Source organism: Psittacula echo (genome assembly GCF_963264785.1).
Source record: "Psittacula echo genome assembly, chromosome: Z".
Classification (NCBI taxonomy): domain Eukaryota; kingdom Metazoa; phylum Chordata; class Aves; order Psittaciformes; family Psittacidae; genus Psittacula; species Psittacula echo.
In genome coordinates this window covers 62,438,949-62,560,432 of record NC_137742.1, presented here as the reverse complement: position 1 = coordinate 62,560,432, position 121,484 = coordinate 62,438,949, and the positions used below count along the sequence as shown (strand labels likewise).

At 46.1% G+C, this 121,484-nt stretch overlaps 6 protein-coding genes across 9 annotated transcripts; 4 read left to right on the top strand and 2 right to left on the bottom strand.

Moving 5' to 3' along the window:
• Positions 1-20,413: 20,413 nt before the first annotated feature.
• On the top strand, positions 20,414-32,695 carry SMU1 (SMU1 DNA replication regulator and spliceosomal factor). Its single transcript, XM_080638224.1, has 12 exons — positions 20,414-20,516; positions 20,750-20,960; positions 21,064-21,216; positions 21,754-21,864; positions 22,625-22,753; positions 23,548-23,667; positions 24,069-24,185; positions 24,382-24,509; positions 27,531-27,657; positions 28,944-29,111; positions 29,438-29,590; positions 30,532-32,695. The coding sequence occupies exons 1-12, from the start codon at positions 20,491-20,493 to the stop codon at positions 30,628-30,630; spliced, it is 1,542 nt and encodes a 513-aa protein (XP_080494350.1). The 5' UTR covers positions 20,414-20,490; the 3' UTR covers positions 30,631-32,695.
• Positions 32,696-35,629: 2,934 nt separating this feature from the next.
• Positions 35,630-43,635, bottom strand: DNAJA1 (DnaJ heat shock protein family (Hsp40) member A1). The gene is made up of 8 exons (XM_080637164.1): positions 43,383-43,635; positions 43,046-43,223; positions 41,779-41,883; positions 41,455-41,682; positions 39,942-40,056; positions 38,223-38,338; positions 37,566-37,666; positions 35,630-36,884 (listed from the first exon to the last, which is right to left on the bottom strand). The coding sequence occupies exons 1-8, from the start codon at positions 43,512-43,514 to the stop codon at positions 36,666-36,668; spliced, it is 1,194 nt and encodes a 397-aa protein (XP_080493290.1). The 5' UTR covers positions 43,515-43,635; the 3' UTR covers positions 35,630-36,665.
• A 278-nt stretch (positions 43,636-43,913) lies between these two features.
• Positions 43,914-54,770, top strand: APTX (aprataxin). 4 transcript variants are annotated; one of them, XM_080637180.1, is made up of 8 exons: positions 43,914-43,956; positions 45,001-45,132; positions 46,552-46,598; positions 47,324-47,653; positions 49,110-49,169; positions 53,013-53,239; positions 53,503-53,606; positions 53,888-54,770. In XM_080637180.1, exons 2-8 carry the CDS (start codon positions 45,003-45,005, stop codon positions 54,040-54,042), a joined length of 1,053 nt encoding a protein of 350 aa, XP_080493306.1. In that variant the 5' UTR covers positions 43,914-43,956; positions 45,001-45,002; the 3' UTR covers positions 54,043-54,770. The 4 variants fall into 4 exon arrangements, with proteins under 4 accessions (XP_080493306.1, XP_080493304.1, XP_080493307.1 ...); XM_080637178.1 differs by lacking the exon at positions 43,914-43,956 and adding an exon at positions 44,131-44,243; XM_080637181.1 differs by lacking the exons at positions 43,914-43,956; positions 53,888-54,770 and adding exons at positions 44,131-44,243; positions 53,741-53,805.
• A 306-nt stretch (positions 54,771-55,076) lies between these two features.
• ACTL7A (actin like 7A) lies at positions 55,077-57,124 on the top strand. The gene has a single exon (XM_080638250.1). The coding sequence runs from the start codon at positions 55,836-55,838 to the stop codon at positions 56,937-56,939; it is 1,104 nt and encodes a 367-aa protein (XP_080494376.1). The 5' UTR covers positions 55,077-55,835; the 3' UTR covers positions 56,940-57,124.
• Positions 57,125-58,897: 1,773 nt separating this feature from the next.
• ELP1 (elongator acetyltransferase complex subunit 1) lies at positions 58,898-88,943 on the bottom strand. Its single transcript, XM_080637452.1, has 36 exons — positions 88,797-88,943; positions 88,201-88,353; positions 86,458-86,539; positions 84,442-84,522; positions 84,017-84,102; positions 82,697-82,796; positions 81,730-81,820; positions 81,136-81,259; positions 80,291-80,381; positions 79,618-79,848; positions 79,170-79,340; positions 78,439-78,538; positions 77,768-77,950; positions 76,861-76,967; positions 76,258-76,361; positions 75,387-75,440; positions 75,182-75,287; positions 74,300-74,415; positions 73,516-73,589; positions 72,818-72,896; positions 72,502-72,581; positions 71,427-71,567; positions 70,795-70,880; positions 70,085-70,233; positions 69,208-69,331; positions 68,653-68,750; positions 67,305-67,506; positions 66,552-66,613; positions 66,002-66,064; positions 65,823-65,883; positions 64,087-64,200; positions 63,305-63,416; positions 61,966-62,093; positions 61,408-61,562; positions 60,322-60,400; positions 58,898-59,417 (listed from the first exon to the last, which is right to left on the bottom strand). Exons 2-36 carry the CDS (start codon positions 88,315-88,317, stop codon positions 59,350-59,352), a joined length of 3,819 nt encoding a protein of 1,272 aa, XP_080493578.1. The 5' UTR covers positions 88,318-88,353; positions 88,797-88,943; the 3' UTR covers positions 58,898-59,349.
• A 2,084-nt stretch (positions 88,944-91,027) lies between these two features.
• Positions 91,028-107,533, top strand: TBC1D2 (TBC1 domain family member 2). Its single transcript, XM_080637973.1, has 14 exons — positions 91,028-91,165; positions 93,242-93,755; positions 94,407-94,539; positions 95,439-95,580; positions 96,318-96,454; positions 97,062-97,249; positions 98,385-98,771; positions 100,026-100,136; positions 101,821-102,008; positions 103,192-103,662; positions 104,565-104,685; positions 105,272-105,457; positions 106,106-106,227; positions 106,922-107,533. The coding sequence occupies exons 2-14, from the start codon at positions 93,348-93,350 to the stop codon at positions 107,121-107,123; spliced, it is 2,796 nt and encodes a 931-aa protein (XP_080494099.1). The 5' UTR covers positions 91,028-91,165; positions 93,242-93,347; the 3' UTR covers positions 107,124-107,533.
• Positions 107,534-121,484: the final 13,951 nt, after the last annotated feature.

Below are 121,484 nucleotides of genomic sequence, written 5' to 3'. Positions count from 1 at the left end.
ACCAGCTGCTTTGAAAATCAGTGTGTCTAAAACACTGCCACTGGCCTGCTTTTGAAGCATTGCGCTAAGGAGTGCTCTGTTCCACAGGTGCTAGATGACAATGCTGCCCAGAACTGTGATCTCCAACCACAATTGAGCTGATACATCGTAAAGCTTCATTGGAGACTGGAGCAGTAGACAGGAGAAATGTGCACAGAACCCCATGCTCAGACACACTCATAGTGCCACACACCAGCCTGGGTGACACTGGCGACTCAAAAGGGGTTTGTCAGGGTTTGCAACCAGGCAGCGAGTGAGAATCTCCATCCTTGGAAATGTTCAAATGCCACCTGGACATGGTCCTGGCTCTAGGCAGCCATGCTTGGGCAGGGGGGTTGGACAGGATAGTGTGCAAAGGTCTCTTCCAACCTCAGCTGCTCTGTGCCTGTGTGTGGTCCCCAGGAGAGCAGGACTGCACAGAGCAGGGGCACTCAACAGCCCCACATTGGTCCTGCAGCAGTGACTGCGGGGACAGGAACACACAGACACACACCACTTCCAGCATCCCACCACTCCTTTGAGGGGTCTGAGTTCCTAGGCAGCTCATTCCTCATCCTCCAGCCTCTTCCTGCACTGCACTGATGGCTGTTGCTTTCCCAGGGAGCATCAGGTGCCTTATCCTGTTGCTCAGCTGTTTCTCAGGGCTCAGCTGCTGCTGCTGCTGCTGCTTTAATCTGGTACACTTAACACAGGCGTTTCCCAGCTTTCGAGCCTGCACAACTGATCCACCACCAGAGAGCTATTTATAGTCCCGGTGCCTCTGCGTGTGACCTGTTCCAAAACTCTCAAGACCTCTACAGCTATTGCACTTACATCGCACATTAATAACAAGAGGCATCTGGTACCGTGGGTCAGTTCACACAGCAGACTCGTGACAAGCTGGCCACAGAGAGGACAGGTCAGGATGGGGGTTTAGGGACTGCTTGAGGGTAAGGACTGAGGCTGCTGCCAGCAGTGGCAGTGTCCTCTGGGGGTAAGCCCTGGGCTACAGCAGCAGTAGAAAAACCAATCAGAAGTGTCAGAGCACCACGAAAATGCTGGCAAAAGGTCACCCTGCAACAATGCATCAAAGCTCACTGTGGGGTACAATGGGAAGGACTATTTTGAAGCTAAGCCAGTTTCCTCACTGCCACCCCCCACGTCCCTTTACTCACAGGGATGTCCAAGATGGGGGCATCTGAGTGGTCTGTCCAGGATGCAAGCACCAAAATGAAAGAAGTCTGTCCAGGGACACTTAATGGTGATGCAGAGTAAAAGGCACACTTGTTACTGAGGTTTTACCATGGCTCCTCCTTTGCTGTCTCAGGAACTGCATGCTTCTCCTGGGTTCTGCCGTTTTGTACCCCTTAGGAGCTGATGGTGATTGTGGTCTCCTGTCTCTTCATCCCACATCCCCTCTGGGAACCATTAAGACGCACTCACTGTTTTCTGTCTCCTTAATGTCTCCTTCTCTTTTCCCTGTTTTCCAAACACTATTTTTAATTGCTTCCGTATAGCCTGCCTAAGGCTCTCACATACTTAAAACCATTCCTTCTCTGGGGTGGTGTGGAAAGCACTAATCATCTAATGCTTGGCTGCCAGGCCTGTGGCCACTCCTGCCACTTATTCCTGCAGATGCTCCTGTACCCACACAGACTCTATCCACACCAGTCAATGTATTCACTGCAGTTCCTTTGCAGGAAAAGAAAACCAGCACAGTATTTCCATGACGATAAGGGAAGTTAGGGCAAGGGAACAGCTGGCCATTTGTCGAACATCGGGATCAACAAAGCAGCTGGAAACTGCTATTGGAATCGGCCCCGAGTCACAGCATTGTCAAACAAACTCGTTTTCTCCTATTTTTCTTGCTTCAAGCAAATCCAGCTCAAGATTATTGTTTGAACCCGATAAAGGGAATGCTGTTTCTGTTACATAACAGGATTTCCTCAGAGCATTTTTGACTTTAGATCACCTGATGCTTTGCTAAGACCCAGGCCTTATGCAAAAGAAACAACGCTTAAAAAGTGGCTCGGTGACATTTCAGAGAGTAGCTGTTGCAAGACCTTTATTAAGTGTGCAGATGGCAGGAACATGGCGCATAGCAAATAATGGCTGTCTGCTGCAGGAGGCTCTGGGTCTAAATAAATCATTACAGTCTGGTGAAATTAACTTTAATAAATAAAGCACTGAAACGCATCCAGAGGCCAGTAACGCCAGACGTGAGATCTGCCCTGCCAAGCAAGGTTGCAGAAACTATAGTGTATCTGTGAATAGCACCATGAGCAATTTGTGCTGCAGTTAACAGGGATAGTGCAACCCCCAGCTGTAAGCAAGTGGGGTTACAGCATTAGAAACAGAGGGATCTTGCTTCTGTGCATAGCCCGGGTAGAAAAAGCACTCAGTTGCTGTCAGTATTTCCCAAGAAACAATTAAATCTACATATTCAAAGAGGTTTGCAGAGATGAGCAAGGAGTGCTACAGCAGGAAGATTACCTTGTGCCACACATCTGGGAGGGAAAAAGTGTCTCTGAGCCCTCTTGAAAGTTACAGTGCAGCAAAAGGGAAGGCTCTGATAACCCCCTCTGATCTTCAGTCTTTCCGTCAATAAGGTCTCTGCTTTGCTCCTTTTTTTTCCCTGACAATGCGTACACCTCTGGGGAGGAGGCATCGACAATTCTGCAGGTACCTTCTGCGGCTCTGTGTTGTGACAGAGACTATAAACCAAGGCTTAAGCTGCAGAGTTAGTTATCTGCAGGGGTCAGGAAGTATATCCCTTCTTACCATTTATTTGCCCTGCATTTTCTGTTTTAGATCCTGATGGCTGTTTCACCAAAGAGGAAAGCGCTGAGCAGGTTTGGCACAGCACTGAGTTAAAATAACCTACGTTTGTAGGATGCTTGTTTCTGGGTGCACAGCATGACTCGAGTGCGTTAGGAACAGCCAGGGGGATGCCTTGCATCCACCTGCCTAAGCACTGCCTGTCGATCTTTCCTTCTGCAGGATGTCCAGCCAGGGGCCCTATTTTCTCTTTACCATTTATTTGCCAAGGCACAGATGTTCACAGTCCTGGGAGAGCAACCTCAGGTCTGCCAAATCCCTTATTGCCTGACAGCAAGAGGACAGCCTCTCTGCAAGGTGCGAAAGCCTCAGCATGGTGTCAATGAAAGTGGAAGCAGGCACCTGGTTTTAGCAGTCAAGTTCTCCCTGAACTTCCAGCCAAGAGCAATGCAGCTTTTCCTCTCTCCCGGGGAGGAGGGGACTAGACCCCGGACCTCGGATGTTTGCCAGGAGAACATTTATACAAGGGCTTCAGCAGCCTGCCAGAGGAGTGCCACGTGGCCAGAGAGATGTTAAACAGAGCTGGTCCCCAAGGGGAGCAGAGGCGAGGACGGGGGAATCTTGACAGCCAAGTGCAGCACAGCCCAGGACAAGGAGGAAAGCAGATAAGCCCCCAGATTCCCCCTGGGAGGATGGGACAGGACAACTGCACGGCTCTGAGGAGATGCACATGTGGTATGGTGAAACTGCTCCATCCCTGGCAGTGTTCAAGGCCAGGCTGGACAGAGCCTTGGGTGGCATGGTCTCAGGTGAGGCATTCCTGCCCATGGCAGAGGGCTTGGAGCTGAGTGATCTTAAGGTCCTTTCCAGCCCAAGCCGTTCTGTGATTCTATGGAACAGTGAGACGGAAGCCGGATGGACGGTGGCTGAGAACAGGAGCTGGGATGGCTCATACACAGAGGGGAGCAGGGACAGATGCTGCCTCACTGCCCCAGCCTCATTGGTGTATTTCTCCTTTCCCTGCATCTGTCCCAGAGCTGCCTCCCCAGCCCACACCAGCAGAGATGATGTTAGTGCAGCACAGGCTGCCCGGGGTTGGGAAAGGCAGGTTGCAGAGTCCCATCTGAAACCAGCTGGAGCCAGAGGAGGCTGCTCAGCATAATTGCCAAGTCGACCGACTTCTCCTTATCTCTGTTGTGATTATTTCCTCCCCCACCCCCCGCTGCATTCCTCGAATAGCAACATTAGTTTTGGAAATTCCTCTCCTGAATGGTTTCAGGATAGGAAACTGGGAGGATGCAGGAGCAGGATGGGGACAGAGGTTCCCCCAGTCCTGTATGGCAGGCTGCCCGTGTTTACTCACGTTGCACCCAACACGGTGGCTGGGGGAAACAATACCCCAGTCCCGCTGCTGCTAAGCATTTGGTTGATGTTGTCCCATCACTTACAGTCCCTCTGTGGTTCAGCAGTTCTCTGCACAGAGGTGATGGCACAGAACATAAGTGTACTCCTTCCATCCCTGCTGCTCCAAATCCTAACCCCTGCCCTGGCTGCAGGACTGTGCAGGGCAAAGGAGAAAGTGCTTCCTACAGCGGCAGGACTGCAGCTTACCAGAAGGGATCTGGCAGCAGTGCTGCCAAGCCCTTTGGTATGATTTGCTCCCTTTGGTGGCCACCATACTCCATTTTGTGTTATTGCCTACTAAGACATTCACAATTGTGCTCGCTGAAGGAAGCCATGCCCAGCATAAAGCCATGCCACAGCATATTCAAAACACCTCCCCACCTCTGAAAGTGGAAGGAGCGACATACGGGTCTGACATGATGCACATGCAGTGAGTGCGTATCTCTTGCTGTCAGAGAACATGCAGATGTCTGGATACCAGTCAGCCTGGAGGCACTGATGTGGAGACCCCCAATATCTGCCTGCCACAAAGCTGTGCTACTGCCAGCAGTCTGTGGGCTTTTTCCTCAGTCACTGAAGCACTTCATCCATTTACAGTGAGAGAGCATGTTCTTTGAACTGCAGACTGACCCCATCAGGTGAGCAGGGAAACAGCCAGCAGTAGATGGAAAAAGCCTGGAAGCATGGGGAGGGATCTGAGGCTGAAAACCCCTGGTCATGCCCACACCCTCACCTGCCAGAATACTGCATCGTGCTGTGGGTCCACACAACCTCTGGAGCAACATCTATGTGTACCTTACCTTGGATCTGCCATACCTGGCAAAACATCACCCTGAGGATCATGTACAGCTCTGTTCATGCATGCATTTCTGCAAGGTCCAAGTATATGAAAAGGCAGGAGAGACATCTTGCACTGAACCACAGAACAGAGAATAAGGCAGCTGGGCTAGGGAGCTGTTATTTTTCATGGCTCCAGTCAAATCAGGGTAGTTGTGGAGGGTCAAACCCTCCCGCAGGGAGCAGTCCTGTGGGTCAGTGCACAGAAGAGAAACAACACCCTACACACCACCAAAATCCTATGGCAGAAAAATGCTGAGTTGCAACATTTTTTGGGCAACCTCCAGGAAATAAATTAACCTCGCTTCACTGCAAACACAGAGATTTACATACATATTGCGACACAGCTGATGAGTCCTGTGAGCTGCGGCTGTACTGCGGAGAGGAGCTCCGGCTGTTGTGGCCCCGAAGACAGGCTCTGCTGATGTTTGGGCAGATGGGCAAGGAGACTGCTTACAGGTGACAGGAGGTCAATGTAGCTTGGCCACAGGTTTGGATGAAGCGAAGCGTGAAACCAGCAGGTTGAGGCCAATGGCCCCTAAGAAGCAAGGTGTTCATGGGTGGCAGGGGATGGGGGCAGCAATGCCTTGGGGGATGGATGCGGGACAGGTTTTCCACCCTGTGCTTTATTTGGGTTAGCAGTTCTGCAATGCACTCGGACACAGCACACAACCTTTCTCAGAGCAGTTTCATGTTTCAAGCACAGCTTGCTCCCACCACACCAGTATTTACACAGCACTCACAGGTCTCGAAACAGCGCAATTAAAGAACACCGGGGGACTTCCCTGCATCCCCATAGTGCCATTTGTCACCCAGACCTGCTGCCCAAGGTGGGGACAATGAACTTGCAACATAAATCTGTTCACACAGTCTGTGAGTGGGGACTGAGTAACATGTAAGACTGAAGCCCACCTTGAATGCTAAAGAGGTTGACAATGTTTGCATGACTGATGGGATTGTGCCTTTTCCTGGCTCAAAGAGGGGCAATAGCCTCTCCATTTCTTACCGGCTTGGCTTTGGCTCCTTGCACATTCCGAGCAGACACCCCAAATCTCTTCTGGCACCCAAACCCTGCACTTTGACTACTGAGGGGACTTGCTCGGTGCACAAGCCTGGGCAGAGAGGCTTGGTGCCTGCTGGGTGAAGTCCTCACCTTCTAGCCAGTCTGCCTCCTGACCCTCCTCTCCTGGTCTGTCATTATAAGCAGATGCTCACAGGGCAGGGATGCATGGTGCACTGCCTGGGAGCTTTCGTGGACTCTGACTCCCACAGACACAGAAGAGTTTGGATTGCTGCTGCTAACAATAATTAACAGCTCCCTGCTCTATGTAGGGCCTCAGTTGCAGTGGGTCACATAGGAAGCACACAGTGGTGTTTGCTAGTGCTTCACGCTGGTGGCCCCTGCCCTCAAGCTGCAGCTGCAAAGACAAAGACAGCTACTACCACTGTGCCTAAGGAAGGACCACGTTTCATCTCTCTTGTTGCTCTCGCAGTCAGGTCTGAGCCAGTGTGTACCTGGACACAGCAGGTTGCACACTGGCACAGCCCTCGCCAGCTCATAATAAAAGCACAAGCAGTTACACTGGGAGGAAGCTAAGAGGAGTTTCTTGCTATGCAGAGCACTGTCCTTGAGGTAGGCCGGGGCAAGCCCCATTCTGCAAAGGGATCCCCACATTTAACTGTCAGGAAAACCAGTCTGATCCTCCCTTTGAGGTTTTCCTTGCTCTCGGGGTAGCACTCCCCTCCCTGCCCCAGGGATCCTCTAAGTGTGCCGTGCCACGGGCCTCTGCGGCATGGAGATGCTGACTCACGCCCGCAGGTTGCCGTGGAAACGGCAGTCCTCATCCATGAAATGACGTCATCACCCCGTCTGGAAACCCACTGCTGCCAGACGCGGAAAAAACCACCCGTAGGCTGAGCGCCGCCTGGCCAGCGTGGCTCCAACCCGCCGCACTCCCAGCTTCAGGAAACCCTTCATTTCCCCGTGCCGCCTCCAGCCCACCATAGGCTCAGGGAATGGGTTTCCTCGCTGCTTCCTCATGCAGTCAGACAGCATGTAGCTGCCTCTCCTCCCAAAAAAACCTTTCCAATGGGCGCATGTCTCGCTGCGGTCCCTGTGTGCCCAAGGAGGAGTATTGTGCATGCGAATGTGGATGTATACATTTACTTTACTGTTGCCTGGGCAAAGGGCTCCCACGGGGGAAATGCTGCTTGGACACAAGGAAAAGCTGCTTCCCTGCAAGGGGTGCAGATGGGAACCAGAGGGTTGGTAGGGTCTCCGGTCTTGGAGAGACCCCAAACCCAAACTGATAAGGCTTGTAACAACCAGATCTGATGTTGGGGTTAGCCTGCTTTGAGCAGGCGATATGTTAGGAGCGCTCCAGAGCTCCCTTCTTGTTTAAGTGTTTCTCTGGTTTCCTGTTAGTATGAGCCAGCTGGCTGTCCAAATCTCACAGGACCTCTAAAGAACATGTCGGTGAAAGATCCCCATTCTCTATGTCTGGGACTGTAACTAGCACAACACATAACTGAGCATCCCTCTGCTGCAGCAACTAGATGCTGCGTGAGTCATTTGTGCCGCTTCACCACTGCAAAGATGCACATCATGTCCTGCTGAGTGACAGTTCTCTGGTGCCAGTCACAGCAAACCTGCCAGCAAAGAGGCCGTCATGAGGGTCCATGGTTTAGCCTGCTGCACAGAAAGACAAATGAGAGACAACTGTTTCACTGTATGAGGGCATGGGCAAGAAAGAGAAGTGACTCACAGTGGCTCCAAAAGCCACTGCGGGGTCCTCCAGATTTAGAACCTGAGGTGGATCATTAACATCAGGTGGATTTAGTCTTGGCTGCCTCTGGCAAGGGTCCATGAAACCAAATCTGCAAACATGGAAGGAGAGACAAAAGGCTACAAAGCATCACTCCCAGGGCTTGAGGCAACCTCCTACAGACAACTGTCATAGAATCATAGAATCAAGGTTGGAAAAGATCTTGAAGATCAAGTCCAGCAATTCATCTCAGAGGCAGCCTTAGGGCAGACTGAACCCTCCCTTCCCCTGGTCCTGCCTAAAAACACGAAAGATGAGCAGAGGCAGCGCTGGGTGAGGCTCTGCTTCCAGAACCGTGGTCGATGGATGGAAAGGGATCTGGTGAAAGCAGCATCTGATCCTTCGCCCTGGGGTGGCTCCTGTTGGTGTATCCTAGGCTGAGCTGCAGCACCCTCCACCCCTGTACCCTATCACAGGCTCACCTCATGCACGGACCTGCCTGGGGCCAGAGACCCAGCCCAACCCTTCACCCATCCTTCAGACCCTCTCAGCTACCAGGCAAAGGCTTCCTGCATCAACAATCCCTCCTGCTTTATCTCCTGCACTGCAGCAGTGCCACATGTGAACAGCTCTACCCCAACTCACCTGACCTTCATTCCCTGCAGGGAGGCTGACTACTCCCTATCCTGCCCCTGCGTCGGACTCTCAAAGGCAGAAATCCCACCCCAGTCCAGCTTTGGCTTCTCAGGGATGCCTGAGCAGATGGAGATGCTGGGTGTAATTCATTACTCATGCAGATTACGCATTCCTGGTTGACTGACATCCCCCAAAAAATGAACACCCATCTGTGCTCACATTTAAACATAGAAGTGTTTTTCAGACCTGGTGTTAATAAAGGTTACTGATTTACATTTGGGAGAGCAAGAAGAAAACTAGAGGAGAAAAGGGGAGGAGGTTCTTAAATAAGCAAATCTTTGTCATAAAAATGCCTGGATCTCTCTTGAATCCTCTTGGATCTAAGTGCAGAGAGAAGACAGACGTTGCCAATGCTCTGCTGTATTAGCTGTTGATCCAAAATTTGTGCCTGGACCTGATTAAACTGAAATCCTTCTCTTTTATTTTCCCCAAAGTATTCCATCTATAGTAATATGAATGCACAAGACAAATGAGTCCAAAGAAGAAAAAAATCTTGCACGTTCTGACATTTCTGGACAAGGAACAATTACCTACAGGAAAACTTCAAACCAAAGTCCGTATCCTAAGACTATAAAGTCCCATATCTTCCATCCCCCCACTGGGTTACTTGTAAGTGAGAGCAAACACAAAAGCCAGAACAAAGGGAGAAATGTAATTACTTTGTTTTGGGAATTATGGTTGGAGAAATAGAACAGAAAGGAGCTCCTTTGTTAGCAAAGGCTGCGGCTTCTTTTGTGAGCGGCTTCCATGTGGTCACTGGTTGCACATGAGTAAGTGATTATCCTGTTTCAAGTAACATCCAGGAAACTCTGAAAAAGCACCAGCCATAATAACATTGCAATGTCTTAAATCAGATTTCTAACCCCTGCTGTCAGAGTTACAGTATTGCTGGGACTACAATACAAAATAAGGGCAGAGCCATAAGGATCCTCCTTTAGGGAAAATAAGTGACTTCTGCTAATGTTTAACTCCATGGGCTGCTGTTGCACCAACAGCTCAGAGCAAAGAGTGCTCCAATAACCCCTGCTCCACTAACATGAGATGGTACAATAGCCAGAAGCCCACCCAGCAGAAAACATGGAGAGCGCAACACTGGAAACATGGTGTGGCCAAGGGTCCCGGGCCTCCAGACAAAACAACGCCTAGCAGAAGCAAACCACAAGAACAAGCTGAAGGACACCAGGCAGTGCCAAACCCCTGCCATTCTGACTGCGAAGGAAACAGGCTGTGTCGCAAGACCCACCCTAACCTTTAACATTCCAGCATGCCAGAAGCAATGGCCCGAGGAGGAAGCAAAAGGGACAGTGCTGCTGGCACCCTGCACCCCAGTGCAGCTCTCACGGCTGCCCCATCGAGGCAATGACTACTTCGGCAATGCTAGCAAGCTGTATAGCGTTCATTCCAGTGCCTAATACATGGTAAAAATGTTGCCTGCCGCCTTCTGCCAGCATGCCTTTCACACTTTGGTGTCTCTGACTAAAAACTTGGGTTCCCATTGGTCTGACAACTTGCAACCTTGACAGGTCCAGAGGGTTGCAAAGGAATCTTTCTTGCACTTTGGCAGCAGCATAGCCTATTTCTCCTTACTACAATGCATCACCTTGAAGAGCTTTTTAGACTTACAGAAACGTTAAGAGTCTCCAACACCCCTCCACTGGGCTGTACGTGGTTTTCCTCCTACAGCCAGTAAGCAGTTTACATTATTCACATTGAGAATTACATGTGGTCCATGTTCAAGTGCATGTTCACAGTTACCTCCAAGTCCTATCCAGCAGCTCCACCAGGCACTTTCCAGCCTGGAACGATGCTCAGGGTTATTCTTCCCTCACCCGTGTGTACCAGGCATCCCTGGCATTGCTACTTGCTGGGCTTTGTGAGCACCCAGGTATCCCAGTCCTCCCATTTAGAGAGCTACTCCAGACTGAAGCTCTGCTTTTCACCATGTCAGCCACTCCCTCATAATGGCTATTTCCAGCACTGTAAAAAACCAAGAAAAGCATGTAAATACAGATGTAGACACACCATACGTGTGTGTATATAAAATTCCTGTTTTCTAGAACTAAATCTTTTATCTGCAGACAAGCGTTGCTACACTTCTCCTGGTTTTGATGTTTCCTGGCAAAGGAAGACTTTTATTAAAAGCAATAAATCCAAAAATTACCAGTCTACCAAAGAGGAAAACAACAGGAACTAGAGTTTTCGTTAGGGTCTTACCTGTAGACCCCTCGTGATGTTTATAATAATTTCCCTGGCCAAACTTTGAATAGCAGGTTTCTCCTGAGGCATGATGCTGTTGGTAATTTATGTAAGCAACTGAAAAATGACAAGGTTAATTATTTGTGAAACAGTTACCATAGTCATTTTCTCAACATTTGCTATCATGCACCATGAAGCCAAACTGTAACTAAGCAATGCATCACTGGATGTATCCTTGGTGGGTTTAGTTTGGTTTTCATTTTTACCCTACAAAGGTGTCTACAGATCTTTTGTAGATGATGGATGGTTCCTTATCCCTCTTTTTGTTGCGCTTATAAAGGCTCAGCAAAAGCACAACAAACTGATGCCTGAAGCTGAAAGGTGAAAGAAATTGTACTCTTGTCACAGGGAACCACAAGCAGAATAGGTATTTGTTGTAACATTTTTCTTGGTTAAGGCATGTGAATGAGAATGCAGCACTGCCTTCAGAAAACAGCTGCTGTGCTTCTTGGTTGTGGAAGGGTTGATTCCTGGGTAGAGTGGGGAGTGCTTTGTCATGGTGCTATTTCTGAGAGGAACATTAGGATGGAGACAGTCCAAGCTCAACTCTCCATGCTCCCCATGGCCACGTGGGGCTGGGAGAGAGGGGAGGCTCCCTTATACACACATATCACTGCAGGGATACAAAACGCTTCATTGAATGCCAGCAATGAGTCTCTAGGACCATCCTTGGATCTTCCGTAGAGTCCCTGGCCTCTCTTTCTTGGCATGGTGATGTGTCCTGTCCAACAAGTCCAAAAGCGGTCAAGGGTCTGACACTGGATGCAACCTGCCCTTTTGGTATAAGCCAGGAGAAAGCTTTCCTAAGGGCTCCAGGTAAAGGAAGGAGGCTCTGTACAGCATTCTCATAACGGTGCTGGAGCTCTGTAAAACTTGTTCTCAACAAATTGTTGTTTAGAGGAACAACAGTGAAAGCCCAGCAAACCTGCAATGACAGCAGAATTTGAGAATATTGAGGTCAGGAGGGACCTCCGGAGGTGCCCAGATCGAAACCCGTGCTCACAGCAAGGGCAGCTTTAAGGACTTGCGCAGCCAAGGTGGGAAATCTCAAAGGTCTCCACTAGGTCCCCCTGCCATTCTGAGCATGAGGAGGTGTTATGGCCAAGGTGCACCGAGAGCTGCCATGGGTGTTCACTTCTGTCACCTTAGGGCCACCTCCAGCCCCTGCTACCTCTGAGCTGAGCTGCTTTTGCGTGCTCTGCCCTGGTCTGAACGAGAGGGAACGAATGGAGACTCCCCAGAGACGCCATCACCAGCACTGCTGGGGGGCCAAAACCATTCAGGTGAGACAAGCTGGTCATAAACAACAGCAGCTGAAGGTGCTCAGTGAAGTGCAAAACATGTCCTTCAGTACACAACTGAAATTTAACCTCTGAGCAACGCCTACAGCTTCTTACATTGTGACAAATAAAAGATATTCCTGCTTAGGCGCAAATACCTGCTGAATCTGCCTTTGTTAGGGAGATGGGTGTGAGCTGACACACCTTGGCAGCTGTGGCGTGGCGTTACGATCTTGGCTTAGAGGGTATCCTGCAGGAAGCAAAGGCAAGTCAGAGACACCTTTGCTTTTACTGAACGTCAAGTACCTGCCTTCTCTCCCTTTGCCAGGAAGAGCTGGGCTTCCCCCCACTTAGCTTGGTGTCCTGGGTATAAGAACAGTAAGGGAAGGATCCCAGTAGATGGGTATTTCCAAGACTCAGACTCTGACTTCAGACTCTGTGAGGTGTATGCTCTGTGTGCTTCTCAGTGACAAGATACTTGGGGATCTCATCCAGCCACTCTGCTGCCTGCTGATACTAATTTAAAACAACAACTAACAAACCACTGTAATTGGAGGATTCTGCTTACCTCCAAACCGTGCTGTGTCCACGCTGAGGTTTGTAATGCTGCCTGCACACAGAGCAGCAAGAGGACACCAGCAGCTCCTACGCTGCCATCGCACCAACCCCGGCAGCAGTACAGGCTGCTGGCGTGTCTGTCTCGGTGGCTGTCACTCCTGTCAGCACAGACCTCCCTTGCTGGCTGGGGAAAAAGCCTGGAGAGTTTTCTGCCTGCTCAGGCTCCCACACAGATGAGTGAGAGGAGCTGTGGCTGTCCTGCACCCACTTAACCGGAGAGAAAGCACTGCTCTCCAGTGGGATGCGGCAAAGGGACAGCAGCCGGTCCGCTACGCTGCAATCCCCAAGGGACACCTAGAGGCAGAGACACAGGCAAATGAAGGGCAGGCAGCTCGGATATTCTGAGGTACCGAAACTGCTTTTGTTTGGTGTATCAGGGAGGAATGACCTGAAAAGACAGCTTGTGCTGGTGCTGCTGGTGTCTGAAATACCAGCCACAAGGGTGCTGTCCTGCCATGCTCCATGCTAAAGCGTGGTGGCCAGTGTGTAACATCAAATCCTGGCTTAATAAGTCTGCAGCCCAGGCACAAATAAGCCTCTCTGCACTGTCAGTTGTTCATTTTGCTTCAGAGCCAAGTCTCAGTCATGGGCAAGGGTGAGTGAGACCACTGCTCTGGGAAGAGTAGACTGAGTGTATTGCTGGTCCTGACAATCTCCAGGCAGGCACTGAGACTGGGGCTAACCCTAGAGAAATGCTGCCACGTGCCAAGCCATGAGCATCATTCCCTGGCCCTTCCTTACTCCTATCAGTCATTTTATCACTTCTCACCTCATTTGTAATATTGTGCAGGAGCCCTGCCCAAGATTACGACTTGGAAACACAACACAGCCTGCAAGTTAAATATGCTCAATCCTATTTAACGTCAGCAGGGAGTGTCATTATTCATTATTAGTCTCCAGTTACACAGCAATTATTCTTCTCACAGTTCTCCCCTGCCTGCAATCCTTAAAAACAAAAGGCAAATGCCTTTATTCAATTTTTGCCTCTGAATAACAGCCATTTCAGCCTAATTCCTATTTCCACTTCTAACTGTTGAAGCTGTTTTGACATGAGTCACACATTAAAATCACTCCAATGGGCTGCAAGGTGCAGTTACAGAAATACGACTGTAATGAGCTCTTCCACTCCAAGGTGATACAGCCTAAGTACACCACCTTGTGCTTTGCCTTCAGGAGGCCTCCTCTGCTCTGTATGTACTCAAATAAATGCCTGGCTCTCCTCATATCACAGGTCATTTGGAACTTCAAAAACCATGCAGATAAGAAGGATAGCAAGAACCTCCATGAAAACTGCGCAGGGGTACCTGTGGCTCTGCTTTGATGCACTTCTGTGCCCCTGCGCTGTTGCATTGTTGCATGCGTGGCTTCTGCAGACACTCTGTGCTAACTGCATGTGGAAACACTATGGGGCTGGAACCCAAAAGCTGTTCTCTGTGAGAGCACCACCAACTGCCTAGTCAGCTGCAAGTTGTACTGGATCTCCAGGTGCTCCTCAGCTGCTGATTCTCACTGCAGATAGCAGAAAACTTCCCTGCACAGCCTGGTCCTAGCATTACCTTCCCTGGCCTTCTCCTTCCCTAACCAGCCTTAGGTCAGTTGCTGCTCATAGCCAGTGCTTCTGAGATGCCCAGTCCAGAAGTCAGAGGGCCAAGATGACGCTGGTGAGCAGTCTGAGAACGGACTCTTTACACGCTGCTGCAAACCCCTCCAGAGCCCCAAGAACACACGAGGGCAAGCTGGAGACTCCCCAGCGCTGGCTGCTCATTCAAAACAGAGCTCAGGCCCTGCTGGAGGTAGATTCAGTCCTCATTCCTGCAGCAGTGAGGGAGGCTTGGTCGAGAAGAGGATGTGAAACCTCCAGATCAAGGACTGCAGGTGGTCCACCACTGAGTGTAGCTGCAGGAAATCTCTGACCACACTCGAGCCATCCTTTCACCTTCCACAAGGAGAAGAGTGGCTCCAGCTCTAACCACACTCCATGCAAGTCATCTTCTGCAGAAAGGCCACCTTCCTTCCAGGGAAACAACAGCTCCCATGGCTCGCCTTGCATGCCTGGCCAAGAGAGGTGGAAACCTTGGGCAGCTCCCAGGACCCTTTTGGACCTGCTGTCTCGTGGAAAGGTGGGTTGAAACCCATACCAAGAAAATGAGAAAAACCTAATGTCAACTGCGGGAGCAGTTGGTTTGTTTTGGGAGGAAGGCCTGCCACCCAGTGCGAGGGTGGAGGAACAGACAGAAGCAACCTTGTTCAATAGTGATGATCCTGCCTCACAACTTACTGCTGCTGAAGACTCATCTCTCTGTACTTGCATCCAAGTAGCAGTAGTAGTATTTTGGGGCTACTTAGTGCAAGGAAGACACTGACAAACTGCAGAGAGACCAGCAGTGACCCCCAAGGTGGTGATAAGGCTGCAGCACAGGGTATATGAGGAGACACTGGTAGAACTGGGCTTCCCCAGATGCCAAAGAGACAACTGGGGGGTCCTCATAGGCGTCATCCACTGCCTGAATGGTGGTTACGGAAAAAACAGAGCCGGGCTCTTCTCCAAGGCAGACAAGGATAGGACATGGGCAATGGGTGCATACTGCAGGATGGGACATTCCAGCTGGGCATGAGAAAACCCCTCCAACGAGAGTGGTGCATCGCAGAAACCACGTATCTGTCCTTGGAGGTGCACAGAACTCAACAAGGCTCAGCATAACCTGGTCCAGCTTTGGACCTTGGAGCTGGGACTACAGACCTCCAGAGATGCCTTGCCAACAACAGCTGGCGATTCTGTGTTACGATGGGAGGGAGAGCCTGGCGAGGGCTGGAAGCTGTGTCCACCAGCAGGCTTGCCTGAAAGGAAGGCCTAAAACCCCAGAGCTGAGCTGGATCTGCCACCGCTGCCCTGTGCAGGGCTGTGTACTTCAGCTGGCCCAGGAAATAACACAGCTGCTGCAACTCAGAGCCCCTTAACATGCTTGTGGAGATCTCCTCTCCTACCTCCTTCGAGGAGCACTTGTGTCTGTACATCCACAGTTTTTCTGATGCAGAGCAGTGACCGAGCAGCTGGAGGAATGAGACAAGAGAGGAAAATGACTGCAGGAGTGTATTAAAGTATTCAGCTTGTCCAGCTGAAAGAGATTCCTGCCAAACGATTTTATGAGGAATGAGGCATTTTACAGGAAAAGCAGGGCCTCTCCTCTCATTTCCTCTCCCCTCTTCTCTATGAACTTCAAAGAAAAGAGGGGTCAAAACAGAGGCCAGGCAACTGGAACCGAGTTCCTGAGCCCTAAAGCCTAATTAGTCTAAGATACTTTTCATTGGATATTTCTTAGAGACAGGCCTAAATTACTAGTCCTCCCCACAGTGCTGCCAACAGCCAGATAAAGCCAGGACGTGGTCTGCAGTTTGCAGGGCCCCAGCAGCACTAGGGCTCCTGGAGGGGGCTCAGCCCACACCCCACTGGTGGTAAGGCTCCCCCAGACCCCCAGGTTTTGTGTGGCCACAGCTAAAGCCTGCTCCCCAGGTCAGGGATTGCCTACCCCTCCTCGGTGCCTTATCTCAGGGCTGCCTTCAAAGGGGTTGTGCAGACTGAACTCACCCAGCGCCATGTGATTATTGTCCTTAGGTGCATCCGCTGAGGCTACCAAAGAGCCTCCAGCCATTTGGAATTGCCGTTCCCACAGTTCTAGGCTGATGTTAAACCCAGCTCCCTGCCCAGCTCCTTCCTGCAGGCCATGCTCCATGCCCCTTCATGCAACTCTTTGTTCATGCATGAACCCTCCAGCTTCTCTGCATCCCTCCATAGTGGATGCCCAGCAGAGGGGATAATAATGTCCCTTGGTCTGCATCTCTTTGCATGGCCCAGAGTGTGGTTCGCCTCAACAGCATTGAGAAACAAAGCTTGTATTTGTACAGGTTTAAGGATCCTCTGAGACCACATCAAGTCACACATCTCCCTCCCTGCAAGATGCAGATCTTGGGTGTTTTTTTGTTTTGGGACCCATAAAAAGTATTCTCAAGAACAGAGACAGAAATGACACAAGCCGTTTCCTTATGCAGCCTCTCTCAAGATGCTGGCCTCAGAGGGGTGCCTCTTATTTTCAGACTATAGCAAAGGCACTTTGGAGGAAGGACTCATTTCCGGCCTTGTGGTCTGAAAGCTGAGAAAAGCAAAACCCTACGGCAGGTCACTAGAGTAATTTGGAGAGCAGAGAAAGGACATCATTGTCACCATAAGCTTATGTGGCCTCCTGGTGCCATAGCACAGCTCTGGAGCATAGGAAACCAAGCCTTGCAGCTGGTGAGGCAGCAGGCAGTTGCACATAAAGCCAGATGGCCATCTGGCAGGGAAAGTGAGGTCCTCACGGGTGTCCCTAAGCTGTGATTCTGCACCCCAGTGGCGCCTGGATCTTGCTCCCCTGCCACTGCATTCAGGTGACCTGGTCAGTGTAAGGCACGGCTCATTCCTGGTTTGGTGTCTAAGGGAAGCCAGGGAGCAGAAGGGGAGTGCGGAAAACTGACTAATCTTTCACTGGGAGAGATACAAAAATTATTATATTAAATTTTCATCCAGGGAAAAAGATATTTTCCCTTAAAAAATTTGACTGAGCTCCCACTTACAGGGTGGGTCTGGGACCTACAAGGACTTGACTTAACTCTATTCTACTGCAGATCATCTGTGCTGCCTAACTGCAGCAAGAATATTTATGTCCTTTTGCATCCATTTCCCAGGGGATCCAAAATATAAAATAAAAACCTTTCCTTCCCTTACGTAATGCTCTGCCAGAGCTGGCATCCTGCGAGTGGTGGATGGAACACTCTCTGGAGGTCTCCAGACACAGCACTGCTGCCAGCACCAGATCAGGTTGGCCTTAGCTGTGTCTAGCCACAAAGCCAAAGTCTGCTTCCCGTGTGCTTGCTCAGCACTTCGTGTGTCACGACCCTTTCCTTGGATGAAGCTCATGGAGAGCGCTGACTCTTCGCACAGGGAGGTTTAGCTGGGGGGGGTCTACCTCCCTCTGCAGCTATCAGGGAAGGAAAGCCAGGTGGCATATATAGCACTAACATCCATCCAGGCTGTTAGCCTGTTCCTGTGCTGGTTTCACCTTCCAGGAGAATGCCATCCTGATGACTGTGATGGTTTAGGACCAGGCAGCCTGTCCAGCTCTTCCTGCTGGGACCAGTAACACGGGAGGGAGGGCGGGCAGGAGAGCATACTACTAGCATAAATACTACTTTATGCAGCTGAATTTAGTGATGAATTGAGCCGGAGCCCTGTGTGCTGCCAGAACAAAAATAGCTGCTATCTTTGGACTTTACTGTTTTGCTTTGTTACAGTTTGGGTCAGACTGGTTTTCAAAACAACCTTCAATAGACATCAATACACCTGTCACTGAGAACAAAATACCTGGTATAATTAACTAGTACTCAGCAGTAACCCCTGCACCTCTCTATTAGGAGTTAAAAAAGATGACTGGAGACGAAACAAGAGCAGGCAAAACGTTACCCATGTGCCTTACTCACTGTTTTTTCAACTCTGTGCTATTGGATTACTTTCTTAAGCACTCAGGGGACAGAGACAGCAAAGAACAGCTTTTGTTGGCAAAGGCAGGCATTTTCTCACACACGGCTGTATTTTCCATGGCTCATCCAGTAAACTGTACACTAAGCCTAAAAAGCCAGGAAGGAACAAGTACATCCAAGAGGGGCCGAGTACAGCAGATCTCACACCCCCGTGCACTAGCAGTGTAGCAGTGGTACTGTGCACCTGCTGGTGTGGGTGGGAAGTGCCCCACACCAGGAAGACACAAGCAGCAGGATCCTTGGTGCTGCCCAGTGTTGCGTTACACGTATAGAAAATTGGCAGAAAATCCCTCCGCTGTGCTCCAGCCAGTGATCAGAGAGGCTGGGGATGGCTGGGCTCAATTCTCATTATCACTAATTCAACACTCAAGCCCCCTTTGTGTTCAGTAAGAACTTTCACAGTTACAGATCCACAAATAGTGCAGTTTATTGAAGCAACATTAATACAGATTCTGAATTGCCACTGATAATTTCACTTACTTCATTAGCACTGTAATCCAAAGGTAGCCAGTGATTAATTGAGCTCGTATAGAAAAATAAACCATTGAGCTCAGTTTCACCCGGGTATTATCCAGTGGCACAAAGAGGCATGCGGCCCTGCAGAGGAGAGGGCCCGCTGACTTGTCTGCAGAGAGGGGTCGTATTCTCGTGCTCTGCCATGGAGGAGTTCAAATGCCCAGTTTATACTGTTGAGATTGTTTTCAAACTGCCTCTTGCTGTCATCATAGATGGTGTGAGGGATCTCACTTTGGTGTATTGTTATATGTAAGTGAGGGATAACGACAGTTTTGATTACCTTCTGTCTGGCTGTTCAAAAGGCTGCAGGTCTTGTGCAAGGTCGGAACAGAGCTGTGACACATTCCATTACTCCCTCTTTCACACCGCTGAGGCAATCATTAAGGCCCATCCGGCCTCTCCCCCTAATCACCTCTCAGCCTAATCACCCCCATCAGCAGGCCATCACCTCTATAAGGGTATTGCAGTTAACTCTCTCACCACGGATCTCATGGCCTCGTTCCTATACCTAGGGAACTAGGAGCTCCCTTCCCAGCAAGGCCACCTAAGCCTACACGAACTCAGGAGGGAGTTCAGCTTTACTTCTCTTTCAGCATTAACCGGGGCTTCCAGACCTTTGGCCTCGGTCAGAGTCCAAGCAGCACCGATGGCTGCCACAGCCACTTGTTGCGTTTAAAAGACAGGTATCTCCTATGTCCCCCCACACCACCGCAGGGGTCTGCCTGGGTACAGCAGCGTTTTCCCAGTTCTTGGTCCATAATTATTAAAAGCTGACAAGATACGCTATTAACTTCCCTACTAATTAAATATTACTTTATGCAGTGCCACCTTTCACACAAGACCACGCTTTTGAAATGCAGAGCTCACAATGGTCTAAGGCTTGCAAACAGCAAGCAAGAGCCCTGTTTTGCACCGGCAAATCTGCATATGCATAGAAGCAAGCGGCCGAGGAACTGCTCCACATCCGTTCCAGACCTGACCTGCAGTCAGCCCAACAAGTCTGTGTCACCGCAGGGAGCCTCCCGAGATCCTGATGAGTGAGAGACGGTGGGTGGACTGCAGCTCTGTGGGAAACCAGTGTATCCAGGCTGTAAAACACTCAAGCTTATGCAGGAGGTGCCGACCATCCTGTGAGACAGTGCGGCACTTGCACAGCAACCACGCAGGGTAACTCGCGTTAGTGCTCCTCCCTGATTCCACACGTGCTCTCCCAAGTGGCCGTTCTGTTTGGAGTGTTGTTGCTGGGAGTGACAGGGAATGAACAAAACCACCAGAGCCAGTACCCACGACTGCCAGAACAGTAGTCCCAACCTTTCTAATCCTCTTTTCCTAGCGTGTTCTCTCTCAGCCTTCCTGCCCAGCTCAGCTGCAACTCCATGACATTTGGCTTGCGCTACATCACCGCGCAGTATTAACCCCAGTGTTCACACCAACTCACTTATCTGGCGAGGAACAGCGAGGTCGGAAGGCACCATGGGCTCCCCCGTTCGCTCCCCCCCCGGCCCGCCATATGGCCCGGCACGTACCGCAGTGAGTACCTACAGGGGGCGCCCACCCGCCGCCGTGGCGAAGGGTGCCCCAGTGCGCACGCTCATATTGGTTCCTCCCCCATCCGCCCACCCTTGCTCTGAGTGGTGAGACAGGCGGGAGGGGGCGTGGCGCGGCCCGGAAGAGGCGGAGAGTGAGGGCGGAAGCCATTATTAGTGGTGGCGGTAGTGGCAAGTGCGCGGTGACGGTCTCGGCAGAGCAAGATGTCGATCGAAATCGAGTCCTCCGAGTACGTGTGGTATTGGTGGTGGGGCTTTCGAGGTGCCCCCCGGCATAACGGGAGCAGTAGTGGGGCGCGATGGCCACGGGGTTAGCCGCTCCTGAGGTGATTGGGGAACGTGAGCGCGGTCGCGCTGCTGCTATGGCCTAGCGTCCGGGCGGGAGAGAGGCCGCGGTGCTCTGGGAGGGAAGGGAAGAGGGGCCGCAGGGCAGTCTTTATGACTTTGTGCCGTGCTTCTGCAGTGTGATCCGCCTGATCATGCAGTACCTGAAGGAGAACAGCTTGCACCGAGCCCTCGCCACTCTTCAGGAAGAAACTACCGTGTCCCTCAACACTGTGGACAGTATTGAAAGCTTCGTGGCAGACATCAACAGTGGGCACTGGGACACGGTGTTGCAAGCCATACAGTCACTGAAGCTGCCCGACAAGACCCTCATTGATCTCTATGAGCAGGTGTGTGAGTGCAGGGTGCATGGGGACTTTTCTGGTCTGAGCCTAGATCTCTGGTGTTTCCCACTTCCCCTTTACTGATGCAGATGTTTTTCTCTTGATGCAGGTTGTTCTGGAGTTGATTGAGCTCCGGGAGCTAGGTGCTGCCAGATCTCTCCTGAGACAAACAGATCCCATGATTATGCTAAAACAAACTCAGCCGGAGCGGTACATACACCTTGAAAACCTTCTGGCCAGATCTTACTTTGATCCTCGTGAGGTATGTTATGCTCTCCTTACAGACCTCACACTGGTCTCTTGCATGACCCCTAACTTCAGTACCAGGTGCTTACTGCAGCTTTTCTTTTTCCACTCTAGAAGTAAAAACGTGCAGCTTCCCAGTTTCATGATTTTGCACGTTTTATGAAGTGTTAGGGCAATGATGTGTAACACTTGGTCACAAGGCAGTGGTTTTGAAGTATACTGCAGGTGGGAGTTTAGGGTTTTGTACCTGTGTCCTGCTATGAGATGATGTCTGTGTTGTGCTTTTCTTGTCTTTATATATGCAGAAGAAAATGTACATTTTTGTAAATAAAATTGTTGTATAATAATAAGTTATTATTTCTGACTGATTTCATCAGCCAGAAATTTGTAGTGAAAATATATTGCAAGTGTTTCAAGGGTTGGTGTTAAAAGGAAGGGCTGTCTGGAAGGCCTAATAGCAAATGAATGTGGAAGGGGCTTCTGTTCAAAGCAGTGAATGTTTTTATGGAAAGTAGTTTAGAAGAATGATTTCATGAAAATTATGTTTCTCTAGGCATACCCAGATGGAAGTAGCAAAGAGAAGCGGAGAGCTGCTATTGCACAAGCTTTAGCTGGAGAAGTCAGCGTGGTGCCTCCTTCTCGTCTCATGGCATTGCTGGGGCAGGTAATTATTGAATAATATTTTAGTAGCTGTGTGAGTTTCTGTGGATCTTTGCCACATGAAACTGCTTGTGAGATCACAGTCAGTTTTGTCTAGTTGATTCTCAGACTCTGTAAAAGTAAAGCTTACTTACTGCACATTTACATGTGGTATAGGTAAAATTATATTTTCTCCATGTGACAAGGATTTAGCGGATTCAGGAAAGTCAGCACTCCAGGAGTAGATTTGTTGCCATAGAATAGGTACTGTGAGCATAGAGAAGTGTGTTTTTAGGATACATACTTCTGTGGTTTAAGTCAAGGCTGATAACTTGGCACCACACAGCCTCTTGCTCCCCGCCTTATTTCCCCCCAGCTTGTGGAGGGATGGGGAGGAGAATTATAAAAATATAAACCCCATGGGTTGAATTAAGAACAGTCCAGTTACTATAGTATAATATAAAACTACTACTGCTACTAATGTTAGTTATAAGGCAGGTAAGAAGGGGAGGGAATATAACCTGAGAAGGGAAGGAAAAAACCCAATAAACAACAATGATGCACAATACAATTGCTTACCACCTGCTGACCAGTACCCAGCCTGACCCAAGCAGTGATCTGCCCTTCCAGGTGACTTCCCCCAGTTTATATACAGTCTCAAACTGTTCAGGTGTATAATTTGAAAGGGTACAAGGAATTGCTGTATTACATTAATTAGAAGCAAGCTTTGATGAGGAAGATGTATACTAACTGATACGTAACAGCATGGCTTTCAACTCCTCCAGGCACTGAAATGGCAGCAGCATCAGGGCCTGCTTCCTCCTGGTATGACAATTGACTTGTTCAGAGGCAAAGCAGCTGTGAAAGACGTAGAGGAAGAAAAGTTCCCAACACAGCTGAGCAGACATATTAAGGTGATGTTGTGTTTGTTTGGTTTGTGTTTGATGTGTGGTGTTCCAGCTTGTTCCTTTGCTGGCCATTATGTTTGGAGATAAGAGTAAACCTTTTGAATTCTTCTATTCTCTCTTTTTTGTAAATCATCTTTAGCTCTCTCCCTTCTTCCTCTTCTCCCTTTCTCCGTGCTTTATCTCATCAGGAGGCATTTCGTGAGACTCTGAAATGAGGTCTCTTAATAAGATTGGGTGCTCATAGTATTTGTGAATATGATAAATGTTTTAATTGTTTGACTTCACAGTTAAGAATAATTCAATTTTCGGAAGTGGTTCTTTATTTGTGCAAGGCAGTACTTGTGTCTTGAACTTCCGTGGGTGGTTCATATTAGGTTTTGTGAACCATTTAGGTTTTAGACATACAAGGTGTACTAATAGGATCAGTATCTCCTTTTTTAGGATTTTATCATATAACAAAAGAGAAAGAAAACTATGCTGTAATGACATAGTAGTCCTGCAGCACTCATAATGTAGAATAGGCAGCTTCCTCATGGGAAGGTTTTTCAACTTCAAGCAAGAAGGGTTAGGTAATAGTTTTACCAGTTCTCACAGTGAACAAAAGATAAGGGGTTTTTTTGGTTTTAGGAGTGCTAATATGTTGGTATTGACAGGGGTTTTTATACTTTAACCTTAAATCTGTGAATGCATACCTGTAGAAAATGGCATATTTTTGCCGCCAAAATGAGTCTGCATTTTTATTTTCATGAGTCGCTGTTTAAAAATTGCTTATCAGGCTGAATTTATCTTCTATAAAACAGTTCGGACAGAAGTCGCATGTGGAGTGTGCTCGGTTTTCCCCAGATGGACAGTATCTTGTTACTGGTTCTGTTGACGGTTTCATTGAAGTGTGGAACTTCACTACTGGAAAGATTAGGAAGGTAAATTGTGCCTTATTTTATTCACATGGATGGTTCATTGGCCAGAGCACCTGGTTTTATTCTTTGATTTTTATACTTTGTTTTCATTTCTTGGGGACTGTGAATTTCTAAAGGGTGCCTGGCTGAGTGATTCAGATACCTTTCTGAAATCTTTACATGGGTTCATTTGTCCAGTTTGTCATAAACTTCCTTCTGCAAAGGAAGAGGGATCTGGATCATTGTTGTTGCCTCTAAAATGGTGACGATAGTACCCCCCTGTTATTACAAGGTTGTGAAGTCTGCCTGATGATGGGTTATAAAACACAACTGAAGTTCAAACACCTAGTAATTTTACACTTTGCATTAAAATATATTTAATTGAATTCACTATTTTGATTGGTGGATCTTCTGCTTTTGTTTAGGATCTGAAGTACCAGGCACAAGATAATTTTATGATGATGGATGATGCAGTGCTTTGCATGTGCTTCAGCAGAGATACAGAAATGCTAGCAACTGGAGCACAAGATGGAAAGATCAAGGTAAAAATCTTTTTCTACAGTATTTTGGTAGGGATGGTTACTAGAAAGATGCACTTCAATTACAGTGACGTTGCAGTTCCTTCTAAAAACAAATTGTGTGGTTCGGAAACAGATATGTATTGGCTGTAATGTTTTTAAGCTTCTGTGATCTCATAACAAAGTAACCACCTCTGTTTCATTTGTTGTTTCCTCTCAGGTTTGGAAAATACAGAGTGGGCAGTGTCTGAGAAGATTTGAACGAGCACACAGCAAAGGCGTTACATGCCTCAGCTTCTCTAAAGACAGCAGCCAAATTCTTAGTGCTTCATTTGATCAGACAATCAGGTAAATAAACTGTAAATATGTGACCTACAGTGCAGAAGAAAAACTTTTGAATATGTATTGATTTGACCTGGGATTTGATCCTTTTGAGTAGAGTTTTAGTATATAGGAGAGCATGACTGCTGAGGGTTGGGAGAGGAGCAGTTTGAAAGTTCAACCTTTTACCTTGCTTAACTGAATTACTTCAGGGATAGGGGCCAGGTACCTCTGATCTGTTGTTGTTTACACTGACTTTGCTCACTTTCTTTCTGGGAGTCTCCTAGGTTAAGTGGTAGTTGTGTCAACCTTCAAAAATAACGTTTTTCATTATAAGCGTAGGGGAAAAAATCTGAGGATAACAGGATGATGACATTTCTTTTTTTTAAATGACCTAAACAGCCTGATCATACTCACTATCTTTAATACATGACTTGAAAGTAGTTGCTGTTTCCATCCAGTTTAAAATCACAGAATGGTTTGGATTGGAAGTGACCTTAAACATGGTCTAGTTCCAACCCCACTGCTATGGTGTATAGTTTAGTTCACCAATGTCTGGCATTCTTTTTTGGGCAGTGAAGCAGTTCATGATGTTGAAGGCCTACAGGCTGTGATTTTGGAACCAAATTTTTCTACAGACTTTGGAGTTGCTTTGATGCACAATCCAGTTTGTATATTCAGCTAGTTGATAGTGTGTCAGCCTAGTTACAGCGGTTGGATATGAGATCTGTCTACAGAAAATCAAAGGAAGTACATCTCTCTTAATGTGGTTGGACTAAACTGAGCGAGCTTGGCATTACCCGACACTTTCCATGTCCTCAGACTTACATGCATACAGCTACTGCACCTTACCTGGCATGCAGGTAATCTGTTAAAGCAACAATGTGATAAATCAGTGGATTGTAGTGGGATAGGTATGTAGGTTGCTGGGCTTGCATCCGTGGTCTAAGGAAGCTCAAGTGTCTGTGCAATCTGTGTAAAGGCAGACTATTCATAAATTATGTCTTTAATTAGAAGGTACCTGTAGAGATCTCTAGTGCAATATGCTTCTCAAAACACAACCAGCCTTTCAGTTAGGACAGCTTGCTCAGTCAGGTCCTTGTCCAACTGAGTTCTCAAAATCTCCATGGGTGGAGACTCCACTGATTCTGGCATCTGTCCTAGGGCTGTACAGCTGTGTTGGGGAAAATCCTGTTTGGACATAAGGAAGGAATTTTTGTCTTGGTTTGTTTTTACCTTTGTAACTTGTGCCATTTGCCTCTTGTCCTTTTCCCTCTTGTGCATTTGCCTCTTGTGCACCTCTAAGAAGAATCTGACTTACAATTTATCAGCTGTTTAGTAAGGACTTAGATATTATTTTTCCTTTTTTTTAAGGATCATTGCAAAGTGGATAAAATCAAGAATGAAAGTTTATTGTAACTTCTAATAATAGCAAGTAGTCACTACAGTACTCAGACTCTGTCCTAATCTAAGTTACCAGATGGGCAGCAACCTTATAAATCCCTTGTTCCTGCAGCCCTTAGCATCTGGAAAGTATTACTTAACATTTGTGTAGTGCAGTAATTCTGATCCTGCACCTACCTGGAATTTGCTTACTGCTGGGTAGATTTGGTTTGCCACAAAGTTCTGTTGCTATACACTTTGCTGCAGTTGAAAGTGGCTTAGATGAGTTTTGTCTGGTTCAGTTTCTTTTGTTCTTTAGGGTTATTCTGACTTACTTAGTAATAATTGGTTTAACCTTTTGTATCTACGAAGAAGACAGCAATTACATGCTCCTGAATGTTCATTTCTCTGGGCTGGATGCACCTAGCCCTTTCAGCCTCCCCTCACTGTTCTGTGGTGCTGTCCTCCGTCTATTTTAGTGACTCCTTAGTGAGGGACCCAAAACTGAACACAGTCCTCCCAAAGTGACTGCACATCTGCCAAGTAGGGGGGAACCTTGATCTACAGACTCTGCCTCTCCTAGTGCATCTGGTGTGTTTCCTCAGTGCCATAGCACGCTGCCTGGCTTTCACTTTGATTTCCCCAAGGCCTGTCAGGTCCTTTGCTGCAGACCTCCTCTGTGGCTGGTCAGTCCCCAGTTGATTCTTATGCCTGAGGTAGTTCTGCAATGATCTGCTGTCAGGATTGTGAGGCTTCTTTCAGTCCATCTATCCAGTTTGTCAAAAGTTCTCATCTGTCTTTCAGAATTGAGTTGCAGGATATGGGACTTAGATTATGAATCAAATTGATCCAGTGCTTCATGAATGCATGCATTTTATGCTGCTGTAAAACCTAGTGTCACCAATAATACTGCTTTAGATGAAGAGATGTGTGGATCTGGAAGCAACTGCACAGTGAACTGGTATTAGGAAACATCTTAAAGAGATGTTAATCTGCTGAAATCCTGATACATACGAACTATATAGCGTAAGGATTTTAACTGAAATTGTGTAAGCTTGGATGCTGAATCAAGGCCATGAAACTTAAAATGGAATAAGTAATTTCATTCTCAAGGCTTCAAACTTCTGCTTGAAAACTATATTCCTGTAGCCAGTAGGTAGTACAATTTAAGGCTGATACAGATCGCCTCTATAATTTCATTTTAGATGGCTGAGCAAATTCTGCAGAATTGCACAGTAAGGGGCAGTGGCAACAGCTTAAAAAAGAGAAAAAGTCTGGCTGGGACCAAGGAGAAAATTTTTCTTAACTCAGGGCTTGGTCAAGGCCCTGAGCAAGCTGACCTCGGTTAGACTAGTGACTTCTGAACTTAATTCTGTAATTCTTTTTGTCAGCTTCATAGTTTCCCCTTTAATAGTTGTGTTACCTAACATGTGCAGTGTGTATTACATACAGGTCCTTGAGGCTGAAGGTTGATGGTAATTCCCTAAGCTTTTCAGGGGAACACATAATAGCTTTGAAAGGGGCTTGTCCTAAACACAGCTTGTGGATTTTTAGCACTTTTTATTGTTGCCTATCAAAGGTATCTCAGAAGTAAAATACAGTAAAGCCAAGGGGTTGTTCACACTACCTCAGTTACTCACTCTGTTTAATCTTTCTTTGTGACAGGATTCATGGTTTAAAATCTGGGAAAACTTTAAAGGAATTCCGTGGTCATTCTTCCTTTGTCAATGAAGCTACTTTTACCCAGGATGGCCATTATATTATCAGTGCATCTTCTGATGGCACAGTGAAGGTAAGATAGCATTTATTTACCCTTTATATAAATAATGTATTCAGACACTTTGCATGTTGGAGCTGATGTGTTATGACTGTTGCAGTCATTGGAGAAGACTTGGGGTTTTCTGCAATAATAAGTCTTTCTGTTTGTGACCTTTGCTGTAGATTGCTGTAAATGAGAACAGATAAAGTTTCATAATGTGTTCACAGACTGCTGTAGAGTCTTTCTGCTGTATTTATTAAAGGAGGATATAAGTGCAGCCCTTATCTGCCTGTTCCTGCTATTATTCTAGAAGTAGAATTGACACCTGTCATCTTAGAATGTGGGGATCCCTTGATCTGAAATAACAGCATTTTCTTGCTTACTGTGTTGGACACATGTTTATTTCTTGGTGTTCAGGAGTCCCTTGCTGTGTAAGCTAGGTAATCTAGCATTAATGAAACTGACTGTGGGAGTGGCTTCTAGTCTAAGTAAAGTGTGGAACTACTTGGTGTGTAGTAGTTAAGAGGAGTAAAATGTTGTGTATGGGACATTACTAACTAATAATGAAAACAATATAGAAGCAGCCACTGTCAGTAGGGCATCAGTGTAGTGCATGGAGGGGATGGATAAACATATCAGGTTTATAAACTTGGCCCAGGAGAATGTGATAGATCTTGATTGTAGTAAATGGGGTGTTGCTTCAGACTTGCACTCTCTTGCTAGAATACCTCAAATCATGGGAGTAGAATAAGAGGGTGGTATGTTTCATTTTGACTGTACTAGTATGTAAACAGCAAAAATATTCCACAGATTATGAGTTACCTTTTAAACAAGCAGTTGCATTTCCTGTTTCTAAACAGCTAGAACAGCCTGGTGTTGGGGCTGAAGCAGCTGGAATCTAGAGTGTCTCTCCCACTGATATCAGTGAGGCTTTTTTTTTTTTCTCTGCAATTCTTGTGTCTGTCTTGTGGAAGGCAAATGGCATGTGCAGAGACTGCACGTATATTCACAGATATCAGTTAAAACGAGAAAGCAAGTCTGGACTCACCCCTTGGGGAATATGTTTAACAGAAGGGAGCCAGGCTGAATTTGAGTAATGGAAAACAACATTCAGTTCAGTGGTAGTGAAATTTTTCATGGTGTCCAGGCTTTAAAATAGATATGATGAAAGACCACCAAACAGTAAGTTATGTGCTTTAAACTACAGTTTTTGGAATTCATATTTCCCTTCAGGCACCTTAAAAAATCTGAACCCTGAATCAGGGCTTTTGTTTGTTTGTTTCTTTTTTAATTAGTTTTGAATATCTTTCTTGTACTAGGTTTGGAATGTGAAGACGACAGAGTGCTCAAACACCTTCAAATCTCTTGGCAGCACTGCTGGAACGGACATTACTGTGAATTGTGTCATTCTGCTCCCTAAAAACCCAGAACACTTTGTTGTTTGCAACAGATCAAATACAGTCGTCATTATGAATATGCAAGGACAAGTATGTGATGTTAATAGTGACCTTTCAAGTCTCTTTGTCTCAATCCTTTTAAAAATGCCCAAAACCTAGTTAATAAAAATTAATAAAAATTAAAAAAAATTAATAAAAATTAATGGGGTTAAACCCCATTTCTCCCATTTGCTTTGATGAGAACTGTTCTGTATCCAGATTATAGAACAGCTTGACTTGCAGAAAGCAAATGTAGCTATGGAAAGATCCTGTGTTCTAAACAAGCCTAGTACTGCCTAAATATTTTTGTCTTGAACATAAAAATGAGGTGCTGTAGCTTAATCCTGTCAAATATTTTTGGGGGGGTGTCGTTACAGATTGTAAGAAGCTTTAGCTCTGGTAAGAGAGAAGGTGGTGACTTTGTCTGCTGTGCACTTTCACCTCGTGGTGAATGGATCTACTGTGTTGGTGAAGACTTTGTGCTCTACTGCTTTAGCACAGTGACTGGCAAGCTGGAAAGAACTCTGACTGTAAGTTCTTAGTTTTGAGCTTTTGGGGAGTTCTAAACACAAGGATGGTTCAAATGCTCATGCTGTTTAAGTCCGTAAGCAGAAGTGTCATATCAAGGACTCTCTCACTTCTAGCAGCCATGATTGGTAACAAATGCATTCTAGAGCACTTGGCTGTAGAATGTTGTCATGCTTTAAACCTAGCTGGTAACTCAGCACCATGCAGTGGCTCTCCTGCAGAATCCCTCAGGTGGGATGGGGAGGAGAATCGATAGAATGGGTTGAGATACTACTACTGCTACTGATAAGGGAAGTAACAAGGGGAGAGAATATGAAACTAAAAAGGGAAAGGAAATTAAAAACAATAACCAACAGTGCTGCACAATAAAATTGCTCACCACCTGCCAACTGATACCCAGCCTGACCTAAGCAGTGATCTGGGCCTTCAGGGTGGCTCTCCCCAGTTTATATACTGGACATGATGTGCTGTGGTATGGGATACCCCTCTGCTTCTGCTAGAGGCAGAGCATGAGAGACTGAATAGTCCTTGGTCAAAGTAAACATTATGTAGCAACAGCCAAAACAGCACTGTGCCAGCAGCAGTAGGAAGGACACAAATAACTGTTACAGCTGAACCCAGGACAATGTCTCCTTTTAGAACCCGTTTAATTAAAAAAGTTATGAAAATATTTATCCACAAAGCCAAGAGTGAATTGTTCAAAGCTTGAACTAGAGCATGTCTTGACCTGGTCTTTGTCTGATGAAAAATCTGACCAAGCTGTCAATATTTAAAGCTGTTAGGTATGTTGGGGCAGGGGGGGAGGAGGGAAGAAACATTCCTCTGCTTTTGCTGTATGCACAAAGCATGTTAAACCTCAGATCAACTTTTCTCTAGTTCTTGTTTGAAGAGAATATTTACTAAAAGAAGAATCTCCTCGTTCATCTTTCTGCTTATTCTCTAGGTTCATGAAAAAGATGTCATTGGCATTGCTCACCACCCCCACCAGAACCTGATTGCCACTTACAGTGAAGATGGCCTGCTCAAGCTCTGGAAGCCATAGCTTGATTTTACAACAAGCTATTAAGTGTGCCTGTTAGTTGCAGGTTATTGGTGTTTGTGCTTTAACAAAGTCTGAATACAAAGAGTGTGATATTTGCTCCATTTTCAGTTCAGTTTTCCGGAGAATGACGTTTTTACTTCTTGGCCTAAATTTAGGTAGGTTGATGCTTAAATATAGCATCAGTTAATTTCACATACTTTTTATTTTAACCAGAGTAGCTGAAGCAACTTCAAGTGAGTGTTTTTTCTGTCTCCTGAAGTCTGTACTCTTCCTATAGTGTTTATAGAAGTTGAATGAGCTAGGAACTATATACACTTAAAAATAAGTGGTTGATGACTTCCTAGAATATGGTAAAATACTTTTTCTGAATGAATTATGTGGAATGAAAAGAATGTCTTTTTTTCCACTGAAACAGAGGCAGTTTTCCCAGAATGCAGATAAGGCTACTCTATCCTCAGCTTGAAGGCAGAGGCTTTTATAGTCCAGTGTACTTTTCTAGTACAGTGAATACTGTATTCAGTATTCACTATATTTTTTCCAATTTTATATATATTAAGTAGTGTCACACAGTTTCCTTGGAGCCAAACTGTTCTTCCTGATCTCCCAGCACTTCCTGCTATAAACCTTCCTAATGTGACAGGGAGATACAGTTGGGCTTTTATTGTGGGTGGCTTTTGTGGTTTGTTTGTTTGTGGGGTTTTTTTGTCCTTTGTTTTACTTCAGTTCCAGGCTAAGCCGAATTATTACCTGGGCCCTCTTCCTGTAAGTGCATAATGTCTTCACACCATCTTTAACTGAAGTGAGCCTCATGGGATCAATACTTTAAAATGTGGAAAATCTGGTGTACATAGGCCAAGTTCCTAGTGCTGTGACGCTGCACATGCTACAGTTGTATTGGGCTTTTTTACAGTTTACTCTGTTTAGCTTCCTATTTTCCCAGAAGGGCATGGCATAGTCTAAGGAATTATTAGCAAGGTTTTTGTTTCATTTTAAAATTCCATATACCTGTGAACCTAGTCGAAGTGCTGCTTGATTAGCACACTATGATAAAGTTAATCTTTCAGGCTCTTCAGTTTGGAGCAGATGGTGATTCTGTTTCAGATCCTGACTAATGCACTCTGCGGTGAATGTGCACAGGAATCTTCTCCAAAGTATGACCTAAAAAATTGCCTAAATTAGTTCTAATTGGGCTTGATCTTTATACAAGTGTTGGTTGTCAGCTAGTGTCAAGTGCACTCACCCATGCACTTGATTGGTCTGTGTTAATACTGGTCTAAGGAGATGCAGAAAAGAAATCAGCTTAACTTCTCACACAGCATTGCTTGTTCACTACGACTGTAGTGCTTTGTTCTGTTTAGCTGTAATGTTTTAGTTGCTAAGTTTTTTTTACTTCCCTTGATATTGCAATAAAGTTATTTTGTAGTTAGCAAAAAGTGATTGTTTTTCCTGCCTGAAAGACACCCACATGTCAGAAATGTCTGACAGTGATACATCTGAAGAGCTCCATTGGCAAATACTTGTACAGAAGATGTCAACACAGTACTTTTAATGTTACCTGACCTGTGCTTCGTTTTGCCTTCAGATCATGCAAAACTGTTCATCCTCAATGCAAACAGTATCATTAATTTCTCTTAGAAAGAAAAGCCATTGCAGCACATGAAAGTCAGAATCCTGGATGTTTAAACATTGAAATAGATTCCCTAGCTTAAAAATATGAGAAAATCTGGCATTTGATTGTTGAGAGTTGTACTTTGTTGTGTCAAGAACTTCAGACAAAAGGTGAAAGCACTAACTAATGCTTATGCAAGGGCAATGGTTAACTCCTGGGCTGCAGCTGTAATTTGCAAAACAGCTGGCATTTGTCACGAACATACAATGATAATCTGAATATTATTTTTTTTTTTTTCATCAAAACCCTGCATTTTTCTTTTTAATGTAAACGTTTAACTTTTTAATGTAATACTCTCTGGAGAATCCGCCTGGTGCTCCACTGCTTTCCCAGATGCAAGACTTGAACAAGGCCACATCTAGTGGTTTAACATTAAAGCAGGCATGGTTCACCTTTGTTCGTTGCTTTGTTCTTGAAATACTTTGCTTGGAACTGTTGAGATCCATGATCCATTGAGGAGTGCAAAGTAGTGACAGCCTCATATGTTGGTTCACCTGCCTGTTTCTGGATTGGGGATCAGTGAGTGAATTCCAACCTGGCTTGGGTGGAATTGGGTGCATGTCTGTATGTTCTTGCAGAATACATGCAGAGGAGCTACTGCCATCTCAGTCAAAATAAGTGATCTTGGGTTCCTGCACAGGTATGCGATTGGTGGATGTGATGTTTTTAATGTTACGGAACATGTAAGCCTGTAGCTATGGTACCTACCACTACCAGCTTGTAATTTGCAAATTAAAATCAAACCCTGCCTTGACTCTTAGTACAATTTAGAGAGACTAGCTGAAAACTGAAGACTTGGTCTCAAAGATCTTCTGCAAGTCCTATAAAGCGGGCGAATTCTCCTGAGGTCCGAGAGAGTAGGCATCTCTGTGGGTGCCTGCCAGCCCCTGTGAATCCATGATAATGCATATTGCTGAGGGACGTGCACCATGAGCTTGGTGAGAGGGCTGGCCTATGGCTTGGGGCAGCTTGGTAACAAGAGTGTTCATTTGAAGTAATTAAAAAAGAAGTATGTTGCTGAGATCATGGGAAAGATTAAGAGCATTTATAACTGACTTCTGGCATCAAGTACAGCTTTTCTTCACTTCCTGCCTCATGTCTGCATGGCTTTTGGGAGTCCTTAAGCACAGTTACTTCATCTGCACTTCCTGTTGGTGATGTGGGCACCAGTGTGTCCACTGGATAGCTGTAAATAAAACCTATGACCTGGACTATGCCCCTCTTGTATGACGAAGCCCAAAACTAGACACGACACTTCCAGGTACGCGCTTACCAGTGCTGAGGAGACGGGAAGGATCAACTCCCTTGACCTGCTGGCAACTGGGATACCAGTTTTCTTCCTTCCCAAACCAGCACATGGTTGGCTCACATTCAATTTGGTGTGCAGCTGGGCTCCCAGGTTTCTTCTCTACCCTGATGATTTTCATCTGGGTGGCCCTCAGCACGTCCTGATGCCTGGGGTTGTTCCTCCCCAGGTGCAGGACTTAGCACTTCCCCTTGTTGAACGGCATGAGATTCTTGTTAGTTGCAAACTTGCTCAGTGTTCATGTTGTCCCATCATTCAGGTCATCACTGGAGCTGTTTAACAGTACTGGAGCCAGCACTGCCGCCTGTGGTACGCTGCTAGTCACTGGCCTCCAATTACTCTTTATTCCACTGGTCACCACCCTCTGCGCTTGGCCATTCAGCCAGTTTTCAGTCCACTTCACTGCTCATCCATTCCCTACATCAACGGCTTCTCTATGGGGATCTGACAGGAGACAGTGTCAAAGGCCAAACTGAAGTCCAGGTAGACAATATCCACTGTTCATCTACCAGGCCAGTCATTTCATTGTAAGCATTTATCAGGTTGGTCAAACATGTCTTTCCCTTGGTGACACTCACTACTACTGATGACTCTCTTAGGGGTTGATGTCCCTGGAAATTGTTTCCAGGTTTAGCTGCCTCATCACATTCCCAGGGATCGAGGTGAGGCTGACTGCCCTTTAGTTCCCTGGATCTTTCTCCTTGGCCTTGAAGACAGAAGTGACATTTTTTTTCCTGCAGTCTTCAGGCGCTTCCTCTGGTCACCATGATCAATGAACGACTATGGAGGCTGGCCTCGCAATGACATGTGGCAGCTCCCACAGCACTTGTGGTGCATCCCATCAGGATCCATAGATTTATGTATGCCCAATTTGCTTAAGTATTTCTTGAACTGACCCTCTTCTGCCAGGGGTACATCTTCCCTTCCCATCATTCCCCTGGGATGGTCTCTGGGATTCCTGACAGCCAGTGTTGCTAGGAAGATGGAGGCAATGAAAGCATTCAGTACCTCAGCCTTTTCCATGACCCAGGTAACCAGGTGCCCTATCTCATTTGGGAACAAGCCCACATTTTCGCTAGCATTTCCCACCTGTGTACTTATAGAAGGCCTTGTTGTCTTTGACATCCTTCACCAGATTCAGCTCCAGGTGAGCTTTAGCTTTTATAACTTTATCCCTGGATGCTCAGACAGTTAGGTAGAAGAGGGCAGTTAGGGCCCTGCAGTCTCACAGGCAGAAGCAGAAATGAGAGCATATAACACAGTCACCTGAAGCAAGACAATGTCCTGTTGTCATCCCCAAGGTAATTGGTTTGTCCCAGCTGCTTGATCCATGGGTTCAGAAGGGTGCTTACTGAACTGGAACACAAGTAGTGTATTTTAGTGCTGTTTAGCCTCAAGTCAGCCCTCGCCAGAAGTAGAATTACTTCCTGTTCTTTACTGGTAAGAGCAAAGGCTCCTGCTAGTCACAGTAGTACAGCTCACCGTTGAGCTCATCCAGGTACAATCTGGAAAGACACTTTGCCTAGAGGATTTTATCCCTGCTGAAACAAACAAAAAGCCTCCAGCAGCCAAAACATACAGGGCCTGGCTATTCTGTAGGGACCTGAAAGGGAATTACATGTGAGGCTCAAAACCCACGGTACCAGATGTCTTTAAAAAAATGAAGCCTGTAACACAATAGCTAGGGATGTTTCCTAAGTTTCCAGATGCTCAAGTTATGACACACACATACTGTCATGTAGCAGCTATTTCCAGGAAAAAAGCATTCTCTTTGTGATACTTTTCCTTCAGAGCAGTGTGAAATGCCTAAGCTCTGTCCCAAGCCAGATGGCAGAACAAGACCAAACCACCACGTTAGAGGTTAAATCTGGACCTGTCCTCTCAGCGTATTTTCTGAAAGAAGTTTTTTGCTAGTGCATTTCTGTGAATAACTGCCTGAAATTAAGTGGGTGGTGTCTTTAAACCAACATCTGGTCTAAGAAAAGAGGCAATGAGTGATTTTGTAATTATATTGGAAATGCTTCATCTACAATATTTAGAACATACAGAAACTTCAAGAGTCAGCTTAAAATAATGCACACAATACATTAATTCCAGAACATCCTAAATGCATCAGTTGGTTGGATTCACCGTTTCTCTCCCCTGCAAGATCACGTATGCCCCCCTAACACGGCTGGTACTGCTTTCCAGGACACACCGAGGGAGGAGTGCCCAACTTTGGTAGGCAAGGTAGAAGTCAAGCTTCACATGCCCGCAGGCTAATACAAACTATGTATGTGTGTGCGTGTGTGTGCGCTGATACAGCCTGGGGGGTTTTGCTCATGCATGGTAGCAAAGTAAGCTCCTGCAGCAGCAGAGTAACCACTGGCTCTATATGCAGTACAGTGCGGGAGAACAGCCAAACAGTAGTCTGTGATGAACCAAAAGCAAGCTTCACATCTAGCTCAAAGGTCAGGACGAAAGCTGGCAGAGAAAGGAGCTACTTGACCTTAAAGTGCAGTAGCATCAGGGAGCTTGTGGATCACGCTATTTTAATGGGCCTGTGAAGACTGACCACATCCTTGTCAGCTTCATATATTATGTGGCTGCATTAAAGCCAATCCCCATTTAACAAACACCAGTACAAGCCCAAAACACTAACATATTATCCTAAAGGGTACAAAATTTTACTATATCTTACTATGAATTATAAGTACTTGTGCATACTTTAACAGAGTATAAGACCTAGAATTCCTAAAAACATCACAGAGTCTTAGTTTAAGCCTCAGCAGTTGCACACATACAGGAATTACAAAGGCCTGGAATAAAAGACAAGCAAGTAAGGGAGTTTCCTTAACCAAAAGGCAGGGGTGAAGTGCAATCAACTTCATCTGACCTTGTACCTTGGAGCTTTATACAAATTTCCAAGTCAGTTTAATAGCTTAGTTTATTTCTTTGTATTTTTAGAAACAGCTATGGCTGGATAGACCAACAGATAACAGTGAGGGTGAACTCCCTGTAGTCCTTCACTCATCCACTAATACATACAAAACAAGCATCACAAGTTATTCACTGGCCCATTTACGATGTCTGACACTGAACACCACCTCTAGGGTGATGCTCATCATCTTCATAGGCTTCCCCATTATAGTGGTGTTCTCTCTTCTGAGATGGATCAAAGTCCACTAAATCCACTTGCTCCATTTCCTCAGTTTCTTCTATTTCCTGCCTTGTAGGAAGCAGTTTTTCAAGTAGAGACAGCTTATCTGAGGAGAGGAAGCCACTCTCTGGGAAGTTCACCTGAAATCATCAAGAACTGGGGTTACTCGAATCTGTCTGAACTGGCTTTTCAACATCCCACTACAGGTCAAACATATGCCCAAGGGTATCTTTATCACCACAGATGACTTAAACCAAGTGCTTAAATAAAAAATAACATCTAAGTCACTAGGCTTTTTTTTTTTTTTTAGTGCCTGCAAGAAGTGAGCTTCTAACATGGCAACTTGACCAAGACTTATCCAACATTTCTTCTGCCTCAGGCTGCCCTCTAGAATCACCTAGAAGTAAAGTCCAGGATATACTGACATTAGGTTGTGTCCCCTCTAAATGGCACAGTTCTCAGCTTTAGCTTCTCTCCAGAGAGGAAACTGTCATTTTCCAGCCTACTCCTTTGCTCCAGCACAGGGGATATTACTAATCCATCCTTTCTAGAGCATGCAAGAAACTAAGGAACCTGCCAAGCAAATGAAAATTCACAAAGTTACCAAAGAAATTCTCCTGGTACTTAATGTACTTTTTCAACACAGTGTTCTGAACTGTGTGTTTGATGGATTACAAGTTCTCACTGTTGTCAAAAACAAACCCTAAGCAAGGACATCTGGTAATTGCTCTCTCTTCCTGATTGAGGTAATGCTTAAAGGCTAAATTTCAGAAGGATATTCAGTGCTGAACTGTGCCATGGAAATAAATTGAACCACTTACCCTGAATTCTATGATCAGACGTCCTTTTTCATAGGGTCTGCGATAAATTGGCATTCCTTCATTCAACACACACTTAATAGCCCCATGCTTGACAACCTGGCCTAAAAAAAGACAAAAAAAGAAAGAAGATCTATGCAGACAACAGAAGCAGCTTTAGTTTCAACTCCCTTTAATATTTATGGAACCTTCTACACTGTGGTTAGACAGCTACAGCAATATGTAGTAGTCTAACAGGGATGTACTGCCTGGTAACTTCCAAGTAGGAAAGCAGGTTGACATCTACGTTACGTTCCTGTGGCCTTGTTATGCTTCCTAAAGGGAGCATACTTACAAATTTATTAAGTGCTCCATCATTTCCAAGACTGAAAAAGTGGTTTTCAGAGACCCAAAGCCTTCAATTTTCATGAGGTAACCTCAGGATATGAGTATGTCCATGAGGTAAGGTCTGTTATATTATGCAAAGAGAAAGCTACTGCTGACTGCTATTCAAAAATCCTTTTATGTGCTTGAAGTTTTGCACTACAAAGACTAGGAAAAAAAGGCTGACACCAGCACACATCCCTTGTACATCAAGATGGGATGTTTCTGTTTCTTTAGATTTTCAGCTTGCATTCACTGTATGCCTGGACTTCTAGTAGAAAGCAAACCAACACTTACCAGGATGGGAGGTAATAATAATAGTTCTATTATCCAGCGTTGTGATAGGCTTTTGAAAGCCACATAGTGCTTCAACCAGTTGAATATCCATAGACATGAAAAGATCTTCATCTCGTCTAAGGCAGAACCAATAAAGAACAGTCACACAGAGGCAGTAATAGGATCACACCGAAATTCAATTTTTAACTTGGTAAGGACAATAAAACTGTAGTTTTAATAGAAGCCCACGCAATTAAATAAAGTATGGTTAAGACTGATGCAACACCTCAAGCCAGCAATTATAGGAATGATATCCACGCCAAGAGCCATTACTGCCCAAGTCCAGCTATCCAAAGTGTGGAAAAGTTTATTGAACAGAAGTAACTAGAACATGGCTCAACTGCATCTAGTTTTACTTCACTGCTTCTTCCCAGTTGTAGAAAAAAGTTCTTCCAACCCCCAAAACATTGCCAATGGGACAACTAAACTCTTCCTTTATGCAGATTAACATCTTACATGTATTAGCTAGGTTCTGTTACACTTGCTTTCTGAAGATCTGGTACTGGGGTTGAAAAGTTAATTTTAGACTCTTAACAGGAGAGGGGAACATTCCACTTGTCCCAGAGCATAACCTCTGCATAACCCCACAAGACCAGCAGAGTTGTGACTTCAAGTCCCTGCTAACCATGCAAACAGTTTGGCCAAGACTATCCCTCTGGCATAGCTGATTCAGTATCTGGTTTCAGTGAAAGAAAAATCAGCTGAGTAAGCTTATCCAAACTGAAGAGAACTGATTCTTAACCTGTGAGCTCAGTGTTCTTTGGCACAGAGTTCTGGCACAAACTTCCAGAGCTCAGCTCCATACATGATGGTCAGGCAGACCAGCAGCTCATTTCCTAAGAACTTTTAACTCGCCATTCCTATTTTCAAGTACAATGCCAGTGGTTGGCATTGAGACAAATGCTTTCTCTATAGCCACTAATTCCCTGTTATTGCTCTGAACTGCAGTAAGATATCAAGCGCAACACATTTCTGCAAGACAACCAGTGTTGCTTTTAATCAGACCAAAAGGTACTGGACAGACCCAGTGCACAAACAGTAACTTGAAAGCAGGAGGCTTGCAACACCAAGCAGTACTGTCCAGCAACATGAAACAATGGAGACACAGTCAATGCCGCTTGAGTAATTTTTGCTTTTGCAAGAAGGAACAGACAGGACTCATTACTGATACATTCCATGTATTTGACATATAACAAGTGAACATGCTGGAAGTTTTCTGTGCCTTGAAGCCAAGTGGGCAATGAGCAGCTGCCTACACTAACGGTAATTTTCTGAGCTAAGTGACAGAACATTATTCTAGAGAGCAAGAAAATAATCACAAATATTCACATCTATAAAAAAAGAATCAGTATTTTAAGAGTTCTTAAAAGTTCAAATTTTGTTAATTCTTAGTAACTGTATCCGGTTTTGTTTGCCTGCCATCTTCATCCACTGCCAAAGCTCACATAAGAATATCTTGTGCTAGTACAACACAAATGGCTGTGACTAGTTATTTATACCAGGATGCCTTTCCTGCACACCTTGGGTGTTCCTCTGGACACCCAAACAAACTCACAGGTGAATTCCAGCCACATACTCCTATCAACTGATACTTACAGTAGATAAAAGGTGAATGGTAATCAAGGAAGTACGTGGACAAGCATCTCAAGAGCTAATGCAAAGGGCTTTCAGAGTTTTTACCTTGTAAAGACAGAATGGTCTTTTTGATCCAAGACAATAATAATGTCTCCTGGCTCCAGTCCTGGCTCTTGGTCCCCTTCACCATGGAATGTTATTTTCTGACCATCCTTCATTCCTATTGCAGGAAACAAACAAACAAGGATTTTTCATATTTTTAAGTAAAAACCACCAACAAAATAAGACTTTCAAAAGCACACGCTGGTACCAGGATATCTCTAGATCTTTAAATTAGAATACCAGGACACCCCCTTAACGCATTCAATAACCAGGACCCCCCCCCCTTAACACCAACCTGGATTAAGTCAAGATCATTAAACTTAACTGTAGTGCAAAACAGCTACCTACCAAGATAGTCCTTAAAACATTATCAAAAAGCATTCATTAGATGCACAAGCACTCAATAGAAAACAGAAGCACTGCATGCAAAGTACATTTTGAGAGCAAGTGACCAATCAACTTCTTCAGTTTTATAAATATATGCAGCAGAGCTACTTATGAAACATGATCTCAGTGCCTGTCAAGTGCAACCAGCACTCTCCCTAGCACTGTCATCTAAGAAACCCTTTCACCCACACAAGTCTCACTATCATAAGTCCTAGCTGCTTCATGTTAGCTCACAATCTGTTTTTCCTTAAGAAAGGGGGAAAAAAACACACCACCCTCTTTTCAGTGATTTCCCTGTTTAAAATGCCAGTAACATATCCTTACTAGCCCTCATACTTAATTTTACTGTGGCATTTCCCCCACTATACCCAGGCATTGCGTAAGGTGTGCTTCCACATTTAACAGTTGCAGGTGATGATCAGGCACGAGTCTGCAGAAGCCACGTGCTTGTCAGCTTGCTGTCTTACAAGCTGCGCTACTCCAGAGACTTCTCCCACCAGTTTTTTGAGCAGCCTCCTCAACAGAGATGCATTTGTCACTGACACTTGCATTCTCCCACCACTGTGAGGGCTTGTGTACTGAGCTGCATTTTCCCAGGCAGAGTGCCTGTGCTGTGCAGGACTGTCAGGGTTGCGTAGCGAACAGTCCTAAGCATGAGAGGCTTAGCACTGTCTCTGCACCCTATTTCTGTAGCAGACCTGGTTCCCCTTCACACTGAAGCACAGCAGAAGAGATCGGAGTCTGCAGGGTTTCCATACAGGGAGTGAAAACTCATTAGGCAAACAGAGCCAACGAGTGATGAGTTTCATTTTTATCTGTCCAGCTACCTGATCACGTCTCACATTTGTGAGGTTGCTCAAAAGTCATGCACTGCTTCCAATACTGCAGGTTTCAGAATTCATTACTGGTTACGTGCATAGGCATTAGAGGCAAACACGGAAGTAACCAACATTCCCTAAAAACAAGTCTCATACTTTTTAAAGGCAGCAACAGGCAATTTAACTGTATATATATTCAGCAGTGTTACCACCAAATAAACACCATGTGCTTGGCTAAAGCTTCTGCTTCATGGCTGCAAAGTCAGCCAGTACATCCAGGTTCAATACCTCACCTTGGTAAGACACCTCACCTCTGTCAATGTGAACTTCCAGTATTTTCTTCTCTCTAACGATTTTCCTTCCAGTGCAGCTTTTACACCGGTCCTTGGGGCTGATGCGCTCCCCATGCCCCTGACACTCCATACACACCGACTGGATTTGCTGCACCATTCCTGGCCCGATCTGGTGAATTCTGATCTGCATTCCTGTTCCCCTGCAATTAGGACAGCATTCTACTGCACCCTTCTTACCACCACGACCTGAGAGTGAAAATTGGAGGCAGATGGTTATGTGCTGCCAGAAAAAAACCCCAAAATCTTTAGACGCAGCTTGTGTTCAGTTTCATTTTCCGTTACCTTCACATTTGTCACAGATAACATTCTTCTGCAGTGCAAGTTTCCTCGTTGCACCATTGTACATATCTTCTAAGCTTACTGACAACTGATGGACCACATTTTTGCCTGTAGGAGAAAACGGATACTCAAGTTTGAAAGCTCAGTCTCCAAGTAACAGAAACTTCCCATGCCACTATGCTTGAGGCACGATAAACTGAGTTTGTGAGCTTTAACATCCTGTTTTAATATAGCTTTGTTTTGCTGTTATTAGTCAGTAGGGCCTTCCTACCCGATGTTGTATTAGGTTACAATTCTAATGGCTTTGTCAGCAATGCTTCTCTGTTAGAACGTCAGAAATTCTTCAGAGACTCAAAGCCAGTAACAAACAAAATACACACAACTTTAGACATTTAAGTTTTATAATGCAGGACTCCAGTTTTAACATAGTAACTGAACGCATCTCCTACAAGGAAGTGGGAGACACTGTATAGCGCCAGCAAAGTACTTTCCTCCTCTCACCAGGGGTCTTTATGGAAACTGAATCGATTAATTACATTTGTACACTCGGGAATTAATTAGAACTTTAGCTACTGCAGGCTTAATTTTGTGAAGGATACCAAGTTCTGGCTTACTAGGAACACTGTGATCCAACACTGTAATAGTCTGATACAAACTCTTTTTTCCTCCCTTTTTTACTAGGTATACAAGAACAAGTTATAGGGTCAGCACTACCCTTAACAAGTTTAACTAACACTGGTATGATTAATTTGGATTTTAATTTCTGAACATTTTACTACAGCTTCAACTCAATGCCACTGAAGAGCACACAAAAGCAAAAAGGCTTCAGACTGAATTTCTTTTATCTTCTTTAGACACGGTTACATACAATGAAAGGCCAAATTCACATTTAGACACTACGCTTACGGCAGCTTAGTTAAAAAATCATTTTAAGGTATGTCACTATTCCGTTTCCTATTCAGCCTGTTAGCAGCTAGACTTAAGCTCTGCTAGAGGCTTTCCAAACACGGAAGCTGGTTAGCTATTAACATGAGACAATACACAAGAGACCAAACTACCATCATATGAACCAAATGCCCTCCCCTGCTCTCTTCGCGTGGCAAGAACTAGGAACAACGTTTTCTCCCAGTTTGAGACCAACCCTGTAATTTCCCTTTAACACTATTTAAAGCCGTACATCTACAGCATTCTCCTCCGAGGCCCCGATCCTGCGTACCGCAGGGACCACGCTGCAAAAGCCCGGGAAAAGTGTCTGAATATGTCACATTACCTCGCCTCTCTCTCTGCATCCTCCCACCGCCGCCAAAGAACATATCGAATATATCCATGGGCGACCCGAAGCCACCACCAGAGCCACCCTCTTTGATGGCCTGCTCGCCTCCTTTGTCATATAGATCCCTCTTCTTCGGGTCCGACAGCACTTCATAAGCTTGCGAAATCTGTTTAAACTGCGGGAAACATACACCGTGCCTCAGACTCCGCTCCGCGGCACCCCGCACGGCACCCGCCGGGCCGGGCACCCCCCTGCACCTCCCCACTTCCTAGCCGTGCACGACAACGCCCGCAGGGCGGGCGGCCCCACAGCCCCGTCCCGCCGCGCCGCTGACCTTCTCGCCCTCATTGGGATTCTTGTCGGGGTGGTACTTCAGCGCTAGCTTTCGGTAGGCCTTCTTCAGCTCCTCGGCCGAGGCGTTGGGCTTCACGCCCAGCACATCGTAGTAGGTAGTCTCCTTCACCATGGCGGAGGGCGACCCCTGGGCTGAGGGCGGTCCCGCACTCCGCGGCGACTGCTCGCCCAACGCCGATCCCGACTTTTCTGGAAAGTTCCGAGCCGGTCCCGCATCCGGGCGCTTTTGAGCCGGCACAGCCCCGCCCCGGAAGAGTCGCCCCACCAGCGCACGGTCGGGGAGCAGCGCGCAGCCAATAGGAGCGGAAGGCGGAGGGCGGCCGGCCAATCACCACCGTCCAACGGCTGCCGCGCTCAGCTGCCGCCGCCACTCCCGGCGTGCCCCGGTGGGTGAGCGCCCCTCCGCGCATGCTCTAGGGGGGGCGGTGGTTCCCGCGCTGCCCGGGCCGAGGCGGTTTGGCGGGCGCCAGGCGGTGTGCGCGGCCGTCTCCAGGCCCTACCCCCTGCGCCTCCCGTGCCCAGCGCTGCCGGCGCGGGCCGTTTCTTACGGGCGGGTACGCAGCGGTGCCCCGCCCCGCCCGCCGCCTTTCCGGCCAGCTCCGTGCTCCCCGCCGCGGGTGGGGGGTGGGAGGTGGGGGGTGCGGGTGCGGGTGCGGGTGCGGGTGCGCGTGCGCGTGCTACCTCGCGGCCCTGCCATACTGCTACGCCTGCGCTCTGGTGACGGTGCAGCAGCCGATTGGCTGGGTCGGGTGCGGCGCTGAGGCATCACGCGCAGTAAGGGCGGGGCCCGGTGTTGCCATGGGCACGGGGCCTGGTACCCGATACCCTCCGCCGCGGGCAGGTACCCACCGGTAACTATCGTGGTGCTGCGGCCGGCGGGGCTGGGGCGCGCCCGGCCGGCACCTGCGGCCGTAAGGTGCCGGCGGTGGTTGCCGCCCGAGAGGCCTCCTCGGAGGGCGGCGGTCCCGGGCAGCAGGCCTAGCGGGAAGTGCTGTTCGGTGGACATAACCACATGCCGGACATTGCTGAGTGTGTTGCAGTGGGGACGGAGGGTCGTTTTACAACGGGAGTTGGGAGGAGGAGCCCTTAATGCCAAGCACCAGGCAGGGATTGTTGCAGGGTCACGTCGGTATAAACTTGAGGCCCGGCTTCACTGCATGGTCCATCTGCAGGCTGTTCCTAGATGAAGCTATTCCCCTCTGTCGGCCTCTGTGTCTTCTGCCTCTTTCTTTGTTATGATGCATAAATGAATCTCTCAGATCGATCCTGATTCAGTGGGATGCAGATACCCTTTTTTTTATGGGTAGGCTTGTCTGTCAGATGGAGCTGTTGATCCGGTTGATTTTTCCCATATATTATCTGTAAGAGCGTATAGTGATACGGAAGGAAGGAAATAGGATTGCCCTTTCAACAGCAATTTGCCCTTAGATTACACGAGTGTTAATGCCACACATGGCCTTGACTTTCAGAAGCATGAACTCAGCAGAAGTGACTCAGCTAATGGATGGACTGGCAGCAGAATCCCTGGACCCTGTTCCACAGGACGGTGACCCATTAGGAGGTGCATGTTAGTCACACACTATGTTTTGCTCTCACAGTGATGCATGTGTGCTGGCTGGTGGGGAAGGAGAAATGCAGTCAGCGAGTGAAACTGCCACACATGGAAGCGGTGGTGATTGGGCGTGGCCCAGAGACTGGGATAACGGATAAGAAGTGTTCACGTCAGCAAGGTAAGGTTTAGCTCAAATCCCACTTCCTACGTGCAGCAGCAACAACCTCACTTGTGAAAAGTGTGATGTTTATCATAGAATCATAGAATGGTTCAGGTTGGAAAAGACTTTAAGATCATCTAATTCCAACTCCCTGCCATGGGCCATGAATATCACTCTTCTGTTTGGCTACATTACAGTAAAGCTAATGAACCAATGCCTCTGCATAAGCCGTAAGCCTCCTTTGAGCAGGGTCTAAATGGGAAATCACAGTTTTTCCTTGGAACTGAAGCAGTCTTTCCTTGGGCTTGCTTCTGCAGTCACTGGCTTATGGTCTCCTTCCTCCGCATGGTCCATAGTGTTGCCTGATTCTTGAAGTTATCAAGCTTTTTCCATAAGCACTTGTGCACCTCTCTGGGTCCTAAAAAAGCACAGGAGACACCTAATATCAGGAAGTTCCCCTTTGTGAACTAAAGCATTGAACCTGAACATGGGTCCGAAGACCCACAGTCATGTTCCATGGCCTGCACCCTGGCTTTGTGAATAGCACTTCATCTCTTTAGTCCTCCACCAACTGGTTTTTAGTATGACTTATTTTATAGATGCAGTGGGACAGTATATAAAAATACCTGTGATCTATAAAATACTTGTCATGGTTTAACCCCAGCCAGCAACTATGTAGCACTGCTCTCCCAAGAGATGGGGAGAGAACTGGAAAAAAGGTAAAACCCATGGGTTGAGATAAGAAGAGTTTAATAATTCAAATAAAGTAGAATATAATGGTAACAACAACAATAGTAATAAAAAGATAGAGAAATAAACCAAACACCCAAAAAAAAAACCCCAACAGTGGTGCACAATGCTCACCACCTGCTGACTGATACCCAGCCTATACCTAAGCAGTGATCTGGGCCTTCCTCATAACTCCCCCGACTTTACATAGTGGGCACAATGTACTGAGGTATGGAATAGCCCTTTGGCTAGCCAAAACACAGCACTGTACCAGCTATTAGAAAGAAAATTAACTCTGTCCCTGTCAAAACCAGAACAATACTTTATATCTTCCCTGCCTTATCTTTTTTCCCTCTGGGCACAGTCCTGTTCCATGCCCTGTTAATTATAATTACATAAAGTCAAAAAGGGCTAGTGAGAATAGCAGGAACGTGTAAAAGACTTCTACAGATTTTGTCTGTATTCTGAATAGTTGTGCTGATCATGGTGTGGAATACTCAGGTGTGACTCTGTATGGGTTGGTTCTGTTTTACCTGTGGTCTTGGAAACAGAGGATGAAGCAGAAATATTCTTTTTGTACATTCACAGAGATCAGCTTCAGAAAGTAGCAGGTCTTACAGTATGGGAGTGCTTTCTGAAAGAGTGGTTCAGCAAAGTTCTGGCCTTTCTGTTTACACAGCATTGTGACACTTTGTTATTTCTTTCCAGTTCAGTTAAAAGCAGACTGTAACAAGGGGTATGTCACAGTTAAACAGGTACGTTAACAGGGTGTACAATATTTTTGATATGTACTTAAACTCCAGAAATGCTGCAAGTGATGATTCTGTTCACTGGGTCTGAATGACCTGTAGCTGTTTTATGACCAAGGATTGCACAATGAGTGGTCCTTGGAAGTGATATATTTGTCTTTTTTTAATTTTGAACTGGAAAGACTGCACTATTCCTTCCAGATATGCTCCAGTCTCAGACAGCATCAGAGAACCTTACTGTGAATCCTCAATCCGTTCTTCCAGGCGCTATATCTGGGAGATGGGACTGGGCAGTTGTGGAAAGTTTGGGTTGTTTTTGATGGCTGATAGAGACAAAGATGGGATAACAATCAGGCAAGATCCATCTATCAGCCAGTCATTGTAGGTTGCCCCTGCCACTTTGCATTATCAGTTATGCCTGGGAGGGAGGAAATTGTATTGCTTTTCAATTATCAGCTCAACATCAGGTAAATTCTCAGTCTTTAAAACACTGTTTTGAGGGGAAAAATATTTTAGAGTTTCATAAAGCTGGAAATGGATGCAATAAAAGAGGCAAGGAAAAATTTGACCACCTTGCTGTCCTCATTTTCTCCTAGAACAGAATAAATAACAGAGTTTGTTTTGTGAAAGTGTGAGGTGCAAAATGAAAATCAATGGACAGTGGAGCAGTAGTTGGCAATTCCAGTTACAGTATCATTTGCTATTTATTTTCCTTTTTGTCCCTACCAAAGATAGGAGTCAACCCAACTAGTGTTGATCTCGTGAATATTGGCAAGGATGAAGAGGTGAAAATGAAGCCAGGCCAAGTGCTGCATATTGTGAATAAACTTTACCCCTACACAGTGCAATTTGCTGAAGAATCAGGGAAAACTGTTACCGAAGCAAAAGAGAAAATACAAACCAAAAAGTTGTCACGTGAGGACTCCTGTGAGAATGACGATGTAGAGTTTGTGCCCAGAAAAACAATGAAGATGGAGGTGGGGGATACACAAGGCAGTTCTGCAAATCCCAAGCTAAGCAATACTGGCGTATCTCCACATGAAGGAACTTCGAGCAAAAAGGCAAGTGTTAATACTTGTCCTGTTTCTCCTGGGGTTGTCTCTTCCATCATGGCTTTTGGTCTTTCACTTTTGTGAGTACTCCTGATGGGAAGTGTCTCAAACACAGATCCTCAGAGTGTTCAGAGCATGTAAAACATGAAACCCAGGCCCTGAGAAAGTTTCCTGGGACCCATTCTAACCTGTGCTGAAGGGGATGCATATGTGTGAAGGTGCTTGCTTGGAGTCAGGAAGGATTTAATCTCTGTTTCCTGCTGCAGTTTCTGCTAGAAGAACAATTCACGTGTGCTCAGTTTATCTGGATTCACACAAGGATACGGTGCTGGCTCTTATGATGCATTCTGCAATGTTACAAATAGAGCAGTGGTTATCTAAAAGCTTACACACAGAGAATGGGACAACTTGACACTCTTACGTTTTCTTTTAATTTTTTTTTTTTTTTAATTCTTACGTGGTTTTTTTCCTCTTGCTTGGGTCATTCTTTACAGTAGAACCATGTTTACATTAGTGAATGCTACCAGCCATAATCTTTAGAAAGGGAATTTTTAGCCCTGCTGATATGGACAAAATAAGAGACTGCTTAGTGCATCTGGACCTATAACAGTGCAGTTGGTGGAGGAGGAGGCATGGATATGAAACCCCTCAAGACAAAATGTCAGTCCCAGGTTGTGGTGGGTTGACTACTCATTTAATTTGTGAATTCAGGCTAGTTAGATTGGTGCCAGACAAGACGATTCACCCTGTTTCTTTGTCAGTACTGTAATGTTTGAACATCTCTCTCTCTAAGAATATGATGAAGATCATAATTGATAATGCCTGTAAAGTGATCTGAATAAGTAAAACATTATCTGTTTGGGAAGAAGTGCACTCAAGGCACCTTCTATTAGGCATTCAGTAATCAAGAGAGACCTGCTAGTGTTGACTTGATTTTCTTGTGCCTTTCTTGTTTTCTGTACGAGCCACTCCTCGCACAGTATGAAAAAATAGATACATGTAAGAGTAGGGCCACACACCACAACCATTTATGTGTTCTGTGCAGAGCATGCGATAGGACATGGAGATCCTTCTACTTCATTTGGACCTTGCACTCTTGTGATCCATGAGGCAGAGAGTCTTTTAGTAAAATAATCTGTCATCAGTAGCAATGGAGGACTGTGCCATAGCATGTGCATGCAAGTTATTAAATTCCAGCAGAGCTAGAGCCCTATGTTTTTAAACTTCCAACATTTGAAAGACTTAACCTTAAATCTTAACAATATCTTGTTAAAAGGTCTCAAAAGGAGCTCTGTGGGGGCAGTTGGAGCAGGCATGTTGGCATTTGTAGAAAGGAAGTCATTCAGCTGTCATTCAGGTGTTCTTTGTCTGTTTTATACTAATGAAAGTACCGAATGCTTTAAAACATTCAATTGGGTTCTTGATTATCTTATACAATAATTTCTTTTTTTTTTGTGTGCTTCAGGAACACTCAGGACACTGGAGTCAGGGTCTAAAAAGCTCCATGCAAGATCCAAAAATGCAGGTGAAAACTGTATACTTCTACTATACAACAGTTCCTGTCTAACAAAGTTTAATGAGCTTTCTTTGTTCCTTCTGCAGTTTACTTTTATGACCGGATTAACCAGTGGAGTACTGCATAAGGGAGGTTGTGGAGTCTCCTTCTCTGGAGACATTCAAAACCTGCCTGGACACATTCCTGTGTAACCTTATCTAGGTGTTCCTGCTCTGGCAGGGGGATTGGACTAGATGATCTTTTGAGGTCCCTTCCAATCTCTAACATACTGTGATACTGTGGTACTGTGAAGGGCTGATTGTACTTGCCTCTGTCTCTGTACTAGCATTAATTTAAGAGTCTCTACTATACTCATATTGCAGAATGTCATTATCCTAATTACCTTTGAGCTCTCTACACTGTTAAATTTAGCCCACAGTTCAGAAAAGTTCTTGGGAGAGCAGGCGAGCCATGCTGTTGCTTTGTTTGCTCAGGGGGACCATCTAAAATGGAGGTGTAGTCTGAAGCTGAGCAAGCAGTGAAGGTTCCGGTTTCTCAGCAGTAGGCACTATTTTTACCAAGCATGGGGCAGTTTCCTGGTTTCCAGCAAATTCAACTGCAGCACCTCCATACTAGCTGGCAGGATGTGACCTCTGGCTTCTCATTCCACTCCATTTCCTTGTGCTAACAGGAATTTCCTGGGTGTTTCCTTTAAACTCCTGCAGATGCTACAGATGCACCTCACTCCCCCTGCTCCCTTGTGGTTGCATAATGGTTTTCCTTGAGCTCTTTGTTGCCTGGTTTTGGGGAGGTCAGACTCAAGATGCAGAAATCTGACAAATGTCTTTTGTGGCTGCAGTGTATGCACCCTTTCTTGTTAGTCTATTCTGAGAGAGCCCTCAGAGAATCTTCCCTGTCCATGTGTAGAACCTACTTTTCTTTAGTTTTTAAGATATGGCAAATACATAGGCAACTCCTTCTCAAAAACAAGCTGTTTGTCTCCAGCATAGGGAGAATGCTCTCCATCAGTATTGCACTGTCTGGTGGAGTAAGGCTTTAAGCTTGTGTCCGTTTAGCTCGGGTTTTGGTTCACTGACTGCTGCATGGTCATCTTAACATTAGAGATGTGTTTTTCCCTTTGTACTTCTCAGCAAGCGTATGTGTTCAGGAGGACAAATATCACAGACACCTATGATACTTGAACAATTTTAGTTGGACACGACCTTTGGAAGGAGACCCAGTCTGACCACTTGCACTTGGTCTGATTGCCTCAGGCTTTGTCCATTTAAGTTGAAATGATCTCCAGGGGCAAAGATCCCACAGCCTCACTGGGCCCGTTAAGGTCATGATCACCTCCAGCTGAAAATAATGTCCTTGATACTGATCAGAAGGTCTCTATTTTTAATTTTTTTTATATATATATATATATATATATATTTTAGAAAAAAAATTTGAAGTGTGAAGTGTTGAACTGCGTAGATTTGTAGTTCCATTCTTCTGAATGAGTATTTCTGTGGGGAATGATAATGCTATTGAAATACTTGCTTACTTTCTAAACATGGAGCTTAATTTTCATCTCTTAAGCAAATTTCATATAGCACTTACCAAGATGGTGTTTTAAAACTGTTCTTTGTGTGTTAGAACATAAAAAACTGTTTGTGATTTAGTGTTAGCTTTATTAGTGGTGCATCTGAACTAAATACACAAACCAAAGAATTCCCATCTTTGTTTTTTAATCAAATATTAAATAAATGGTGATATTTCTTTCTTCTGAAGGATCATGATCCCATTCCCACTGGGATATGAAGACACTGATGTGTGTATGTAAAAAGTTGAATATGAGGAAGAACTTCTTCATGTTGAGAGTGTAGAGCATTGGAACAAGCTGCCCAGGGAGGTTGTGGAGGGTCCCTCTCTGGACATAGCTAAAACCTGCCTGGGCACGTTCTTGTGTAACCTGCTCTGGGTGAGCCTGCCTTAGCAAGCGGTTGATTAGATGAGCTCCAGAGGTCCCCTCTAACCCCAATCATTCTGTGACAGTATCAACTAGTCTTATTGCCGAAAGAATCAGTCCAATGGTTTGTGTGCTGATAAAATTTTAGTCTTCCTGTAGAGCAAGACTAATCAGATCTGTATATAAACATATGAGAATTATTACCAAAGATGACAAAGACATCATCTATCTCTCACCAGTAGACATGCTGCTAAGGTAGTAGAGGCACAGCAAGCGGCTTCTGCTGGAAAAGTGGACAGGTTTTTATTGCCAGGGTCAGGCTGTCTCCATACCCTCCTGGCCACATGCTTTGCTACTGTTTCTCTTCAGCATCAAATTGTTACAGAATGTAAACCAAAATGAAAACGGGAGGACATGATGGGCAAGGAAACTGTCCTCCTTTTTGTGAGTGATCTTACAAAGTAGCACATCGGCTGGCATGACCTGAAATAGGTGGGACTTGAATGTTTCTGTGTTTGTAACCCTGGCGGGGGTCTGCTGCGCTAAGCACACTGTTGGTAGCACCTCTGAGACTTGTGTTTCTCTCCAGAAATCCACAAGGGATCCTGCATGCTCCACATTGAGTACAGGGCCGTGAGTTTTGTTTCAGTGACTGCAAAACTTGAATGTTACCTGATGGAAGTAAGAGTTTCCTAGATGTCGCTGGTATCTGAGTCCAGGTGGTTTTCAAGAGAGTTCATATCCACCTGGAGCAATGGTTAACTTATTGCTCTGTAAGAATAGAAAGCTTTTTCCTTAAAATGTGTAAAGAGGGATGTTGGAATATCTTGTTGTAGCTGCCTCATACATGGTATGGAGAAGGGTTGTTTTGACCTGAAAAGAGTTGTTTAGGACAACCTTTCTCCCCTTGGGAACAATGACCAAGTTCCTGATACCCTTGTACTGAATTAAGGTGAAATGACATCAACCTACCTATTTAACACAAAATACAAGGCATGTGGTTAGATATAATAACAATGATTACTTTAGCTGGATCAGCAAGTCCTGTGCCATGTGTTTTTACTTAGGTGTAGTTAGTATTCAATGAAAAAGAGAGGAGGAGAGAGAGAGAAAGAAAGGGAGAGGAAGAGAGAGAGAGGTTATCACCACCTGTGGATCCAGCCATGCCTTGTTGGTCCTCTTCACCCACGATATCATTGGTGATGGGAGCTCTCCCTCTGACCTGAGCCCTGAATTTTTATGTTCATATTCTCTTGGGGTGTTATCCATAATTTTCATACGAAGCATAGAGAGGCGTTACTGTGGTAATGATGGGCACAGTTTAGTGAGCACTGAGGATCCTCCAGCTGGTCACTGTCCCTTCTATCATGGTGTCTGCTTTTTGACTCCATCCTCTGAGTCAGCTCATCCTTAATTTATCCTTTCACATTCCTGTGGAGGCTTATCAGCTTGGAACAAAGGGGTCAGAACAATCCTGTCTACACAGTATGTAATAATAGCCAACATAATTATTATTTGCTTTGTTTACATTCAAGGCCTCCCATAGTCACATGCAAATGGTGCCTGAGACAAGCTCAGTTTCCTGTCTCTTACTCACACTATGGAATGTAAGTGGTGTTTGAGACAAGCTCAGTGTCCAGGTTCTCACAAGGGTGCATATCCTGCACCAACTTAGTTACAGCAGAAGTCCCCCTTGAAGTGAATGCTCTGCTGTTTGATATTTCTTTCCATGTAGTAATTTTCCCAGGCAGTAATTTTTCCTGACAGTTCCAGTTGCACTAGCAACACCTATCTGTGCTTAGGCACTCTGCAACCACAATGGGATGGGTAACATCTCAAAATCCAGCCAATATAGTGCTTATAGGAATCTGACACTTTAACTTTCAATCAGTAAGTAATCTAGTTGTTTGTTTTGCAAGGTTTACAAAGATGAAAAGACTGTAGTCATCAAGGATAAATATCCCAAAGCACGTTACCACTGGCTTATCTTACCGTGGGACCCCATTTCAAGCCTCAAGGCAGTCACCAGGGACCATCTTGAACTCCTGGAACATATGCATGCAGTTGGGCAAAAAATGATCGAAGACTGCCCTGCCCGAGACAGTCTGGAGTTCAGACTGGGCTACCATGCTATCCCCAGCATGAGGTAAGGTCCAGATGAGTCACCAGGTGGAGACCCCTATATAGATTTGGGGCTAAATCTGTAACGTGAAACACTTGGCATGACACAGTGCTTCCAGAACAGAGGGGGTTTCTTCTGTGGCAGGGCTGTGGGTCAGGCATAGCAAGACTGACCCATATGTTTGGTGGTCTGACTGCTGAGTCACATTTACAACTGGTACTACTGCAAAAAAACTTTGAGCATTAATGTTATTTTTGTCTCATATCTACCTAATGTATTTGTTTCAGTCAGCTGCATTTGCATGTCATCAGCCAGGATTTTGATTCTCCAGCCCTGAAAACCAAAAAGCACTGGAACTCTTTTACTACAGATTACTTCTTAAATTCTCAAGGTAATGATTAGAAACTGTATTTTATAACATGTAATCCTGCTTGTGGGTTATGGCTTTGGGCTCTTTTCCCCCCCAAAGAAATGTGTAAGCCACAAATTCTGTTATAATAATTGAAATATTTTATATAATTTCAGATATTGGGGAATAGCACTAAGTAAAAGTCAGCTGAATTTTGTGCCTGGTTTAAATTGGAACGCCGTGATGACATGCCGTGCATGCAAAGCAGTGTCAGGGGTTCTGCATGGTCCCAATACCTCTGGTTTCTGTTTTTTTTTGTTCAGATGTGATAGAGATGGTAAGAAGCAAGGGAAAAGTGATGGTGAAAGGTGGTATCTCTGAACTTCTCAAATTGCCCCTCAGATGCCATCTTTGCAAGCAACATCTCTCCACTGTCCCACAGTTAAAGGAACATCTCAAGAAACATTTGCCAAAATGACTTTGCAAATAAATCATCTTGCAGTCTGTCTTCAGATTTCCAGCTAGAACACAGGCCTCAGAATGTTGGTGAACTTGTGTACTTTTTGTTAAGTGGAGTGACAAATGTAATGTGTGAAAAAGCAGCCTGGAAACAGCAGCACGCTAATTGTGTAATTGTTCAGGCAAAAACAAAGCCCAATATAAAATAAAATGACTTCTGAATTGAAGGCGTGTTTGCAGCTTTGTTGTGGTACAGCCACACTAATCTGTACATGAACTGGAGTCTGGAAGAAGATTTTGTTTGGATTATTTTAATTCAAAAGCTGTGGCATTGAGCCCAGATCTAGGTTTCTACTGAGAAAGCAATAAAACAGTTTCTCTTGATGTTGAAGTTTGTCTTAAGTGATAATGTTGCAGAAGCTGGTAAGGCTGACAGCAAATTGTCACAGAGTATATTGAGAGTGGATGGGAAGGAGCATCAGCTACTGTGAACGAACTCTGCTGAAATTCCAGTGCTGCTGAACTTCCCCTTGGCCGTGGAGCAGACACTGCATCTCACCAGGTGCCAGGGTAGTCACTGCTCAGGCTTTAAGAGGGGCAGCTTTTCATGTACAAGGATTTAACAGAAATACATGAATAACACACAATGACCACCTTTGCTGCTCCCCAGAGTAACAAACTGTAGTTTGCAGTTGTTTGGCTGCATATGTTGAGGTTGGCACAGAAATTGTGTGGTTTAATGACGTCCTGTTTCTCCGCATCTAGATTTTGGTGAACCTCTGTCATTTGATTGTTGTCAAGATGTGAACTCTCAGATAGGCAGCAGAGCAGTAGTGATTAAAATCTGTTTCTGGGTCCAGAACTGGTTTGTGGGGTTCAGTTTCATTCTAAATCCAGCTTTGACTTGTCAAGTAAGGCACCTTCTGGGTGAAATGGCTCTCAGTAAAAGAGCAGAGCTTTTGTTGTACAGGGAGAATGCTGTTCCTAACAGTGCAGTGTGTGGAGAGGGTGTCTTCATGTGTCTCCCATGCAGCAGCATGTCATTACGTACCCTGGTGGGGCAAATACCTGTTACTGCTGGAAAAAACCAAAGATGTTCCTGTAGTGGTATGGGCAACAGTAGGGGTTGGGTGTGGCCTAATTTCAAACACTAGTCACTCTTTAGTTTCTGTTGACATTACTAAATACTATGCCTTAGTTTATAAAGCAAAACTTAAGAGAAACAGAAGCACAGCCAATCCTGGGATTCACTCTTTAACACAAATTGGGGCTTCACTTAGCCCCAGAGGTGGATTGGTGCTAATGCCTCACAACAGGAACTGTTTTGGACCAAAGGCAGTTGCAAATGCTGGAGAACCGTGGTCATCCTCACATGGCAGACACAGGCCAGAAACGGAATCATGCTGCTCCAGTTAAATGCACATCTTATGGCCCATGGTCCATCACGTCTGAGTGGGTGTCATGTGTTTTAGTACCTCTCGACAGGTCAAAGCGAAGCACAAACGTGCATTCCTTCTGTACGGACACAGTGTGCAGCTAGGTGCATGACTGTCACAACCTTGCCTGTGGAGTGCTGATTTCTGAGGGGCAAGCCCAGGTATGATGTCATAACCCAGCATCAGCAGCAGAACCACTGCCATCAGGTGCACGTCTGCGGCTTGTGCTGACCCAGGAGGGAGCGGTGGCAGGGCAACACTACCCAGACCGTGTCCAGCACTGTGACACGGTGTCACAGCTGCACAGGAAGGGGCTGCAGGAACGGCAGCCTTACCAGTCAGCCACAAATCCACCACCACAGCTAACCTCGAGGCCATGAAGGAAACTAAAGCGTTAGTTGTAGACACTGGCACAGGTTACTTTAAGTGTGGCTTCGCAGGGGACCTGTGGCCTTTGTATGTTGTTTCACCCACATTTGGTAAGCCCACATGGGAGGCTGGGAGCAATCAAAGAGAAACCTTTGTTGGAAAAGAGCTTCAGAATAGCAGCATACCCTCAGCACTCATCAACCCAGTAAGACATGGCACAGTGGTGGACTGGAACTCTGTCCAAGATATTTTGAAGTGTATTTTCAAGGCGGAGATGAAGATTCAGCCAGAGGACCATGCTATTTTGATGTCAGTGCCTCCCCTGTGTTCCACCACTGACAAGGAGAAATATGCTGAGATGCTGTTTGAAGGGTTCCACATGCCTGCCATCCACCTTGCATACCAGTCCCATTTATCCATGTACTCTTATGGGAAAACCTCAGCTCTCGTGGTGGAAAGTGGGCATGGCGTTTCATACGTGGTTTCTATCTGTGAAGGTTATATTCTACACAGCATTACTGGGAAAGTAGATTATGCTGGCTCGGACATCACATGTTATCTCATGAAGTTACTAAACGAGTCTGGAAATGCATTCACAGAACACCAGCTAAGCACCATACAAGATCTCAAAGAGAAGTGCTGTCACACCTCTCTGGATCTTAAGCAGGACTTGAGTTTGCCTGTTGAGAAACAACAAGTGGATTACAAGCTGCCAGATGGGCAGTTCATCACTGTAGGCAAGGAGAGGTTCCTTTCTGCTGAAGCACTCTTCAAACCAGTCTTATTTGGCTCACAGCAGCAAGGGCTTTTGCAGCTGACACTCACCTGTCTCAAGAACTGCAATGCTGATATCATCAGAAAAACGCTGGGGAACATCCTGCTGTGTGGTGGTAGCACTATGATGGAGGGCTTTGCTGAACGCTTCCAGAAGGAACTTGCCACTATGTTCCCCCATGACAGTCCCATTGTAGCCGCATCCCCTCAAAGAAAGTCTGCTGTCTGGATTGGTGGGTCTATTCTGGCCTCACTTAACTCTTTCCAGGACCTCTGGGTGCACAGGTATGAATATGAAGAATACGGTTCTACTTGTATTTTCAAGAAGTGCTTCTGAGGAAGAGACTGGGAGCTTTAGAAAGACCAGTGCTGACAAAGGGTACCTGAATCAATTCAAAAGCACCTCCCTTCCACCCCTTGCTGTAATTAAAGAGATTTCAAACAGAGCTGTATTGTTTTTGTGATATTGTGTGCCTCAAATACTTTTTTTTTTCCTTTTGTATTTTGTACTTAATGCAGCTAGAGAGCAGACAGGTGACAAACTTCTTCTCTAATGAGAGAATCAGGCTTCCGTAAAGCCACATTTGCTTCTGCACTGATCACTTACAAACAGATGCAGTTATCAGGAATTGAAGAGCCTCCGCAGAACGCAGAAGAGCAAACTCAACATGTTTGCAGAGACATCAGCTAAGGCCAGGTATATTTTAAGATGACATCTGTCATTGAGAAAGAAAAAGTGTATCCTAGCAGAAACCAAGGGAAAACAGGCTTCTGTCTGCTGCTGCTGCTGAAGAGGAGGCAGGAATTTCCCCCTGGAGGATCAAGGACACTAGGTGTGGCTACCAGCTCTACCACTCCTTAGTCAAAGTTCACTCAGGGTAGGGGTAGGGGAAGACAATGGAGTTTGATGGTGAATTACCACATGAATGGTTTAGAAGACTGGTCTTCCACCTGGATGGCAGATTTACAGTGATTTTGCCTTGATGGGCAGATAGGAAAATCCATCTAAGATGAGAGGGTCTCCAGCTTTGGCCATCACCACAAAGAAAAAGCACAAGTACTCATATACATACATTAAGAGAACTGCTGTGTTTGGGCACAAGCATGAAAGCTCAGTGAGCTGGCAATAGTTTCACCTTTTGTTGGGTTCTTCAGGGGGAAACTTTCTAGACAATAGATTAGGCCATGCAAGACCTCCACATTTCCTGGCATCAGGTTAAGAAATGTCAGGGATCAGTCCTGTGTTGAATTTCAGTTGCAGGGCCAGAGCCCTCCACAGCCAGGCAAGGACCATGTGCTCCCTTCCACCACCCCTTTCTGCAGGTCTGAAAGACAGCTGCAGATGAAATACAGAAGCCATCTTCTGATACCATTTTAAAGACCCAAATCCAGTATAACCCCTGCGCAGCCTTTCATGTGTTTTGCCATCTCAAGGCTTTACTCTCGGAGAATGTTCCCAGTGCAGTCACAGTGCTTGACAACAGGGTTAAACCATCCCTGCACTACCACATAACTTAGAATGGCTGGAAGAACACTCCAATGCTTTGTGCAACACTGACAAAGGATTGTTTTACCACTCCAGCAAAACCAAGCCAGCATGGCATGTACAATACAAGCCCATGTGGCCATCCATCTCAGTACAATGGGGTTCTCAAGTCACAGAATCAATGACCTGCAGCACTAGACACATGCTAAGGCCATGCAGTAAGAACACAGTCCATTGTCATGTCTTGAGGTACCTCCAGCAAGCAGGAACTGCCATGTTTGTTCTGGCATTTTTCCACTGCGCCTAACCGAAATGGCTTGCGTTGAACACAGCAGCTGCCAGGCCAGAATGTGGCAGAGGGCAGCTGCTACCTCTGAAGTGTTGCCACCCTCACCTGCAGAGCTTGTCCCCGTCCTTTACTCCCAGGACTGCTGCCGTTACCTCTCGAGTCAGGCTGCACAAGTATTCTGGGGTAAAACCTAATTCTCAGGTATGAAGCTACATCAGTTGCCAGCTGAAACAATACTGCACAGCATAATCAGGATACAGCTGCTGATAGGATACAGCAGCATTAACTGACCTAATCTAGGTTAGCGTAACCCAGCAGTGAGTGACACAGGATCTACCCCCTGCTTTTATTCATTCTTGCATCTCCCCAAGATCTCCCTGGTGTGAATGGGCACACTTCCAGGACAGCAATGCTGTCAGTACTGCAGGGTGCACTCTGGTGTAACAAAGTGATTCTGGTGAAAATCTGGTATTACCAACATCCAGCTTCAACAGAGAAAACACAACTAATTTGTTCAGCAACTACAACATTATGATATTGGTACAGACCTTCTCGTGGGATCTCTAAGCCAGGCAAACAGCTTAAAATGATGACAGGTCACATGGCAGGTGCCATCCACACACAGGAGCAATGGCAGAAAAAAACAGCCCATCCAGCACTGGTGGGGTTGATTCATCCGTAGAGGAGGCAACAATGGTGGGAGATGTGGGATTCAACCTGCAGCATTCAGAGCTGCACATCCAATTAGTCCCCAGCCTCATAAACCAGCTCTGCAGTGGGATGTGAGCGGCTGTCCACATAGCACGATGCCTTACAGGTCATAGTCAACAGCTGCATCAGATGGAGGGACCCTTCTCTTGCACAGCCTAAGAACAGTTTATCAGAAACACCAGGACAAGGGTTTCTGTAAAGATGTAATGAATTTATATGAAAAGTTACATTTCAGAGTCCACTGGGATTTCTTGCTTTTAGTTACTGGAGAAGATGCAGTTTCCATTGTAGATTTTTATTGAGTTTTGGTGGAATAAGTAATTCTGGATCTGAAAGGCAAACAGGGTAAGTGTCAGAACAGAGGTAACAACCATACAGTTTCTTTAGGAGCTGTCAACTACTTAGTTTACTTTTCTTGACATTAAAGAACACTGGGAAATCTGGCACATAGCATTTCACTTTAGTGGCTGATGACCTGCCTGCACAGGGAAGAGTACCCCAAGCAGAACTGCTTACAGAAATAAATCTATGAGGCAAATGAAGTCCCCTCTCCATTAAGTGTGATCATTCAGAACAAGGAGGCAACAGTCAATGGCAGAGAGCAGAATTCCCTTCATTCACCACTAACAGAAGCATCACACACGACAGCTGGCTCTGAAGAAGCAGCACAAGTTTTTGCCTGGCAAGTGACAACAGAAGATCGCATCTAGAGGTTTATTAAAGGATTTCTCCAGGTTATTCCTGGACTAGCAGCTTAACAGACTGTAGGACTAGTGGGGAAGAGGTAAGACAGGGGAGATGGAACCAGCCCTTGCAGGTCCCTCAGCCCTAAGGTTGTATTTGCAAGGACTTGGAGTGGCAGACTGTAGTCTGGCCTGCTCAAGAGCCTGGCCTGGCTGCCAAAGCCAGACAGAAAAATTCAGTGGGTAAGTTACAAACAGAATTATCCAACACACCCCCTAAGAAATCAGACTTCCATTTTCCTCATAACAAACAGACAGTACACACAAGGAATTAAGGAGCACAATCCAGAGAAGAGTTTTAGCAAAGTACTTCAGAGAAAATGAAACCTTATTAAGAAGGCTGCTCACCTGCCCCAAGGCAGGAGGGTATACCCTAAAGAAAAACAAGAAGCTCCTACAACTGTCGGCAGGTAGCAACACTTGGAAAGCCTCAAGCCCACTGACCTCACTCAGATTTCACACCCACACCTAACTCAGAGTCTCAACCAACCTTGTACAACAGGAGTCACCATCCTCTTCTGCTGATAGGCAGCCATAATGCTGTTTGCCGTTGAATTGGGTCCCAGAACCTGTATGAAGAAGCAATACCCATTTTCCAACCTGCACAAAGCAAGGCTGAGAGAAGGGATAGCTACAAATAGAACTCTGCTGCTAGTCTCCAAAAGCATAAGCAGCTGCCTGCAGGAGACCTCACAGTACAAACTGACCACAAATACGTGATCAAAGTCCAGTGATCTCTCAGAAAAGTTAACAGAGGCAGAAAGAGAGAACCACTTTCAGACAGCTTCTCAGGACACAGAACCCTAATCCCAGAAACTGCTTCTTCACTGCACTTGGCAGGACTACTTTCATTACAGTTCTAGCAATATTTAAAGTTCTTTTGAGAGCTTCAGCTCCCTGTCTCACAGAACAGTTTTAATCTGTCCTTAGAGACAGTAGTTAGGGAGAAGATACTGCCAAATACCTTGTGCTCACCACGAATGGCCAGAAACTACTTATCAGAAATGAAGATTTTTACTTTGGAAGGGAGCTAGGTGCAGTCCTTGTGATTTCCTTATTCTGCATTAAGCTGAAGTTTGGAAGCCTGACATAACCCTTCTTTTTGCAATATACTCCTTATGATACACTGGTTCAGACTAAATTGACCAGTCTGGTAGTCTTCACAACATGAGGTCTGACAACCAGTACTCCAGTAGATGAAAGCTATGCGAACGCTTCAACCATCAGGCGTAAAATCCCTCAAAATACAACAGTTCTTTCATGTTCTACAAATTGCTTAAAGTAGAGCTTATGAAGCCACTCCTAGGACAAAGTAACACAAGCATTATGAGACCTCATCATATCCAATGTGGCATTCAGTGCAAGGGACACAGCAGGCTATACCTGTAGTACACATCTAGAGTGCACTGACTTCGCAGGTACTGTACAGAGTATCTATTCGAGCTCTTAATAAAAAAAAAGAGCAGATTTAGCAAGCCAAGGAAGCATTCTGGACTCTTTACTGGAAAATGCAAAATACTGCTAAACACTTGGTTATTGCAGAGCAGACATGACAGTATCGCAGATGAGCACAGACCAGGTTGACAGAGCTCTGCCGTAGATCTGGAGTCCAGATTTCTGGGATGGAGGTCTCCATCAGCTGCAAAATCTCTTCCAGGATTTGCTGCAGTGCCCCAGCTTGCTCATTGTAACCAAACAACACAAGCTGCTTCAGAAGCATATGTATGTCTCCTGCAAGAGGGAACAGAAGCACAAACAACAGCAATTAACACAGTTGTGCTAAATAAACAGTTGTATTTCACTGGTTTCAGGGCACAGAAAGAGAGGAAGCAAATCTGAACCGGTTCTGTCCCCACCCAGCACCTCCAGTGCCTTAGTACAAATGTGAGACAAATCTGTGATAGCACTGGCAAGGCCTCACTTCTTTGCTCTCAAACTTCAAGCGTGGAGAGCTGACACCATTATGTGTTCTACCAAGCACAGAGGCAAATGAGCTAAATCTAGATGCAAGACAGGTGGTCTTACGGACCAGGCAGCTTCTCTCCCCACCATACCCATTAAGAACAAGAAGGGGCATGCTGCCTCAGCTGTCCTTATAAGCAGTGGAGTGGATCAAGATCATCAAATGTCCTACCCTTCACAGTCTCAACAGCATGAACACTTTCTCCCAGGACTTCCAGAAGGGCTATATCTTCAAAAGGACTCCCCTCCTTCAAGCTGTACCTCTTGCGCTCAGCCTTGCGCCGGTTCTTTGAGGATCGCCTGAAAAGAAGGATGCTTAATTACACCGTGCACAACAGGATCAGCTGTATTAGGGTAAGTCTGAAAAAACATTAACTTGAGTAACAAGTTACTTATTACTCTCTCCCAGTGTCAGGGAACTGCATGTAAGCTTATATACCTTTGTGTTAATGTCTCCATTGCTACTCAACCAATACCCTTTGTGGTGTGAAGCACACGTAGTTGGGCTGTTTCTTTACTACAAAGAGGACTGACCTATGTTCTAGCAAAGTTAAAGCACTGCTCTAAGCACAAAGCAGAGTAAATTGTTTGGCAGTAGTCACTATCAGGCAAAGCTGAGCTCTATTTAAAACTGTTTGGTGCCAGGGTCTATGCTTGCCTGTGCACATTTTCATTTCTGCTATCTTCACAAACTATGCACAGATACAGCTCAGCTCCTGGCCATTATCACAGGAAAGCAATTTCTAATCATAGGCCATTATTAGTTGCATGATGTCCCCAAATGATCAAAACACTCTGACACAGGTGTGCTGAATAGTGAGGTTGTGTTCTGCTCCTGTTTTTATCTGGGACACAGAAAGTGTCCTAAGCAGCTCACAGTTTCCTGCAGCTGTATTGTTCCACATTTCAGCTAGGGAATTCAGAAGCATTCTCACAGACTACAGCAGCCCCTAGCACACCCTACCCCACACTGCAGCTCACATTCTTAGGAGCACTCAAAAGCAACACAGACACCCACTGTGGGAAGACACTAGCATGAGTATTTAGTAATAACTCCCACCCATTAAAGTAGAAAACCTAGGACAAAGAGCACAGGCCATGCGCATGAGCTGTTAATGTTTGAGGTACTCTGCCCATATTCTGTGTCAAGCTTCCTGCAGCCAGCTATTCTGGCAACATGCCCGACACTCACAGAGCCAGCTCCTGCCCAGAGTCTCTGTTCACAGCTCCTCTGCTGGCCGCTCAGTTCCTGTTGCACTAAGTAGCTTCTGCCATTTTCTGCTCTCTCCCTCCCAACAAGAGTCAAAATAACCATGAAATGCCTGTAATTAATGCAGCTTGAAGGCATGGCAAGGGGGTTGGAACTGGATGATGTTAAGGTCCTTTCCAACCCTAACTCTTCTATGATTCTATGCACAGCTGCAAGGAGAAGCATGCCAAGCATAAGCAAGCTGCCCTCCTAAATGCTGATGACAGTGCAGCTACTACCTAATTTGAAAGCAGACACTTACACTGATATCCTTGAATTGCTGTGTGAATATTTGCTGTTCATGTCGCTGGCTGTCACAACACTGCTCGTTTCAGAGAAAAGATCCAATTCTGGGCAATTTGGCGTTTCATAATCTGCAAAACATGTTAACAACTGTCACACTATCAAAAAGAATTAGTTATTCCAAGCTTTGTCTCTGGGTAATGTAGCTTATTGGAAGAACAGCCGGGGTAGACTCATTCTACTTGCTGGCCTTACAGTTCTCAAACCCACTCAGCTAGCATGCAAGAAAAATAGCAATTGTGCTGTTTAATATCACAGTTCCTGTTGGGGCTTCTAATATTAAAAAGCACAATCAGAGGGATGACAATCTCATTGCAGCAAATCTGGACCAGGGCAAAGCATTCTGCTTTCAGAACACTTTTCTAAGCCCGCAGGAGCTGTCGGGTGAATATATCCGGTAGGTACTCAGCACAAAGGACATGCTGAGCACTGCCTGACCCAGCCAAGCTGACACTGTGGCAACAATGCCGAATTGTTCTGAAGAGCTCTCAGGTGCATTTTGATCCCATGAAGCTGTGACACAGCACTGAGAATAAAGCTGTCTTTACACAATATGCAAGGTCAAACAGTAACAGTCCAACTACGGTGTGAAGAGGGGTTGAGGAGAATGCTGTTCTACTAGTGTAGATACCAACACAGCTACAAGAGAGTACAGCTCCACCAGGGCAAATGGAACCCAGAATGGAAAAGATGATCACGGTTACTTCTGCAGGAGAAAGTGGTATGCATTTCAATACCTACCCTGCAGGCTCTCACAAGCCTTCTCCTTCAGCTCTCGGACCACCTGCAGGCGACTCTTATGGCGAAGAAATGCTGCCTTCTGAGAATACAGGAAGACCAGCTGACTCTTCTGAGCTGCTCAGTAAGAAAATCAGAACATGAACATGTGTGCAAGAGAACCAGAAAAATGTTATTTTTTACACAAGAAGTTTGAAGGAGCATAGTCCTTCGGCAAGCTCAGAAGTCAGGTGCAAAGCACACAAAAGGACTGAAGTAGAAGGAAATTAAAAGGTTGTAACATAGGAGCCTGCCAAACAAGATGCACCTGGATGCAGAGTGAATTAATCTGCCAGAGAAGCATCTTCTAGAGTAAAAATCTCTTTCTGATATAAGGAGAGCCGAAAGATCTATGTCCAAATCTCTTTAAGTCAATTAGGTTTGAATTAATGGAAATCTTTTAAACACTACTCGTAAAAGCTTATAGGACAGCTACCCCTTTTCTCAGTTCATAGCCCTACTGCTACATGTGCTCTGGAGTAAGGACTATCCTACTTTTTTATGGGCAAGCAGACCATGCCGCCTTTGACAGTTTGTGACTGTGAGGTCTGGAAAAGCTCAGAAGGAGCTTGACTTGAGTGCGCCCTCAGCAAGTTTGCCGATGACACCAAGCTGTGTGGTTCGGTTGATACGCTGGAGGGAAGGAATGCCATCCAGAGGGACCTTGACATGCTTGTGAGGTGGGCTGATGCCAGCCTTATGAAGTTTAACCATGCCAAGTGCAAGGTCCTACACCTGGGTCAGAGCAATCCCAGGCACAGCTACAGGTTGGGCAGAGAAGAGATTCAGAGCAGCCCTGCAGAGAAGGACTTGGGGGTGTTGGTCAATGAGAAAATGAACATGAGCTGGCTTCAGTGTGTGCTCGCAGCCCAGAAAGCCAACTGTATCCTGGGCTGCATCAAAAGGAGCGTGACCAGCAGGTCAAAGGAGGTGATCCTGCCCCTCTACTCTGCTCTCGTGAGACCCCACTTGGAGTACTGTGTGCAGTTCTGGTGTCCTCAACATAAAAAGAACATGGAACTGTTGGAACAAGTCCAGAGAAGGGCCACGAGGATGATCAGGGGATTGGAGCACCTTCCGTATGGAGATAGGCTGAGAAAGTTGGGGCTGTTCAGCCTGGAGAAGAGAAGGCTGCGTGGAGACCTCATAGCAGCCTTCCAGTATCTGAAGGGGGGCCTACAAGGATGCTGGGGAGGGACTATTCATCAGGGACTGTAGTGACAGGACAAGGGGTAACGGGTTAAAACTTAAACAGGGGAAGTTTAGATTGGATATAAGGAAGAAATTCTTTACTGAAAGGGTGGTGAGGCACTGGAATGGGTTGCCCAGGGAAGTTGTGAATGCTCCATCCTTGGCAGTGTTCAAGGCCAGGTTGGATGAGGCCTTGGGTGACATGGTTTAGTGTGGGGTGTCCCTGCCCATGGCAGGGGGGTTGGAACTAGATGATCTCAAGGTCCTTTCCAACCCTAACTATTCTATGATTCTATGACTAAGCTGAAAAGAGCCCACGACACTACTGGGCTTCAAGCTGCATTGTGGAGAGCCAAATGCAGCTAAGTGGGCAGCATCAGTTAGGCAGAATCAAAACATCCTTCCATATGGCTTTCAGTACTGGAGTGCTGTGACTTCCCACAGACCCAGTAAAGACCTTCTTCAGCCTCTATAGCACAGATAAGTCTCAGGTTCTTGCACAGATTCACCTTCCAGAATAGCAGGTTTGAAGTTGGTCTCCAAGATATCCAGTCTGCCATACTTGTGAATCTGCATCAGGGAAAGGAAACAAGATATTATTGAAGGATCTCACCCAGACCCCATCCCTCTGTTCTTGCACTCTAAAGAAATATTTCCACTCTGGTTCTTGTGCTCTGAAATGCCTTACCAGTCTTAAAGCCTCTTCCCAGAGAGCCCCTTCTAAGAGCAGGAGAAGAGCCTCCTCATAGTCCTAGAAGGATAAAGCAACCGTGTACTGCTACTGATGCTAATAAGCATTCAGGTAGTACCTACTCAAATGCACATTCCTACATAGCAGTATCATTGTCAGGACAGGAAAACACTACTCGCTACTGTGCCAGGTACTAACATGAAGAAAAACCTCAACGAACCAAAAACCCCAAACCCAAAAAACAATGTTACTTCTCCTAAACTGATGGGAAATCCCTCTGGAACTCTGTCTTCATTACTCCAGCCCTCATGCTTCAGCTCTCTAAGACAAAATCTTTTCATACCAAAGCTTTATGAAGGAAAAACTGAGGGACATTGCATCCAGGACCACTCTACTCACTGCAGCACCTGGGCCTGCTCTGCCCTCCCCAAGAGAGCTCATGGCACAGACGGTTTTGCTGTCACCATGCATGGAGTCACGTGTGGCTCAGAAAAATAGAGAAAACACAGAGCATATTACTGGGCACAGACAGGAGTGTGATGATTACCTCAGTGTACTGCTCCAGGAGTATGGCAGCCTCTGCATGTTTTCTCTGTTCAACCAGTTTTCCTACAAGAAAAGATGGAGTTCAGCTTTTCAGAAGCAGCTGCACTTCGTGCCACAAAACTACAAAGCAGAGGAAAATCCCACTCAGTGAGGCACCTTCTACCTGCTCACACACTTAATCTGCCAGGAAAAAGAACAGCTGCCTGATGCCAAGAATTCATTAACTTGAACATAATCAGCCAGTTGGTGGTTAAATTGCTGGTGCATGTCCCTCAAGGCCAGCTGGAGACTGTTTTCCTCTCAATCTGAGACAGAAACAGTGAAGTGGAGGGCATCAGGATGTAAAAGAAAATCTCCCCTAAAAGCTCCAGTGTATTTCATTCTTGCTATCTGCAGGGACTACTCTGCTCCCTTTCTGAGGTTAACCAAGGAGGCAATGTGGAATAGCAGCTCAGGAACTGGTTGCAAGGGAAAAGTGCAAGAAGCAGTTGGCATGGGGCAGCCAAGAAGATCACAGCTTAGCTTGCAACTCCTGGGTGCCTACCAGCTCAGCTCCAGCTTCTTTTTGTTCTTTTGAGTAACAAAGGTGATGTGCAATGATACAAAGCCCTGGGAAATGTAGGATTTTCATTCTCCCCTAAAGAAAAAGCTGCTGCAGACCAAGGTTTTCATTAAATTTTAGGAAAAATCAAACAGAACCAAAAATAACAGCAGCCAGTTTTGCTCTGCACACTTACATCTCCTCAAGGCCTACCTGCCATGCTCCGTGCCAGGCTGGACAGCTTATCCTTTGTGTAACCAAGCCGCGTTGCCATGCAGAGTGCTTGCCGCCAGCTGCCACTGTCCTGAAAAGCATCAAGTGCTTTTGCAAAGATGCCAGCACGAGCAAATATCAGCGCAGCCTGTTCATATAGCTGCTTCTGAACCAAGTACTCCCCATACGCATCACTGATATCCTGCAAGAAACGGACAAAAGAGAAATGTGAAATTAGCTGTAGAGTCAACAGTCCTACATTAGTATAAATTAAGTGCCCACCAAAAATAGCTTATTTACTCCCTCTCTCAAGGAACCTCCCGGCACAATGTTCCTACCCATTTCAAACTTCGTATGAAGCCAAGGGCTGATGATTAGCACATGGAGACATTTCACAAAGCTAAAGCAAGAGACATGGAGAGGTATCTAACTCTTCAAGCCAAAGGCTGGGTAAACTACATACTGCAGGAAATTAACCCCTTCTTCCCCACTCACAGGAATGGTCTTCGTTAGAATGTCTCTATGAACCAACTTACTCCAGGAGTCAAACAATGGCACAAGGGAGGATGCAAACCCTGCAACTCTATGGGCACAGGCTGCTGTATCTTAATATCCTGAGCTTCACTATGCTATTTGAACCCCACAATCTCCATCAAGGACAGGTGGGTTGATATGACTGGAAAAATACAAAAGGAATGAAGAAAGACTCTCAACAGGTCAGAGTCAGGAACAGACCCCCCTTATGAGGAAAGTCCCTTCTGCTTTCACCATGCTGCAAACAGATAGAGTTCTGTACTTCCCCTCTTACTTATTCCTCTACTTCTTTTACAAAGGCTTGTGTGTTGTGTATTCACAATATCTGAATTAAATGATATTAAATGCATTCATTTACATTTTACCTCAGCCTTGAGCAAGCTACAGTAATACACAGAAACCAACACAGGTCACACTACAAGCTCTCAATCACTCTTCAGAATAGTTTAAGGATAACAAAGTGTCTCCACACAATCTGCAAGTGCCAGACAGAAGGCGGGTCTCACAAGGGTCAATGCAAGAAGAAAAGTCTGTGGTAATACAAATTCTTCAGCACACCATAAGACGTGCAGCAGAAACCAGACACTTAGGTGCTCTCCTGGTCATGGGATCAGAGAAGTAACAGACATTCCTTCAATGACCAGACCTCACAGGGTCAGCACTGAGAGTCATTCCTGCTACCATCTCAGAGGAAAACCTGAACACAAAGCAGCTGCTGCCTCATCCCTGCCCTCACTCACGGTGCCGAGGACATGCAAACGCATGTGTGAGAGAGTAAAAACCTTGCATTCTGCAGTGTAACATGCTTACACACCTTGTACTCCTGAGTGCTAGAGGGGTACAGCTTCAAGGCTTCACAATACTGATTCTGATCCTTCACCAAATTCAGAAATTCAGAGAAGTGTTCAGGACCTGCAGAAACGATTTATTTTTCATAGCAATAAAAGAGAAAGCCCGCAGTTCTCATGGCTCCCAGCCAGCCTGAGTTCATTGCATCAAGAAGCATCTAGAGGTGTTTGGGTGAAAGAGCACAAAAGCACCTATTCTACTACTGTAAAATAAAGATGTTCACTTCCTTGAGGTTTGCTCCACTTCTGCCAGCGATATTACCTGAGGATAAGTCACCTACACCAGGAGCAAACAAGACTTACGCTTCATGATCACAAAGCAGTAAACTTTCTCACTCTTCTCCCTGCGCCATTCTACACTATGTAAACAGGTAGCAGAAGGTAACCATGCACTAAGAGAAGGGAAGATAACCTTATAACAACCTCTCTTTCTTCTGCTATTTCCCCCAAAAGGCTCTTCAAATGTAAATGTTCCACTGCAGAACTTCTCCTTAGAGAAAGCGCATGTGTGGGACACCTACCACATTTGCTGAGATGCCCAAGAGCTTTTGCGTATCTCTTTAAGTATTTGTCTATTGTATATCGCTGATAATTTGTTTCCATCTTCCTGAGGGTATTTAAGAAGGGCAAGTATTCTTTTGGGTCCTGCAAAGAATAACAAAAACTGCAGTTGAACTAATCTGGCAAGATTCTCATTTGCCCCCATCATCACCAACAGTCCCATATTTGAAATCATACAGTACACTAAAAAGGCCATCTCAAAGAATCAATTCAGTGTATGCACTCTTGCTAAGAATGACTAACTTAAATTACCAGGTTCCCAAAAGGATTTCAGCTATTATTATGTATAAATCTGCAGCTGTAAAGCTGACCAATTTCCCTCAATATAGGGAATCCATTAACACGAATAGAGTGTTTTAACTGACTTGACAGTAGGCTCTGCTGTAACACTAAGAAACTCTCAAGATTCTGATGAGTATTTCTTTCCATTCAGAGATTTGTAATTATACCTGCTGGAAGATAAAACATTATTATAATGGCCACCACCAAATAAGAAAGAATGAAGAGTACAGAACTGGGAATGTAAGGTATGCAGTCACAACACTTCAGACCACAGCTGCTCCCTTCTTCTAAGCTACATTGCTGTGCTGCTCTAGAAGAGCCCTATTTCACCTTGAACCCAAGCACGTTTCCAAAGCTGTGCTCAGGATGTATTAAGGGACAGTAGAGACATGTCACCTTCCCAGCATCATCCCAGGCACACACAGGACTTTTGAGCAACTGGAATCTTGCCTGGGTGAACAGCTATGACCATCAAAACACATGCGTTAATCCATAGATTACAAAGAACTTTTAGGAAGCAGAAAAATGGTTCCTTGGCTGGAACAATAACAAGACCTTTTGAGACTTTTCTGCCACCATGATGACTAAATCAAAGTCATATGTCCCCAGGGAATAATCATACAATTCATTGACATCGACAAGGAAAAGCAGGTACTTCAGTGCTTCTTCTGCACTCACAGCTTTGACATCTGGACTATTATTTTCTGTAACAAGATAAAGAAGCATACAATCAGTGACACCATCAGCAGCAGAATCCCACTCTGAAGGTGGGGATGCACAGTCAAGCATATTCTTGACACCAGACAGGGACCATCAAACTGACAGCTCTTTCTGTCTTGCAGAAGGGGTTACTTTGCCTTTCCTGGGAAACTTAAAGGACCAGCCCAAGCACAGTGACTTGTTAAGTGTTCAGCAGTGACAAGTCAGAAGTGTCAGCACAGAATAAAAGCAAAATATGCCAGCTTGAGATAGCAGAACCCAGAATGGGAACCTCCTTTTCCATTCTGGGACAACTAGAGTTCTGACTGGAAAGAGGAAACAGTTGTCTGCTGACATACTTGGATAAAAGGATAAGCTCTGAGGGCATGAATATCAGCGTATACGCTGCTTCTCCATTAACACACAGCTAGCTTCAAGTAAGTTTCTGTTTTCTGGCTCACTCCATGAACAGCCTTCTTAAAATAATTTTCAGTGTGAACCATGCTAACAATGAAAGGTCCTGCAAACCACCCACTTTCAAAACTTTTGAGTTCCTGATACAACACCTCGAAGATCATGAACTTTCTGGAGAGCAATTTCCAGTTCTGGAGGACTTTTCTTTACGTGTGCTGTCAGTATTGATAGGCAGTATCTGAAGGAAACAGAAGCAGTAAATATGAAAAAAATGAGAATGCAGAAGCACTGCTTATTCTTATTTTAGCACAGTTTATCCAAGTCCTGGTTTGCGTTGTATTAAAGAAACACAAACAAAACCAAACCCACAGCAATACTACTCAGGTTTTTCAATCTTTTTAAAGGAAGGCAGGAAAAATGGCAAGATAAAGGTATATACCAGAATGGTTTTTCTACTCATAATGTCCCCCCAAACATGTTACAAGACTGGCGATGTTTCGAGTAGAATGAACTTCCTTACCATGCCAGCCAGCATAATGGAGACAGAACACCCTCTCCGAAAGCTCAGATAGCTGGACACAATCTTTCAAATCAAATTTGGCATTAAAATGGTCTTTCTTTTATAAAAGGAAAGCTTTGTAGAAGGCTATTTCCACTTTCATGTATTTCACACATACTATTTCCAAATAGCTTTCCCAGCTAAGGTGATGCTTTGTTTTCCAAAACAGTTTCCAAACAGAAATCTCTCTAATGGCTCCTTTATGTACAATAAGAATATGCTCACTTTTGAGGGTCAATGTTTTCCATGGCAACTCTCATCACATCACATATAATGTTTACTTTTTTCTGATCAGGATGCTGGTGAGATTGAGCCTTACTGCAACCATTCAGAGACGGGTACATAGTCTTTGTGAAATCTTCTTCCCTAAATAAAAACAGATTAACATGAATACCAGCACGGTCCATCGCTTAGCCCAGCACAAAGGCAGCAACATTAAGAAACACAAATGTATGCAGAAAATAACTATACAACAAAATAGATCATATGTCATTCAGTACTGACACACAACCTGCCACACTACCAGAAAACTCTCCAGCATCTGTCATCCATCTCAACTGATTCTTGGCCAAGACAGGCATTGAGAAAATACAACCAAAAAGAAAAAAATCCAAACAAACAACAAACTGGTCAGAACAACTACTTTAGTTGGACAAAAAAGAGAAAGCAAGATCTCCAAGATACAGCTGTCTTCTACAAAACCCACCGGGCACATCCTGAGCACTTCTGAAAATTAAGCCATTTCCTTTTATTTCTAAACAAAGACTTAAGGTGAGGTCAAAATTTAAAATACAACAAAATAGCTAAGTGATAGTTTCAGCTCCTAAAATTTATTTACTTCAGCAAGCTTGAAAAGTCCTGAAACAACCAATGTGCTAATGCTTCTTTTGCCACTCAACTTGGAGAAAAAAGTCAGGGGACCTAATTTGGGAATCTAAGCAAGTATCTTGGAATTAGACTTCAGATAAGCAGTGCTGTCTTGCTCCTGTTTATGAGGCAACAAAACTTTTTTATGTTCACATTTATCCCAGTACAGCTATAATCAGAAGACAAATCAAAACTGTCAGATGATGTACTAATTCCTTGCTGGAAATATCTACTGGCTGTTGGCAAGCTGGAATTCCCCAAAAGACACGCTGACTGTCCCTGAGACTATTGAGCTTACTTGAGTCTTTATGACCCAGCATTCAATGTTTCTGGCTGACTCCTTGCACCCACACTGAAGAGCTGCCAGCATTTTGACAAAATGATATACTGCCACTGATTATATGCATGCTTCCACTTGCAGAATTATACTCACTTCAGCTCTGTGAAAAACAAGTTGATGTAGTTCACAGTATCTATCTGCCTGATGAAGTTTTCTGCATTTTCCAGAAATACCTGAAACAAACAAGAGTGTTACTACTGTTATTCTGAACAAGTACATTAAGACCTTCTCTGAATGTACAAGGAAATACTAAATCTGATCTGCATGCATGAGGAAGCAGCAGCGCAGAGCAGCCATTTCTCCTGAAAGCAGAAATGACAGCACCACCTACTTGCTTGAGCCCACTCTTCAATGTCAATGGATTCCAGGCTAGACAGATATTGAAAACAACAGAACGGGGTATACTTGCCTTGGGATTGTGGTCATAGAGAAGATTGAGGTTGATTCGCAGCTTCCTCATACTCTGAAAAGCTTCCCTGAACATAAGCCTGCGGAATGAGTCAAGAAGGATAATTCAGACAGTGGATAGGTGCGATATCTGTAAAGGCAGGCAATTGACTGGAAGCAAGCACAGATCCCCTGAGAAAGGAACATAAAGGCAATAAGCCATACAGATTGCCTTCCAGAAAAAAAATGTGCAAGGTCAATCCTGTTCATTGCCAGCCTCTGCAGTGGGACAAACCAGCACACCAGGAAGCAGTGCAGGTTTTGCATTATTTATTTCCTCTCTTAAAACAGCAAACATTTTGATCTAATGGACCTACTTCTGTTTCGCTAAAGCTTCAGGGCAAATCAATTAAATAAAATATGAAAAACAGCAAGCTGTGTCATGTAGTGACTGAAGTATCTGGATAATGGAGTAGATGAAGATTTCTGCTATCCACACATACTCAGCACACTTATAAGCCCAGTGGTGAAGTGAGAGGCGCTTGGGGCTGCTGAAAGCTGCATTTCCAGCTGGTAGTGCCAGAAAGTTACATTCTCACTGACAGCCAATTTCTTTGAATTTAGCCTCCCTCCCTTCTCCGGCACAACACAACCAGGCCAGCCAGCCTCTAACAGCTCAGGCTGGGGGAAGGAAGATCATACTACACCAGTGCCATTTACCTGTCTAGCCACTTCCGAATCTGTGCAAGAACCAGAGCTCGGTGGTGAACAGTCTCCAGATTTCCTCTCGGCATCTACAAGACAAAATACATGCAATTAATAACGTGTAGCTACTCTGCTTACATTGAAGGCAAAGGGAGGACTAGTCGATTTTCTAGGCCTGTCTGACACTTGCAGATGCATGGACCTGTTCACTTCAAAGAACATGCGATTTCAATGACTGTGGAAAAATACACGAAAATTCTCTCAGCTCAGAAACAGTCCTTTCTCATGATCCTGGACTCCGCTCTATCAGGAAAGAACCAGAACAACCTCATCAAGCTTTCAGGTTAGACCTGCTTTCAGGAGCTTGGGCTGCACACCTCCAGCAGTATTTTTCAAATGCCATCCCTTCTCCATTCTTGAACCTTTGTTGGCTCTGCAATTCACTGCACTTCAGAAAGACTTAGTGCCAAGACTAATGGAGGGCTGCTAGCAAGTACTAAGAAGTGTGTCCGAGATTCACCATGAGGTACATATTGTGAGTGCCACAATATGTAGCATTATGCTACCTCAACCATTAGAAATTTTAGCAGATCTTCCCACTTATACCCAGCTGCCTGTGCTGAACCTAACTCCCACAGGCACACCCAAAATCCCTTCACAGCCAGAGATTTGTGAAGTGCTGTTCTGTAGCAGTACAGGGCAGCGGTTCTGTAGCACTGCACATTGTTTGCAGGTTGGCCAGTTGCCCACTGAGAGCCTCACTAGGCTCCCTGACAGCAGACTTGGGCAGAACACTGACCTGCAGCACAACCTTTGTGTCCTGGGGCACCACGGTGATGATACGGGAACCTCGCTCGACCTTGCGCAGGGTCTCACTGTTGGGTGCAGCAGCACTGCTCAGGCCACCCTGAAGGGCTGAAGACAGCATATTTATCAGCATACACGGCACACTGCAGCATAGTGCCCCAGTCAGGCTTTCCTATGTGGCCCAGCAAGGTCATACTGGACAACTGAGTCAATAATATGCCAGTGACCTTTAGTGGTTCCAGAGAGGAAGAAGACCTCTTAGTCCGTAGTTCAGCTCTGCTGTACACAAAGTAGGCTATAAAGGACATATAGGAGATATGTTCTCTATACCCTACTTAGTTATACAGGACATAGGATATATGTCCTCTATAAAACAGGATCACAAAGCTCAACAGATGAAAGGAGCACTGAAAGATGTAAAGGCCCAGTAAGTTGTCACTCTGCCTTTCTCAGGTACCTCATACTTCTTATAGCCAGATGCCACCAGAAACTCTTTCTACTGGGATCCTTTCTCTACCACACACCTGCAATACTGCACAGCCCTTTTTTTGGTTTTTTTTTTTTTTTTTTTTTTTTGACTTGGAGCAGAGGCAAAGAATGCAGGGCTAAGCTGTTGAAAACGGTGACGGGACAACTACAGGACAAATCCTGCTCTCTGGGAAGGACATGTGACATACAAAGTCACTTCCCTGTGCTCCTTGCTCTCTAGTAGATTCCTGAAAGCAGCTTTCTTCCTCCATCTGTAAAGCAGCTGTTCTGAGTGACCCAAATACAGCAGAGGCAGCAGGTTTGGATGTGAAAAACAGGGACTTCTTGTGGTTTCCAGACAATGGCCATGAGGTGCCAGCAGCAGGCAGCCACATTTGGCATTTACCTTTCAGTGGCATGTTCTTCAAGCAGAAGCACTGACAGGTGTGGGAGTTTGTGGTCACCAACAAAAACTCATTGTATGTTGCAAATGACGTGATGTTGGAAGCCACCTGCAGAAAAATGATTACGTTTATCACTATGGAGTGGAACAGGAAAGCTGCCTTTAGCAGAGGAAAAGGGGATACAGTAAGAAGCAAACACTTTGGTACCTCAGTATCATTAACAATAAACCGGCATCGATCTGTGAGGCCCAAGATCACTTCCTGTAAATAAAAATGATGACAAGTATAAGCTATGTGCCACAACCTCAAAGGTTTCACAACACTGGCTAACACTGAAGTGCCTTACAGTTAGATACCGAGTACCCCATGTGAATTACTTCGAGAAGCTGGACAAGAAATCATGCAGCCTCTATTTCAGGAGCACTTAACTTTAGTGTCTTTAAACACTTCTTGCTGGAAACCCAGCTTGCTTTACCCTGTAACAGAAACTGCACAGTAATAAAATAGAAGCAGAAACCACACCAGATAATTTATGTTTTTTTATTCAGCAGCATTTGGTCCAAAATACCAAAATAAAAGCAGTAGTTCAGAGCAGAGCAAAGCAACTCCATACAGCATTCACCTGGATGCACACTGAAGAAAAGAAACTCAAACTGCCAGAAAAGAGCTAGCTGCTCCTTAAGATGTTGTAACTATCAAGAAACCATCTACAACAGGAAAGACCCATAGAAGGAAAGATGCGGTAACTCAATGCAGCCATATTTGCTAGTAGTGTACATTCAGGTAAGACAGAGCAAAATGCTGTTTTCAAAACAGTGGAGCAGTGACTGCTGGAAATTTTAAATCAATGACATTATTAATTTTAGTCATAGAATATGGAGATTCTACGTGTTCTGAGATTCTGAGGTGTTGCAGGTCTTAAATGCCACACATCAGAAATGCTCTACAAGACAAGGAAAGATATGCTCTCAGCTCTGCATAGGGTCTTACGAAGAATGCTGTTAGGAGAGGATCATGGTGCACACATGATACAAAGAAAACTGAATAGGGGATTTAGTCTGCTCACGGTCTTACTTACTTCACCACCGATCCTTGTGATAGACATCTGCATGCAAGGGTAGGGGAACTGAACAGCACAGCCACTGCTAGTCCTCCATGGCTCAAGGACTGGAGCAGAAGCCTCTGAAGAGCAAAGAAGATCACACAGTTTCCCAGGCAATTAAAGATTCAAACATTACAACCACATGGCATGTATCTGAAGAAAACCAGAGCTGGGAATAAGCTACATTATCTGACAGAGAGGAGGACTGCTGACACAAAAGGCATCTAGGACACAGCAGAGAAGGTGGTAGCTTTTAGGGGCTTAGCAGCACCTTTTTCCTCTGTGAAACAAGAGAGAAGTGCCAGTGATGTGGCAGTCAGTCAACACTTCTGAAATCACTAAACCAATCATATTCCTCTCAAGTCAAATTCTGAACTATTATTTTCAACTACACTAACTGCTTTCTGACACAAATCACTAATTTTGGCCCATTTCTGGGAGCAGACGGGACATGAAAGGCAGGACCGATTAAAAGCAAGAATCACCTATGTCCCTGAAAGTCAAATCATCTCATTAAACCTCTTGAGAAATATGTAATAACTACACCTCAGACCAGATACTTTAATAGGGCCAGCTTACCCCAGAGATATTTCAGGATCTGTCTATCAGCCAGCTGCAGAGCTACAGTTTTGGTCACTGAGCTGCAGCACAGGCTGATCACTTCTCCATCTACAGGCACAGACAACCTAGAGCAAGACACAAAAGACACAGATCAGTCACAGGAGATATACTTAATATCTAGGATCCTGCATTTTTTGTGGCCTGACTGAAGAATACACACCTCCAGCATGGACAGATACCTTGTTCTTGTAACAATCTTCTGCAGTCTTGTCACGCCTGTGTCAGCTAACATTGGCAATACAGAGCACCAGCAACTCCAGCCAACAGGCATTTGCCTAACTGTGCCAGTCACTGTCTGCATACTTAAAGCACTCTGCAGAGCCCACACTTCTTTTGTTCTGCTCCACAGTTCATATGCAAATCAGTCTGTCTTTGCTGTGCCAGTTCTGCAGAAAGCAATTCACAGGATCCCTTTGGGAAACCCCGGGTGGCTTCCTTTTGTGATCTAGTTTTAGTTCAACTGACTCCACAAAGCCCAGCAGGTGAGGAGAAGGAAAATCGGAGTTAACAAGGGCTACCAGTCCCCTTCCTGACCTTGAAAACGGTGAGCAAAGGGTAGAATGGAGGAATTCAGTCCCTCCTCCCACCCCAAGGGCCTGGAATTCATACAAAGGAACAGAGCTATCCTGTATAGACACAGGCATGCTAGCATACAGCCTCTTGTCAGGCTGGGTGTAGACATGAGGACTACATGCAAGTGCTAACCAGTGGGCAGCTTCATGAGCTGTTTGATTCTTCTGCAGGAAGAGTCAAATTCCCCAACCCACAGCCTCCAGGCTGCATGTCTACTGAGACACTTTATTCCTTCTAGGCACTGCTCAGAGGCACTCTCAGACTTCACCCACAATTGTCAGATCTCTAGTACCGTAAACTGAGGCACTGCTCTTCAGCTCCAGTCTCATGAGACACTGCAGTCAGATGGTGAAGGACAGACTGATCAGCATGCTGGCCCTGACCAACCACCAGAAAGCTGTCATCTGGCAGCCAGGTGAGGAATCGGACCCCCAGAGGACTCATCGCTTCATTGTTGTTGCTGCCCACATCAACCCTGTCACAAAATAAGAGAGACTGGGAAGCAAATAGAATCTGATTTCAATAGGCCATCTCAATGTAGAAGTGAAGGTCTTTCTAGGCACAGCATGGCTGTTCAGACACAGCATGGCTAGGAGGGCTCCAGCACACAAACACAGTCAGCAAACACATGAACCCTGACACAGTCTAGGCTGGAGATGGAAGGATGAGACACAGGGAACCCCACAATACCAAGAGCACCAGGCACAGGAAAGGCTACTTCAGTGCTGTCACTGACAGTCACTGCTCTCACTAGGCCAAGAGCTCAGACAAGAGTTCTCAGGATAAAGTGCCTACTGCATTGCCTGATCCTTAGCAGTAGCTGCAGCCAGTGCTAGCACAATGAAACCATGTTATCTGACCACCTCTTCAAAACTCAAGACAAATGGTCAGAGCTAAGATCTCTAAAACATACGGCCAGGTTCTTTTTCTCCCCACTACAGCTGTACTAGAGTTCTGTATTACCTGTAGGTTTTATCCAGGTATGGCATTTCTACTGCTGCTTTAAATCCATTTCCACCCACAGCTCCAAACCTGACAGTGGGGTCACTCATTGTGCTTTGTCCTAGCAAACATAGAACAAAGCAGAGTTTAGAGATCTTGCAAACAAAGCCCCTTCCATTTTCATTCGTATCAAAAAGAAGATGCTGCGGGAAACTACAGAAGTCAGAAAACACCATTCCTCCATGCACAGCCATCACCTAATCCTCATTAACACTTACCCTGAGGAACACAGCTACCTCAGAATGTCACACTACAAAACTCAAGAGACAGCAGCATCTTGAATATTACATTTCATATAGGACTGTTTTGGGAACTGCTAGATGCATCAGACAGACCCTAGGTAGCCATTTCCAGACATGTCCAGTGCCAATCAGCAGCAAGCCATCAGAACGGATTACACAAGATACTGCTTACTGCACTTCAGTCAAGCCAAAACTAGGCAGGGAGATATTACCAGCATAGGCACATAGCTAAGTGCTGAACGATTCCTACTCAGAGAGCCAGTGTACCACCAAAATGGTCCTATGTCACACAAAAGTGCTAGAGATTAAAGACTGGAGCTTGAACCCACATATTAACCAGATGTATCACACTCCTTATGACTTGAGTGACCATCACCCTACTAGTCCTCCAGGCTGATGCTCTCAGGAACAGAGGATTTCCTTTAACGAGACAGTGCAACATGCTCTCACCATATCTGTACACAGAGATCTTGTTATCAGCATCCAGGACAGCCATGTCTCCACTATGTCTGGGATCTGTGTGAAATGCAACTTGATTAACTGCCTGTTGGAGCTGGAGCTCATAGGTACACATGGGTGGAGGCACAACAGCATGCTGGAAGTCTGTGACAAGCACTTTATCTGTGGAAGAGAAAAAAATAAGCCAAGATGTAATCCAGGACAAATGGTAGTGAGGCTCTTCTTAGGCTCTTTATTGAAAGTAGGAACAATGTTATTGGAAACAAAATTGTAGTTAACTCCATTGAACCACCTCTGAAGCTTTCATCAATGTTAGTGAAATGATCCTCACTAACAGCTTTGTAGAAACAGCAGCTAACAGAAGAACTACCGTAATCCCATCCAAAAGGCTATGCCACTTCTTTTGACCTTAGAGCAAACAAGCAGTCCCACTGCTTACCTCCATCTATGACAGCCACATTTGCCATATGCTGGCTATTCTCTCCCATCCCATGGTCTATGGTCCAATGCCAGTCATAGAAAAGGTAATGCCAACCCTGGCAGAGTACATGCAGTCTATACAGGTTTTCTCGGTCCCACAGCAGTGACACCAACTGATTCTCCTCCAAGCCACCAAAATGTAGACTTTGCTTCAGGTACCAGTGATAGTTCCCTGTGGTCCACAGCTGAACTACAGAAGAACAAATGGTTACTACAGACTGCTACTTGAGACCCATCTCAAACCCTCACCACCACCACTGCTCTTCAAGGGGTGAGTTAAGTGTGACAAAAATAGTAGTTCAGCCCATGAGTTGTGCCATAAAACACCCAGCATAAGAAAACTCAGCAAGAGACTTCCTGCAGAACAGCCAGGGCTGGAATTCTTTGAGCTCCCCTTGTGAGAAGGCACGCATGGTTTACGAAGGGCTCACACCTTTACAATTCTGTTAATACCACCTAAAGCAGCACAGAAGATGCTTCGAGCTCAGGCTGAACTACCAGTTCCTCCTGCCCTGCATATGGGTCTCAAAGCTGTAGGTAAGCCTCCCCATCGTCTCCTAACTTGCAGAGGAATACCAACTGCTAACCAAACAGACAACTGTAAAAGCCAGAGCCCCTCATAGTGTTCTCACCATAACTGTTTGGGTTGGAGTTGTCCACCTTCAGGTCTTCCAGCCATATAGCCAGAATCGTAGAATCTGCATTCCAAAGCAGTTCATTAACCTGCAGAAACACACAGAGCTCTTACTAATATTGTTGCTTCTGTAGGGTGTAGGGTGTAGGGTGGGTACGGGTACAGGGTGGGTATGCTCCCAGTTGTTTTGCAAGACCATGAGTGGCTCCTTACTTAATGGTGCATGGTTATCTATCCTAACTATATATATATGTATATATATATACACACACACACATTAACTATACATACTAATAATTAACATAGTAACATAGCCCTCATATATTGCAAAGCTTCCAAGAGCTGGAGGGAAGCAGAACCATTCACAGTGGTTCTACACAGCTGAAGAATTGATACACCCACAAACATGCAAGCAGCATTCTCTTTGCTTTCCTTGGCACTGAGAAAGCATCTGCCAAAAGACCTTTCAGCCTCCAAAGGCAGAATCTGAAGTAACACCATAGCAGCAGCTTCTCACTTCTCTTATTTTGGATGAGTATTTTGCCTCACTCCTGCAATAGCTGACATCCTGAACAGCATTTCTGAAGCATTTGCCTAGTAGAAAGTATATAGGGCCCAGGAGCACCCCAGGGCTACAATCGCCCTGTACTTGTGTCTGTAAAACAGGCCTGCAGAAGGCAGTGCATCTTCTCCACGGGCTTCTTCATTGTTCTCTTTCAGGTCTCTTTTTCAAATAGGACTATCACTAAGTGTTAAGTTAAAAACTTCCTCCTAGAATCTGGAAAAGATCTAATCCTTGTCTCCATTACGCTCTAACCAAAGTAGCCTAGACACAGTATTTACCTTAACCTGCCCCTTTTGGAATGGGAGGGGGAACTCCCCATGAAGAAGTCCATTCTTCTCCAAGAAAACCACATCATGTCTGTTGGGTTTTTCTTGCGTGGATGCTATCAGGTTTCCAGACGGCCTTAAAAAAGAGCCACATGAAAAGTGGTTGTTCACATAATCACTTTAATGTCATTTTGAACACTAGTCATCTCACATTTTCTCCAGACATGAAGAACAGCAAAGGATGTATTTTACTCAGCACTGTTTAGATAAAGTCATAGGTCCAGCAGAGACATTTTCCCAGGCTCACAACATCCTCAGGTAAGCAACTAAATGTCAGCATTGGCAAAGGGAGCTATTTACACAGCTGAGCCCAAAAACACTTGACATAGAGGCTGTGCAGAGAAATCTATCCCTTCTTCCCACAACTAATCCAGGTATTATACTTTTCAGAGTTTTAAGGACTACTCGTCCTTATGCTGGATCAAAAGGAAGCTTTCTTTAAATTTTGGGAAAATAGACAGGAGAAATGAAATTTATGATCAAAGACTGTGACCAGGGAATAAAAAGCAACGCTGCTGCCAGCATGCAGATTCTTTTACTACTCACTTCCAGGATAGCGCTTGTTCTAATCCTGAGACAGGTTCACTTGTTGACTGTAGCACAAGCTCTCTGTTCCACACTCTGACCTTCCGAGCACCTACAGGGCGAGAGAGCAATGAGGTGAAGAAATCATTGGCAAGACTTTTCTAGTTTTATGAGGGTAGGAGGGCAAATTTTGATGCACATGAAGAAAAAGGAGATTTCTCTTTACATCGTAAGGAGCGAGAACTTATTTTGTCTCAGTCAGATCTCCCATAGTAACTGAGTGACCCTAAGGGAACTGAATAGGACTTTCGGTCTGATGTAGCTCAGTCATAGCCATTTCCCTCTCCAATTTTCACCACAAAAATGTTAAAAGCCTTGCTAAAATGCAAGATCCTCCCTAACCTAAACTACTGAGGGAAAAAACCTAAACTAGTGGAAAAGCAGTGTAATTTGGTGCAGTTCAATATGTTGAGTGATACATTTAAACTTTGTAGTAGTAGTTATCATAGAAGACATCAATTACAGTCTTACAAGAAATTAAGAGTGTAATGTAAGAAATGTATTCAGTAGGGCAAAACCTAGGGAAAAGTATTGCTAGCATTTAAACAGAAACGTGCAAGGCCAAACTGCTAGTATGATGGACAGTAGGTATGGCAACCCAAACAAATCGATCCACTTGGCACTGTGAGCCTAGAGATTGCTTAGGAGCTTAAGTGGTGATTTAACACCGGTGAAAGAAGTAATTCAGATAATAACTACTCAGTAGCAACCTCTTCTGGCTTCTCACTGGACTGAAAACCAAACTGCAAATGAAGCGTTCAAAAGATCATGTCTATAAAATGCCTCTGAGAACACCAGAGAAAAACAGAGAAAAGAGCAAATAACTAGCTCAATTCACCTTTGCTTTATGTGGCCAAGAGACCATAAACACCACCTAGTTCTAGAATCCCTTTACATGTTCGTATTTTAAAGATGTCTGGTCCCATACCTGTCTCTGGACACACAGCACTCACTGCAACAAACTGTCCATCACCTCTCCATGTCACCCGAGGCCTGCCATCATCCCAGGCTGATGTAGGTGATACTTCCTGAAGTCACACAGAAGAAAGTTGCATCAAAGCTTGGGAGGCCACTGATGTCTTTGTCTAAACAGGCTGCATTGCTAAGCCAACTCTTTCAACAGCCTTGGCACGAAATCAAACCATTAAAAAAATCTTAAGCCTTGAAAGTTAAAAATTCACTACTCAGATGCTATTAAAATAGTTGTTAAAACTGTCTGTAAATTCAATCTGCTCCTCCTGCAAGTGCATATGACTGTCCATTCACATGACCACACACTATCCTTCCCCTCCACCTTAGACCAGCTGTGCATAAGCTGGAAATGAGGGTAAATCAGGGTTTGATTGATTCCTGGAGTCATGACCCCTTGGAAGGAGAAAAGTGGGAAAGGTGAGAAATGCATGCCATCCGGGCAGTCTGTATAGCAGACAGAGGCTGGGATGAGTAGTGTTCTTTGAGGCAAACAGATTCTTTGCAGAATACAGGGGAAAAAACAAAATCTCAACAGGATACACATAAAGACCCAGCTGTTCAAAGGTTTAACTTTGCCAAATTAAGCACATTTTCCCAGATACAGCCAAGCCTTGTCCTGTCCCTCCTAACAGTAAAAGATAGAAGAGGACACATTTCATGTCTGCACTCTGGCCTGCCAAATTTCAGCAGGAGTTTTTGATTTTGAAACTTAAACACAGGAAGAAAAATCCAGCAGTGGAATGTTTTTTCCACCAAATAAAAAGCAGAGAAAACAAGACTAAAACAAGGAAGTGCTAGACAAAAGACCAAAGAGCTAAAATATGCAGGAACACAGAGGTGCCTCATATGACTGCTGATGCTCAGTAGCCCAAAACCTTATACTCTTGCCCTCTGGTATCTCAAACTACTGTTACTTCTGCTCCTCTCAGCCAAATTGCATGCTGCTTGTCTTCGTCATATGAATGTTGCTATAGAGCATATATTAAACAAAACCTGTCATGCTGATTTAAGGGCAGCTTTATTGCTGCAAGCACTAGCACTTGCAAATCTTCCTTCCTTGAGCTCTGTACGAAAGGTCCTAAGTACACTCAGGTGCTGCCTTAAATTAGGAGGATAAAAATGCTAGATTTCAGATAACAACAGAAACAGAAGAAGTCTATGAAGGCAACTACCAGAAAGGCAGTGGCAACTGGCACCGCAGGAATAACAGAAACTCTCTTTATACATGTTTCCCCAGAGACAGCATAGGTCTAACATAAGAGAACTAGTATAATACCATCTGTTTGCGATGTGCTGCCTGTTTTCCCTCTGATCCATGGAACTGCGTCTCCTTTTTACCCCAGCCAAGAGCTACAAACTTTCCTGAAAAAGAAACAATCATTGTAGTGGAAGATTTTACAGCAGTACTCTGCATAGTATGGTAAACGCAACCACAGCTCCAAGCCACTCACACCTTCCTTTCAGGTTTAAATGTAAAAATCTGCAGGAAATGCACATAGCCCATAAAGTCTTCTAGTACAGAAAATTCAATTGAATGTATGCTGTTAAGTAAAATACTGGTATTCCCTTTCAGCTGCCCACCAGCAGTAGTCTAAAATGCCTCCTTGGGCTCAGTAACTGCTCCGCTCATTTCTTTACTTTCTACATGCCCACCACACACCAGTGACATCAGTTTGAACTTCATTTCAGTGCACCTCTCACCTTCCCCAAACTCATCTTGGTGGAGTTGCTTCTCAGCAATTGGTTCAAATTCCCTTGTCATCATGATGAGCGTCTGCTGACCTGCAGGACAGAATACAGTATTGGCAATGGTATCTCTGGCAAATAAAAACTTAATGTTCTCATATTATATATATAATATAATACTCTATCATGGACTCACACATAGAAACATTTCTGACAGTAATATGATACTAAAGTGAAATATCCTTCAAACCAGAAAATCACAAACTGGAACGGAAGAACACTTCTAAGGCTCTCACTTCAAAAATATTCTTCCTGGCATTACCTTAAAAAGTCTATTTCCCCTTCAAAGAACCTGGCACTCTTAAAACATGTTCTCTTGAGATATGAAGAACAAGGTGACTGGAAATAGTCGGCATGGATTTATGAAGGGAAAGCCCTCATGGCCTTCTACAATGAGATGACTAACTTAAGGATATGTGGAGAACAGTGGATGTCATGTATCTTGACTCTAATAAAGCTTTCGATGCTGTGTCCCATAACATCATAATAGACAAACTCATGAAGAACAGGGTAGATAAAAGAACAGTGAGCTGGACTGAAAACCAACTGAACTCCCAAGCTGAAAAGCTTGCTATCAGTGGCAGAAAGTTCAGCCTGAGGTCAGTCACCACGGATACGCCCCTGGACACTAGGGCCAATGTTTAACACCTTCATTAGTGACCTGGAGAATGGGTCCTTCAGCAAGTTTGCAGATGACACACAAGTGGGAGGAATAGCAGGTACACCAGAAGGTTGTGCTGCTCTCCACATTGTTATGTAGTCAAGATGGGATGTCAAGAACCTCATCAACACACCTGCATCTGGAATAAAATCATCTCATGCACTAGGACAGACTTGGAAGCCAAGCAGTTGGAAAGCAGCTTGGCATTAAGAATGACCTGTGTTTCCTGGGGAACACCAAGCTGAGCATGAGTCAGAAGTATGTTCCTGCTGCATAGGTGGCCAACAGCATGCTGAGCTGCATTGGCAGTGTTGCCAGCAGGTTGAGGGAGGTGATCCTTCTCCTTTACTCAGTGCTAGTGAGACTCATGTATAATGCTGGCTCCAGTTTTGGGCCTCCCAGTACAAGACAGAAAAAGACATACGGAGTAAGTCCAGCAAAGGGTTACACACATGGTTAAGGGTTTGGAGAATCTGTTATATGAGGGGAGGCTGACAGAAGCCATGCCCATGGCTCATCTCATTAGTGTGTATGAACATCTTATGTGGGAGGTGGGGTACAGTAAAAATGACAAAGCCAGACTGTGGCGCTGAGTGACAGCACAAGAGGCAATAAGCACAAACTAAACCACAGCAAATTCCATTTAAAGAAAACCATTTTTTACTGTAAGTGCATTCACAGACAGGAACAGGATATCCACAGAGGTTGTGGGGTCTCCATCCCTGGAGATATCCAAAACCTGACTGGGTACAGTTCAAAGCAACTTGCTCCAGGTAACTTGCTTTTTGGAAGGGGGTAGGACAGCTGATCTCCAGAGTTCCCTTTCAACCTCAAACATCCTGTGATTCTGTTTTGCTTGAAGCTAACTTTACTTTCTGTGTGACACATACCTGCAGCTAAGTTGAGCCTGTAATTTCTGTACCTAAGTTAAGTCTGTGACACATGAATTTCCTACTAAAGAACAAGAAGCAATTTTTGTTACTAAAAAATCAAATGGAGATATAAAGCAGAAGTCTTCACAATTTAGAAGCAAGATCACATATATTTCTTTGGAAGATGTGAAAGACTAATTACTGTTCTATAACACTCAGCTTTTTGGGTGTGAACAGCTTCTGCTTTTATCACCAAAAGACCTCATGCACCATGAAATGGAATCTCCTATGTTGGATCAGGTGGGGTTTTTTAATCTCTTTGAATTCTAATTTCATGAATTTGTATTTTGCTTCTTCTATCTTAAACTTAACTGTGGTTCTGTGATTTTGGCCACAGTGAGTTTTACTGGCAGAAACCTTACAAACTGTTGCTGATACCTGTTACTAACAGAACAAGCTCCTGGTCAGGACTCCAGCTCATGGTACTCAGGCCACTGTCCACACTTCCAACACATTCCACCTGCAAGACCAAAGTAAGATCACAAAAGTGCAGAAACACCATCCCAGCACCATCCCAGCACAAAAGCAATCAGTTACCAAGAGAGCTGAAATCCTTTCCTACTTAGCAAAGTAACAAGCCTTACTTTGCTTTTTGTGTTGAATGAAACAAAATAAACATTTCAAACCAAATATGGCTCCAGAATGTTTAGGTATGACAGCCCACATAGCCTACAGATTAGCATGTTCTACCATACAGTTTTAATAAGCTCCTTATTCTGCAACTCCCAGTCTTAAGTCAGCCTGATTAGTTAATACTAATATTGCCTGATCATGTCTGTAGTTACATTGGTAAACATACTGAAGTCACAAAACACAGCCATAAAGGTTCTCACCTTGAGAATTTCAACATTCAGTTAATGGGCACTGTATCCATTAAAACTCTGATCAGCTTGTGCATGCTCAATTTGGCAATCTTATATAGCTGCACTAACTTCAAAGTTTATGAAAAACTGGGCCAGTTTTACTGGGCCATCACAAGTACATAGGCAATAGCAGTGGGCAGGGAACTTGTCATGCACTGTTACCCTGATTTGCAAAACGCATGGAACAGAACAATTGTAATAAACAGCAAGAGGAGGCCATTCAAGGAATTAAGCTTGGGTGTCACAATCTTTTAAGGTAAAAAAAGTGGGACTGGGCACCGGTGGGCAGAGTAACCATACCCACACGCAAAAGGTTTCTGAACAACCAGAATACCTTCAGGACATCTTTCTTGGTGCCCAGATTGCACCAAAAGGACAAACCTTAAAACTGAGAAAGTGAACCAAAATGCTGTGAAATAAAAGATACGAAATTAAGTGCAAGAAGTCTCGGGTATCGCATCTTTTGTTCATCTCTATTCCCTTACAACATGTTTTAAGTTGCAATATGAGACACATTTTTCAGCTACAATTATGAATTTAAGTGGTATCTGCAAATCAAACCCAAACAAGAACGAAAAGAGGAGAGCTGCAAATAACCACAATCTGACAGCTAACCCAGACAGACCACTGTCATCTCATGCCTACCTATGCCTGCACTGTTGAGCTGGTACTGCAGGAGCCAATACAGATTTCAGAGGCTGCTACTGTGGTATTTGTCTTGCTGAAGATCATACAAATCTAACACCAAGGAAGGAACAGAAAGCAAATATCTCAGTTCCTGCCGTATTTACTCAGCTAAGATATTCTGGTTTCCCTTTAGTATTTTCTAGGACTTCAAATCACAACGCGTAACACTTTCTCCTCTCTTCAGTTAAGTCATGTCAGCACGATGTTCTGCACTGACTGATGATAATAAAAAGGTAAATAACACCAAGTTATGAATTAATTACTTTACACTGTACCTAGTCTCAGCAATATCCTACTTCTCTAAGACTGTCAAGAGCCCCCTGAGCAAACATAAAGGATTATGGCTGTCAACAAGCAAGGCACTCCTACAATTCTGCTTCTTTGATGGAGTCTATATTCTGACTTTACTTCTGCTCAAGGCTCCCACAAACATCAGCTCATCTGCCCAGAAAAAGGAGAACAGCCACAGCTCAACATGCAGTAAACATACAACTGCCCTCCAAAGCAATTAAAAGTATCATCTTTTCCTTTGAAATCCCTCAGTATCGCTGTGCCCTTCCTGTCATTTTACCTGCTTTGTGCTAAGATTGCACAGTAGGATATCTCCGGCTGCTGTAGCAACACACACACACTCCTGCTCTGGAAGATCTTCAATACCCACGATGCAGCCACTTCCATCCTCAGGCATGAAACCTCCCACAGTTAAGTCAACTTCCCTTGTCACCTTAAAGTAGAGAAACCAATGACTTATTAACTACACATCATCTCACCACGACTTTGGCAAAAGTGACAGAATAACATCCACAGGTATATGCATCCTCCTGTAATTACACAAAGTCTGACACCACAGAAGTATGCAGACGGCAGCAGGAAACATGCAATGTGCACGTACTTATCTTCACTTACCTACAGAAAACTATGAAGGTTCTCGTATGTTAAAAGAGTTAGACAACAAGAAAGCTCACATAAGGGGCAAACAACATGTGGCAATACTATAACTACCAATTCGCTGCTAATTACCTCTCATCCTCCCCTTTTAATACTTCTACACCCAGTTTCAATATGAAGATGCTCATGGGCAGCTGCTTGGCGTGTGCCAATACTTTTAAGGGCTCATTCATACTTCACAGACACAGCATACAAAAAATGGCAAGTAAACCCTCTCACCGCGTCCCGGGCGGATCCCAGCTCCAGTAGGCCGTGCTGGGAGCCCACCAGGACCGTGCCGGGCTCGGCGCCGAGGCAGAAGCACTGCGGGGTGCCCGTGGTGGAGGCATGACGGCACCCGCCATTCCGCAGCAGCCGCAGGTTCCTCATGGCGGGTCGGACTCGGGACAGCGCCTGGCAGCTCACGACGCCACCATCTTCTGCGCGGAGGGCGGAGAGGCGGGGGCATCCGTAGAGATGAGCGCATGCGCAGTTGAGCGGTGTTCCTCACCGGAGCAGCCGGGCCCCCGCCATGTCACGCTTCAGTTCCCAAGAGTTGCTGGGGTCACCGTGACCTTCCCGGTGTGGCCAGCACCCGGAAACTGCCCCGCAGTGCCGCTGCTCTGTTGGGCCTGCTGCTGAGCCCCTTTCCGGACACCTCGTCTACCCTGCGGCGGCACCCACCACCCGTGTGGAGAAGGACTCCCGCGGAGGAGGCGGGTCTGGGATGGCTGCATGGCTCCTCCTGTGGTGCCTTTGCTGATGGTCGTGCAGCCACCTCTCCTTTCGTGAGCCATGAAGTGTGTGCTGGGTCTGGAAGTCGTTGTGGTTTTGACTACAAAACCGCCCCTTGGGCTTTCCACCAGCTCAGCTCCCTTGTGTAGTTGCCTATGTCTGTGCTGGTGCCAGGGTATAAAGCTGCTCTGGAAGCAGGACAGTTCTTTTGCAGCCATACTGGTACTAACTAATTTGAGCAACTTCAGGCGAGCCTTTTAAAGTGTGTCCAGGGCAGCCTATACATGGGCTAGTGCTGCCCTACTACCACCTTTTGAGTGATGCTTGGTCCTCTCCTTCCAGCTGTAGCCAAGGGGAAGAAGGCAGCTAAGGCTTCAGAGGGGAGAAGGACTTCACACAGCTGACCTAGTCTCATGGCCAACTGCTGTTTAAGCCAAATTTGGGAGAAATGAGCTTAACTGAGAAAATGCGTGGAGTTTGCATGCTGTGATCATTTCCATGTGTCCTGTGGTTTGGGACTGTAAGCCAGTGGAAGGATAAGCCACTGGACATCTGGACACTTGGTTCTTGCTGCTGAGGTACTAAACTTGGCTAAAGTCGGTGATAAAACTTGGTAAAGTTGGCTAAACTCAGAGAGGGGTTTCTTCGGAGCAACGGAAGTGAGTCACATCATCATCATCATGGCTCAGCTATCACTGCATGCAGGGAGAAGTCATAGCCGTACAGACTCTTTATCCTGGGGACAGGGTGAAGGAAGTGCCTTCCCAGTCCAGCCCAGTTTCCACAAAGCCCAGCAAGGCTTTGTAGGAGGAGAGGTAGCTGCCTGGCAGCGTGTGAGCCTGGCTGTGCTGTACGTCCATATCGTCAGTGGATCTGCACCACTGTATTAGGGAAGTCTTTGACACCCCCTATTCCCTCTCTGTACTTCTTTTGGAGGCTTTTCCAGGGGTCAGCCTACACCCTTTAGCCCAGCTTGATCATACAACCTTCAACCTCCTGGGACCAACTACCTCTGGATGGGAAATTCGTTTGCCTTATCCGATTAGCCGCAACCGCCCAACCGTGCCTCTTGCACTGTGTGTCTGGGGAGCAGCAGGGTCTGCACCCACTGCCCCAGCTGTTTTGCAAGCATGGGGCACATCCAGCCCAGCGGACGGAGCCTCCCGGCCCCCCCTGTCCCGCTCCGGCTTGCTTTCAGAGCGCCGCACCACGCCGATGAATCATTTTCTCCCCGATACCGGTCTCTAATATGTCCTCTTTTTCCTGTTTCCGCGGTTGCAGCGGGCGTCCCCGGCCTCACACCCCGCGGCTCCGCTCCCCTGTCCTGCCGCCCCGCCCCGCCAGAGTGGCCGGCGGGAAGCGCGGGGCGGTGGACGCAGCAGGTACCCCCGGCCGCGGCTGTGGGTCCCCTCCACCGCCCCCCCCGCAGCCAGGGTGTCCGCCCCCGCCCGGCGCAGCGGGGCGGGGTGGCGCAGCGCGGTGCCAGGGCCCGGTCCCCGGCGGCGCAGCGCGGTGCCAGGCTCCGGCACCCTTCGCGTGTGCCTCGGCGCGGTGCAGCTGGGCTGGGAGGTGCTTCTCCGGCGCTGCGGCAGACAGGGGGTGGGAGGGGGGGCCTCCCTTGTGCAGCTCGCGCTAGCAGATACAGAAAGGGCTGTGCAGGGTTTGTCTTTTCGTTGTTGAGTCAGTGTCGGAGCTGCTTCCAGCTACGTCTCTCTTCCAAAGAGCTCCCAGGCAGCGGCTGGACGGAAGGGAACTTGAAGAAGACCCTCTTCTGTTGCCTTTGTGTTTGGTTTGGAGGCTGTTCCGTGGTACCTGCGGCAGTAGCTGTACGCCAACAGACGGTGACTTCAGGGCATCTCTCTGCTGTTAAGAAGGTGAGATCTTCTCTAGAGTTCTTTGCAGTGCAGGTCTGACATAGAATCATAGAATCAGCTAGGTTGAAAAAGAGCTCTACGATCATAAACCAACATTTAAGATCCAACCATTACCCCAGCACTGCCAAGACCACCACTAAACGATATGACGGAGGGCCTCACCTACAGGGAGTTCGAACACTTCCATTGACAGTGACTCCACCACTTCCCTGGGTAGCCTGTTTCAGTGCTCTCTCTGTGAATAAACTCTTCCTAATATCCAACCTAAACCTTTCCTGGTGCAGCTTGAGGCTGTTACCTCTTGTCTTGTTACTGGGGAGAAGAGGCTGATCCCCACCTCACTAGAACCTCCTTTCAGGTAGTTGTAGAGAGCAGTAAGGTTCTCTCTGCACCTTATGACTCCTTATAACCTGGTGCCTGAATCCAAAATGCTTATTAGATCCTGTTCATGGTGTGGACCCATGGACACCATGCTGGCAAGAGGTAGAAGGTGGAGTCTTCAGACAGTGCAGGAGATCCTTATGCTGGTACTGCCATAAAGCCACAAGGTCTGTTAGGGAGAGTTGTGACTGCTTTTTGCTCCGAATGATGGTTCCTTTGTACCAGGCAATATTAGCTTGGAAAAATAGGCTTTTTGGTGTTTCAGAAGCTTAGCTGAGTAGGCACCTTCATGAAGGGTTGTTCCTGGCATTTGCGATTGAATTCAGCAGGAAGATCCATGATGTCAGGGGAATAAACTAAAAGATGTTCGGTAGCTTTCCAAAAAGCATGAGCATTGTCAGCAGTTGTCTAAAAAGCTAATGTCGGAACAGGAGGGGGCAGCAATAAACGTGATGAGGCTTAGCCAGTGCTGGGATGGGTAAGCCTTCTTTTAGTCATGAGGATGAGTCGTTTCGAAGAGCATGAGCTTGGGCAACCTCTCTGTGTGCTCCGCTGTATTAATCTCCATTCACCTGGTGTCACATAGCTGGCTGTCATGTCCAATTGTTTTGTGTCTGCGGTTGGATTGCCACTAACTTAACACTGCAACAATTTATTTGTATACATATATTGAATATACTTGTATTCAGATATGTTACTTTCTGAACTGAAATCTTTTATTGATCTTTAAACCATGTTTTTACTGAAGAAAAACAATGCAAGAGATTATTTATAGGTGTTTTCTGGAGTGTTGTATGAAGTGCTTTCTTTATACAAATGCCATGGGTGTCTGCAGCTCTGAGCAAAAGTGACACCTGCCATGTGCTTTTAAGCACTTGAAAAAGTGCCCAGAAATGTAGCAGAATTTCCATCCTTGCATATAATCAAAAGTCATCAGAATGTAGACCTGAGTAGTTGTCTGCAGCTTTGAAGATGGTCCCCTCTCAATAGAGGGAAGTTGGACTAAAGTTCTCCACAGATCCCTTCTAGCCTTGTTTTTCTGTTTTTCTCTTGCACTCTGCATTTCTCTTTGGAACCCAGCAGGTTACGTTGGCCACTGAGCAACCAAGTCTCTTTTGCAGGCATCACAGAATTACTTTCTCTGGTGCATAATCCATCAAATGAGGTCTATTGGATGGAGACTGAACACATGTGGGCTTTTTAACAACAATTCTCAACTGACACAAAGGATTTATAGGGGTGCAGCATAAGGCTGGATTCTTTTCCAGACACAATGGTTTAAAATATTAGCTGAACATTTAGTGACAATGCCAGGATGCAATTACCTGAAATCTCCTGACGCAAGTATTTGCGCTGCCAGAGCTTGTTATCTTGCGGTGTTGTTTGCTGCAACTGTTAACATTGTTATCTGTGCTTTCAAATGCCCTTGTTATTGCTATTAATTTGGTATGCCCATAGACTATACTTATTTTTCACTCATGGGATTGTGGTAGTGCTTCTTGGCTGGTAGTCCAGGCTAATGTAGGAATGAAAAAGGGAGAAAAGAGGTATATAGAGGTCATCTGAGCTAAGGAAGGCAGACAGCAATGACCAAAAGTAGAAGTCTGAGACCTTGGTTGGGCAGTTTGAAAGCTAGGAAGTGTCTCTTGTTGTATGCCAGGCCTGAGTTTATTCTTCTTGTTTTGTTTGCTGCAGATTCTATAACGATTATGTGGACCTAAGTAGTTCGGTATCTGCTGTTACTTATTTACTCAGAGAATTTCCTGTTTCAATACAATTCTGAGTCTATTTCCTGAAAGAGATGAAAAAAGGACTGAAAAGTGGAGCTTGTTCCCTCACCACTCCAGGCAATTTAGTGGAGTCAAATCCAGACAGTAACAGCAGCAATGGAGCCTCAGCAAAAGAGAAAGGTGTGCTTTCCTCTTCTGGAGAACTGGAAAATGTACAGCTGAAACCCAGCAGAGATGTATCCAGAAAAAAACTCTGTGGCTATTTAAATAAGCTGGGCATCAAGGGGCCGATCAAGACCTGGAAGTCTCGCTGGTTCTTTTACGATGAAAACAAGTGTAATTTATTATACTACAGAACTGCACAGGACATCAACCCTTTGGGATCTATTGATCTCTCCAGCGCCAGTTTTGACTGCAAGGTGGAAAATGGGGAAGGGATTTTTGAGATCAGAACACCAAGCAGAGTTTTTACTTTGAAGGTAAGGGGGAGCATCTTCTTGTGGGGCTATTAGGAAACATTCCCAGTCAGGACAGACACGTCTCTGCTAAGACAGGTTGAGTTTCACTTCAGTCCTCCCAGCCTGGAGTGTTACTATTTGGACCTAAATTACTTGCTTTGTTTTGGCAAAACTGGGGCTGCATTACCTATGGGATGCTGGTGTTTAACAAAATAGGAGTAAAAACTGAACTGGGTGCTGAGTTAAAATTGTTAAGGAGTCCTACAGTCCACGTATAATTTGCTAAACAGAAATGAGCTCCTCTGTCTGAAATGGTTACCCCAGCAGGGACTTTTGATAGGTTTTTATCTCTCTGAAAATTACTCTTAAGGAGCTCTGTGGGTGATTCCTGGCTGAAGTAGTTGTGACATTTCTGCTTAGCCTTGGAGCATAATGAATCAAAAAACAGTTAAAATTATATCAGCAGCCCACTGAGGTTCTGATACTAAAGCTGTGCTGAAGATTTTCTCTGTTCTCCCAAGTCAGTGTTAGGACCAAAGGATAATGCGTAGGCTTGACACAGCTGGCCTTTATTCTGCTGACTTGTGCAGTGAAGTGGTGGTCAGCCCTTCAGGATGCATCTCATGCTGATGGAGGTTACTTCCCTCCCTTTCCTGTTTTGTGTTAATTCAGGCAATCAGCAATCAGGCAATGATGTACTGGCTGCAGCAGCTACAAATGAGACGTTGGGAATTTTGCAATGCTCAAAGCAGATTTCCTGTGGGCAGCTCCCAGCTTGTGAATGAACCTCTGGCTGGCAGAACAAGTAGGTGTTGCGTATGTGAGCCTTTCTTCTGCTTTCAGCCTCCCCTGTGATGAATGGTGCTCCTCATCTGGAAGTGGGGAGAGGTTTTGGACAGGTTTGTAAAAGCAGGTGCCAGCTATCAATGCTTGGTCGATGTTTGGAACCTCTGGACTTATTCTGGGTGAACGTGAATGGGCTGTTTCCTAATCCACAGTGTGTGGCTGGAGATGCTCAGGTATCTTACAGTCATTAATTTCCTCTTGATTTTCCTCATGCATGTGAAATGTGCGCATTGGGGTATCCCCTTCCTCTTGTGAGGAGATTTACAGCAAGCAAATTTTTTTTAGTGGTGGTCAGATAAGATGTGCATTCCTAGCAGTGGGAGGACACAGTCCAGTGATCAGGGGAGGGCACAAGCCGGGTGTCCACCTGCTTAGTTATGATTAGGTACAGATTTTGTTTGAAACAAATAACCCCTCCTCCGTAGTAAATGTCTGCTATAAATGATTCTGGGTAACTTGGCATTTTGCTACAGCGAGCGATAATTTGGTAACAAATTGTGTTTGTGGAGTGTTGTCTGCACATTAAAAACACCAAACACTGGGGTGGAAAAGAGCAGCAACATCTCGCTTCCTTGTTCCTTTAGGTGGTTAAACTTTGATTGCTTAGAGTTTGTCATTCTCATATACAAATGGTTGAGTGACTTCATTATCCTTAAATAGATGACTGTATGTGGAACCTTCTGTAATTTGACTGAAAACTATAGAAACATGCTCTGCTGTCCTTTTTTCCCCTGGCCTGTTGAACACGGAATGTAGACCTGTAGTGAAATGTGACTCTCAAGCTACCTGGAGGAGCCAAAGTCCAATGGAATTCTGTCTTCCTCACTTGTTTTTGTGTCCTGGTTTGTTTTTACGTAGGTGGTGTTGACAGTGAAGACTTTCTGCCTCTGGTGAAAACGCCAACAGAAGCAGTGGGTTTAAAGGCAGCATCTTTGCCTGCACCCCAAACATCTACCGCTTTGCAGAACATTTCCCTTAAACACCCTTGGACAGAGATACAGTAAGTGTGTGAAGAGAGCTGCAGGTGGTTGACATGCTAGCCTGCCATTTTGTGCCTTCCTTGTCTGTCATGTGTTTTGTGAAATGGGAGTCTTGCCTAGGTAGAAGAACCATGAAGTAGCTTTTTGAAGGATATTTCACGTGAAAGTAGAATTCCTGCTAGAGGGTTTTTCCCATCACCCTGTTCCAGTGCCTTTCATGTTCTCTAGCTCTCTTAGCAAAGATCCTAGTGGCAGCTATAGGGTTTGGTTAAGCTTTCTTCAGTGTAGGCAGCAGTTCATGTGCCTGCTGTAATGCATGTGCACATCACTTTTGAGGGACACCAGGCAGCTTGTGCCTACACTTTGTAGGCTGGTGATAGAAGCCCATTAGCACTTTCCAGTAGTTTCAAAGAACCTTGAAAGGAAAGTTTCATTGAATGAGTACGAACTGCAGACTACAGGGAATGTTTATGTATAAGGCTCAATCACACAGGGAAAGATCTCCAGCTGATTTACATTGCTGTGCTAGTACTGATTTTGTGGCGTCTTTTTGATTTACGCCAGTTATAACCTCACTCCCCTTAGATCCACCAATGCCATGAGCAGTTCATTTTCCTAGCCCATGAAGGAGATAGGTTTTGGGAGGAGAGGTGGGATACGAGGAGAGGTAAGGCACTGAATAGTCTGAATATGCACTGACTGTGGTGATCTTGATTTCTCCTGTTCACAGGGCTGTCTTGATCTCTTCTTATTTCAGAAACACTGTCTACAATATCTGTGGCTCGAAGCAGCTGTGGGGGAGCAATGGGAATGTTTTTACCTTCAGTGAATTCCAGGAGCATCCTGAGAACCCGGATGAGGAGCAAGAGGCAGAAGTGGAGGCAGGGTGTGCAGGTGCTTGTTACTGAGCTGCATGAGCTGATCTGAGTACAGTGGCTTTTAGCGGAGGATCAGACTTAGCAAGACAGGGGTGTCAAGCTGTCATGGGATATGAAAACTCTCACATTATCTTAGGTCCCTTCATGTGTTCTTGGCACATGAGTGACTCTTCTAGCTTTGCTTCAGGCTGTATCTATCTCTTACCTCTGGAACCTTCTGCAGAGGCAAAAGTACCATCCGTGGTGCAAGCCCATGCTGTTATTTCTTCAAGGTAAATGTTAATTTGCTGCATGGTTGCAGGCTAAGTTCAGCAGCTCCACTACATGCTTGGGAATTTACTTCTCTGTGATGGTAACTTGCATTTGCTGTGTGCAGGATAGATGGTTGTGGGGGGCAAGATGGGTTAACAGGTACCTGTTACCTGTAAAACAGTACAGCTTTTCTTATTCTGGGGGTATCTGTGGCTGTTCCCTACTGTCTGTGCTTCAACCCTGTGGATCCCAGCAGGTCAGTTTTCCTGTGTGTCAGTCTTTGCTCAGCTGTTGTGAGTCTCCCCATAGTAAGTCTCAGGAGTCCATAGCAGCAATGCAATTCCATGTAAATTAATCTTATTTCCCTTCAGTTAAGGGGGGGACCCTAGAGGATGGAAGAATGGACTCTAGGCTGAACTGGGTTAGGAAAGCCAGGTGGATGAATAGTGGCTTCCCAGGCTTGCCTGAAGAACTGTCCAGGGAGAGGAACCCAATGGATAAAGTGAGTGTCCTACAGCAACAGACTCTGACACTCACAGAGGAAGTCAAGTCACAGAAGGTGAGTGTGGTGAAGAGTCTGCTGTTTCTAAGGGCAGGGCCCTGAGACTGGTCAGAGGGACTGCTTTACACCTTGGTGTTATGCTGAGAAGTGCTCAGCTGACACTCACTGGGGACCAGTTGAAGCTGCTTGTGGTGTCCCTTTGTATGTGCTAGATTTTGCCCAGCACAAGGGAGAATGGGCTGTCCTTAAGCCATTGCTAGGAAGTGCAGCTAGCAGATGGGCTGGAAAAGGGAGACGAAACAAATCCAGCTGTGCTCTGCAGGTGTCTTGCTCATGCATCTCTATTGGTCAGTGAATGATAGAAGTATGGTCCTGAATAGGTACTGGCAGGAGCTGTCAGGTTGAGTCATGCTATTAACAGCAGGTCTTTCTTTTTGAACAGTGATCCACCATTAGTAAGTGATTTGACTGTAGAAGTCAGCACGTGGGTCACGGAAAGAGCTTTCTCTCCTGAATGGTCATGTTCTTCACAAGCATGGAGCAATACCAGGCTCTGCACTAATGATGCTGGTAGCATTTCTAGCAGAAAAGGCAGGAGGGCCAGGTCCCATGATGGGGAATCAGTTGCATCCTTGATTGGATTCCTTAAATGGCTGAGATTCAGGCTAAGCCTGAATGAGCAGCATGTTGCCAGGGCAGGCTTTGGTGCCTTTGTGTGGGATGGAGTGAGTGAGGGCTCTGGCAGAGGGAAGGTTAAAATGGATAGCACAGTTCCTTCTGGTAGCACAGATAGATGTAGTCTAAATGATTTCCCTCCCTCCTATTGTACCACACTGCTGACCAGATCTCCAGCTTCTCTGGTCTCTGCTGGACCTCCCAAGAATGATGACTGTAGGAAAGCCAGAATTCAGAGAGTGTGAGTAGCAGCTTGTCCTTTAGCAATTCACCTAAAGTCAAGTCATCTGTGTCCTGCTTGCGGAGACCTTTCAGGCCGTCTCTGAGAGAGGAGCTCCTCTACAGAAGAGGCACTGTGATTTCAAAATTGCATCATGCAGTTTTGCTTCTGAAGGAGTGGATTTCAAGATCCTGAGGACCTTTTGTTGTTTGCTTATTACTGACTGGATCTGTGCTCTCTGTGCTGCCGTTGCCCTGGGCAGCACTGTGATGTGATGTCTTTGTGTTCCTTTTCCAGGAGCTGGTTAAACTTCTTCACAAAGCTCTGGAGGCAGCCCAGCAGGAGAAACGAGTATCTAGCATGTATCTCACTGCCGCAGAAGACAAGGACAGGCTGGAGCTGGTACGCCACAAAGTGAGACAAATCGCAGATCTCACCAGTAGACTGGAAGCTCTTGAGCAAGAAAAGAAGGAACTGGAGCAGATACTGACTCTGAGAGACAGACATATCCAGGAACTCAAGGAGCACGTGCAGCTGCTGATGGAGAAGAACCATGCCAAACAGGAAGTCATCATGGCCTTGACAGAGCAGATGGCCCGAGAGCAATCTGACCCCCTGCAAAAAGCCAACACTATCACTGTGGAGACCTTGTACAAGCAGCAGGAGGAGATTGAGCACCTGAAGGTGTGTGAGATGACATGGGTCGTTTGCGAGGTCCCATTTCTCAAAGTATCACAGTATCACAGTATGTTAGAGATTGGAAGGGACCTCAAAAGATCATCTAGTCCAATCCCCCTGCCGGAGCAGGAACACCTAGATGAGGTTACACAGGAATGTGTCCAGGCGGGTTTTGAATGTCTCCAGAGAAGGAGACTCCACAACCCCCCTGGGCAGCCTGTTCCGGTGTTCCGTCACCCTCACTGAGAAGAAGTTTCTTCTCAAGTTTAAGTGGAACCTCTTGTGTTCCAGTTTGTACCCATTACCCCTTGTCCTATCATTGTTTGCTACTGAGAAGAGCCTGGCTCCATCCTCGTGACACACCCCCTTTATATATTTATATACACTAATGAGGTCACCCCGCAGTCTCCTCTGTGCCCTTTTGTTCAGTGGGAGGGTGTTCCTTGTGGGAAGCACAGAATACACTTCTGCTAGTTGCTCATCTGTCTCCAAACCAGAGGCAGGCTGGAGGGGGTTCACTTGATACCAACGGTGTGCTCAAAAGCATCTGGGTTAGTTTCAGCTTCAGCTCAGAGCCTGTTTTGTTTGACTTCATGTCACCATTCAGTGCCTGCCTCTTTCTTTGCCCTTCTTTTGTGTAACAGCTTCAGCCTCGCTGCCTTCATTAGGTTTGTTACTCTTGTCTTTCTTTCTTGTGAAGAGTTTCCCAATACATCCTGGCTCTTTCAAGTCCAGCCTATTGTGTGTCACTATATGCACAGTTACAATGACCAGTTAGCTGGGGGGTGGAGAACTGCCAAAAGAGCTACTTACCACATTGTGGGGGTGTTCATTTTTGCTGCCAGCTATGGGTCTGAGATTTGTGTCAGATAGGTTTTGGTTTGTTTTTGGTTTGGTTTGGTTTTGTTGTTTGGTTTTTTGTTTTATAGAACAAAACACATATATTCTTTATCTTGCTTAAGGTGCTTCTCTAGCTTTATATCACTTAGATGTCTCTGTGTTTTCTAACCATGTACATACAGTGCACTTAGTGTCTTCAAGTATTTCCTGGTCTATGCATGACATTTCTATTTAGTGTTGTGCCTTGACTTCCTTTGTAGGCAATATTTGTCTTGGGGAGTCATGTCTTCTCCCCAGAATACAAAATTATTGAGATACTTTCTTGTTCTTAACACAATCCACATCTGGAGTCTCTGAAGTAGGAAGAGATTCCAAGCCCCTCAAGAACTCTCCTTGTGTGACTGTTTTACTTTGTGACAGGATGATATTGAAGCATACAAAACCCAGAACCAGTTTCTCAATTCAGAGATCCACCAGGTTACTCGACTCTGGACAAATGTTGCTGAGAATGAAAAAGCCCTTCTGATGAAGGTAAGGCAAAGTGACATTTTCCCTTGGTGACAGCTGTTACTAATTTCTTTCCAAAGCCATCACTGTAATGGATTTTGGTCCAAAACACACCAGGAATAAGCTTTTTTCTCAATGTGGATTTTTAGTGTGACTTTTTTTTTTTCTTTCCCCAGTTTGTGTTCTTCCCAAATTAGACATGATCATGTTCATTCTTCAATAAAATACTTCTAAAGCTCAGTCTTAAGGATGTTGAAACTTAACCCAGGTTTCTGCATTTTGGCTATGCTTTTAGATACAAATAAGAAAGCAATACTGTGTAGGGAATCAGAAATTTTTCCTGAGAACTGGCAGACTGTCTGAGTCCTGGCTCCATCTAGTCTTGGTATCTCTACCAGGTTTGGCACTACTAGGTGGTAGTGCTTTCAGGTCCTGCAGCTGGATCAGGGTTCTTACATTTTCTTAAGCTCTGTTTTTATTTCTAGCCTTGTAAGTGTGCATAGCTTGGTTACTCTGAGACTTGTCTAATGCTACCTTCTGGTTCTGAACCGCTGCCCAGGCTGGTGATGTATTCCGGCATTTGTTCTGTTGATTCTCCCTGTGTTTTACTTCCCTGGGTTTTACGGAATGTCTCCAAGTCTTCGATTCTGGAGCAGGGCAAAAACCTGCTTCTGAAGTTGTTGTTGTTGCTATTATTATTATTACTACTATTACTACCATTTTTATATGCTTACTTTCTTGTCCTTTGAAACCCTGCCTACCTCCTAACAGTCCCCTTCTCTGATCCTAAAACCACCATAACTGTCAGAGGGGAAGTAATCAGACCAACATAGTGAATGTGATGCAAAATGCTGATTAAAGTGGTAGTATAAGAGTATCCCATTCTCTTTTCTGTCCTCTCTATATGAGCCTAACTTTCTCTATAGTTTCTGTTTTGTTTTTGTTTTCAACTGCTGCTTCCCACTGAGCAGGAGTCTTCATTGAGCTACCTGTGAGACACTGGGTGAGTCTTGTCACCTGTGTGGCCTCAGTTCCCCACTTGTGGAGTGTGGGTAACAGTCCTCATTCCTTTTGTTGCTTTGTGTGCCAGGAGTATGGTGGTGGCAGGGACTCTCCTGCTGTTGTTTGAACTCAGCTGGGCTTCCTGTGCTAGGGAAATGTTGTGTAGCAGTGCCATGGGACCTGGGGTTGATGGGGGGCATGTGGTCACTTTGATAGTGATGCTACCAAGTATCCTGAAAATTGTACAGCCATAGCTCACTCTCAGGAGTGGTGTGTATTTTTTTCAGGGTACAGCTCAATGTGGGGTAGATAACTTGTCTGAGGAGCAGGGAAAAAGACTGCAGAGAACTCAGCTGCCATGGTGGCTCTTGGGTTGTGTCCTGAGCTGAGCTGGCTGGGATATGGCTATCAACTGATAGCCATAGCTATCAGTGCACCTAGCTAAAGCAGGGGATGCTGCAGTAGCTCTTGCACTTGATAAGCAACATCTGCTCATGCTAGCTACTGCAGCTTGTGCTTGTTCATAGACCATGGTGATCATTCATGGCTGTGGTTCCACTGACTGTAGAAAACTGCTGGATGTGTTTCCTTCAGCTTTGCTGTTCAGGAGTCTTCACTTTATTTGCAGAGCAGGACAATATAGAACAGTGGCAATGCAGGAAGAACTATGAATGAGCCAGCTCATTTGCTCTTTTTTCTCCATCAGTGTGCCTACCTGCAAGCACGAAACTGCCAGATGGAGAGCAAGTACTTGACAGTGTTGCGGAAGCTGCAGGAGGCTGTGCCTGGCCTGCCCAGCTCCCATGCTGAGTTGGTGAGGAACCTCATCCAGGAAGCGCTCCAGTGGGATGTGAAGGAAAAAGCAGAAGAAGGTTTTAACCTGAACCCTGTAAGGTGAGGGACAAGAGCATGGCAATATTCACACCCTTGTAGGAGGTTGTGGAGGGGAGTGTACAGGCAAATAAGAGCTGGGGACATTTCTGTAGGAGGGACTTGGAGCCATGACTCAGGAGTGGAGGCTGAGAAGGCTGGTTTCGTTTGGTGGTGTGGAGACCACAAGTGTCTGATGGAAGCATATCACTGTAGGAAGGAAAAGTTGAAAATGATACAGCTAAACTTTTCTTGGCAGTGGAAGACAGTATAGCAAGTGATAACAGCAATGGCGTGCCTGGGACATAAACACCGTACATGAGGGTGATCTTCTTCTGTAGGAGAGGAGGTCATCTGGGAAGTGCGGATCTCAGTCTTTTAGGGTTTTCTAGTTCCACCTATACAAAGCTACTGTCACGGTGTTTAGTTCTTGGGACAATCCTGCAGTGAAGGGGGACTGGACTGGAGACCTCCAGAGAGCCATGCCACCAGTGCTGCTGGGGTCCTTGCATTTGTGTTCACGCTTTCCTGCCCATTTAGTGCCCCAGTTCTGTAGCAGTTTCTGTGTCATCTGGCTGGTCAGACTCACAGGTTCTCCAGGTAGTTTTGGAGATAAGATCACCAAGGCCAGGCTTCCTGTCTGTCAAGAATATAATGCTGTCTTACGAGTATCCCAGCCTGTGGAGTGATGATGATCACCCTCAATGATGTGTACTTTCAGTGCTCCTGGTGTTTTTCAGTCACTAGGAGATTTGCATTGTGTAGAGGGAGACATCAGAAGGGACTGTGGATCTCTTCTTCAGTTTCATGCTCCAAAGCCTTTGCAGTCCTTTCCTACAGAACTGTCTGTGCACTTGAATGTGGTAAGGAGAAAGTACACAGGTAGAGCTAGATAATCCCTTAGGGGCAAGGGAGCAGGTGAGGTGAGAGAGGTCTGATGAGATTGGGCTGTAAATGACAAAGTTACAGAAGTTTGTGTGTGTATGCTTTTGCTGCAGGCTCTCATTTGCCTTCACGGCTCTGAGACAGTAGGCATGGCAGGCTCTCACATGCGGCTGTCAGAGAAGTGAAGGAGCACCTGTGCTCCAGCATGGGTGACAGGAACCTGGCAGCAGGCTGCAGCTGGCAGGGCCCCAAGCAGTAAGTGGTCCTTGATGCAGGTACCAGCACTGTCCTTTGAACTAATCTCTGCCTTGTGTCCCTCCAGTGAGTATGATGAGTACGGGTTTATGACTGTACCTGAGTATGAAGTTGAGGACTGGAAACTTCTGGCCAAAATCCAAGCCCTGGAGATAAAGTCCAACAACCTGCGGAGCCAGGGAGTAGTAGAGAAGCCCCTCCGTGACAGGTGGAACAGCATTGGAGAGCTAAGCCCCTCTGCAGAGCTGAAGAGCCTGATTCGAAGTGGCATTCCAGTGGAGCATCGTCAGCGGGTCTGGAGGTGGATTGTCAGCCGACACTGCGGCCATCAGCCTGACCACTACCAGCGGCTGCTACGGCAGAGCAAGAGTACCGAGCACCCTGCCTGCCGGCAGATTGAGCTTGATCTGCCCCGCACACTGACTAACAACAAACATTTTTCCTCTCCCACCTCCCAGCTCATCCCCAAGCTCCGGAGGGTGTTGCTGGCATTCTCCTGGCACAATCCTGCCATTGGATACTGCCAGGGACTGAACAGGTGAGGAGCCAGGTATGCTGCTTCTTCACTGAGAAGGTGTAAACATGTATTCCAGGGTGTGATTCAAGCAACTCCAGGCTCCTGCCTCTGCAGAGTTCTGTGCTGGCTGCAGAGTTCTGCATTTGGTGTGTTTTTTTTTCACCCAGTGTTGTTTCTGGAATTAAGGAATCAGCAGGATGCACTTGTTCGGCATCTCCATAGTTACAGAATAGGAAGAAGCAGCCATAGGAGGTTGAGTGAGGCAGTCCCAGAATAACAGCATGAGGCTGAGGCTGAATTTCTAACTCTGAATCACCCCGGTGATTCCTATTGCTGAGAAGATTTGGAGGAAATGTTTGGAAGTTAGAGATGAGGGAGTTGCAGAAAATGACATGGGGAGAGTCTGAGGAAACAGGGGTTGTTCTGTCTGGACAAGGGAAGGTTCAGGGAATGTTAAAGTTTCATTTCTTAAAGAAGGCTGGAGCTGAAGAGATGAATTCCCACAAGAATGTGTGGGAAAGTGAACTGTGTCACTTAACATGGAGTTGTGTCACTTAATGTATCCATAAATGTGGAGTATCTCTGAGAGAGCTCTTTCCTGTATGGAAATAGCTAAAATGAGCACACTGGTAACTTCAGGAGATCTACAGAATATCCCATTAGCTGGCAAGTCTGGCTTTGTCACATCAGTTCTGTATTTGATGCTTCCTGCTTGCTGACAGAGGCATATGAGAAAGAAAACCATAGCCCCATGGTTCCTTCAGAAGCCTGCGGAACAGTTTGCTTGCCTCTATGACCAGCAGTCCTGCCACATTTGATGTTTGGGCACTCATAGAACTAAAGCCATACCAAGAGGAGTCTTGCATTCTGCATTTCCTGTGCTGGTGGTGTTGCAGTGCCTCACCATGTCTTGTCCATCACAGATTGGCAGCTGTTGCCCTACTGGTCCTGGAAGATGAGGAAAGTGCCTTCTGGTGCCTAGTCCATATTGTGGAGAACCTAATGCCAGCAGACTACTACAGTGACACACTGATAACATCACAGGCAAGCTGGGCACACTTGCATCTTCTTGGTCTGTGACGTGGTGATTTAACAGTAAATGTTTAAAAGCTAGCAGTCAACTTCCATTGTGTTTGATTTGTCCATGGGAGAGTGAGCCCACCTTGCAATCCCTTTCATTGCAGAGGTGTTGTAGACTTGAGAGTACAAAGTTTTTACACACACAGGAGCAGCAAAATTGATCCCTAAGCACTAGGAAACTGGGCACCACTCCTAAGTAATTACATGAAGGTGAGGTTAGTCAGAAGGAAGGTGCCTGTTAATTACACAGTTACTTATTTTAAGAAGGGCCTAAGTGTGAACCAAGTATGAAGAAAGTCCCATTCTGCAGCTCTTCAGAGATTTCTTTGGAACCTGCACCCTATCTTTGGAGTGCCATGTGCAAGTAGAAGATTTTTATATTTGCTGTACTTACCTCAGTACATGATCAAATACAGCATTAGTTCGGACTTTGGGGTTCCCTGCAGATGAGAAAGCGCTCTGGCCATTTGATATAAAATGTTGTTCTATGAGTAACCGTGTAATTCAGCTGGATGCTTATGACATGTTTTCTTTTTTTTGTCAACTTTAGGTAGATCAGAGAGTCTTCAGAGACTTCCTGTCAGAGAAGCTGCCTCGCCTCATGGCTCATTTTGAGCATTATCGGATTGATGTCTCACTTATCACTTTCAACTGGTTTCTTGTGGCCTTTGTGGACAGCCTAGTCAGCGACATCCTCCTGCGAGTGTGGGACGCCTTCTTGTATGAGGGAACTAAGGTGAAACTCTCAGTCTAGGTCTACCTCCTATCTGCACCACCTCTGTGACATGATGGCGGGGCAATGGACATACGCATTTCAAAGAGATGGAGGGTTGAATCTTTTGTCCTATCCTGACTGTTTGGTGAGATGCCTTGATGCCTCCCAGCCTCTGTGTTGTCTGTTTACTTGCTTCTGGTAGGCAGAGCTAGTTCGTGAGGCTGTGCGTAGGATCCTTGGCACTTTTGAGCAGGTAGTCCTGCCATGAAACAGCTCTCTGACGGGCCATGGTGTCTTCTGCTCTGTGACCTGGACAAAGCTGAGAGTATGACAGATAAAGAAGAAGGAACATGGGTAGAGAGTTAGTACCTAAAGAAATTAGAGTAGCATTGCCCCTGTGCTTAGTGAGAACTGGAGAATCCTTGTGGAATCCCTGTGGTGTTCTATCTTTTCGGAGGATCTGATATGCTCTGGGGTTGTAAATTACCTTACAGAGGGTAAGGGATTGGCTTTGTGCTTCTTTAGGCCTGCCCTAACGTAGCTTATTGGGAGAAGCCTAGTGTCCGGCCTATACTGCAGTAATATGTGCCCCACCCCAAGTTTTATACAAGGAGGGCCTGGTCTTCAACTGCCTAAGATTGACAACTCAAATACCTTTCAACCCTCCAGGTCATTTTCCGCTATGCTCTTGCGATTTTTAAATACAATGAGGAGGAAATCCTGAGAATTCATGACAGTGTGGAGATCTACCAGTACCTACGCTTTTTCACTAGAATGATCGTGGATGGCAGGTAGGACCGTGGGTTTTAGATAAGCTTCCATCCTGTGTTTGTACTTGCTTGCCTGTTAGGTCAGACTAAATGGAGTTCTGACCCGTCTTTTAGGAGAGGTGTATGTTCATTGGCAGGTCCACAGGACATGTATGAGTTTGTCTCTTTTTGACTTCCACTTCATGGTGTTACTTAAAACTCTTTTTGGCTCAGGCAAAGGCTACTGCAGCAGAGCAGGCCCCCAAGTCTGGGCCAGCCTCCTTTTTGCAGAAGCTGAAACTTGTGCTGCCACTTGCTGGGTTTCTTTCAGCTGTAGTTGAGGTATTTGGGAACACAGCACCACTCACAACCTTTCATGGCACTGTGTGTCTGAGAGGAAGATTTCTGTGATCAGAAGAGCTAGGTGTTGGGAATATTCCTCCCTGAGGGGCCATCAGAATTGACATCTGATCCCCCATATCCTGACTGGTGGCTGCACACTGGTACCTTAAAAGGTGGTGTAGTGCAAGGCTGTTTAAAGTGTTGCTTGGGTTGGTATTTGTGTGGGGAGTTGCCTGTGATTCCTTTAAGACTTTGTTGCTTGGTGACTTTTGAGCTCAGAGAGCTGAAATCTGAGGCTCTGTGCTTTGCCTTCCCCAGGATACACTTGGCATATCTGTTACCATCTGTCACCAGTCAGTAAATCGGTTCACCTGGCCTGTCTTTTCCATTGTAGGAAGCTGATGAACATTGCCTTCAATGACTTAAATCCCTTCCCCATGAAACTGCTGAAGAACCGCCGGTCGATGCACAGGGAAGAGCTGGAGGCAGAGCTGTGTGAACTGGAACAGATCAAGGCAGCCTATGTAAAAGAGAGGGCAGAGCAGGGGCCTCAGGACCTGAAGGAGGTTGTTAGTGAAGAGGAAGAAGAGATTTAACAAAAAGATTTCCTCATCACTTCCCTCTCACCTTGCAGTCTTCAGTAGCAACTGTCTGTAAGAGATGAAGCAGAAGCGGAAAGGTGGTCACAGCAGGAGTTCATCTGTCTCAGGAAGCAAGGCTGTAAGTATATAGGACCACTTGGGGGACCGTATAGGACAGAGCTTTGTAATGGACTGGAAGGTGTCAAAGGCATTTTACTCTCTTTTGAACTTTTCCTCATTCAGCCTGCCCTGTCTTGTGCAGTTCAGGATTACAGCTGATGGTCCATAGGAAATACCAGTTGTGCTACCATGACAGAAGTTGAGATGGTACTAAAGACCCAGCCAGGCAGGGGTTTTCTACCTTTTCTGATGGAGGCTTGAAAAATATCCTTATGTACAAGTAAAGTTACCAGAAATAATGAACTGAGAGCACTCCCTCATTGGTACCTAAAGCTGCTGAATTGGTCAGGAAAGAAACCTGCTCTATGAAGGCATGGTGCCTTCAGTGGATAGCCTGCCAGGAGAGCATTGTGTTTAACATTGCAGTTCCTGAGTCTCCCGATGAGTGTTGGGCCTGAGAAAGTCCTGGGAGCTGGAGGGCATCTTCCCATGTGACTTGGGCTGGGACAGTTGAAATGTGTTGTGGGAGAGTGGAGTTGCATCTGGTTTATTTTGTTTCCTCTGGAACTCCATGGGAGCATAAGATGTGTCTGTCTGCCTGGCTGGGAAATGCTGGAAGGTACCTTTCCTCTTTGTTTAGCTCTGAGCAGAACCACCTATGGGTTGGCCTGACCCTGGCAGCACTGTGCCTTCCAGAGGTGGGTTTGCTCCATCGATAATCTTTCATCTCAGAGTGAAATCAGCCACAGCCTGGCTGCTGTCGGGGCTTACTTAGTGTTACAGAGAATTTGACTGCTGTAGACACCTGGGTCTTCCAATCACTTCACACTTGGCCAGGATAAGTGTGTGGCTGTCTTCCTTTGCCTCACAGTTTTGCTCTTCCTGTGCTGGGTTTCTGCATTGCCATTCCTGTGACTCCCATTCATAATGGGAAGGAGGAGGTAATTTCTGTAGGAGTTTCCACTATTGAAGGAATAGGGAATATGGCCCTCTGCTGGTGAACCTACAAACCACTTGGGCTAGGTCAGAGAAGATGGCTTGATATTCTTTAGAAAAAGCATTAATTTGCCCTGAACCAAGGAGCTGGCCTTATGGGTCTGGCACATGGAGGTGCTCTCCCTGCCTACTTCTGGGAATGGGGTCTGACTCTCCCCTGCCTCCCAGGATCAGCCATCACCTGGACTGTGCAGCTCAATCCGTCACAGATCCAGGATAGGTCATGTGCTTTAGATAAATACAACTTATTTTCCCTAATACAGTGCCAGAACTGCCCTGCTTTCTGCAGTGCTCTATTCCAGGTGTGCCTGCAATCCTGTCACTTTCAGCATCCAGTAGACCCTGCTGTAAGCGGAGCTTTGCTCTGTGTTTTCAGACTGACCTTGAACTGAAGCCCATTCAGTGGATGATGCCTCTTTTAAACCTCTTGTGGTATAAAGCCGTCAGTGCTTGCAGAGGAAGGGAAACATTCATAGCTCATACTGTTCTCAGCCAGATGGGCCATAGGCAGGATCACAGACTGTAGTGGAAACAGTACCAGTCTCTATTCACCTGAGACACGTGGTCCGCTTGGGCACACCTGCACAAATCAGACAGTTTCAAAGCATTTTAGAAGCCTGAGTTGGGAGAGAGCTGTGGAGGCCAACCACACAGCATGGAAGTAATCAAAGTGGATATTAGATTTTGGGAAGAGTGGCTGGATGGGTAAGAGTGACGTAGTTCCCTGTATGTCACTGACATCTGTACACATTGGAAATGTGGGACAAGAAGAAAATGTTACTGGGATCATACTACAGTATCTCTAATAAGAAAGCACTGGTCTGAAAATGATGCCACCTACCTAGAGAAGCTCAAAAGGCAGAAGATATTTCTTTACAGATGATATTGCTAATCTAATTTACTCATACTGCTGTTTGCATGGGTGCACGCAAATACAGATCTTTGCTACTGTTATGGACTTTTGGAAGGCATTATCTTTTAAATCAAGACTGTGGAAATTAGAAATATACTTAACTACTGTATTTTTCCTCAAACCTTTTGCAGTAGGTCAAAAATCTTTTCTTTCTGACACTATGTTTTTTAAAAAAGTCATTTGAAAACATATATTATTAGACCAAACCACAGGCTGATGTATGTCTACAGTATATAAACAAATATTGGTCTATGTGATATATAATGACCCCTTAAAAAATAAACTTTTCTGAAGAAGACAGAATTGAAATTGGAAGGGAAAGACATCTCAGTTTTGTTGGAAGTTTATCTTCTGTTGTGTGTTCACCAGCTCTTAGTTTTGTTCCACGTGTGTGTTTGCTGAAGGCCATTTCCTCTGGTCATTCTGCCAAGTCACTTGTGGTTGTTCTTTACTGAAATGTGGTGGATGCAGGAATATCTGTCAGGCCTGTGCAGACCTGCACATTGGAGCCAAGCTGGCATTCCTCGTTGTCCTTTCTTTCGGTTCCACAAACTTTAGGGCTACTGAAAAGCACTGAACTAATGTCACAAGGTGCCAGCGAGGCTCAGAGGTTAGCTTAGCCCTGCGCAAGTCCCTTGAGCCTCTGCAAGAGCTGCAGTATCCGTGCCAGGGGTGCTCCAAACTGAGGTTACCCCTGCATGAAGTGCACAAGGATGATTTCTGTGGTTGGAAAACAGTTTAACACAGTTGCACAACCCGGTAGCTCCCTCTGCCTGTGCTTATGCCTGTGCATAAAGTGGGTGCCTTTCCACCCCAGAGTCAGCCTTTGCTGAGCTTTGCTGTATGCATGACATTATTTGTAGATTAAGCCTTCTGTCTCTACATTAATCGAAACCTCTGGATACCAGCTCCAACCCTAAAAATTATGTTCTCGATTCCCTCCCTCCCCCCCATGTGCAACTAATCTATAGACTGCCTTGTTGCAAGCCTTTGGGGCCACCAAAGAAGACAGGCTCAAGGAGGGTGGCCAAACACAGAAAGCCACTGCTGGCTCAGTAAGTCCCTGAGCTGCAAACAGGTAGAAGCTGGGAGGCCTCCTTTCCTCAACCCTTTTTGGCTCTGGGTGATACTAGGCTGGAAGGATCTTGAGTCTTTATATGCTGAAGCCCTTGCATGCAAAAGTGCTAATGCACAGCAAAGACACTCGATCCAGCGCTGTATGCTGGCATGCTGCCCTTGAAAGAAGCATTGCCAGGGAGGTTGTTTCTGTGTGAGTTAATGTTTATCCCAAGCTCAGGCTTCTCATCCATGATGAAGGAGGGAGATACGAGACAGGGCATTGCCCATGAGAAGAAAGCAGCAACACCCTGTGGTGGGAGATAGCCCACAGTGCTGAGTTTCTCCTCCAGCTTTCAGGCTGCCACCTTCCCCATCAGACACGAGACCATTGCTGATTCTCTTCCCCTTTAAGAGCTCACTTTCATGGCCTGAGCCAAAGCTAGGACTTCTCCAAACGTTTCTCAGTGCTCCTCTACAGAACATTAGCTCTGCCTGGCCTTGGGACAGGCCAGGTGCAAAAGGACAAACCACTTTCCCATGCCAGGACCACAATGGTGGAGCTGACATAATTTAATGCCCTCCAGGGTAGTTCCTGGAGCTCAGTGAGGGGCTGCGGGCTGTGCTAAATTGTGAGAATATCCGTGTGTGATTCCTGCTCAGCCCTGGGAACTCTCCAGAGTGGGAAACATCACACCAGGATGTGTGGAAGAGGAGATACCACTAACCATGGCAAGCACATGTGAGGCGAGGGATCCTCTGGCCTCCTGCAGCCGGACACTTGATTTAGGCACATGGTCCGCTCGCATTGAGACAGAGTCCCAATTTCTTCTTAAGTGGTGTCTTCCTGCGAAGTGTGAAGCCTGGGTTTGAGATTCCAGCTGGTCCATCAGTATCTGCTCTGCTTTTAAGCTTTATTTTCACAATACGGAACCTCTTCGGCATGTTCTGGTGTCAAGCTGGTAGAAAGCTTTGATGCTTAAAGCAGCATTCAAGGTAAGAAAAATTATATTTCAAGGTGCCTTGGGAAAAATAGCGCTCAGCCTAACATCACAGCCCCCTGCTGAAAATACCTTTATTTTTTCCTTTTATAACACTATTTTGTTATGTACTAAAGTATTGTTTATGGCAGCATTTTGCAGGGAGGAAAAGTTCCAAAAGGAAATTAAAACCAACTGGTATTTTTTGCTTCATCTTTCAATAATTTAACATTTTTCAATGTGACAAAAGCTCTTGCACACTGGGGGGGGGGGGGGGGGGCGTAGGGGGGAGACAGGGAATGCCAATCCTACAAGACTGACAGGACTGCCAGTTCTGGCACTGCCATCACAAGGGTGTTTTAAATCAGCCCCCCCAGCTGGTGGGTTTTGGCATGGCTCAGCTTCTAGCTTAACCCCTTTGTGCTGACTGCCCCTTAGACATGGGCACAGTCGCTGCACAGAACTGGAAATAATGACAGCAGGGGAGGTGTTATATATGATGCTAATTGGGTATAATTAATCAGCAGCTTCCTCCATGAGGCTCCATCCAAACCTACTATGTCAGGCCCTTGACCTCCGTAGGCTGGGATGAAGTGGAGTACAGTGCCTGCTGCAGCACTCTTCAGTGCAGGTGTTAAGTGCTGTGCACTGATATATCCCTGAACTACATCTAATTGAGTATATTGTCTCTGCAAACCCTTCACAGGGTCACAAGGCTTACGATCAAGCAGAAAGCTGCTGTTTCATCTCACTCCCTTCTGCAGCTGCTCTCTGCAAGGCAGGACCTGGCTCCTTGGGAGCTGCTCCCAGCCAGGTGAGAGGTGCTTTGTCTGTAGCTGCACAGATACCACGAATGTGGCTCCTGCAGCACAGAGCAGCCACAGCAAGTGCCAGCTCTGCTCTTCCCCGCGGCTTGCTGCAGGTTGCAGTGCTGCATGTGGTTTCATGTGGGACAATGGTGGTGCTTGGCTGTGCTGCTGTCAGGCTCCCCTCCATAGCTAACTGCTGCCTGCAGTGGTAGCTTCCCGCTTCTCATTAGTTTGCCCAGCCTGGGAAGAGATGTCCCAGGGAGAAAGGCAGAGAGTGGAGCTCACTCCAGTCACTAAGGACACCCTAGTAGAGACACCAGTCCCAGCCACCCTGTCTTAGACTGCAAAGGGCAGCAAAACCATTCCTGTGTCAGCAACTGAAACACCTCTGAGGAGTGGCACTTGTGCATAACTAGATAGATGCCTACAGTGCAGGCAGCAGAAATGTTTCCTACCAATAACTTCAAAGACATGTTTGTCCCCCCTGTCAGTCCTGCATGCAATCTTCTACAGCTCAGTCAGGGCTGGAGCACAGTGTGTGTGACACCATTTGTGCATCAGCACCTGACCTGTCTTGTACTTCTCCATGGTGAAGATGTGAGCATGTGCTGAGAGGGTCCTGAATGATTTCTGAAGTCATTTAAATTCCCATAGGCAGGGCAGCCATGATTTGTGTCCACAGCTGGGTTGCTTTCTATGATCCGTCCATGTGCGATGCGTCTCACAGTCATGTCTGTGCTTGGCTGCCTCAGTATACTGGGTTGTCCCAGCCTGGCACCTGGCAGCCTGCAGGAGATCACTGCTGGTCGCTTCTGAAATTCTCTGACTTCAACTCCCTCAGAGGATTTGGTGGGACTGCTCTTGTCAAGGGCTTGCTTTTCCTTCCCCCTTGAGGGAACTGGCAGGCTCCTGCCACACCACCACAGAATCAAAGCAGAGACACCTGAACTGCAGCATCTCACTTGTGAAGTACACCCAGTCTCACAGTCTTGCCATACCCACTGGCTCAGCCCAGCGCTGCCACTGCTCCCCACTGACCTGTGAGACTGAAGCATGGAGGTAAGCCTGCTCTCTCAGGCTTTCTTCAAGCAGGACCAGGGTGGTGTTGGCTCAGTGGCTGACCTGGCCAAGGACATCTCCTTTGCCCTTTGATCTTGGGCACTGATGTCCACTTGCCAAGTTCCTCATCCAGGGTACCAGGGGGCTTGTAGTGCTGTCAGGGTACCAGCTAACCCCAAAGCCTGAATGTGAGTTCTGCAGTGATGAAAAGCTTTCTAGAGACATTTGCCATCGGTGAAGGCCCTGCAGCTTGGGTCCACACTTGCTCACACAGACAAGGCCTGTGGGTACACACCATAAAGATGATTGCAAAGTCCTTGTGCTGTCAGGACCATGTTTGGCGATTCCCTAGTTCACTACCTGGGAAAATGTACTCAGATTCACTAGGTTCTCCAGGCACAACCCTGGGGGATCTATGGGTGATAGTGAGAGGGAGCTGCACACATTGATTCAGGGAAAGGAAAGGTGCCCGAGCACTCCGCTGTAGTTATGGGGGGGCTCTCCCCACGGCTGCAGCAGGGCAAGCCCCACGCTTCCCACGGCAGATAGCGTCTCGGGGCTGGGCACGGGCGCGCTGCCAGATCGGACCCAAGCGCCCTGTACCGGCCCCCCGCCCTGGGAAGCGTTCCCGGAGATCCGCGAGCTGGGGCTCTCGCACCAGAGGGCGGCGGGCGGCCCCCGAGCCCCGCTGGCACCTCCCCGATGCCGGGCGCGGCGTGAGGGGCGGGGCGGGGCGGGTTCCGCTGGCGGGCAGAGCTATCTGAGCCCGGGGCTGGCACGGCTCGGCTCAGTTCTGCTCCTGTGCGCAGTTCAGGATCACCGCTGCCAGCGCCAGGGTATGAGACCGGGGTGACGGCGGGGTCTGCGGGGCCGGGAGGCGGGTGGGCTCGGCTTGCCTGCCATGCTCGCTGCCGGACCCCCGCTGCGAGCGGCAAGGTGCGAGGCCGGGGCGATGGCGAGGGCTGCGTGGCCGGGATGCGGGTGGGCAGGGCCGGCCGCGGCACCTGCGGCACTTGGGGGGCCCGCAGAGCCTGGCGGCTCGGAGAACGAGGCGCCTGCCCACCGCGCTCGGGCTGCCGCAGACGCCTCCCGCCACTCCCCGCTTTGTGCGGGGCCGCCGCAGCCGCGGACGCATCGACGGCCGGGGGTTGCGGCGGCCGCTCTGTGCCGCGGGCCTCGAGCATCCGGCGGCGTGTGCGGCGGGAGCGGGGATTCCTTGCTTGCCGCGCAGCCGCCGGCATCGGGTGCCGCAGCCGGTGCCGGTCGCGCCCTCCCCGGGCTGTGTTCCGCAGGTAACTGCGGCGCGGGTTTTCAGTGCGGAGCGTGGCAGACCGAGAGCCGGCCCCGGCGGGGGCAGCAGCGGTGCGAGGTCGGGGCACGGAGCAACAGGGCTCCCCGCTGACTCGGGCGGCGGGATTCACACCGCTCCTCCTCCCGCCAGCCCTGCCCACCGGTGCACGGCTTGGCGTCTGTGTAACTGCAAGTGATACAGCGAGAGCCTCATCCGTGGGTCCGTGTGTGCGAGGGGTTGAATTTGGCCCCTTTGTGCTGGAGTCAAGGGGCTTTTGGGTGCTTGTTGTCTGTCCACATCTAGGGCAGACCACGATGACAGCTACATAAATGACATCTGGGCCATCCTCTCCAGCAGCGGGGTCTCCTGGTGCCGGTTCCCCCTTCTGGGCAAGCGCTTAGAAGGGGTCTTACTTTCAGGCACCACAGCTTTGGAGAAACTGTTTCTTGCCGTGGGTCTGGCTTTGGTCCCGCAGCTTTGTCGGGGCCGTTGCGCAGGGATATGTAATGATGACAGCACTTCGCAGACAAGTCTCTGGTGGCCTGGGGAGGTCAGCTATATGCAGTGTGTTGCCAAACACCCATTGTTCACCATGCAGGGAGTGGTACCCTCCTTGTCTTGCTCTGGAGCATTCTGGCTGTTCAGATTTCCACCCCCCACCCCATTCACTTCACCTCACCAGAAGGCACTGTGTTTGCTGCAGTCCCTGTGAAGGGAATTTGCCTGGGCAGTTTTATCCTTTTCTGGCCTCCTGGGTGCTCAGGGGAAGTGATTTCTGCACTTGGGGGGAGGTTGGGTGTTGGTTGCCTTCTAAGCTTCCCAGTGCAGGCTCCCCAGTGGGTTAACAAAGGACCAGCCTGTGTAGCCCTGATGCTCCTTTTGTTTTCCCACTGGCTGTGCCCTGTTTGGATCTCTCCTGATTTGATCAGAGATAGGGAGTGACTGCTGGAGACATGAAGGGAGTTCATGTTTTGCTGTGAGCATTTCGGGAAAACCTCGAGCAAAGCTGTGGTAGGCAGGATAGGGAGGAGCTGGGTGTTTCTTAGAGACAAGGCAAAAAGGAGGTGTTTTCATCTGTGCTGATGTTGTTAGGTGAATTTGCATTATTGCAGACAAGCTATAGGTCCATCCATGAGAGGTATTTGAAATTAATTCAGTCCATTTGGCCATAGCAACAAATCAAATCCCGTCATATCCATAGAGGTGCCACAGACCTGAGAAATATGAGGCCCGGACACTGGAGATGTTTGAACAAAGAGGCAGACTATTCTGCTGCCTGCACCATGGCTCTACCCCGAGGTCCCCCTGACCTCCCTTCCTTAGAAGCAAAGCAACTTTGCATGAGGGTGCCAGTTGTGCAGGTCCCAAGGGGGACAGAGACCACTGCCCTCTGTGGCTGCACCAGCCTGGCCAGCCCCATCGCTCGCCTCCATCCCATGGATCAGACAGTGCTAGCTGTGTGTTTGCAGCAGATCAGGGCATCTCCCGATGTGGTGGGTTTATCACTTTCTTTTCTCACCTGGATAATAATATTTGAATGTGTCTGTGTCTGTTGTTAGTAGCTGAGTAATGCTGGATTTTGGGTTGCCTGGCTTCGCGGCTGGTTTCTGTGAGTCTTGTTCTAGGTGGGTTGGCACTGTGCAGCCTGCTGGTCTCTGGAACTGGTATGCTGTGCCTGTCTAAGCTCCACTCTCCCTTGCCCATAGGCTCTCTGGGCTGCCAGATGTCCAGTTGCTGTGCAAAATGTGTTTTGTGGACATACACTCGAGTACAGATCCATTCCCTATGATATGAGCTGCAGGTGCCCAGGCACATGGGTGCTTCAGTGTTAGACTTGGGGAAAAAGCTGAAGGCTCTAGCAAATTTGAGAAGCAAAGGTGATGCTTCGCAGTGAGAGGCTGCTGCCTCAGAGGCAAGATAAGGTACATTTTGCACGTGACCTTGCAGGCTGCTGCTATGTTGTGGTCAGCTTGTTGCCTTTGATGTTTTTGTGTTCTTTGGCGCACAGTGGCTGCACAGCATGAAGCCTTCATTCCACCTTGGTGGGCTCTGATTTTCACAGCAGGGGTTTCAATGGGAAAACTGTTGGCGGATGAGTTGTGGCAGCATATGATACAGACCTTCTGTGAAGAAACAGGGTGTGGGGAGTCTGATCCAGATCAGTTCCTCACCATCCCCTCCTAGTTGGCCCAAGGGGACCTCAGCAAAGTTCTGGACCTTCATGGCCAGACCCTGTCCTTCACTTTCATAAATAAGCCTTCTTCAAGAGAGTTCGCTTGAATTAAAAATCCCAAACAACCCACTGCCTTATCTGAGTGTTCCTGTATGCCACTTACAAACAGCAGCAGTCTGTTTTGACAATAAAATGTATTAATTTAACAGTGTCACAGTTGTCCAGTGGTATGAGGACTGGGTACTGCTGAGGAGCTTGCTGCTGAACCTCCTGCTCAGACCCAAGGGCACCTTGCAGACCCATCCCTAGTGAGGCTGGCTGGTGGCTGCACCTCCTGGTGCACACAGATGGGCTGGTCTTTTGCCTCCCTGTCAAGAAGACAGGAGTGATGCTGCGGTAGGGTGTTTCACATGTAGTCGTCACCTGGCTTCCCCGGAGTGCATGTTAAGCTGCTCTGGCTGCAGAGAGCCAGCTGAGACGAGCAGCCCGCAGCACATAACAATTACACTGACGCGCCTCCTGCCTCTCTGCAGGAGAAACAGGAAAGACCTTTAGATCACCCAGGAGGCTGTATGGGCTGAGGGTGTTTGACACGCACGGGGTTATACTGCCTTGCGAGGAGAAGCCAGACTGGCCTAGTATTTCCAGGGGTTTCCCCTCTCCGGTGATGCAGGCTTGCCAGCAAATCTCCACTTTGAAAATACACCCCGCAGCGCTCCATTAGGGTAATGCTGGTGCTTACTGTTTCCAAAGCATTTTGAGATTCGCAAATAGGACTTTCTGACCCCGAGCCAAGCAAAGCCCTTTCTAAAGCATGGAGACATGCTGCTGCCTATGGTAGGACTGATGATGGCATGCAGCTCCAAGCCCTGTTCTCTCTTCCCCTGCTGACCTGCTCTATTTCACACAGTTTCACATTTTCCAATGCAGTGCCCAAAGCTTGGCCTCTCTCTACCTCCTGAGCATCCTTCTGGGCTCTGGCTTGTGCAGGGGGTTCTTTCCTGTCTGGTGAGCCGCTGTGCTCTTTAACTCTGTGCCATGAAACATGGACGTTCCTACCTGCAGAGAGGAGGTCTGCATCAGTGACTGCACCGCCTCTCTCTGTGGGAAAAAGTCACAGAGGAAAATGATAAGGAAGACCAAGCAGCAGAAACTCCCAGCCTTTGTGGTAATTTCATTCCTGAGATTGAGACAAAGTCCTTGGAAACTGATTAGATAGCTTCAAGGAAAAGAAGAGGCCAAACTCCATCTTGTTCTTCCTTCGCCAGCTCTGGGAGCTGTGCTTAAACAGGCACAGTTGCAATGCTCTTTCATAAGGAACCTCATATTGATGTTATTGGGAGCACTGCCTGGAAGCATGAATGATGCCAGGAATGACCAGTGTTCCTTGTCATCCTCTGTTTTCTTCCATCCTATCTGCTCACTGAAATGAGCCTGTGCTGGCAACAAAATTGCAGGGTAATAGGCACAGAGGACCTAGGCAGCTCTGTAATTGAAATAGACAAATAGAAGAAGTCAAAGACTGTCTTGCTAACATCTACTTAAATGTAATTAGTTCACATTATTTTTCTCTGCCATTTTCCCTAATTTAAATTGAATACCAAAATACACGCACTGGGGAACGAAAACAAAATCAGAATAGCATTGCTCCAAGTTCCTGCTCTCGTAATATTCAGCTCCTCCTACATACAGAGGCTCTTTCCCTTACAGCCAGGGAAGATCAGAGTTTCTCTTCTGACCCCTCCTGCCTGTGGTCGTGTCTGTAGCTCATGTTTCTCTGGATTTGTGAAGGTCTTGGTGTCAGTAATTGATGCCTGAAGTCTTAATTGAAAAGATTGATTTTGCTAATGATAGCCTGGCATCCAACAGCTTCCAGTAGAAATCGATATGAATTCAGTTTTTCACAGTTTTAAAAATCATGGCACTCACTTAAAAGTTTAATAGGGATTGAAGGGCTTGACTCTGCACCCCCTTGCATCTATTTGAGGTTCTTGCCCTTGCCGTACATTAAGCCTTGTGCAGTACCAATGGGTGTGATGCAACCTGAAAACCAAGTCTTTGAGCAGAAATACCCAAGCCCTCACTGAGATTTTATAAGTAAAAGCTCAAGTGTAAAGTTGGCACTTATATTTTTCTTGGCATCCAGGTTGTGTTTTGGTGAACTCTTGGTTCCTGTGGAGTTGAAAAGATCAGAATCCTCTTGTATCTTCATAGATAATGGATTTTTCAATCCAGCTGACAAACCAGCATGAGAGTCAGTAGCTGGAAGCAGAAGTTATTGTTTGGCAAAATAAGGATGTGCTTGTGTTTTTTAGCAACAAAGAGGAGTACTTGTGGGAAGAGCATCCCAGGATGATGCGTTGCTAGAAACTTGAACAGGATGATCTTCTAAATAATGTCACTCAGTGCAGACAGCAGTGTTCTCTGGAGGTAGTGACATCTCTCAGCCTGCCTTTAGCTGAACAGCAGCCACCTGGCATTCTGCAGAGATCCCTTTCCCTGGGTTGTTGCCCCCAGAACATCCTGTCTCACCATATTGGAGAGCACACACTCCTCTTCCCGAGCTCTCTGTGTGTTCTGCTGGACTTTGCTTTTAGAGCCCCAAGGTGGTTTTCTTGTCCCCCAGCATGACAACTAACTTTCTTTCCTGGGTTTTGGCTTATGGTCACTTGAGGGATGACAGTTTGAAGACAGCAGTCCTCTGAGCCACTTTGGACACTAACTGTAAGTGAAGATGGACTTCTGACTGACTTGGCTGGAGATCTGGAGCAGGAGGAGTAGGTGACTCACCCCTTTGGAGTCATCTCCTACACAGAGCACTGTGCAGCACCAGTACCTGCCTCTGTGGCAGTGTGTACTGACTGGCTGAGGTCACAGTTATCAGCCAGACAGGGCCTTAGCAGTATGGTTTGCTTGCCCACCTCCACCTTCAGAGATTTTCAGAATTCATGTGGGCCAGACCCTAAGAAACCTAGTGTCATGGTTCAAGTCAAGCCAGTAACTCAGAACCACGCAGCTGCTTGCTCATTCCTCCCCTTCTTTCTCTCCCTGCTCCCGGAGGGATAGGGAGGAGACTCGAAAGAGTGGAACTCCCACAGGTTGAGATAAGAACCATTCGGTGACTAAGGTATAACACAAACCACTGCTGCTACCACCAATAATAATAATGATAGGGGAAATAACAAGGGAAGAGAATGCAACCGTTCACCACCCAATGACCGATACCCAGCCCCACCCAAGCAGTGATCTATCCCTTCCGGGTAAACTGCCCCCAGTTTATATACTGGACATGCTGTGGTATGGAATACCTCTTTGGCTAGTTTGGGTCAGGTGTCCTGTCTCTGCTTCCTCCCAGCTTCCTGTGCCCCTCCTCCCTGGCAGAGCATGAGACTCAGAAAGTCCTTGGTCAGAGTAATCATTACTGAGCAAGAACTGAAAACATCGGAGTTATCAGCGCTGTTCCCAGGCTGAAAGTCAAAACCACAGCACTGCAGCAGCTACTAAAGGAGAAAAATGACTGCTACTGCTGAACCCAGGACACCTAGGCTGACTTAGAGGCTGCTTGGACTAGAAGCTAGGGCTGCAGAGTCTCCTACCAGCCTAAATTTGCCTGTGATTCTGTCATGATACTAGAAGTGAAAACTGGGTAATGACATTAGGAGACAATATTCCAAGAAGTTAAACCAAAGAAACCCATATCTGAAGTCCACTTGGAAAGTCTACTTTGATCCCTATCTCCAATGCTTCTTTCCCAACACTCATGCCAAGTATTAAACTTGGGTGACTGGTGAGAACTTTCTGCTGCAGTACACATCTGCTTTATGGGTCCACTGGATGGAGACAAAATATCAAAGGATGTCCTTGTATATACTGTGCTCATCCCTGAAGCTTCAAAATGCATTTCGGTAAAGCTCATCTTGCTGTTAGCTTGGGGAATTTTTGACTGTTGAGAGCTTGGTTTTGATGTTCAGCCCTTTGTGGGCTGCTAGTGGAACAGGACTTCTTGAGCTTAACTGAAAGCTTGATGTGTGACTGTTTGATGTGTAAAGAGGGAACTGAAGTGGCAATTTCTCTACGTCCTCTTTCTTTCAGCTTTGAGAAACCGGTGAAACCAGTCATTACCTTGTGTATGATTTTGTGTATTTCAGAAGTGTTTTCCAGTGTCTTACCTATTCTTCCTTCCCTGACGGCGTGAAAGACTCGCAATGTGAACTTTTCTGTGGCTTCATGATAGCTACATATTAAAAATAAAAACAAAATAACAGTGTTTGTACTCTTGTTTCTGCCTGTCTTGCAGTCAAGCTTAGTTGTGGGGGGTTGGAAGATTAATGGCACAGACACCATTGTGGCACAAAAAGGCTTTTACACACACCTTTCACTGCTGCCTCTGGTGCAACTGATACTGGCAGATGATTGCATGGTGTCTTAGTCTATAAGTGTAAGGAGATGTCTTTCCCAGAAAATTCATATCTCTATTTTAAGCTCTTTCTAAAACTCCTTCCTTTCTTTGCTTCCATACCTGCCTGCGTCATTATCTGCTGTCCTTCCTGTGCCTCAGTTCCCTGGCATTGCAGGGTGTCACGCAGGACAGTGGTATCTCTCAGCCTGCTCCATCCCTCTGTGGGGTTGTTCCCGCTTGGTGTCATCTCTCTGAGCAGCAGCTGGGTGCTCCTCTGGCTCTGAGCCGTCTGCAGAAGTTTCCTGGAGCCTGAAGACTTTCCCTGGTACTGAAGAGCCCTAGATGCAGATGTAATTACATAAGCACATATAAGATATCCAGAGAAAAATGCATATTCAGTCAGGTGCAGTGTAGCCCAGTGTGTCCTACCCAGTGCTTTTCTTCTTGCTCTTCTTCACACAGACAGTCTTTGTTTTTGCTGCCTAAGGCATGGAGATTGCATCCCAAGCTGCCTGGCCTACATTATATCAGGAGTTCAAATGCTGCTTTAATTCACAGCCGGACTTCAAGGCCCATGCTA

Excerpts from the sequence above, each read along its gene's own strand:
- SMU1 (XM_080638224.1), top strand. The coding sequence starts at position 20,491 with ATGTCGATCGAAATCGAGTCCTCCGA. Across the intron at positions 20,517-20,749 it reads ATCGAAATCGAGTCCTCCGA|TGTGATCCGCCTGATCATGC; the intron begins GTACGTGTGGTA and ends GTGCTTCTGCAG. Across the intron at positions 29,591-30,531 it reads AGCTGGAAAGAACTCTGACT|GTTCATGAAAAAGATGTCAT; the intron begins GTAAGTTCTTAG and ends CTTATTCTCTAG.
- DNAJA1 (XM_080637164.1), bottom strand. The coding sequence starts at position 43,514 with ATGGTGAAGGAGACTACCTACTACGATGTGCTGGGCGTGAAGCCCAAC. Across the intron at positions 41,683-41,778 it reads TATCTGTGACAAATGTGAAG|GTCGTGGTGGTAAGAAGGGT; the intron begins GTAACGGAAAAT and ends TTTCACTCTCAG. Across the intron at positions 38,339-39,941 it reads GACCATTCTGTCTTTACAAG|ACGAGATGAAGATCTTTTCA; the intron begins GTAAAAACTCTG and ends GTTCTGCCTTAG.
- APTX (XM_080637178.1), top strand. The coding sequence starts at position 44,201 with ATGGGCACGGGGCCTGGTACCCGATACCCTCCGCCGCGGGCAG. Across the intron at positions 46,599-47,323 it reads GGTATGTCACAGTTAAACAG|ATAGGAGTCAACCCAACTAG; the intron begins GTACGTTAACAG and ends TCCCTACCAAAG. Across the intron at positions 49,170-53,012 it reads TGCAAGATCCAAAAATGCAG|GTTTACAAAGATGAAAAGAC; the intron begins GTGAAAACTGTA and ends TTGTTTTGCAAG.
- ACTL7A (XM_080638250.1), top strand. The coding sequence starts at position 55,836 with ATGAAGGAAACTAAAGCGTTAGTTGTAGACACTGGCACAGGTTACTTT.
- ELP1 (XM_080637452.1), bottom strand. The coding sequence starts at position 88,317 with ATGCCTGAGGATGGAAGTGGCTGCATCGTGGGTATTGAAGATCTTCCA. Across the intron at positions 82,797-84,016 it reads CAGCACATCGCAAACAGATG|GAAGTATCACCTACATCAGC; the intron begins GTATTATACTAG and ends GTGTGACTTCAG. Across the intron at positions 81,821-82,696 it reads TGCTGTGTGTCCAGAGACAG|GTGCTCGGAAGGTCAGAGTG; the intron begins GTATGGGACCAG and ends CTCGCCCTGTAG.
- TBC1D2 (XM_080637973.1), top strand. The coding sequence starts at position 93,348 with ATGAAAAAAGGACTGAAAAGTGGAGCTTGTTCCCTCACCACTCCAGGC. Across the intron at positions 98,772-100,025 it reads AGGAGATTGAGCACCTGAAG|GATGATATTGAAGCATACAA; the intron begins GTGTGTGAGATG and ends ACTTTGTGACAG. Across the intron at positions 105,458-106,105 it reads TCTTGTATGAGGGAACTAAG|GTCATTTTCCGCTATGCTCT; the intron begins GTGAAACTCTCA and ends TCAACCCTCCAG.